We start from the raw sequence: 144179 nt of genomic DNA, 5'->3' as shown, positions 1-144179 counted from the left end.
TCCCCCAAAGACTCATGGGAAATGTAGTTTGTTAAGGCTAAAGGTAAAGGTAAAGGTCCAGTCGTGACCAACTCTGGGGTTGTGGCGCTCATCTCGCTTTATTGGCCAAGGGAGCCAGCGTACAGCTTCTGGGTCATGTGGCCAGCATGCTTAAGCCGCTTCTGGCAAACTAGAGCAGCGCACGGAAACACCGTTTACCTTCCCGCCAGAGTGGTACCTATTTATCTACTTGCACTTTGACGTGCTTTCAAACTGCTAGGTTGGCAGGAGCAGGGACCAAGCAACGGGAGCTCACCCCGTCGCGGGGATTCGAACCGCCAACCTTCTGACTGGCAAGTCCTAGGCTCTGTGGTTTAACCCACAGCGCCACCCACATCCCTTGTTGAGGGTACTGAGAGTCATTAGGAGACCCCAATTCCCCACACAGAGCTACAATTACCAGTGTGCCTGAATGTTGAATGCTTCTTTCCAGGGAACTTACGGACTGTAGCACTGTAAGGGGAATATGGCGTCTTCTAAGAAATCTCAGCGCCCTTAGCAAACTCTCAGGACCCTCATAGCTGCACTACACCTGCTTCCATATGAATTTCACCACTGACCACTCCAACAGGAGGTAAACAGCTAGCACCCACTTGAGGGGGGGGGGAGAAAGGAGGCCAGATACTGAGCAATAATTGCTCAGATCAGATGAACCAAATCAACATCTCTTCAAAAGAGGCCATACCACACACTCTCTCTTTTTTTTACAATGTCTTTAATGGAAATGTTTAAATTTAAGAGGGTACGGGAAGACTTGCAAATTTGTATTTCAGGAGATGGGTGGAATTGTATTTGTAGAACATGGCCTACCTGTTCATCTAAACAAAAGTATCGAGACTTTTTATAAGATTTTTTTTTTCTTGCTCCATAGTACTTCACTCCAGCAAGGTTAATGAAATATTTGCCCATGTAACACACTGAATGCAAATTTTATGCATATATTGTGGAGGTGAAACGTACTCAGGCAGATTTTGGGAAACGATTTTCCTCGTCATCAAAAAGATAATGAGAACTGCATTCTCATTAAATCTAGAAGTTTGTTTGCTGAATAATTTAGGCTCCAATTTTAAAACACATATACTGGGGTGTAAGTCCCATCGAATACACAGTGGGACGTATTTCCAAATAAACATGCATAACGTGGTGCTGTTAAAGGAAATAAACACAGACATTTAGTGGGCAGGTTGTTGACAGTTCCTAGAATTATTGCTGCAGAAACCTAGAAAAATAAAGAGAAACTTTCAAAGGAAAAGTGGGTCAAGGTTTGGCATGAAATGTTGGTGAATAAAATAACACCATCTGAATAAATGTGAAGAAACAATATGATCTCCCAAGTACTAGAACATTAGCAATCATTTCTTCTGTATTAGAATTATGTCAAGTATTATTGATTTCAAGTTTGTACATAGCATTTTGTTAGGGTCCTTTTATGCATGTTTCCTCCAAATGTATTATGTCCTATTATTTGTACTTAAAAAAAAAAAAATCCCAGCTATTGATTTCTGATTAAACCACCTTGGAAGCTTTTATGGCAAATGGTGAAATGTAAAAACTTTAATAATTCTGTTATATGTGAAGCTGCAAACAATAGCATTTTTCCTTGGAAGAAAGTTCCACCAAACATAGGGACAAATGTATAGGGAAAGAAGATTCCACCTAAACATTAGGAAGAACTTCCTGACAGTAAGAGCTGTTCGACAGTGGAATTTGCTGCTGATACGGAGCGGGGGGGGGCATGTCTTCTTCACCTTCTTCTTCGCTACAATATATCCATTTATTTCCATCTGCCAAGCCCTTCCTCCGGGCGATGCCAGGTGACAGACTATGCAAACATGGACCATTGTCTTCTCAGGATGTGCTTATCTGCGCATATCTCCAGCTCTCTGCATATTCCCCCCTCCCTCCTCCATCCAGCTCTCTGCATATTCCCCCCTCCCAAGGAGTGTGGTGGAGTCTCCTTCTTTGGAGGTCTTTAAGCAGAGGCTTGACAACCATATGTTAGGAGTGCTCTGATGGTGTTTCCTGCTTGGCAGGGGGTTGGACTCGATGGCCCTTGTGGTCTCTTCCAACTCTATGATTCTATGATTCTATGATTCTAGGGATGAGCAGAGAAAACGGCCTTGAATGCCAGTGTAATATATATACAGTGGTACCTCGGATTACATATCCTCTGCATACATAATCTTTGGGTTGCAAACGCAGCCTCGTGCGCGCATGCGCAGACGTGATTACGTTGGTCTCAACTAGGGCCAGGGCCTTTTCTGTACTGGCCCCAACTTGGTGGAACGCTCTGTCATAAGAGACTAGGGCTCTGCAGGATTTGACATCTTTCCGCAGGGCCTGCAAGACAGAGCTGTTCTGCCTGGCCTTTGGTTTGGACTCAGTTTGACCTTTATGTTCCCCTCCCCTTATGGTCTTGACTTTTAAAATGAGGCTGCATTTTAAATTGCATTTTAACCTGTATTTTAAATTGTTTTTCCCCTTCTTATGTTTTTACTGAAATTTTATTGGTGTTAGCCGCCCGGAGCCCGGCTCTGGCCAGGTATAAATAAAATTTATTATTATTATTATTGCTGTTATTATTATGTGCCCCACTCATGTGCAGAAGTGCTCAATTGCGCTGCGCACGTGTGCAGGAAGGCGCCTCCAATTACGGACTTTTCGGGATATGGCTGGGCTTCCAGAACAGATCCCATCCGTAACCGGAGGTACCACTGTATATTTTTAAGGGAACAGATGTGAGTCACACTTCCATTATTTTTGCATATCAACAGCTTCCAAGAAGGAAATACTGGGAGCATTTTTTTTTCTGGGGCAGGGGAGACTTTATGCATATGGTAGAATTCAAGTGATGCCAGCAGAGGGATGGAATGATCTTTCAGTTTTGGTTTCTCCATTTCTCATTTTCCCATTCTTCACTTTAGCTCTCCACATTTCTGCAGCTTTTTATAGTTTTTAATCCCCATGAAAAATCTGTCAGCATTTTACTGCAAATTTATCCTAACAAACTGTGAGGGGATGATTAGCTGCTTGTGCTTAAAATTGTGCTCCCTCAGAGTTTGTGCGGCTCCACAAACCTCTGTGTGTGACAGAGCTCCTCAGACATGTCTGCTCTAGTCACTAGTAGAGTCTGACAGCAAAGAAGCTCCTTAACGGAAACGCGTCTCCTGGACTCACGACGTGGCAGCTTCCGGCGAAGCATGGGTCTCCCTATGGTTGCTTCTGACACCTCCCCGCTGTTTTCGCTGGACGTGTCTCTCACCCCTCCCTCTCCCCTGCTAGTTCCTGCCTTGGCTGCTGCGTCTCTCTCAGCATTCCTGAGATCCTCCTCCAGAGACCCCTCGCTCCCCCTGCTGGTCCCTGCTTTAGCTGCTGACTCCCTCCCAGCCTCTGGGAGCCCTACCACCTCCCTTTCCTCTGATGTCAGTTCCCTGACATCCACCTCCCCTCCAGGGCCCCCTTCCCCCCCGCCCCTACTCTCTCCTCTGGGCGGTGAGGAGCTAAAACCCCGAAAAGAATCCTCTTCATCTTCAGACGTCTCGAACATTTCCCTCCATCGGTCTTCGTTCCGGCTCGCTGAATCCTCCTCCGCCTCGGAATCAGAGAACCCCTCCAACTCTTCTTCTTCGTCGGTGGTGGCAAAGTATTCCCTCCGGAACCTCGCCACTGGCTGAGGTTTACGAGGGAATCTCTGATGAAAAGTTTCTATCAAAACCTCGTCATCTACCTCCTCTGCCATGACCCAGGTGTTTTCCGACTCCGGTTCCCCTTCCCACATTACCAAATACTCTACTTGATCTCCCTTCCACCTGGAATCGAGAATCTCCGCTACATGGTAGCTGTGTTCCTTTTCCTCCATAGCTGGTCCCCTATTGACCCTCCCTTCTCTGTCCCCTTTATACGGTGACAGCAACGACCTGTGGAACACTGGGTGCAGCTTCATGTGGTTCGGTAACCGGAGTCTGAAAGCCACTGGGTTGACCTGCTGCGTGACTTCAAATGGGCCCAGCCTTTTGGGTCTTAACTTCTTACAACCCCCTTTGAATGGTAACCCTTGGGTGGACAGCCACACCTGGTCCCCCACCCTAATGCTTTCACCTTCCCTTCTGTTTTTGTCTGCCTGCCTCTTATATTCCTCCTTAGCCCTGTTTAAGTTAAGTTGGAGCTGGCGATGGATCGCTTCCATTTCTTCAACAAACTGTTCTGCAGCTGGAACGCTCCAGTTCTCCCCTTCCCCCCCTGGGAAGGCTCGGGGATGGCACCCGTGATTAGCCAAAAAGGGGCTCATCCCCGTGGACACGTTCTCTGCATTGTTGTAGGCAAATTCTGCCAACGCCAGCTTCTCCACCCAATCATTCTCTCTGTCATTCACATAACACCTCAAATATTGCTGGAGGACACCATTAGCTCTTTCCGCCTGCCCGTTGGTTTCTGGATGACGGGCAGTTGAGAAATTAACCTCTACATGCAGTAAGCTCATGAGCTTCCTCCAGAACCTGGAAGTAAATTGTTTCCCTCGGTCCGAAACCACCCTCAAGGGGGCGCCATGCAGCCTAAACACATTTTCTACAAACAATTTAGCGGTTTCTTCTGCTGTGACCGCATGTGAGCAGGCTATAAAGTGGGCCATCTTGGTTAACAGGTCTACCACAACCATGATGGCTGTTTTCCCTCTGGACCTTGGCAGATCAGTCATGAAATCTATTGCCACTGCTTCCCATGGTCTTTCAGGCGTGGGTAGTGGTTCTAATAAACCTGCCGGTGCCCGCCTCTCCCCCTTGGCTCGTTGGCATTGGTCACACCCTCTCACATACTCCCGCACATCTTCCCTGACCTTGGGCCACCAGAATTCCCTGGTAACCAGCCACATGGTTTTGTGTTGCCCAAAATGCCCTGCTGTGGGGCTATCGTGCAGTTGCTTGAGTACCTTTTCCCTCAATTCCCCTTCAGGTATATATAACGCTCCCTTGTAGTACAACGCCCCGTTTCTCTCCTCAAAACCCCCGGGTTTGTCTCCCTCCCTCCTGAGACCCCTGAGTTTGTCCTGGGCGTATTCATCCTGCACCGTTCCCTCTACCAGTTCCCTTTGCCCCACCAATGCCGCCCCACACACCCAGCGGTCCTCTGGAATGACATGGGTCTCTTCGGGTGCTCCCTCCCCCTCCAAATATTCAGGTTTGCGTGAGAGAGCGTCCGCCCTAACGTTCTCTGGGCCTGGCACGTAACAAATCTCAAAGTTAAATTTGGAGAACTCCTGGGCCCATCTCAACTGCCGTTGGTTGAGCACTCGCGCAGTTCTCCAATACTCTAGATTCTTATGGTCCGTGCACACTTGCACCTTATGTTGTGCACCAATTAGCAGGTGCCTCCATCTCCGGAAAGCCTCATGAATAGCAAGAAGTTCCCGGTCGTACACCGTGTAGTTCCTCTCGGATTTGTTCAGCTTTCGCGAAAAGAAGGCACACGGTCGCCACTCTGACTCCTCCTTCCCCGGCTGCAGAAGAAGCACCGCCCCTATGGCTCTGTCAGATGCGTCTGTTTCGACCCTCAGCTTTTTTTGTAAATCCACATGCAGAAGTTGTTCTTCAGAGGCGAAGGCCCTTTTCAGTTCCTCAAACGCTCGCTCCGCCTCCGCCGTCCAAACAAACTTCTTTTTACTGCTGAGACAGTCCGTGATGGGCGCCGTCAGGTGGGCGAAGTTTCGGATGAACTTACGATAAAAGTTTCCAAACCCTAGGAACCTCTGCACATCCTTCTTGGTTTTGGGTGTTTTCCATTCCAGCACTGCTTGAACCTTGCCGGGGTCCATGGCCAACCCCTTGTCTGACAGGCGGTACCCCAGGAATTCCACCTCCTTGGTATGAAACTGACACTTCTCCAGTTTCACCCACAGCCTGTTGGCTTGCAGCCTGCTCAACACTTCTCTGACGTCTCTCACATGTTGCTCCTCATTCTCCGAATACACCAACACATCATCTAGGAAGGCCACGCAATTCTTGTAGAGCAAAGGCCCCAGTACGTGGTTCATGAACGATTGAAAACACGCGGAGCCTGTTTGTAACCCAAAAGGCATCACGAGATATTCAAATGCCCCCAAAGGGGTGAACATGGTGGTTTTCCATTCATCCCCTTTCCTTATACGTATCAGGTTGTACGCCCCCCTTAGGTCCAGCTTTGTAAAAATCTTTCCCTTCCGCACCCTGGTCAAAATATCATCAATCCTGGGCATAGGAAAAGCCGCCGGCTCTGTCACTGCATTTAACCGCCTGAAATCACATACAAGTCTCGGCTTGTCCGTGTGCTTTTTATCCACAAAAAACACTGGGCTACCCCCCGCTGCCTTGGACTCTCTGATGAAGCCTCTCTTCAGGTTCTTGTCAATGAACTCTCGCAACTCCTGCATTTCCCTGTCTGACATGGCATACAACTTGCCTACAGGAAGCTGTGCTCCAGGGAGTAAATTGATCTGGCAATCAAAGGGCCTATGCGGGGGTAGTTGGTCAGCTTCCTTCTCGCTGAACACGTCGCTGAGATCTGCATACTGTGGTGGCACCTTCACCTTCTCCATTACTTCAGTCCCTGCTAGGGTGGCTTGGGCCCCTGCTGAACCCTTTTCCCCCCTGCAGTGTTCTAAGCAATGTGCTGAACCGAAGGAAACCACTCTTTGATGCCAGCCCACCAGCGGATCATGTAGGGCTAGCCAGCTCATTCCCAAAATAATGGGAGCGCCTCCCAAGGTGGCCACATTAAACGCTATCAGTTCTGTGTGCCTTGCCACCCTCATTATCATTGGGACAGTCTGCAAGCTGACTCCTCCTCCCAACAGTTCCCTGCCATCGATCGTGGTCACCTGCAGGGGGTTGCTTAAAGGGATCGTCTGTATCTGGTGTTCAGCAGCAAACTCCTTGCTCATAAAATTGCAGGAGCTGCCTGAGTCCAACAGCGCCTTTATTTTTAGGGGGTGTCCATTTTGCAGCTCTAGCGACACTTCAATCACGAGAGCAGGTCGAGGAGCTTCTGGCACGGGCACTTTCACTGCTCTTTGGCCTGGCTGCAGTGCCCCGACTGTGGCAACCAGGCGTTGGCTTTTACCTGCTCCGTTTCTCCCTGCTCTCCCCCCTCAACAGCTCCCACCATCCCTTGCCATTCCTTCCTCTGGGGGCAGACTCTGGCAAAGTGGCCTGGCTGTTGGCAGAGATAGCATTTCCGGGCCCCTTTTCCCTCCTTCTTAGCCCCCTCACTGGGCTTTGAAACTGCGCGCGCGCGGGCTGTTCCGACTTCCATCGGCTCTGCCGGCGGGAAAGCTGGCTCAGGAATGTCTGGAATGCGGAACTCCTTCCAACGTTCCCCTCTCCCTTCCCGCCTCTCCAAGGCTCTTGCCTCCTGGCGCGCTCCAATGGTCAGCGCAGATTTGGTCAGCTGATCCATAGACACCGCCTTGGGGCTCCGGGACAGCTCGTCTTTCACAGCCGAAGAAAGACCTTCTTCAAATAGCATCTGAATGGGTGCCGCCGATAAATCCCACCCCAATCTGTGAATCAGCATGGTAAATTCAGTCCAGTACTCACGGACAGATCGGCTTCCCTGCTTGCAAGCCATTAGCTGTCTGCGCACCACCCCTTCCTCAATATCGCTGGAAAACATGATATCCATTGCACGAAAGAACTTCATAGTGTCCTTTAGGATATCATTGTGCGTTGCCATCAGGGGTCGAACCCAGTCTCGCGCCCCCTTCTCAAGATGCCCAATTACGAAAGCAACTCGCGATTCCTCATCAGGGAACTCATCAAACTGCACGTTAAGGGCATATTGCATCTCTGTCCTAAAGGCATGGTAATCCTTGGGGTCCCCCCCAAACTTCTGCACCAATCCTGGTACCTTTCTGGGGAACTGAGTGGTTCTCCCCTTCTTGTCTGCATCCTGAGCCCTTCTCTCCTCGAGCCTCGCCGTCTGCAGCGCAAGTTGGACCTCCAAAGCTTGATACCTTTCTTCCAAGCTTGGACCAGCTCCAACCCCTGCCCCTCCGGTTCCGGCTGGGTTGCTCATGATGCTTTCTCCTGCACAGGCAGCGTACAAAGACTGTCAGACTGCTGTGAGGGGATGATTAGCTGCTTGTGCTTAAAATTGTGCTCCCTCAGAGTTTGTGCGGCTCCACAAACCTCTGTGTGTGACAGAGCTCCTCAGACATGTCTGCTCTAGTCACTAGTAGAGTCTGACAGTGGCTGCCTGCGGAAGCGCTTCCAGCAAAGAAGCTCCTTAACGGAAACGCGTCTCCTGGACTCACGACGTGGCAGCTTCCGGCGAAGCATGGGTCTCCCTATGGTTGCTTCTGACACCTCCCCGCTGTTTTCGCTGGACGTGTCTCTCACCCCTCCCTCTCCCCTGCTAGTTCCTGCCTTGGCTGCTGCGTCTCTCTCAGCATTCCTGAGATCCTCCTCCAGAGACCCCTCGCTCCCCCTGCTGGTCCCTGCTTTAGCTGCTGACTCCCTCCCAGCCTCTGGGAGCCCTACCACCTCCCTTTCCTCTGATGTCAGTTCCCTGACACAAACCCATTTTTGTATGCATTTTGCGTGATGATGCACATATTGTCGGAACACACCTGGGGGCACATGCAGCCCCCCCGGAATGAGACAGACCTCTCCGGGCGTCTTCCTGATGAAGCGCAACCCGGGACATTCACAAATCTTCAGTCCCGGTGCGCACCAGCGACACATATCAAAAGACATGTGCACACTCTATCAGCAGAGTATAGCACAAACGACTGTGGAGCATAAGTGTATGCATTCTAAGTATTTATAAAGTAATATATACAGGACAAATCAATCATGGCATCCTCTCACTTCTGAGAGAGAGACAGACAGAGAGAGAGGGGGGGTACAAAAGAGATAAGACTGACTTCCGTTCTCACTTTCCAAACCTAGAAAGTAAACACTGACATGTAATGTAACAATTGCACATCCAGCAACGGAGGAGTGAAATGCTAACACATATATTGGCTTAAAGACTGTCTCAAGGCAAATTTTAAAAAATGTAATATAAACACCAACAACTGGGAAACACTGGCCTGCGAGCGCTCCAACTGGAGAACAGCTTTTACCAAAGGTGTCATGGGCTTTGAAGACACTCGAACTCAGGACGCATGGGAGAAACGTGCTAAGAGGAAGGTACGCTTGGCAAATGCACACCATGATCAACTCCCGCCCAGAAACCAATGTCCCCACTGTGGAAAGATGTGTGGATCCAGAATTGGCCTCCACAGTCACTTACAGACTTATTGTTAAAATCGTGTTTATGGAAGACAATCTTACTCTGCTATGAGTGATCGCCAAAGAAGAAGAAGAATTTGCAAGCAATTCCCCCCCCCAAAAAAAATATAATGCATTTCTGTATGTTATTTCCACAGAGTTATTTTTATACACACCAATTTCTCCAATATATGCATTTTTTGTAAATACTGCTTGGTTGGAGAACTGCATCGCAAAATTCAGATAAGGGCAAATTCTGAAGAATAGAGTGTTGTTTGATTGAAATCAAACCTTTATTAGGCATTATGCAAATAAAAACCGTAAGAAGGAAAATAACATGTAAAAGCCTTGAAATATATATAAAAAGGCAGCAGTTGGCTACAATCATATATATATATATACATATAAAATCAGTGGTTTTCCTTGTTATCCTGCTCCTTGGAGGACTGCAGCCAAAAACTCGGCTACCCCCGCCGTTACCCTTTGGTCAACGTCGGATAGGCAGAATCCCGCACATTCACCTTGCTGGGGTTCCAGACCACCCAAAAGAGGGGACAGCACGCGTTGACGGAGCGTACTGTACAATGGGCAATGAAAGAGAATATGCTCTACAGTGTCCGGGACATTCATAGAGCATCTGCAGAATCTCTTGTTTCTAGGGATGTTTTGATATCTTCCCCAGACAAATGCTGAGGGAAAGACATTCAACCGGGCCAGCATAAAAGCCCTACGTTGGGCTGGGATTATTAATTTAGTGACGTAATTGACTCTGCTATCTAAGATATTTAAATCATAGAATATGGGGGAGCAAATTTTATTTACAGCTGCCATAATATTTTGTCTCTCCACATCCTTTAGTCTAGCTAGGATATTATGGAAAATGTATTGCTCATTAGAATTATACAGGGGCTCCAGCTCGATGCCTAAAGATTCAATCTTTTTTTCGAGGTACTGATACCATCTTGATTTATAGGGGTCTTTGAGCAGATCAGCGAGCAGGCTTGATGGAGAGCAGCGAAAATGGCAGCGTAACCAGTACTTTATTGAGGTGGACCAGGCCCAGTATTCCATTGTGTGTATGCCTATTTCTGCACACATTGTTTCATATTTGATCGCAGCTGGGAGTCCAAGAATACGTCTCAGAAAGCTGGAGTGAATCTTATTTAAATCACTGTTATATGCTTGAATCCATAGCGGGATTCCATAGAATATCTGGGCTTGCACTTTTGTTTGAAAAATCTGATTGGCCGCAGGAATAAATTGATTACCTTTCTGATAATAAAAACGGGCAACTGCTGATGAGGTGCACTTTGCCTGTTTTATGGCATTTGTGCGATGACTTGCCCACCCTAGATTGCTCTGGAATAAGATTCCCAGATACCTATAGATTTTTACTTGTTGGATTTCTTGCCCTCTTATTTTCCATTTCTCTAGTTTCCAACCATTTGAGAAGACCAAAATTTTTGTCTTCTCGTAATTTATAGAGAGTTTATTACATTCGCAGTAAAGGGTCAGAGAAGATATAAGACGTTTCAGACCCAAGCTCGTTAATGATAGTAGGACTGCATCGTCTGCGTATAATAAGAGAGGAACTGGTTTCTGATTAAGTTTAGGGGCATGTGATTCTATTTTTTGAAGGTGATCTGGCAAGTCTGATAAGAATAAGTTAAATAGAAAGGGGGCAAGAATACATCCTTGTTTTACCCCTTTCGAGATTGGGATGTCTGATGAAAGATGACCTATGGTGTTAAGTTTGACTTGACAGACATTGGAAGAGTATAGATTTTGTATTAGAATCAATAAGCGCTGATCAATTTTTAGTTCTGCGAGTTTCCTCCACAGCTTTGGGCGGTCAATTGAGTCGAATGCACCACGAAAATCTACAAAAGCAGCATATATCTTAGATTGCCTTTGGGATCTATATTTTTCAACCAAATGCATAAGTATAAGGCAGTGGTCTAATGTAGAGCAACCTTTAGAGAAACCTATTTGTTCTTTCCCTGGTAAATTTAAATTTTTCATCCATATAAGGAGTTTAGATAGGAGGTGCTTAGCGTAGATTTTCCCTATCACTGATAGTAAGCTTATCGGTCTGTAATTCTTTGGTTCTTTTGGGTCGCCATTTTTAAAGATTGGGATAATTATTGATCTTAACCATATCTCCGGTATGATCCCATCTTTGTCTATGAGAGTAAACAATTGAGCTAGGGGTTCTGCCCACCAATCTATATAGGTCTTAAATAATTCTATTGGTAAACCGTCTGGCCCAGGCGATTTCCCCGATTTGAAATTTTTAACTATCTCTCTAATTTCCACTTCTTCTACCCTTGGCCACTCCTGGAGTTTATTGATTTTATTTATAGCGGTCTCATTTCCTTTAAGTTCACTGTGTAGATTGTTAAATACAGATGTAAAGTATTGGGTGTTGTTGTTGTTGTTGTTCTCATATTGTTTTAGAAAGGATGAATTTGATATATTCTGCTTTAGCTGTGAACCAAATCAAATCTGCCCCCCCCCCAATTCTTATCCCAATGCACACCATTAATGTTCACATCTTCTCACAGTGGCCTGTGAATATCCCAGGCTGTGGATGAAACACTCTCGCAATCCTTGTGTAGTTAACTTTCATTTCAGGGTAAAAGCTCTATAATATGACAGCCTCTGACTCCTCACGACTGATCGGTAAACAAGCCCTTCAAATTCATCTCACATGTGAGCAAGGGGGAGTTTTAATTCAGTTTTGCATGCTCATTTAATCTTAAATTGTGTGACAATTTGGTTTGTGGGTTTTATATTTAGAAGCACTGAGAGAAAGGAACAAGCTAAGAGACCGGGGCTATTTACAAAAAGAAATGTGCCCAGGGACCCATTTTAACAGCGGTGCTGATTATTAATGTCCCTGGTATTGAAGGAGCAAGTGAGCATTGCAAGAGGCCTCAAAGTATTATGGTTTGGTGGCATTAGCTTAATCTAGTCGGTGATTTAAATGATTTTGCTGGTGGCTGCCTCTGTTATAAGTTATAAAAAGGAAACAGAATGAAAACTTAAAAATATGTAACATATTTACCCTTCACCAGATAATTCTGGAGCTGCTTGCTGGTAATATTAAAATTTAATATTATGTATCCTTCTAAGGCAAAAGGAAGGTCATTCAAAATTGCACTTTTGTTAAAGAAAGATGCTGGCAGCTGTTTTTTTTTAATAAATATTTGAACGCCATTTGTGTAACTGAAAACCAATATCTAATAATCACAATTTAGTCTAGTGCTGGGCAACTCCATGAAAATGTCAAGCTGCTAGCCCATTTTTCATTTTCATATATAATTAACATGTTCCACATCATTTTAAAGATAATTCCTGAAAGTTTCATTATCTGGCAAGAGTTTTTCAAAACGGTATTTTACGCAGAAGTGTGACATGCAAGATGACTCCAAATTTCTCTAATATTCCTAATCTTCAGTTAAATCTCTCTCCAAGAAAGTACACAATAGATTAATGGCACTTTATCGTATTGATAGCTTTGCTTTCTCGTCTGATAAACTGAGAAGACATTTTGTGTTAGGAATAAAATCAAATGAGCCTAGAACAATAAGACTTAATGTTGGCTGAGTGTGTTATATCAGTCGCAAAAAAGCATACTTTCTTTCATCTTAACAAATGAAAATCTGTATGTTTAAACTGTATCCTCTTATTTAAATATGTTAACTTTAAGAAAATGTGATATGTTACCTGAAAAGTTTTTCACATACAACAATTGTTGGTCACATCATTTAAAACAGAAAAAAGGAAAGCATTTACCGTATTTTTCGCCCTATAGGACGCACCGTCCCATAAGGCGCACCTAGTTTTTTGGGGGGGAAATAAAGGGGGGAAATTATTTTTTTTCCCCAGGCGCGGGGCCCGAGCTTCCCCCGACCCCAGCCCCAAACAGGCAGCTCTCTGCAAGCCGTGGGAGCCCAGCGCTGGCTCCCGCTGCTTGCGGAGAGGTCCGTGAAGCCTGGACGCGCTGATCTCAGCGCACGCAGGCTTCGGCATGGAGGCAACTCTCCTCAAGCAGCGGGAGCGTTCCCGCTGCTTGCGGAGAGGTCCGCGAAGCCTGGACGCGCGGATCTCAGCGCGCGCAGGCTTCGGGATGCCGGCAACTCTCCCCAAGCAGCGGGAGCGTTCCCGCTGCTTGAGGAGAGATCCGCGAAGCCTGGACACGCTGAGATCAGCGCGCGCAGGCTTCGGGATGCCGGCAACTCTCCTCAAGCAGCGGGAGCGTTCCCTCTGCTTGAGGAGAGGTAAGCGAAGCCTGGACGCGCTGAGATCAGCGCGCGCAGGCTTCCACATGGAGACAACTCTCCCCAAGCAGCGGGAGCGTTCCCGCTGCTTGCGGAGAGGTCCGCGAAGCCTGGACGCGCTGAGATCAGCGCGCGCAGGCTTCGGCATGCAGGCAACTCTCCCCAAGCAGCGGAAGCATTCCCGCTGCTTGAGGAGAGATCCGCGAAGCCTGGACACGCTGAGATCAGCGCGCGCAGGCTTCGGGATGCCGGCAACTCTCCTCAAGCAGCGGGAGCGTTCCCTCTGCTTGAGGAGAGGTAAGCGAAGCCTGGACGCGCTGAGATCAGCGCGCGCAGGCTTCCACATGGAGACAACTCTCCCCAAGCAGCGGGAGCGTTCCCGCTGCTTGCGGAGAGGTCCGCGAAGCCTGGACGCGCTGAGATCAGCGCGCGCAGGCTTCGGCATGCAGGCAACTCTCCCCAAGCAGCGGAAGCATTCCCGCTGCTTGCGGAGAGGTCCGCGAAGCCTGGAGAGCGAGAGGGGTCGGTGCGCACCGACCCCTCTCGCTCTCCAGGCTTCAGCAAAAGCCTGCATTCGCCCCATAGGACGCACACACATTTCCCCTTCATTTTTGGAGGGGGAAAAGTGCGTCCTATAGGGGGGAAAATACGGTAAACTTTCTGTGACATATGTCTTGCTTATTTTTGTGGGGAAGATCAACCCAGCTAACATATCGTTTAATGTTAACTGGAGTTCAAATAATATTAGCCAACGCACAAAATATTATATGAAGAAGCTTATGAATGTTATGTTGGTCACTGCAGAAATATGCTGCTAGCAGACAAAGTTCAGTTAACTTTTTCTCACCGTGTTTTACACTCCCCTGTTATGCAATTCCTCACATCTATCTGGCCCCTTGCTAAATTTTCATAAAGAATAGGAGGAACGCGAGGTACACATTATGATAGGCAGCATGGCATGTGCCCCAACATGCAGATAAGTGTTTAGTAACTGCAAGTCAAATGCCTATGTACTGTAAATGAGGTACACTGTACAATAACCCGTGAACTAGGGGTGGGAACAGTTGGCCTTTCAAACGTTGCTACACCACAACTCGTATCAGCCCCAACCAGCATGGCCAATGTTCAAGGATGGTGGGGGATGTAGTCCAACATCTTGAGAGCCTCCCCTGTCATCCTGAAAAACAATGCCAGAAGAACATGCTACCGTATTTTTCGCTCCATAAGACGCACTTTTCCCCTGCTAAAAAGTAAGAGGAAATGTGTGCGCGTCTTATGGAGCAAATGCAGGGGGGAGGCAGGCAGGAAAAGCCCCCAAGAGCCACACACAAGCTCCGCGCGGCTCTTGCGGGCTTTTCCCCAGGAGGGAGAAGGGCTTCTTTAGCCACTGCGCATCCCCTCTGGCAGGGAGAGGTTGCGCATGGCTATGGCTTCTTTAGCCCCACACAGCCTCTCCCGGCCCGAGAGGTTGTGCGCTGCTAAAGAGGAAGCCAAGACATCAAGTGGGATCCATCCCGCTCTCTGTCTTGGCTTCTTTGCTCTTTGGGGCTGGTGGGGGGGACCCGGGCTTCCCCCAGCAGCACCAAGAAGCTCTGGGAGAAGCGGACAGCAGTTTTTTTTTCCCTTGATTTTCCCCTCTAAAAACTAGGTGTGCCTTATGGTCCGGTGTGCCTTATGGAGCGAAAAATACGGTAAGCTTTGCTAGAGAGATGTATTCTGAAGCAGACACGGCCAAGTCCAATTGTTGCTCATCCGGTTCTTGGGAAACCAACTGAGTGCCAAATATTGGAAGGAGCTTTGTGTCTCAGGCCTCACGTTTATCCCAGTCAAGTTTTCATTCCGTATGCCTTCCAAGTCAACCTGTTGAACAGTGTGGTGTAGTGGTTAAGAGCGGTAGTCACGTAATCCGGGTAACCGGGTTCGCGTCTCCGCTCCTCCACATGCAGCTGCTGGGTGACCTTGGGCCAGTCACACTTCTGTGAAGTCTCTCAGCCCCACTCACCTCACAGAGTGTTTGTTGTGGGGGAGGAAGGGAAAGGAGAATGTGAGCCGCTTTGAGACTCCTTAAAGGGAGTGAAAGGCGGGATATCAAATCCAAACTCCTCTTCTTCTTCTTCTTCTTCTTCTTCTTCTTCTTCTTCTTCTTCCTGCATTTGCCAATTTGGCACCAGAGAGCATGTGAACAGAGTTTCATGGGAACAGCCACTTTGTCAGCGAGATTGTGAAGAGAAGAGAACGGATTCTGCCAGGTGCCTCCAGGTAAAATTCAGTTGCAGTGGCTGTTCCTGAGTGCGGTGAACAAAATGCCACATGAAATGAGTTGTTTGGGTTCCAGAACTTCCCGTTCCTTTCTGTCCAACTTGCTGTGCTACAGGTATCAGAAACCAGGGGCACATTTTATATCAGGCTTCCTCAGCCCTCCAGATGTTTTGAGACTACAATTCCCATCATCCCTGACCGCTGGGTCCTGCTAGCTAAGGATCATGGGAGTTGTAGGCCAAAAACATCTGAAGGACTGAGGTGGAGGAAGCCTGGTTTATATGTTCCTTCAACACATCTAAAACACATGTGAATGTTTTCAGATTGCTTTAACTGCTTTAGAATACTTTTTTTTAAAAAAGAACCGGGAGGTATTTTATGAAAATTCAGCTAAAATTAGAACAAAAAGAAATCTGTACAATGCAAGGAAAAACAAAACAAATTAAATTTGGAATTGGTAGAAATGACTGGCAGAATCCGAGACCAGAGAGAAGAGTTGGTGAAAGAAGACTGGAAGAAATCTAAAGACTATTTACAGAAATATTGTAAAATTAATGAATGTTAGAAGGATGTTGGATAGAAACTAAGGGGTTTCCAGCTGTAATGCTTTAGGAGATACGAAAAAAAGGTTTACAAATGGGTAAAAGCTTAATGGTAAGGATTTGCTGAACTAACAAATTGAAGTGGAATACAAAGAAGGGAGGTATGAGGAGGTCTGGGGAAATAAGCGTAAGGAAGATATGTTATGGAAAATAATTTGTTTTTTAACTGTTTTTATGTTGTACTTTGTATTTTGTTTGTTTTTATTTTTTACTTTTTTCATTGTTATATTTTAAAAAAACCTTAATAAATATCTTTTTTTAAAAAAAAATTAAATTGATTGACAACAACATTACAAAGGCAACTTTTTATGGGGGGCGGGGAGTTGTGGATGTGTTTGGCACCTTGCATTACTTTGAGAGGAAAGGCAGGATATAAATTCAATAAACAAACATCTGTAGCCACTGTGTGCTCAAGAGATCCTCACCCATTGGCTCCCAGACCATTCATGCCAAAGTTAGCTAAAACTAAGTCGATTAAAAAAAAAAAAGAATAGATAGTTCATCCATATCATGGATTGGGGTGCGGGGATAATAATAATAATAATAATAATAATAATAATAATAATAATAATAATAATAATTTATTATTTATACCCCGCCCATCTGGCTGGGTTTCCCCAGCCACTCTGGGCGGCTTCCAAAAGAATATTAAAATACTGTGATACATCAAACACTAAAAGCTTCCCTAAACAGGGCTGCCTTCAGATGTCTTCTAAAAGTCTGGTAGGTGTTGTTCTCTTTGACATCTGGTGGGAGGGCGTTCCACAGGGCGGGTGCCACTACCGAGAAGGCCCTCTGCCTGGTTCCCTGTAACTTGGCTTCTCGCAGCGAGAGAACCGCCAGAAGGCCCTCGGGCAGAACGATGGAAGTGGAGACGCTCCTTCAGGTATACTGGACCGAGGCCGTTTAGGGCTTTAAAGGTCAGCACCAACACTTTGAATTGTGCTCGGGGAGAAAGTTGGAGCTATATGTTTAATCAGCTAGTTTATCTGCATTAGATCAGAAGCAGAGGTCAAACCCCTTCACTTCCTGTGCTTTTGTTAGGAGAACCAGCAAGGGGGTCAGTAGGTGGCATGACATTGACATGGACTTGATTTAGTCCCGTGTCTTGGTACATACAGCACCACGATGCCCGCCACCCAAAGCAATTACAATTATTGCCATTCCTGCCACTGACTCTCCTCCAAACTCATTCATAACGGAGCCTGGACTCTTGCCAGGAAGCCACACGAAGAGTTTATGACAGGGATTTATATCAATATAAAACTCGGGTGTTTAATTAAAAGGAGCAAGCTATACAGAAGAGCAAGTTAAACATTTTATCTGATATGCAGAGAGAAGGAGGCCAGAGTTCCTAGGGAGAGTCGGCTTTAAGGGGAATCTTTTTAGGGGAGGAAGGAGAAAGTAATTTAAAGAAGCTTCGTTCTCTTACAAAAGCAGTTATCATATCGGCCTCAAAGAAGGTGTCGGGCTTTCTTTCCACAGTAATCCTAAACCAGAGCCAGGCTGTTGCTTTATTTAGGGTGTCATAGAATTGTAGAGTTGGAAGGGAATATGAGGATCACCTTATGTAGCTTCCTGCAGTGCAGGAATATGCAGCAATCCCATATGGATTGCAACCTTGTCATTATCAGCATCATGTTCTAACCAACAGAGCTATCCATTCTATGTTTCTTCGGCAACATGTTCTTGACACGGCACTGGTGTGTTAAGGGTGGGTTTTTTCTGGTTTAGTTTGTTCTGCAACACTTCCCTTCAGTGCTACCACATGATTGCTATCTGGAGGGTCTATAGTGCACAGAAGTGGGACAAAAATAAACCGGAAGGTTTGTGATATAATAATAATATTTTTTTATTTCTACCCCGCCCTTCCCAGTTCAGAAAACCAGTGCGTAAAGCACTTAATTGTAGAAGCAGCATAAAATACAGTATAAAAACATGAACAATAATAAAATTCAAAGTTCAGAAATCAGTTTGGGGAAAATCCATCTAATAAGCATTAGTCACCAGGGCTAGCTGGCTGAATTAGTCCTACTTGGGCCAGCGAGGCGGCCAGGGGAGAATTAGCTGTGGGGTCTCAGAGCGGGTAATCTTCGTAAAAGGGGAGGGGGAGGGAAGAGAAGGGAAATAAAAGATCAGGCTGAATTCAAATTAAAGGCCAGCTTACAGGCCCAACAGAAGGTTCAATCCTGAAGGGCCCTAGTCTCATGGGACAGAGCATTACACCAGGTCGGAGCCATCACTGAAAAGGCCCTGGCCCTGGTGGAGGATAGTCTGACTTCCTTAGGGCCCTCTAAACTATGGTTATTCATGGACCTTAAGGTCCTCTGCGGGGATACTAGGAGAGGCGGTCCCATAAATACGAGGGCCCTAAGCCACAAAGGGCTTTAAAGTTATGGGGATGTCAGCAAGAAATTATGCAGGGATACGCACCAATCGGAAGAAGAAGAAGAGTTTGGATTTGATATCCCGCTTTATCACTACCCAAAAGAGTCTCAAAGTGGCTAACAATCTCCTTTCCCTTCCTTCCCCACAACAAACACTCTGTGAGGTGAGTGGGGCTGAGAGACTTCAGAGAAGTGTGACTGGCCCAAGGTCACCCAGCAGCTGCATGTGGGGGAGCGGGGAAGCAAACCCGGTTCACCAGATTATGAGTCTATCGCTCTTAACCACTACACCACACTGAAGCAGTGTGGCTGCCCCAAAATATTTGCAGGCACAAAAGATGGCCATTTGTCATGGATGCTTCAGCTGAGATTGCAAGGGTTTGTACTAAATGACGCTTGGGATTTCCTTCCAGCTCTATGATTCTGTTCTATTCCAGTCTATGAAACGGTATTTGAAACAGGATCATGTATAACTGTCCCAATGGCATTATGAGTACAGATCACCAGGAATGCACAACAGAAAGCCTGTCTAGAGGGACACTATGTCCAGCTGCGTAGCTAGCCGCTTGGGTGCCGGGTGCTGCCCGCGTATCCTGCAGCCAGGGACGGGGCGAGCCGCCCATGGGGGTGGGGCAAGGTGCATGGAGCTTCTCTGCTGCCTCCCCCTCAGCTGTAGGGTGGCCGAGGGAGAGGCGGAGGGCAGGCGCAAATCCCACGCTGCCGTTTCAGGCAGCGCAGAACCTGCGGGCGCCCAAGCCACCACATCACTTCCAGGAGAGATGCGTAGCTTGGGCACGCTGCAGGCCCTGCGGTAAGTGCCAGGCCCCACGGTGTGGCGCCCAGTGCCAGCCGCATTTCGTTACGTTTGTTGACTGAACTAAAAAGTTTCGTGAGCCCTAAAAAAATTTAAACTCATATTTTTTTAAAATGCATTTTTATTGAAGTTATACACAAAAAACAGACATATATGAAACTACAGAGAAAAAATTACAAAGAAAAAAGAAAAAAAAAGAAAAACCACACATCCGAAAAAAGAAAAACACACAATCTAAACTTCCCTCCGTCCTTTTGATAAGTATCAAATATCTCCTTCCATTACGTATTTGATTTTCAATTTAAGACTAAACTCATATTTTTGACCTTTTGTCACCCCCCTCAGTGAAGACACCCAGAGCAACCCACACACCCCCTTCCTCCGCCACTGACTATGTCCACCTTTCCAGCTTAAATCTGAGTGCTCACTGGAAGGACGGATCCTGAAGCTGAGGCTGCAATACTTTGGCCACCTTATGAGAAGAGAAGACTCCCTGGAAAAGACCCTGATGTTGGGAATGATGGAGGGCACAAGGAGAAGGGGACGACAGAGGACGAGATGGTTAGATAGTGTTCTTGAAGCTACCAACATGAGTCTGACCAAACTGCGGGAGGCAGTGGAAGACAGGAGTGCCTGGCGTGCTCTGGTCCATGGGGTCACGAAGAGTCGGACGCGACTAAACAACAACAAAACCCCCGCCCATCTGGCTGGGTCTCCCCAGCCACTCTGGGTGGCTTCCAACAAAGATTAAAAATACATTAAAATGTCACACATTAAAAACTTCCCTGAACAGGGCTGCCTTCAGATGTCTCCTAAATGTCAGGTAGTTGTTTTTCTCTTTGACATCTGATGGGAGGGCGTTCCACAGGGCGGGTACCACTACCGAGAAGGCCCTCTGCCTGGTTCCCTGTAACTTGGCTTCTCGCAGTGAGGGAACCGCCAGAAGGCCCTCAGAGCTGGACCTCAGCGTCTGGGCAAAACGATGGGGGTGGAGACGCTCCTTCAGGTATACTGGGCCAAGGCCGTTTGGGGCAGCTAGGTCACTCCCCCCACACACACACACACAATCACATGGAAACTTGTTTGGAAAATCAAAACACATTATTTCATCAGAAATGGGTATCAGGATGGATGTGGATTGTGACTAATGTTGTGCGTAGACCTCTTCCTAAACCAGCAGTGGGATCTGAGTAAAGGCAAGTGTGTGTTGTAGATGTGACTGTTGCTTTAAGACAAATTCCCAGATGGCTTCTAGCCAGAGAATATTGGTTGCATGGCTAGAGTCTGGGAGGTTAGTTCACGTGGGCAGGGTGAGGCTTGTTAACACAGGCTAGGCAGTGTGAAAAACTCGCTAGACGAAAGGGTTTTGCGGTTTTTGAGCTGCTTCGCAAGACGAATTTCCCTATGGGCTTGCTTCGCAAGACGAAAACGTCTTGCAAGTTTCTTTCCTTTTTCTTAACATCGTTAATACAGTTGCGACTTGACTTCAAGGAGCAACTCATAGAACACGGTGTGGTAGCCTTTTTTTTGAGGTTTTTGGTGATTTTTGAAGCTTTTCCAAAACTTTTCCGACACCGTGCTTCGCAAGACGAAAAATTCGCTAGACGAAAATACTCGCAGAATGAATTAATTTCATCTTGCAAGGCACCACTGTAATTGTGGCTCACCATATCACCTCCACAACCGATTTCACACCGAAGAACTACTGCAATACGCGTACACAGCCGAAAATTCTGCTGTTGTGCCTGGACCTAGCTGCAGACTTGCCATTGGCAGAGCTTGCTTTTCATAGAATCGTAGAGTTGGAAGTGAACCCAAAGCTCATCTAGAACAACCCCCTGCAATGCAGGAATCACAACAGGCAGTCCCCCATCTTATTTGAAACCAGACCAGACCCTGCTTAGCTTTACAAATGTGCTAGTAGTTTTATTATTATTATTGCTGCATCTTCTATCCATTTTGCCCCACCTTCACTTTTTCCTTGCCTATTCTTGCCACCTCCCAGGTCCATTTACTTCTTTAATAAAGTATTTTTAGGCTGTCTTTCATAACACACACACACACACACACACACACACACACACACGGCATTTTATACTGTCTTCCTTGGTTTGGTAACTTAAACTTGTTCCCAACATTCTTTTAATCCCTCAAGGGAACTCTCATCAAATGCAATTCACTGCAATCAGACTATATATGTAACAAAAGAAACTGAATGTTGAACACGATTCATAATAAAAACGTAATGAAGGCGGCTAAATATAAGCGTGCGCAAAAAACAACCTATAATTCCCTGTGCAAAAGAAAGGGACAGCAAAAATCCTAGTTTTTCATGTAAAACAAGACAAAGAATTGTGAGAACTGGGGCTACATACCGGAGGGCTAATAATCACAGAACTGCAGAGTTGGAAAGGCGAAGTTGAGGTTTGCACACCCATAAGTTAGACTACCCAAAGACAAGAGCACTTTAAATATGATTTAACACGGCAAATATGGGAACAATTCTTAGGAACTGTCAACATATTGCCAAATAATTTTCAACAGTTTAGACCCCTGTTACACTCAGTGAATGTATAAACAAACCAGAGGTTGAAATTAGTTCAAGAGAAATTATACTTGGATAATAGAAAATGCCAACAGACCCTGCCACCAGCAAATGGTAACCCTGGGTGGATGTGCAAAGCAAATTCATTTGCTTTGCTTCCAGAAAGACAAGTCATAATCATCGCATAAGAAAGGCCTACAAAGCCAGATGCTGGAAAGGCTTGGAAATGTAATTAACCTCCCAACCTTAGAGGTACCATATTCCGGGGGGGGGGGCTTATGTGCAAAGTGTGTGTGTGTGTGTGTGTGTGTGTGTGTGTGTGTGTGTGTGTGTGTGTGTCCAGCATTGCCTGAGCTCTGTGAGTGTGGCTTTCTTCCAACTGAAGTGCAGAGTGTTTGAGGACCGGGACATTTATAAATGCTTGTTTATAAAGCTATTGTACTGCCAACCTTACTATATGCTTGTGAAACATGGACCACTTATAAACGCCATCTCCAACTCCTCAAAAGATTCCATCAATGGTGTCTCTGAAAATTGTTACACATCACTTGGGAAGACAGGCGAACTAATATCAGTGTACTGGAAGAAGCAAAGATCACCAGTGTTGAAGCAATGATTCTTCTTCTTTTTTTTTCTTTTTTTTTAATTTATGAAATTTTATTAATAAAAAATACATAATTTACATTATGTTACAAATATATTCATACCAGTAAGTCCGTCAAAAAGTCAAAGAGTAGAGAAAGACAAAACATAAAAGGAAAACACAAAAAAGAAAAACAAGAAAAAAGAAAAAAGACAAAAGACAAAAAACAAAATTACAAATAACAGAGCTTCCGTCCAACTCGGTCTTGGAGTTACCAAATCTTATATTACTTCTGCAGTATTCATAAAACAGTTATACATCGATGATTTTAACTATCGTCTACTGATAAATTATTTATTCCCTGGGTATTTTCAAAATAAATTAAAAACTTATTCCATTCGTCTTTATATTTGCTTGCGTTATTTTGTCTTATTTTTTGTGTTAATCTCGCTAGTTCAATATATTGATATAACTTCAGTTGCCACTCTCCCACCGTAGGTAAATCAGAGGTTTTCCATTTTTGTGCTATTTGGATCCTCGCCGCAGCCAGGGCATATTGGAAAAAAGTTTGGTCTATTTTCTTTATTTCTTTACCAATCAGCCCTAAGAGAAACAACTCTGGAGTTTTAGGGAGGTTATACTTCAGAATTTTTTTCATTTCGTCATGAATTTGCTTCCAGAATTCTTTTATTACATCACAGGTCCACCATATGTGAAAGAAGGTCCCAACCTTGTCTCTACATCTCCAGCAGGTGTTATCAACAGATTTATACATTTTTCCCAGCTTTGCTGGGGTCAAGTACCAGCGGTACACCATTTTCTCTAAATTTTCCCGCAGGGTTACACAAGCTGTAAATTTTACACCTTTCGTCCAGAGTGTTCGCCATTTATTATGATCTATGTTATGACCGAGGTCTTTCTCCCATTTTACCATAACCCCTTTCACCTGGTCTTCCTTGGTGTCCCATTCCAATAGTTGTTTATACATTTTTGAGAGGAGTTTATCATTACTTTCTATAATTTCAACCTGAAACCTCGATTTTTTTTCATTCATACCCAATTTCTTGTGCTCACCCCATAAAGCGTTAATCTGATGAAAGAGGAGCCATTCTTTTATTTTGTCTTTCAGTTCCTCATAAGGCTTCACCCTCCATCCTATTTCTGTCTTTTCCAAAAGATCCTCATACGTGCATCTTTCGTCCGCCATATTTATTTTTTTTATTTTAATGATGTTGGTTGGGGAGAGCCACCAGGGGATGCCTTTCTCAATCAGTTTTTTATACCTCCTCCACACTTCCAATAATGGGCCTCTAATTATATGATTAGAAAATCCTCTGTGGACCTCCCCTTTCTCTTGCCATAGGTAGACATGCCACCCGAATCCAATATTGAAACCCTCCAGATCTAAGAGGTCTGTGTTTCTAAGGGTGACCCACTCCTTTATCCAGCAAATACAAGCTGCTTCATAGTACAGCCTAATATTCGGGACTGCGAATCCGCACCTTTCTCTTGAGTCTGTTAGATATTTCAACTTTACTCTGGCCCTCTTCCCCTGCCAAATAAACTTGGTCAGGGTTTTTTGCCAATTCTTAAGGAGGGAGATGCCTTTAATTATTGGAATATTTTGAAAGAGGAATAACAATCTTGGGAGGATGCACATCTTGATGGCAGACATCCTCCCTGTCCATGAGAGTTTTAATCTGTGCCAGGTATCTAGGTCTTTTTTAATATCCTGCCACACCTTATTATAATTATCCTCAACCAGGTTTATATTTTTAGGTGAGAGCCAGATTCCCAGATATTTTACTTTATTCACAGTTTTAATGCCAATCTTTTCCTCCAGTTGAATTTTCTCCTGTTCAGCCATATTCTTTGTTAGGATTTTTGTTTTCTTCCTGTTTAATCTGAAACCGGACAGCCTGCCAAAATCCTCCAGGAGTTCAACTACTCTACTTGCACTGTCCACTGGGTTCAATGATTCTTCAACATCAACTTCGTTGGACTGGTCATGTTGTGCGGATGCCTGATGATCATCTTCCAAAGCAACTACTCTACTCCGAACTGAAAAATGGAAAGCGTAATGCTGGTGGTCAACAAAAGAGGTTTCAAGACTGTCAAGGCAAATCTAAAAAAATGTAGTATAAACACCAACAATTGGGAAACACTGGCCTGCGAGTGCTCCAATTGGAGAACACCCTTTACCAAAGGTGTCATGGGCTTTGAAGACACTCAAACTCGGGATGCAAGGGAGAAACGTGCTAAGAGGAAGGCATGCTTGGCAAATGCACACTGTGATCAACTCCTGCCTGGAAACCAATGTCCCCACTGTGGAAGGACGTGCGGATTCAGAATTGGCCTCCACACTCACTTACGGACTCATTGTTAGAACCGTGTTTATGGAAGACAATCTTACTCGGCTACAAGTGATCGCCAAAGAAGAAAAAGAAGAGGTGTGTGTGTGTGTGTGTGTGTGTGTGTGTGTGTATACACATTTGTCCTGCCCTGGTCCTTTCTGGGAACAAATAGTGATTAACTCCCAGGTAGGTTCACCCAGTACTGGTACTGCAGAGGAATGCAACATACTTGGCATTTATACCTGCCTCTCGCAGGTAAACTGGCCAGATTTGCTCTCAGCCCAGAAAGCATGCTTAGCACAACAAGAACTTTGCTAGGCAGCTGCAGTGCAAGATAACCTATTTAAAGAACCTTCAAAGAAAAATATATTGCTGTGTCTACTTAATTATACATCAAAGACTACTTAGGAATGAATTCTGTTGTCTGCAATGTTCAATTTTTTAGCTTTCTATCTCCATAATAATTTGAGAATATTGCTACTAGGGCTTAACCATGAATTTATATACTCTGCATTCAGATATTAGAGGTGTCCAAATGCCCTTTGCAGATCCACTCAACTCTTTATAACTGAAGTATTCTCAATTTATATTTCTTGGAAGTATATTCCATTGTGCTGAACTAAATGATTTCATTTCCTAATAACAGCAGCCTGTCAGAGAGATAAATGAGAATTTAAGCAGCTGGCCCACCCATAAGAATCATGCACTTTTATTCCTACTTCCAGTTGTTTCTACTTTTCTCCTAACACCGTTTCCCCTCAGCAAGTAGTCTGATCGAGGCCATATCGTTTTACATAAACAAAAGTCTATTGAATTTTGATTGCCGTCTGGTACATTATCTGCCTGGAAACAACTTTTATTATATTTGTCAACGAATCGTCAAGGGTAAACATGCACTACAACGTCTGTAGATTTAGCTGTGTACATTTAATGGAGGGTAAATCTCAAAACAAAAACCTTTCAACACTCTGCAGAAAATGCAATGTGCCCCAACAGTAGTTAAGCATAATGTAAAATAAAATGCAGTCTCATGAGGCTTGGAACTTGCTTGCGGATTTTCAAGACCAATATATTTAAATAGACCAGAAAGCGCCCTTTTTGGTCAGGCCACTTACAGTCATTACCCTTTGCTAACTCTCTCATGTGCACACAATCCGAACAGGATAGCTGTTCCCAGTCATAAATCACTCTCAATGCAAATGCTGACAAGGAGAGCGAAGATATATTGGGACAAGGGAAATATGGGGCAGGGAGAGAGAGAGAAAGAGAGAGATTGAGATTCCAGTATAACTTTATTCCTCCATAAAGGAATATATGTAAAATGATAGCATCAGCAGAATCCTTGAAAAGCCGCAAGCAAGCCTCTCATCTTCCATCTGCAGATCTCTCCTGCAAAATCATCTATTCTTCTCCATGGGGATTTTGCTGCGGAATGGATTTTCCACATTTGGGACCCCAGTCTTAAACCCTGCCAACTTCACTTTAAGATCTCAGGTAGATTGATGGGAAAGGGGCGTGCCAGAGGTCTTGAATCTCTGGATGTGAAACTTGCTAAGAGCCCTGGAGGACTGCGGATTAGGCTCTTCACGAAGCGGATCCCAAAACGGGTCCCTGTGATTTTGTAAATGCAGTGCATGGGCAAGTCTTCATGGGAAAACTCTGGCCACTGACTGACAAAGCTGGTTACAGCATTGCACCATTGGCATGCCTTGAGAGAGAGGAACAGGATAGAGTCATGCTAAGAAAGCTCGTATCTATGTTGTAATGTTACCTGGAGAGGGGAGTAAGTGATGCGCTTGCAAGTGGAAATAAAAATAATAATGGGCAGTAATGCTATGTGATGATAATAACAACAACAATCAAATATCACCAGGTAAAAGCATCACACGTAAACAAGGCAGTCACTAAAACTAGTATCCTTTTTGCTCTCAAAACCAAACACAATGACAGGATAATGGAGGAAACTTTCCAGACATACAGTCTTCCTTTCCCCAAAGTTTGTATATACAGTGGTACCTCAGCTCCCGAATGCCTTGGGAGTGGAACGTTTCGGCTCCTGAGTGATCGAAAACCGGGAGTGTTCCGGTTTTTGAACATTCTTTTGGAAGCTGAACGTCCGACAGGGCTTCCTGCAGCCCATCAGAAACCATGCTTTGGAAGTCGAACGTTTCAGAAGTCGAACGGACTTCCGGAACAGATTCTGTTTGACTTCCGAGGTATGACTGTAATGCCATTTTCCTCTCTTGAGATTTTATGATGTGCAGGGTATAAATAGTAATAAAAAATATTATGATGATAAAATTTGCACTGGTCTTACCATAAAGCAGTCACTTCCAGGCAGCAGAATCCAGGAGGGGTGATATCAAGTCCCACTTCCAACCTCCTTCTCAATGTGTCATTTTAAAAAGGCAACTAGGGAAGGTGTCATTTTTTTACTTTACACTTCAAAAAATGTCTCAGGCTGGCACTGCTCGAGTCACCTAAAAATTATACCTTCTGAACTCACTTTATTTCCATGAGGGGCAAATGTGTTGGACTCTTCAGACTAGTTGTTTCTACGTAAATTTTAGCACAGGATGAGCTGAAAAGAAAAGGAAATAAGAAAAAAATTGCTTGCCAGTAGCATCACCTCCTGGCAAATAGAAGGGGAAGAAATGGAGGCAGTGAGAGATTTTACTTTCTTGGGCTCCATGATCACTGCAGATGGTGACAGCAGTAACAAAATTAAAAGACGCCTGCTTCTTGGGAGAAAAGCAATGACAAACATAGACAGCATCTTAAAAGCAGAGACATCACCTTGCCAACAAAGGTCCGTATAGTTAGAGCTATGGTTTTCCCAGTAGTGATGTATGGAAGTGAGAGCTGGACCATAAAGAAGGCTGATCGCTGAAGAATTGATGCTTTTGAATTATGGTGCTGGAGGAGACTCTTGAGAGTCCCATGGACTGCAAGAAGATCAAACCTCTCCATTCTTAAGGAAATCAGCCCTGAGTGCTCACTGGAAGGACAGATCGTGAAGCTGAGGCTCCAATACTTTGGCCACCTCATGAGAAGAGAAGACTCCCTGGAAAAACCCTGATGTTGGGGAAAATTGAGGGCACAAGGAGAAGGGGATGACAGAAGACGGGATGGTTGGACAGTGTTCTTGAAGCTACAAACATGAGTCTGACCAAACTATGGGAGGCAGTGGAAGACAGGAGTGCCTGGCGTGCTCTGGTCCATGGGGTCATGAAGAATTGGACACGACTAAACAACAACAAAAACCCCGCCCATCTGGCTGGGTCTCCCCAGCCACTCTGGGTGGCTTCCAACAAAGATTAAAAATACAGAGGTTTGGGACAGAACTATGTGTCACCTTAGCAAATGCAAGACTCCTTTGCCTCAAAGTGCTAATGAAGGGGCAAAGGGGCAAGTTTGCTGACGAGAGGGGTGCCTTCTGTCTCTCCCCACATATTCGCCACCAGGCATGCCAGCTCTATGGGGCCAAGGCCCCTCAATATCTGCTGGCAGGCAACTGGGCCCATTCAGAGCTGAATGTAGCACAGCTCAGTGGCCAGGTCCTCCTGAGCGTGAGGAGGAAGACCAGCAGCCTTTGAAGTCATGCCATCCTGGACTCGACACTCTGCCGCCTCCTGACAATGCAGCCTTGAATCTTAGTTTAGGAAGTGTGGGTTGTGTAGGCTCACATTAACACATGAACATCCTTAAGTACAAGTTTTGGCCGAGAGAGAGAGGGTTAGGGCACATGTTGCTACTTGCGTACTACTTTGGACTATGATCTGAAGTGGATGATTATCCACTTTGGATAATTAAACGTTAAAAGGATTGGCCACTAGATGAAGCCTGTTTCCAAAGTCTGACCTCCGGCAGTCGTTTCTCTGCCTCTGACACTAATTCTGGAACTACACATTTATTTACTGCTCTGATGCCCTTTAGCCATTCTTCCAGTTGGCTGCAAGTGCACACCTGTAAGCTAGGAGAATGTTGAGTGACCGCATCACACGAGCAGGAGTCGATTGCACTGGTTTGTGGGAAACATTTGTTTGTATATATATATTTTTTATTTTCCTTTAAACAACATTTCCAACATTACAATAACACAAAAAACCTTTTTGCTCTGCCGAAATTACAACTTCCTTCCCTTCAACAGGTATCCCATATCAAATCCAATCACGCAATTTAAATCTTTACTATATGTCCTCATTGTAGGATTTATTCCAATCCTGCTAGTGTCTTCAAATTTTTGCAATTGTCATTGGAATATACAATAAATTTACTCCAGTCTCTTTGGAATTTCTGATTATCCTGGTCTCACATCCTGCAAGTCAGTTTGGCCGACTCTGCAAAGTCCATCATCTTCGCCTGCCGCTCCGCAGTAGTAGATACTTCTTCTAATTTCCATTTTTGGGCCAGCAAAGTCCTCGCTGCAACTGTGGCGTACATAAATAGTCTTTGATCCACCTTCGCAATCTCATTTCCCATCAAGCCTAGCAAAAATGCTTCCAGTTTTGGGGGGAAAGTATATCTAAACATCTTCTTTAATTCATTATAGATCAATTCCCAGAATGCTTTTACTTTATCACAGGTCCACCACATATGATAAAAGTCACCGTCTGAATCCATTTGTGGGAAACACTTGTACGAACGCACCTTCCAGCGTGGTGCCAATTCTATGGAAAATTCCCAGGTGATCAGACCTCATGGTGATCAGCTCTTCTGTGTGTGGCCCTATGCCGCGAGTTCGGGTGCGAGGGAGCCAGTGAGGTGCTGAGGCAGCCGGCCAACTCTGCCCTCTGGGATTGGCGTAGGGCCATGGAGATGCCCGCCCAGTGCACGATGCTTACACCATGAGGTGCCCATGGTTTGTTGTACTAGGCTTTTTATGTTTCTTGGTTTCTTTTCCTCAGCAGAGATAAGCGTGGTGTCAGCACCCTAAGAAAAGGTTGACAACTCTGGGGAACCTTTCCTTGAAAAAGGTCAACAACTTTGGAGTCCTCCCCCCCAAAAAAGGGGCAACAACTCTGGGCAACCTGGGGGTGCCGGGCGGATCTTTGCACCCCGGTGCTGCATATGCTTATGACAGCCCTGTGGCAGGAAGAAGGTCTAAGTCACAGCTGGGAAACCTGTGTCCCTTCAGATGTTGCTAGACTACAAGTCCACCATCTCTGACTATTGGCCATGGGGCTGATGAAAGTTGGAGTCCAACAACATCAGGAAGTTCCCCACTCCTAGTTTGAGCACTCTTCGTTTCCAGCTGACTTGCAAGGGATTGACATACAAATAAGCGTTAAAATCATTTGATTTAAGCTTATGAACCCTCACACATTATATAGACACACACACACCCCGCTTCAAAGAATCAGTTCATTTTGACTGTTAAGATGGACTGTTTAAGAAGAGAAGAAGAAGAGTTTGGATTTGATATCCCGCTTTATCACTACCCGAAGGAGTCTCAAAGCGGCTAACAATCTCCTTTCCCTTCCTCCCCCACAACAAACACTCTGGGAGGTGAGTGAGGCTAAGAGACTTCAGAGAAGTGTGCCTGGCCCAAGGTCACCCGGTAGCTGCATGTGGAGGAGCGGGGAAGCGAACCCGGTTCACCAGATTACGAGTCCACTGCTCCTAACCACTACACCACACTCGCTCTCATAAGAGCAATCGTAAATTCTTTAGGTTTCTTCTGAAAAGTACTTTAAAATTCTCATGGGGGGATCCTAACAAATTCAACTTTCTTAGAGCTTCCATTATATATATATTTTTTAATAAAATCAAAGGATATAAATCATTAGACTGCATCGTATCCTTACGGTGCTTAAAAAGTGGATTTGCCAAGCACGTCACTCACGTGATTGCAAAGAAAAGCTTAGAAATACATATGTGAAATGGCACAGAGGCCACAGAAGGAACTATATAGCTGGGCAAAACTTAAGCACACAAAGCAGTTTACTTGACTTCCTCAAATAATTGTGTGTTAAAAAAAAAAAGGCATTAATCCAGCAAATGGCCAACAGTGATTTCAAATCTAGCAGATCCAATATTCTAGCCGAGTAATATTATTAAATAACATAGTATATATGGTGCAAATTAAAAGTGAAGTTCCGCTTCCCTTCAAACCATTATTGAAGACAAACAGCTATAAGGCAGTGTAGAAATCGTAAATTAATAGAACGGAAGATGTAGTGTAAATAAGTATCAATAATAGTAACTGCAACAGACGTTGCAGGAAATAGCAAAACCTACTTCACTCTACCAAAATGAAGTAGAATTCAGCAGTGTTCTGTACCGCAGTGATGGAGAATAAGGAACAAAACCGCCATCACTGCAACATTCCCATGCAATACATTGACCAAGAAGATTTTACTCACAAAGAGGACTGGTGGGCTTTGAAAAAATGGCGGACGAGGTGGACCAGCAACAAACCACAAATACTGTAGAAGATCCCTTGGATCTCATCAGACTCAGTCTTGATCAACCAATTTATGTAAAAATGAGAAATGACTGAGAACTTCGAGGCAGATTACATGCTTATGACCAGCACTTAAATATGATTTTGGGTGATGTTGAGGAGACTGTGACAACAATAGAAATGGATGAAGAAACCTATGAAGAGATTTATAAATCTACCAAAAGGAATATTCCGATGCTGTTTGTCCGAGGAGATAGAGTTGTACTTGTAGCTCCTCCACTGAGGGTTGGCTGAAACCATGAAAAAGATGGTCATCATTTAGAAAATGTTGGACCTCTGGACACTGTCTTCTGATACCCTTAAACATTAAGATTCTGCCCTTAATTCTGAAAGACCATCCAAACCATATTTGCTCCCCCATATTCTATGATTTAAATATCTTAGATAGCAGAGTCAATTACGTCACTAAATTAATAATCCCAGCCCAACGTAGGGCTTTTATGCTGGCCCGGTTGAATGTCTTTCCCTCAGCATTTGTCTGGGGAAGATATCAAAACATCCCTAGAAACAAGAGATTCTGCAGATGCTCTATGAATGTCCCGGACACTGTAGAGTATATTCTCTTTCATTGCCCATTGTACAGTACGCTCCGTCAACGCGTGCTGTCCCCTCTTTTGGGTGGTCTGGAACCCCAGCAAGGTGAATGTGCGGGATTCTGCCTATCCGATGTTGACCAAAGGGTAACGGCGGGGGTAGCCGAGTTTTTGGCTGCAGTCCTCCAAGGAGCAGGTTAACAAGGAAAACCACTGATTTTATATGTATATATATATATATGATTGTAGCCAACTGCTGCCTTTTTATATATATTTCAAGGCTTTTACATGTTATTTTCCTTCTTACGGTTTTTATTTGCATAATGCCTAATAAAGGTTTGATTTCAGAAAGACCATCCAAACCATATTGTTGTGAAGGCGTAAGATCATTTGGCATATAAGTCGATATAAGGGGTTTTTTTCCGAAATAACTTAAGTGCAGGTGTCGTTATGTTTCCAATCAGTGGATATAACAATTTTAGTTGCGCTTGTGGCCGCTGATCTTTTTTAAGAAATAAATCTGTTTGGGTTTTTTAGAAATTAAAAAAACACACACAAAACACAAAAAAACAAAACAAAGAGGAGTGGTATTTCTTCTGCCCAAGGAAGAAAGGTGCATTCTATTCCACCATTACTTACCATGCTGTAAATGGGGCTCATGGGAATGATATACTGATATCACTCTCTGTTTGCAGCAACCAATCTTCATTTCTTTTAAAGATGCTAAAGGGGGGCAGGGAATAAGTATCTGATGTAGATTAAAATCTACTTTGTGCCCATAACATTCTTTGGGAATTGTTAATCGGTGATAATATGACTCTATAAAAGCTAGCAAGATGCAATCATTAGAAAGATTTGCTGTTCTTTCATAATGTGGCATTTAGAAAGGTACAACTTATTTCAGTTCCAGTTCTTCCCCCCCCCCCCATTATTATTTTTACAACATAGCACTGTTTTCAGAAAGAGAGCTGTTATTTTACAATCAAATCCCACAAACACACACACACACACACATATATACATACACAGATCCTATTTTCCAGGGACAGTCCCAGATTTACAGAAGCTGTCCCGGTTTCTGATTTGATCCCAGAATGCCCCACTTTTCCTTAGGATGTCCCAATTTTCATCCGAGAAATGTTGGAGGTACGGAAGATGTCCCTATTTTCATCAGAGAAATGATGTAGGGCATGTATGTACATATACCTGTGTACGATTGAAAATTTGGCAGACAAGAGAACAACCTGAAATTAAACAGTCCTAGAACTCTCTGTCTTCTTATTCTGCAAGCACTTTTTCCCTTTGTTCTGATGAGCAAATAGGAACAAAATCAGCAAGGCACTTACTGTTGAAGTTTAAAGCTACCAGTGTTTCAGCAGGACTATAGATACTGTGCCAAACTTTCTACTTCACAATAAGAGCAGGAGTTGTCAGCCTGAAATTGCACCAATTAACTGCAAGCCCATTCATGGGGAATGAGAACACAACATTGCCCATTGCTCTGAAAGGAGAAGTCTATCCTTCGGGAAAGATTTCTCATACATAATTGGGTACCAAAAGTACTGATGGCTCTGCGTGACCCTCTCTCTCTCAAAAATGTCAGTATTAATCTATCTGGTATCAGGATCAAATATACCCCAAGAAAAACATACAAATATATCTGATTAGCACGTAAAACCAATACATGCCTTCATTAAGAACTTTCCTTCCTCAGTGAAGTGATATAATAATAATAATAATATAAAGCACAAAAACTGACATGAACATTATGTGGCGTCCAAATGACCACACTGCTGTTGTTTGCTAACTTTGAGCCATTTACATACTTATAATTATAACCGTTGTACAGTATAATTGTACAGTACAGTACAGTATAGTACAAAGACCATGAGTTGTGAATCACATATTAATCAAGCAGCCTATTCATAACCACATTTCACATATTTCTCTGCTTGTTTTTTGGGAAATTTGTATGAAAATAGTATACATGAGAGAGATACTCCTGGCGTAAGAAACCTTTCAAATTACAGACTGTGGATCCAGGAGTGATGTGTGAGTGTAAGAAATAAAAGGGACTTGCCACAAAGGCAAAAAGACTTGAATGTCCAGCATTTTCTAAGTAGGCACTACGAACGGAACTAGCAAGGAACACAGAACAGACAAGAACAAGGCAGTGCAGTACAGTTATGTCCCTTCTCCAAAACAGCGTAGCTTTTGTGGGAGAAAACAGTGTAGCAAGCTTGGGATGAAATGCTCCCATTTTTGCAGACATCCTGTCTGCAAAGTGAGTTTAGGTAGGTGTGAAAGGATACAGAAATATAGGATGGGGTTGCCACTGTTTCAATCGCCTGTGAGCAAATTTAAACCAGGGCGAAAGTGTCATGGCTTCAGCAAGGAGGGAAACAAAGACAGGAATGTCCTCCCCAGTGGAAAGGTCAGACTTGCTCCTGTGATATTTCGATGGGATTGCACAAAACATTTTTGCCACACCCAGCTGTTGCCAGGGTTAGAAACTCTCCCGTTTTTAGCAAATTCTCCTGCCTTCTTTTTACATGTATTTTGATTGCTTTTGTAGTTTGCAGGTCTGTTCCGTGCTATTTGATCTAATTGTAAGCAACTCTGAGAGGCATATAACTGATAAAAGGGGATGGAAATCTAAATAGGCATGGCAAATAAATAAAGCAGAGACATTGACAAAATCCTGGCCGCAGAAGCGAAATAGGGGGGTGAGAGGCAAGTAGCAGGACAGGAATATTTCAGAGCACACAAGCTCTGTTACCCATAATTAAATATATAATATTTTAAGATAAGCGTAATATTTTATCTCTCATACTACAGGGGAATAAAATTGCTATCAAGGCAACCCTGAACCATGCAGTGTGGTTCTTAAAATAAAATATAGATCTCTCACCTAATGTGTGTTGAGAAGCCAGGGGCTCTGGGACCATCAATTTTATCATATGTTCTCTACTTCCATTTTTCCTCACCAGAACATTCTAGTGAACACATTGAATAACCCCTTATCATAACAATAAGTTTCTTTCATCAACCTTGACAAGCGATTTGCAGCTTTTGTTATCTGCTCTCCCATAAGCCAGCAGTAATTCCCCTCCCTGTTTGCACACATGATTCCAGATGATTAAAAAGAATCCGAAAGAATGTTCCCCTTTTTTTAGCAGGGATAGGTGGGAGGGATAGCATTAACCTTTGGAGCAGAATTGAATGGATAGTTCTTTCAAAAAATAAAAACCATCCTGTAATGCAGGAACATGAATAATATACATTACCAGATGCATCTATTCACAGGCAGTGAATGGGAGCTGAGGAGGTACAAATATTGGGAAGAAGATAGGGAGGTGCTTGAGCCTTGCCCTGGGGAGTTACGAAATTGACTACCAGAAGACAAAGCTCTCCTCTGGGATGCCTGCAAGGGGAAGGGAAGGGAAATGGAAGAGGCAAGACTAGAATCCTTTCCGTAGGTGATCTCTCTAGCTACATAAGCACACAAAATTAAAGCAACTTCCCTAACACAAAAAGAATTCTGAGAATGGTAGTTAGATACCTCCAAGTATCCCTATATTCCATGGATGTCAATGATTTAGAGAAACCATCCCAGTTTCTGATTCGATCCCGGAATGTCCTGCTTTTCCTTAGGATGTCGTATTTTTATTGGAGAAATGTTGGAGGGTATAGTAGGATGTCCCTATTTTCATTGGAGAAACATTGGAGAGTATGGAGTTATCTGATACCCAAGCTGTCTGAAGGCAATCCTGTATAGGGAAGTTTTGTCATGTTTAATGTTTTATTAGGTTTTTATATATGTTGGAAGACGCCCAGAATGGCCGGGGGGAACCCAGTAAGACGTGTGGGGTATGAATAGTAAAATTATAAGTATGGAATGGGACATCCCAATTTTCATCAGAGAAATGTTGGAGGAGTTTGCCAAGGGAACTTGGAATTGTAGCTCTGAGTTGTAATCTACAGTTCCAGACTTTCCAAGTGCCCCTATTTTCCAGGGAGAATCCCAGATTTACAGAAGCCATCCTAGTTTCTGATTTGATCCCAGAATGTCCCGCTTTTCCTTAGGATGTCCCTATTTTCATCGGAGAAATGTTGGAGGGTATGCCACCTGGAACACACTCTTGACTGCATGAGTGTTAAAGGTAAAGGGACCCCTGACCATTAGGTCCAGCTGTGACCGACTCTGGGGTTGCGACACTCATCTCGCTTTATTGGCCGAGGGAGCCGGCGTACAGCTTCCGGGTCATGTGGCCAGCATGACTAAGCCGCTTCTGGCGAACCAGAGCAGCGCACAGAAATGCCGTTTACCTTCCCGCCGGAGTGGTACCTATTTATCTACTTGCAACTTGACGTGCTTTCGAACGGCTAGGTTGACAGGAGCAGGGACCCAGCAATGGGAGCACACCCCGTTGCGGGGATTCGAACCGCCGACCTTCTGATCGACAAGTCCTAGGCTCTGTGGTTTAACCCACATAACTGTACAGGAGCCATCACAGATAAAGAGGTGGCTTCTTGATATATGAAGTTCTGCATAGCAGTGAAGGGGATTAGGCATTAGTTTACATACCGAGATACTTCAAATATCTTAATGAACAGAGTTGGAAATTTTGAATATCCAATCAGTTTGCTGCACATCATGTTTTAAATACAAGATGATAAACAGTCTGGGTGAACACTGAGGGCTACCTGGGAAACATCATGAACTTGACGACTGGATCTAATTTGCATTTTTAGTTAGCATAATTAACAATTTGCATTAAGGACACCTTCAGGCTTCCTCCGTAGTTTCTACACATGAGCCACGTCAGTTTGAATTGCAGCCTTTTGCAGCATATCTTCCTTGAGAAACCCTTCTTGGCAGCTTCACTTGTACACGCCATTATAGGGCATGCTGAATTTTGCAACTTTCGACTTCCAAATAATGAGTGGTGCTTACAAGTTCTAACACGACTTGGAAATTCAAATAATATTTTGGTTAAATTGATATACTGTAATTTAGTTTTGCCTGGTAAGAAAAGTGTATAAAATTGCTTAGAAACCATAAAACAATTGCCAAGACTTGCATATCTATATTGCAATATTGACATTTTCAGGAGGTAAAATTAAAATTCTTTTGTTTTCCTAAACCAGTTTACGTGCTTCTTCAACCAATGTAGACTTACCAAGCTAAATGTTTCCCAATCACAAAAAATAGCGGCTTTGAATCCCCCCACACACACACACATACAAAAAAAGCATGTTCTTAAGACCTCCTCACTAAATAGATTAGCAAAAATTAGCTTTCACCCCCTAAAATGGCATGCCCTATTGCCATAGCCACTTGTTTTTCAACAGCTGAGCTTCTGTCTCACTGAGGACCAAAGCAGATGTCACAATTTGAACTGTTGCACAGAACTTCAGCTTAAGCTGCGCCCCCCCCCCCGCCAAAAAAATGATATATTGGTTTACAATCCTAGCCAACTATACAAGATATATATATGCCATTGTATAATTGTGTAGGACCACAAACCAATATATGACTGGAGCGGGGAATTAGCTTTGCCTGCAATCTTATCTCTTGCTTGGACTGCTGCAATGCACTCTATGTGGGGCTACCTTTGAAGGTGACCCAGAAACTGCAACTAATCCAGAATGCGGCAACTAGACTAGTGACTGGGAGCAGCCACCATATAACACCAGTCCTGAGAGATCTGCATTGGCTCCCAGTACGTTTCTAATCACAATTCAAAGTGTTGGTACTGATCTTCAAAGCCCTAAACGGCCTCAGTCCTGTATACCTGAAGGAGCATCTCCACCCCCATCGTCCAGCCCGGAAACTGAGGTCCAGCTCTGAGGGCCTTCTGGAGGTTCCCTCCCTGTGAGAAGTGAGGTTACAGGGAACCAGGCAGAGGGCCTTCTCGGTAGTGGCACCCACCCTGTGGAACGCCCTCCCATCAGATGTCAAGGAAATAAGCAGCTATCCTATCTTTAAAAGACATCTGAAGGCAGCCCTGTTTAGGGAAGTTTTTAATATTTAATGCTGTATTCTTTTTAACACTCGATTGGGAGCCGCCCAGAGTGGCTGGGGAAACTCAGCCAGATGGGTAGGGTATAAATAATAAATTTATTATTATTATTATTATTATTATTATTATTATTATTATTATACATTTCCCCTCCATTATAATTATTAAATTGCAACATTTTAAACATATACAATCAAAACACTATTTTGTTTTTTCCCTCTTAATTTTTGCGACTTCCCACCCAGTTTTCCTTGGAGTTGTTGTTTCTCCCTTTTTGGTGCACACTATCTACCTATTAGGGATGTGGGTGGCACTGTGGGTTAAACCACAGAGCCTAGGACTTTCCGATCAGAAGGTCGGTGGTTCGAATCCCCGTGACAGGGTGAGCTCCAGTTGCTTGGTCCCTGCTCCTGCCAACCCAGCAGTTCAAAAGCACATCAAAGTGCAAGTAGATAAATAGGTACCACACCGGCGGGAAGGTAAACAACGTTTCCGTGCGCTGCTCTGGTTCGCCAGAAGCGGCTTAGTCATGCTGGCCACATGACCTGGAAGCTGTACGCCGGCTCCCTCGGCCAATAAAGCGAGATGAGCACCACAACCCCAGAGTCATCCGCGACTGGACCTAATGGCTGGGGGTCCCTTTACCTTCACCTATCTACCTATCAATTCATAATCGCAGTACTATAATCTAAATCTTGTACACCGCTGACCTGAAAGCAATTCGCACTGAACTACGGCCAACCTGGCCATTAGCTTCAAGTGGCAGGCAAGGAGGAACTGATAGGGGCAACAAAACTGGAAACGAAAGATAGGGGGCGTCCTTGTGCACCTTTGCTGCTTCTCCTACAGCTGCAGGTGCAGTACCATAAGGATCTTGCTAGGATGGCAGGAGCAGGGACCGAGCAACGGGAGCTCACCCCGTCACGGGGATTCAAACCGCTGACCTTCTGATCGGCAAGTCGTAGGCTCTGTGGTTTAACCCACAGCGCCACCCGCGTCTTTCAAAGTAGGCACGTACAATATTGCTCTGTTAGAATATTTCAGCTGACTGACAGGAGAAATAGCCCTGCGCTCATTGCAGGGAACCGCTTTTAAAACCTTGTTGGAGAAAGCAGACACTGGCAGAGAGACATCTGGGAAGTGACAGCCAGTGAGGATTAAAATATATCTATTTCTCAGTCCCCAAGTGTTCAGCTGTCTCGACAAACCCTAGCCGGTTCTGTTACTCTGATTCTAGATTCTTAATGCTAAACGTTTTAGATACTGCTGCATCACCCTACACAAAAGATCCCTTTTCTATCTACGCCCATAATTTTCAATCTTTCTTTGTCTTCCTTGTGGCTCAATGTGTTAACTCCAAATATCTGAGATAGATTTCAGTAGCATCTTGCATTTAGATATTTTGACCTTTTTATCTGTAAATCTCTCCTCTCCCAAAGAATAAGTTGCCAACTTCTCATATCCGTTAATCAAAGATGTGATTTGCAGTTCCATGTCTCTTTCAGTTCTATGGATTTTGGGGGTGGGGAGGGGGGTGTTTAGCTGGAAAGCAACTTCAAAGGCTACAGAAGTGGGAGTCTGCTCCACATTTTAACTTCCTGTCAGTCATCTGCTTACATGTGTCTGCCTTGAGAGTTTTGCACCACAGGGTGGCTTACAAATTCATTCAATTAGTCATAAATAAATAACATTGCCCCCTCATAAATAAATAAAATTGCACCTTTCCTACCTACAGGAGAATAATACCTGTATAAGATATCCCCTGTATCTTTTCTCCCACAGGGAAAGAAAAGGAGAATGTAGAGGGCAGTTCCTGGCAGATGAATGACAGGAAGGGAAAAGGTTGAGGATTGCTTCCCTAGCCAACTTTTTCCACTCAAGATTGGCAGCCTGCCCAAGCTACCTTTGCTTTGTACAGCGGGGGGGGGGGACGGGGGACGGCAAAGAAAAGTAACATAGAAATCTGAAATATACTCGGAGTCGAGAGTGGATTTCATGCTCTTTATTCAGCTCATAGTGGTGAGGAGGAATGGAAGTTCCCCCAGAATGTCTGCTTTATATACATTATTTACACAATGGGCCCCACGTGATTGCCTAATTCTGGGATTCACCTGCAAGCCAATCAGGTTGCGGATTCACTTCCACCTGGAGCTGGATTGGGTGGCTCCTGTGGACCAATCAGACTGCTGCATTCTGGGTCCTATTGTTCTAGGACCAATCAGGCTGCTGCATTCTGAATCCTATTCAACTCAGTACATAACAAAATCCATGCGATGTCTCCTTGGGAAATGAGCTAGATATTTGTACTGGTGAACCTAATTGGTCCTATTGTTCTAGGACCAATCAGGCTGCTGCATTCTGAATCCTATTCAACTCAGTACATAACAAAATCCATGCGATGTCTCCTTGGGAAATGAGCTAGATATTTGTACTGGTGAACCTAATTGGTCCTATTGTTCTAGGACCAATCAGGCTGCTGCATTCTGAATCCTATTCAACTCAGTACATAACAAAATCCATGCGATGTCTCCTCGGAAAATGAGCTAGATATTTGTACTGATGAACCTAAATCCATTCATAAATCAGATTCGGTTTCGGATATTACCAGAAGTGCCAATAAGTATCTGCACACATGCCTTGCGATTGTACCTTTTGTGCTTCCACAGTAGTGGAGACCTCAGAAGGGAGATGGACAAAATGCAACTTGGACCTCTCCCCAACCAGACCTGGGAAGAGGCTAGGATACAGAGAATGCCTCCATGAACCATTCTTAAGGAATTGGGCAGGTCGCAGCAGGTGGGGTGTTTTTTATCCAGCTGATACTTGCTGGAACTGTGTTCTAGCCCCCCCCCCTCAGGCGGGCGCCATTGCCATTCTAAGAGGACAAGGGAAGCATTTGTGGTGAGCTCTTTTTCTAGAAAAATAGCACTGCCTAAGGGGAAGGGGCGAAGTCATGAGGAGCCTGGTATGGTGTGAGCACTGCCCTCCTTGTTGCCTCATTTCTCCCCCAGGTGGTAAGTGCATCAATGCTGGTGATGGGAGGCCAAGACGTACGATGGTGGCCCTCCCTACCAGCCAGGCCTGAGGCAGAGGACTGAAAGTCTAACCCTTGGTCAGAACCCAGGGTGGCTTCCATGTCTCAGAGGTCATTTCCCTTGATTTTTGTTCAGTTCTGGCTCAAGTCCTCGCCTAGGAAAACCAGATACTCCAATCTGGAGGCCTGATTGACCTTTGCCCATCACACACATACAACTGAGATGCAGCCAAGCAAGAATTTACTCAAGTTAGCAAGCAGCAATGGGGGCAACAACACAGACAAAACCACAATGAGCTCTCAAAATTTAAAGTTGCCTCACTTCTCCCCAACGTCCAGACGTGTCAATGAAAGTCTACGTCCTTTGGCCTTACTAATGATTAATCTAGGCATAGGCAAACTTGGCCCTCCAGATGTTTTGGGACTACAACTCCCATCATCCCTATCTAACAGGACCAGTGGTCAGGGATGATGGGAGTTGTAGTCCAGAAACATCTGGATGACCGAGTTTGCCTATGCCTGGATTAAGCCAAAGGTACATTCTGGTAGTGACCCTTGTTTGCTCTGCCAAGACGCACAACATCTCAGAGTGTTGCGATGCAGCAATCGGGCAGATGACAGCAAGCAAGCTCCAGGAATTCCTCCAAAGGAGGAGAGCTTTGCAAAGAACAGGCCCACCAGGTGGCAGCAAACAGTTCGTCCTGTCATTCCCTGTAATATTTGTAGCTTCAGCCAATCAGAATGGCAGCTACCACAAACCATCCATGCTGTGATTCCAGCTAGCAGGAATTACAAAGCTGCTATGAGTGGTTCAAGGCTTCTTACACTTTCAGCACCTGTTTCTGATTTGAGCCCATGGGAATTGCAGCACAGGATCTACTAAACTGCAAAGGTTAACAATTCAAGTGTTTTGAGTGTTCATTCAGTGCAACCATCGTTGTTCAGCTGCTATTAGAATCAGTATTGGTCAAAAGACTGCAGCGTGGTTCACAATACAGTGGTACCTCAGGTTACATACGCTTCAGGTTACAGACTCCGCTAACCCAGAAATAGTACCTTGGGTTAAGAACTTTGCTTCAGGATGAGAACAGAAATCGTGCTCTGGCGGCGTGGCAGCAGCAGGAGGCCCCATTAGCTAAAGTGGTGCTTCAGGTTAAAAACAGTTTCAGGTTAAGAACGGACCTCTAGAACGAATTAAGTACTCAACCCAAGGTACCACTGTATAGAAGACAAATGTCAATACAGTGGTACCTCGAGTTACAAACGCCTCTGGTTACAAATGCTTCAGGTTACAAACTCCACTAACCTGGAAGAGTTACCACAAGTTGAGAACTTTGCCCCAGGATGAGAACGGAAATCTTGAGCCAGTGGCGCAGTGGCAGCAAGAGGCCCCATTAGAGAAAGCACGTCTCTAGTTAAGAACAGTTTCAGGTTAAGAACAGACATTAAGTTTGTAACTAGAGGTACCACTGTACATCACGTAATAGCTCTACAACATGAAAATCAAAGCCCTTGGAGCTGGACCTCAGTGTCTGGACTGAACGATGGGGGTGGAGACACATCTTCAGGTATACTGAGCCGAGGCCATTTAGGGTTCTAAAGGTCAGTGCCAACACTTTGAATTGTGCTCAGAAACGTATCTATTTGTACAAGACCACAAAGAATCTGCTCACTTTAATAACAAACAAACAGATCCCCAGGGTCCATTCCGGCTCTATAATTCTAGGATTCTAGGCTTGTGCAATACCAAATCTTCCTGCCTTCAGTTACATTGCTAACACTGTAATCTTTTTTCAAAAATGTGCAAAGAGTACAGCTGTAGTTCAGATTCCCTCCCTCCCCATCGAAAAGGCACAATATGCTTCTTTTTTTGCTTCGCTCCCAGTTGAAGGGGCCACATCTGCTCTCCTCTCAAGGCAGATGGATGTTTCCTTACAATATCAGAGCTGATATTTCAAGAGGAAATTTCAACAATTTGGGTGTCATAGTTTAATCCAATAGAGCTGATTAGACTTTTAAAAAAGTTTCCTTCACTAATTGACTGATGGAACACTAGCTTCCTGAACAGACTCTTATTCATTTCACTGCATATGCTGCGATGTGAGTTACTGAAAGTCACATGGAAAAAAAAATTAAGTCCAGGACAGCTAACCCAGTTCTTTCAATTTTCCAGCATTTCTCTTGAACTTTATTAATGAGAGGCTGCTAGGAAGCCATTTCCCAGGCTTTTCTGTTGACGTTTGACTTACCGTAATAATTTGCTACTATTCTGTTTTGTGGCACCTTAAAGACTGGGCTGTGTACGCATTGCCATTTACTCTGCAGCCAACGTGCTCATGCTGCTGGCTTTTGCGTACACACGTTAGCCACAATCTACATCTCTCGTAGTTTCATAGTTCTGTAGCACTGCCCATTCTCTGGACCCACCCAGTCAATCACCTGGGGCCAGCTTCAAGAAGCCAAGATAATCAAGGGGGGTGGGGGGTGGTCAGACACGCTTATTCAAGCTTGCTTCAAAACTGATCCAGTACAGATGGAACAGACATTGCGCTTGATGCCACCACTGGCCTGGATAATAATAATAATAATAATAATAATAATAATAATAATAATAACAACAACAACAACAACAACAACAGTAACAGTAATAATATTTTATTATTTATACCCCGCCCATCTGGCTGGGTTTCCCCAGCCACTCTGGGCGGCTTAAACAGAACACTAAAATACAATAACCTATTAAACATTAAAAGCTTCCCTAAACAGGGCTGCCTTCAGATGTCTTCTAAAAGTTTGGTAGTTGTTTTTCTCTTTGACATCTGGTGGGAGGGCGTTCCACAGGGCGGGTGCCACTACCGATAAGGCCCTCTGCCTGGTTCCCTGTAACTTGGCTTCTTGCAGCGAGGGAACCGCCAGAAAGCCCTCAGCACTGGACCTCAGTGTCCGGGCAGAATGATGGAAGTGGATACGCTCCTTCAGGTATACTGGACCGAGGCTGTTTAGGGCTTTAAAGGTCAGGTGACTTTATGTATTATACCTAAATTATTGGAAAATTGAGACAGGTGCCTGGTCTATTTCCCGACCCTGCTGCTAAATGGCTTCATCGTCCAACCTCAATGCAATGCTTTCAAAATAGCGCTAGGTAGTTTCAAAGAAAATTTGAGTGGGAAGTGGGTGGCGCTGTGGTCTAAACCACTGAGCCTCTTGGGTTTGCTGATCAGAAGGTGGGTGGTTCGGATCCCGGTGACGGAGTGAGCTCCAGTTGCTCTGTCCCAGCTCCTGCCAACCTACCAGTTCGAAAGCACACCAGTGCAAGCAGAAAAATAGGTACACTGCAGCGGAAAGGTAAATGGCATTTTACCCCATAGTCAACTTTGACTGGACTTAACCATCCAGGGGTCCATTACCTTTAACTAGAAAAGCACTATTTCTGACAACTTGTCCCACAATGGCTAGAATTGCACCACAGATCTATCCTACAGCTCAGAGTGTTATGAAAGAGCTGTGCTCCTAACCTAACTTGGGTAAAGATTAGCAGTAATAAGGGAGTCTTCCATTCCCTTTGACGTTGGCTAGCATCTAGACAACTTTGCGACTTGTGCACACACCCACGCGGCTTTTGTTTTCTCAAAGAGGAGCTTCTACAAGCCATTTGAAACTACCAATTCAAAAGCCATTTGTCAGTGGCATGGTTGTCAGTAGCTGAAGTTGTGAGTGGAGGTGATGGGAAAAAATTCACTGGATGTACCAAGCCAAAATAGCTATTTGCGTCCTGGCCAATATGCCTCAGTTCAGGGCAGGTAAGGTTAATGGCGTTTGAATTTTGCCAGTCCTTTTCTAGCTTGGCCATAATAAAAATATTTTATTGATAAAGGCACTTAGATAAAAAGTTAGAAACTTTGTAAAGCTTATTAAGAGAGACTTCAAAATATTGAGATAATTCATTCCAATCCTGAAATGCTAATTAGGGGTTTGGGCACAATGACTATACTGCCGAAACACTTTCTACCAAGGAATCAGTATTTTTTATGCTTTATTTTTTTTTCAAGCATTTAGCAATCTGACTTTAGTCGTGTTTTAAGGGGGGGGAATCACTTGTGCATTCCAAGAAAGTAGATAAATGTCAGCTGGAGAAACCCAGTGGCAAGCTACCAAATAAGCTGTCTAAATAGCGAAAGAGAAATCTAGGAGATTTAGGTTTTGAAGTGCCAGTTAAAAACACTGAATAAAAATGCTTTAAGCCTCTGAGACAGAGCATGCCTTTCATTCTGTCTAAATAACGATCATCTACGTGATATGCTTTTCGCATATCACAGACCGGCAAGATAACCAATTTTCAAAGTGTGAAGTTGAAATTCTAATCTAAAGCCTTTTTCCAAAACCCTCACGTCTTGCACAGAGGGAGATGTGGGGGAAGCTTCCGCAAAAACCAACAGCATGTCGCACAGAAGGAAGGAAGGAATGAACTCTTTAGGGCGGGGTGGGGAATCCCATGGGACTTCAGATGTTGTTGCTGGACTTCAGCTCCCATCAGTCCAATCCACCTTGGCCAATGTGCGGGGAATTAGTTAAACACAATTTTTCATTTGACTGTGAAGGTCTATAATTAGAAAGTGCCTGCCCATTATGCAAGGAGCCATTTACCAATCCAGCTAGGGCTGGCCCACCTGTAAGGCGAGGTGAGGCAGTGGCCTCAGGCTCTGGGCAGCTGGGAGAGCCGGCGAATCTGAGCCAGCCCTGAATCCAACATACAGCTTCGCAGCCATTGTATAGTAAGGACCTCCCTGCCATCTTGGCTAAGAACCATGCTCTGTAGCTACAGACTGATAGTGGAGGCAAGGTATTTGTATCCAAGTTTCTTGCTTTTGTGCATGCTGGTGAAACCTATTAGGATGTTTGTCCAGCTTCTTTGTGGTGGCTCCAGTGTTATGCAACTCTCTTAGCCCTTACTTGGCTCCTTCAGTTCTGGAGGAATACAAGCAAGCCTCAACAGCTTACCTTTTTATGATTTGTTTTCCTTAGGAGAGTTTAGATGATTAATTCAGATGCCTTCATGTTGCCTATTTCAAACCCTCCAATTGTCCCTATTTTCCAGGGTCAGTCCCAGATTTACAGAAGCCATCCCAGTTTCTGATTTGATCCAGGAATGTCCCACGTTTCCTTAAGATGTCCCTATTTTCGTTGGATAAATGTTGGAGGGTATGGAGTTATCCAACCCCCCCCCCCAGCCTTCTGAAGGCGGTTCTCTATAGAGAAGTTTTTTAATATTTATTGTTTTTATATATGTTGGAAGCTTCCCGGAGTGGCTGGGGCAACTTGTTGTGGAATGGGACATCCCTATTTTCATCAGAGAAATGTTGGAGGGCATGTATTAGGCTGGATCAACACCGTCCGTCCTATACCGCCTGACATTCTGTTTTGATTTTTCTCTATGTGTCACTTTGTATGGGCTTGACACAAATATAAATGCCATTTTGGCTGTGGACTGAAAGACAGCAAACCAGTTGCATAAGGGGAGTCATATTTTTCCAATATCGAGCTCAGGCTGAAACTCTAGCTGAGTCTAGAGCACATTGCAATCATCCAGTCTCATCCAAAGGCTTATGTCACCATCGCCACATCTGCTTCCGCTAGGAACAGACAGCTGATGCACCAGCAAAAGCACTCCTTGTCACGGCTGCCACCTGGACGTCCAGTAGCAAAGCCAGGGCCATCAGAAATTCAATATCTAATACACATGTAATAAATAGCAAGGTGGCCTTGCTGCAGGCTGATGTTGTCTTGCAATGTGTAGGAGAAATAATTGCTGCTGGAAACAGAGGTGGATTAAAGAGGAGACAGAAGCGTTTGCAAGGAGGAGCGCCCATCCTTGAAGAACTGTTTGCTTATTTAACTATAAAAGCACCTTAATAATGAAGAGACCTCTGCTTCCTAATAGAAGCAGCATGTGCAATATTTATATTTATAGCACCATGAGCTTTATATCTTGCATTGTACATATCCTTACTTTTATGTAACTGTGTTGTCATTCTTTTTTTTTTTTTAATCAGAGAGCAATAGCTGGAGGTTAGGCAATTTTTTATTATAGCATAGGTAAAGGTAAAGGGACCCCTGACCATTAGGTCCAGTCATGACCGACTCTGGGGTTGTGGCGCTCATCTCGCTTTACTGGCCGAGGGAGCCAACATACAGATTCCGGGTCATGTGGCCAGCATGACTAAGCCACTTCTGGCGAACCAGAGCAGTGCACGGAAACGCCGTTTACCTTCCCGCCGGAGCGATACCTATTTATCTACTTGCACTTTGTGCTTTCAAACTGCTAGGTTGGCAGGAGCAGGGACCGAGCAACGGGAGCTCACCCCGTCGCAGGGATTCGAACTACCGACCTTCTGATCGGCAAGTCCTAGGCTCTGTGGTTTAACCCACAGCACCACCCACGTCCCCTTACTATAGCATATGATTTCAGAAGTTCAGAAGAGGCATGCTGGCCTCAGGTTGGTTCAAAGCCCAGCCTCACCACTGTAATCTCAATATTTTCTTGGATGCTCATGGTTGCCCAGTGGGAAGAGAAAGCCATTCTGAACATCCTGAGAGTCAAAGAGAGGGAAAATGCTCTGTTTCCGGGGATGCTTATGGGAAACACACTTCTTCAATAATGGAATTGCTGAGACAGTCTGGGCACCTGCCTTAGTGTCTCTGAACATGTGCAGAGTGTCTCCCTTGCACTGTATTAGAAAGCAGTGCCTCCTTGCCATGCACACAAGCTCAAGCCTTGGCAATCGTCATTTTCTTACTAGGAAAGCAGTGCCTCTTCTGTAACCTGCATTTTTCTTCATTTGCACACACAGAGAGGCACACTGTGCTCCATGGAGACAAGAAGCTGCAGAGGAGCATGAAGGAAATGTTTGTAAGCCTTTCAGTTTAAATCCTCCAGTCATTCTAAATTAAGCCTCATCATCTGCATGCTTTGTAGTGCTCCAGACATGAAGCACCTGCAAAAAGACAACAGTGGAATGGTATTGCCACAACATCGCAGCATTCCCGTGGCGGGTAATAGGCGTACTGCAGCGTGGAGAAGAATAATGGAATGTGCTGTTGCTTAAAAGGAGAGATTGTATTAATCTACAAGCAGAACAGGTAGATGGATGCAAGGGAGACCATCACAGCACTTAAAAACTTGACACCTGTTAAGGATGATAGCTTTCTATTAGCAATCTTGGTTCCTTTTACTGCCAGAATACAGCAAGGAGATTGAGAAGTGCAAGATTCGTATTTTGCTTAAGCATGGTGCTTTGTATCCAGTTAACTGAGAACTAATGTATTCAAGCTGAGCAACACTCCAACGAGGGCTAGACAAATTCATGGAGAGCAGGTCCGTTTAATGGACCCGCCAGGTTCTGAGCAGCTATGCCTCTGAATTCTGGGTGTTTGGAAGGAAGCAGATAGATGTTTTCTTCATGCCCCACTTGTGGAGTTCCTGGAAGAATCAGAACAGGCTGAATAGCCTATTGGACTGGGACTGCTGTGATCCAGCAGGGTTCTTGTTGGTCAGACCTGGGACATGATATCTCTTGTTACTCTGAGGTTTAACAGCGATCAAGACTGTGTGTGTGTGTGTGTGTGTGTGTGTGTGTGTGTGTACTGATGATACACAATGTCCAGATAATTTATATTCAAAACAGCTTGACTTTCATAAACATAACTGAGGAGAACCTATCTACAATCTCATGCTTATTCCCATTGCTCCTTAGAGCACAGGTTTATCCCTATTAACATTTAGGGATCTTCCTCCATCTGCTTCAACCCAGACAGACCACACTGACACCTTTTCCTCAGCAGCATTCACAGAAACCTCTCCCAGTAGCCATTCTCCCTCACACACAACAGAGAACAGAAAACAGTTAAAAAACGACAGTTACTGGAATAACAGTCACAACAGAATGGAATGCCGCTCTCATGTGACTCACAGTCAGCCAATCCCATGAGAGAGTTACTACCCATGATAAAAACACACAGCAATTCAATATAAACAAATATCCCTATTTCAAGAAACTTAACCATTATCCTTAACAAACTCATAATAGGAAGCTGAAGAGTCTCCAACAAAGGAGCTGGGCAAGGGACTGTCACAGTCCTGTGCTGCCAGCCATGGCACAGCTAAGTGGAAGGAGAAACCAGCCAAGTCTCGGAGGGTACTTGCCTGGAGGCAGAATACACATACAAGGCCCAGTCCAGTCCTAAGGTCTAGAGTATCTCGGTTCATGTAGTCAGACAATCTGTAGGTCAAGAAAGCTGAGGGTCCAAGGTCACAAGAAAGCAAGAAGCAGCAAGGTCTGGTCAGGAATGACAAGTGTTGTTTCCAGCAACTGACTTGCAGGAAACCCTGCTTAAGAAAGCTGGAGGCATCTGGTTCTCATCCGGAGCAAGAAGGCTGATCAGCAGCAGGTAAAGCCTACTCCTGGCCCATGACAGGAACCAGGTTAGGTTCAGGACTTTTAGCCTGCCACTGGAAATCAGGCGTTCAGCTGAGCCCAAAAGCCAGCAGACAGGATTCCTCAGAAGAAGGAAGAAATAAATACAGCAAAAACAACGAAACTGACCAATCACTGTGCTAGATTCCAACTCCTGCTTCACACATTAAACGCCCGCTTCTGTCTGAGACTCAGGAAACACGGTGACAGGAAATGAGGCCGCCATCAGGGGTAGCAAAGGAACTAAATTCACAGTGCTAGAGAAGAAACTATTTAAAAAATAAAATTTAAAAAAAAATAGTTTCTTCTCCTGTTAGATTCACAAAATGTTTAGGGGTATGCATACCTCCTGCATACCCCCCCCCCAGAAAAAAGCACTGCCTTTAAGAATCTGAACTTATCCACAAGGGGGTGGAGCTTTGGAGAAGTGGGAGGGGCAGGGGCTTTAAATGTTGCTGTCCTGGAGTTATGATGGCTCTGTGGGATTTGACATTGAGCCAGAACATGGTAAAGTAGCACCTAACCGCTGCATAGAGGTATGTCTTCTCCCTCTATTACCCATCCGGCTACCCTCCCAATCTGCTAGGCTTTTAAAAAAATCTAAGAATGGCACTGAACTTTTAAATTGGAAGGGTGGTGGTTCAGAGCATTACAAAGGAATTCTCTCCCCCATTTCTGCGTGGAAAACCAACCACCAATACAAGGTGAGCCAGGCCCTGCTCTTAATAATAATAATAATAATAATAATAATAATAATAATAATAATTTATTATTTGTACCCCGCCCATCTGGCTGGGTTTCCCCAGCCACTCTGGGCGGCTTCCATAGAAACCAAAAATACACAAGCTTAGGTTCAGCTTGGCTGGTCATGAACTCACCTTGACACCATTTATCCTCAGTCTTCACTGCTGCCAAACTTCATTCTACAAGTGAGGAGAAGCTAAACCAGTTTCAGAAAAGACTGGGGAAAACAGAGGTTTCCTCTGTTCACGACACCACTACAGAGGCTTCCATGCATGGCAGAAGCTCAGAGTGCATTGACCTTTTACTGCAGAACCTGCTGCCTAGACCTTCTCATGCTTGGCTACCAAAAGCTGACAACCAGGGAAACAGCAGGTCCTAGAGAATATCTGTGACTGTGAGCAAAGAGGGAGCAAATCTCAGAATGTCTGTTTCTCTTTCTAAAAAATAAAATAAAAATTGGGACTGCTGGGCTCTCATTCTGATTTATGGAGAGGTTATGTTCAGTGATTTCCTCCAGGGTCTATTTGTCCCAGATAGTTCCTTCTGAACTTTGTCTGCTGAAATAACTCACAAGTGACCTGTAACTTTCCGTTAGTTAATGTTGAATTTTATTGTACATTTATGCACAAAATCAATGGAGTAATAATGTGACCACAAAGGAAACACCAGGGACAAAGAACTCAAAGGAGGTAAAATATGAAAATGAAAGCTGCACACCAGCAGCAATCAAGGGCCAATGAACTTTTTGTTCTGGTTAGATGGAACACCCACCTATTTGTTAGGATAGCCATTGTTGCAAAGGATGCTCTAAGCAGACATGTCCAAGGTCTGTTTCAGGGGCCTAAACTGGCTCCTGTGGCAGTTTATTTCCTGGGGTAAAATCCTGAAAAAAAAGTCAACAACTTTGGTCAGCCCTCACGGCCCTTCATTTCATCAAATCTGGCCCTCTTTGAAAAAAGTTTGGACATCACAGTCTAAGGAGAGCAACTTGTACTCCAAAAAATACCACAGGTTTTTACTCTTGAACAAACCTCTCTCTGAATTGCCTTCCTGAAAATGACTCCTGTCAGGGGCTCAGGGACAGAGGCACAGGGGAGAGAGGAGATGGAGAGCGAAGGGGAGGGATCTGAGGGCAGCATAGGGGAGTATGACAGTGACCCGAGAGATTCCATGAGCTTCTCCAGTGAATCAGAAGATTCCCAGAAGGAGGCGCCGATGGTCAGGGCGAGGGGGGTCCCAGGGGGGACACACCAGAAACAGGGGGCCAGCGGGGACTCCCAAAGCAGCAGCTAGAGATCAGGACCAGCTTCCCCACCAGAGCAGAGTGGGGGGGAAGAGGCCCAGGTGTCAGGTCCAGCTAGCCCCCCCAAAGGGGGAAGCAGTGACAGGAGCAGTGAAACGGTCAGGAGGAAGGTTACCGGCTGGGCGCGCGCGCCAAGTTCAAATGTACAGGCGCGCGGGAAAGCAGAAAGCCCGGATCGGGAACCAGGTCCTAAAGCCCGCCGGAGGCAGGGGGAAGACTCAGGGGATTCAGCGTCAGAAGAGTCTAGGAAGGGAGAAACCCCAGCTGACAGGCGGACCCAGCGGAGGAAAGAGCAAAGGAAGAGGTGGAGCAAGGCTAGGGTCTTAAACTGGTGTATGGGGGGCGGAGACTCAGACGGAGCTTCAGCGGTCTAGAGTCTCAGACGTAGAGCTGCACGCTGCTGATGTGATAGAGAAACTGAACTTCAATAAAGACTTCTGTATATAATAACGGACTGGCGTTGGTCCTTTGTGAGCTGGGACCTCGGGCAGCTCTGACAACTCCCATCTGTCAAGTAATTATTAATGTCCCCTAGTCTAAAGCAATGAAATATTATTCACTGATTTAAGTCTTAACGGTAGATTATTTTATAAAGAAATAACAGAATGAGGAAAAATATGAATGCCTTGAAAATAGAAAGGTGCTATTATCTTATCTCATCCTGTATCCTTGTGACTCAGGGTAACAAAGCATCAACACTATTTCTTGAACAGAATTATAACAATAGGACTTCACCACAGAAGAATCTTTCTCTGCCGCCCGCCTGCTAAGTTTGACATGCTTCTGTATTTAATAATTCCACGAGCACCTACATCATTCTGCTTTAGAGCTTATTTTCTTTTTTAATTATTGACATTGATCCAAATATAACTCTCATGGGCCTTAACCAGGTCGTAGCTGGATTTATAATCTTTCCTAGGGATTGATTGTTCTTTCCTAGAGCAAAACAGATGTAAATTACGAGCCCATGGCATTATGACGCAACCTTGGTCTGAGTTGGCAATAGCAACCGTTCCTATATGGGAGAGAGAGAGTCCTTCATTATATAGACTTACAGAAGGGCTGGATCCAGCGCTGAAGAAAATTACTTCAGAATAGTTTCAGCTTCACTGCCCACAGCAATCATTAAGTTCACTGTGTTGAGCATTGCTGCAGTTCTAAATTTAGTGAAATGCTGCTTTCAATCAGGCTAATGAACATAGCATTCACCCTCTTCTGAATTGCCAGCGTTTTCGCTCTTTGGTTTTCCAAGCAGTCCACAACAGATAGGCTGGGATCACTTAGAAGACTTAGGTTTGGCCCACTAGCATATATTTACACGAGGGATGCTCTATAGTGCAGGAAGTGTAGGTTCATCACAGTTAAGGTAGCTAAGATCAAAGGATACCTAAGGATAGGGAGGGAGGAGAAATAAAGCGCAGGTCACATTTAAAGTCAAGCTTGCTGAATTTGCACATTCCGATATACTGTATTTTTCACTCTATGAGACGCACCAGACCACAAGATGCACCTAGTTTTTGGAGTTGGAAAACAAGAAGAAAAAATATTATGAATCCCAGAAGCCAGAACAGAAAGAGGGATCGCTGCACAGTGAAAGCAGCAATTCCTCTTGCTGTTCTGGCTTCTGGGATAGCTGCGCAGCCTGCATTCGCTCCATAAGACGCACACACATTTCCCCTTACTTTTTAGGAGGGGAAAAAGTGAGTCTTATAGAGCAAAAAATACAGTAATATACAAACCGAAACACAGCTGTCCTTCAAAAACTGCACTTTTACGAATTCTGCAATGCAGTTTTCTGGCCAAGTAATGTGTACAAATATGCATGTCTTTGGGAGATGTGTGCATGAAAATGCAGATATTGGTGGAGATGACGTTCAAAAATAAATTATATAGGGGGAAATTGCTTTGCAAAAATTGCAAACCAATGAGCATATTGTCGCGCAGCGGTAAATTAATCACCCAGAGTCTTCTTCATAAACAGAATAAAACTTTACTGAAGAAAATAAACTTGTTCAGAAATAGCATAGTTAAAGAGCATACACAGAGTGCTCATAGCAGCTATCTGACTCTTCACAGAGGCACAGTCTTAGTGATTTACTAGAGTCCTGGAGCCACGCTGTCTGCCTTAGCTTTACATAGCAAAAACAACAGCACTACAGTGGTACCTCGGGTTAAGTACTTAATTCGTTCCAGAGGTCCGGAACTTAACCTGAAACTGTTCTTAACCTGAAGCACCACTTTAGCTAATGGGGCCTCCTGCTGCCGCCGCGCCGCCGGAGCACGATTTCTGTTCTCATCCTGAAGCAAAGTTCTTAACCTGAAGCACTATTTCTGGGTTAGCGGAGCCTGTAACCTGAAACGTATGTAACCCGAGGTACCACTGTATTCCACAGACTACTCCATACACAATCCATACAGCTCTCTGACTAAGGCCCATAGAGAGGCTGGCTACTTTTATAGGGAGAATGAGTCATCACCCAAGTTGAGTCACAAGTCACAGTGACTTAGAAGTTTGCTGTTAACAGCAGTTAGCAAGCTTAGGCTTGAATGACTGTATCGGCCTTGTAAGCCTTACTGCTGATCTGCTCTCAAGAACCTTTGTCTCATGACACATATTTAGAGACATTTGCACTAAAATGCTGATGACATTTTTCGAGGAATTACAAAATGTTGTGGGAATCTGGAGAAGTGTAATTAAGAGTAGAAAGATGGGAAACTGAGAGAAACGGAAAGTGACCTATTGACCCATCCTCACCTTAGGCTTGGCTGCGAGAACTTTGGAGGAGGATTAGGTGAGATACCATCACAATTTCCTCGTCTCCCAACACTGCACTGCACACACTATTGTGGGCAACACAGCAGTAGAAAGCCCCAAGAGCGCTAGGTAAACCAGCCAGGGTGGCGGGCTGGTGGAAAACATCTAGTTCCACAAGCAGTCAAACAGCAGGTCAGGTGGGTGGGGAAATACCTTGACCTGCTTTTGAACAGGTTGCTCAGGCTTAAGAGCCGGTCCATAGCCAGTAGCATAATAGGGCATACTGAAACTCTTGGCTCCTTGTGTTACCCTGTGGACCATCCTAGATCTCTCAGTGGTCTTCTATACCCTCAACCATTGTATCCTTCAGAATTGCCTGTCTGGGATGGGAACTTGAGGCAGACACCATGGTTGGAAAATTCCACCTGATGGATGGAGTCCAGAAGTGCAGGGGATTGTAGTTTAGTGTCATAGAACTTGTGCTATAGGGACGCGGGTGGCGCTCTGGTCTAAACCACTGAGCCTAGGGCAGTGGCGTAGCGTGGGTTGTCAGCACCCGGGGCAAGGCAAGTAATTTGCGCCCCCTAACCCGTGGATTTGCACCCCCTAACCCTAACCCAGATGTTGTGCCCGGTGCGGCCGGCCCCCCCTGCACCCCCACGCTACGCCACTGGCCTAGGGCTTGCCGATCAAAAGGTCGACAGTTTGAATCCCCACGGCGGGGTGAGTTCCCATTGCTCGGTCCGTGCTCCTGCCAACCTAGCAGTTCGAAAGCATGTCAAAGTGCAAGTAGATAAATAGGTACCGCTCTGGTGGGAAGGTAAGCGTTGTTTCCATGTGCTGCTCTGGTTTTGCCAGAAGCATTTTATTCATGCTGGCCACATGACCCGGAAAAACTGAGGACAAACGTCAGCTCCCTCAGCCAGTAAAGCGAGATGAGTGCCGCAACCCCCGAGTCGTTCGCGACTGGACTTAACTGTCAGGGGTCCTTTACCTCTACCTTTTTTACTTGTGCTATGGTGTTCCACGTGGTTCTCGCTTGTCCATCGCACTGTTGAACATCTAAATAAGGCTACTGGCTGAAGTGAGGACCATCTGCATGTTTGATGGTACCTAGCTCTATTTGACCTTTTTGTTTGTAACAAGGGGAGCACTGTTTAGTGTTGAACAGATGCCTTGAGTCAGCAATATTGGATAAGGCTAATAAACTGAGGAGACTGAGAGAAGACTGAGAGGAGCGATGATGGTCATCTTCAAATATCTCAAGGGCTGTTACATGGAAGACTGAGTAAGCTTGTTTTCTCCTGCTCTGGAGGGTGGGACTCGAAACAATAGCTTCAAGTTACAAGAGATTCTTACTAAACATCAGGAAAAACTTGACGGTAAGATCTGTTTGACAGTGGAACGGTCTCCCTCGGGCAGTTGTGGACTCTCTCCTTCCTTGGAAGTTCTGAAGTAGAGGTTGGATGGCGACCTACCATGGAGGCTTTAGTTGATATTCCTGCATTGCAGGGGGTAAGACTATATTTGACCCTTGAGGTCCCTTCCAACTCTACAATTCTTTGATTCTATCTGCAGGCTGATCCAGAAAAGACTGAGATGCTGTTAGCTAATGGTGTGTTGTTCATCTTCTCTGGGTGAAATCTCACTCTCCCATAAAAGCAGGCCCATAATTTGAGGATGCTGTTAAGATCTAGTCCTTTCATGAGACTACCCACTACTGTCTGTGGCATGAAACCCTTTCACCAGTGGGCATGCCAGCTGTGGCTTCTCCTAGACCAAGTGAGCCTTGCTATAATTATCCGTGATCTCCTAATGCCTAGATTAGGATATTAGATTACTGTAATGCGTCATAATGAGGCTGCCTCTGAAAATTGTTCAGAAACTTCAGCTGGTTCAGGAAACAGCTAGGTTATTAATTGGAGCGGTCTGTTTTGCTTGTATTCCACTTGTGTTGATCCTCGCTGTCTTCCAGCGAATTTCAAGGCACAAAGTGCTGCTGGTCTCGACCTTTAAAGCTTTAAATATCTTTGAACCGGAGTACTTGACAGTCTACCTTCTCCTGTATGAATCTGCTTAGTTTCAAAGTTCAGCTTTCGGATGCCCACCTCTGATTAATGAGAGGCAGGTGGAAACTGGGCAGGAGGTCTTTAAAACATTGCAGCAACATTTTATCTCTTAGATAAAAGCCTTGGAAATCAAAGCCTGCTAAAGGAAGGATCTGTGGTTCCGCTGCTTTTATCGAATAGATTTCTACTGGGTTTTCTCTTTTTTTAAGCTGATTTTGACAGCTGTGTCTTTGTTGGTTTTGTATGCATAATCTTATTATTTAATTGATTTTTTTTATTTTAATAAAACCATAAACCTCTTATTTTTGGGGGGAGGGGGTTAGTAGAAAAGCCACATATAGATATATTAAGTATAAATAATAAAATAAGGCAGTGATCTATCAGTAGCTCTGGGAAATGTAGCTTCCCAAGAGCACCTGGCATTCTATAGATGTTGCATGCCAATAGCTCTGGGAAATAATACTTATTGGATCATTGCAGCAGTGTTCTGGACGACAGAAGAGTGTGGCCTCCTTTTCTTCCTTCTGCTGCCAATGCAAGAGCAGCTGCCATATAACCAGGTGGGTGGAAGGAAAGCTGTGGGTAAGTGGGGTCTGGTAATTGGAGAATAATTCTTCAGAATCTATAATAAACTGATGTTTGTGTGGGGCAGAGGGAGGATAGCTCAGTTTGCCAAGCCCAGTTATATAACCAAACTAAGGATCTGTGAGAGAGAGAGAGACCCATCAGTGCTTTCACCCGGCTTCCCACTTATCAAACTCATGCCAATGTCTTCAGGGACCCTCGTTTGAAGAAAATAATTTAGCAGTGGCACAATACGGAGAATTTATTTACAACCTGTGTGAGCAAAATGCTCCCTTCTATGCAGAGTTCCATTGCCACCTTTGTGGTGTGGACAGAGCGGTCACTGGGGAGATGAAATCACTAGTCTTTTGCTTGCGTGGCGAGGCCCCGGGCCCCACAGTTCCCTTAAATAATAAACACACAGACACAAGTGTTTAGGTTAATAGGATAAAATAGGCCACAACTTTATTGGTGACAGATGTGAGCGGTTTGGCTTAGACATTGGGTGAAACCGGACTATATTCTGACTCCTGCCAGTCTGCAGGGAAACTCATAAGGGTAAACTTGTTGAGATTTCCATTCCACCTTAAAGAGCAGATGTGTGGAATTGCTGCGTGTCACATGTCTGTTTACATTCCAGTACAGCTTGCTGGGAACTTCCATTGAGTATTGCTTTTGTTTTTTCTGGTCTCTGAGAAGACAAGAGAGAGGCGACATGTTTCTTTGTCCTGATTTATGGTTAATAAATCTGTAGTTGTATTATGCTTTCACAAGCCTCACACCTATTCTGTGTGCGCAGTTCGATTTGCTGGTTCTATGCCCTGGCTTTGAAGCCCAGGTCACTGATTTACATCGGGGCAGAGGCCAATGGGTCTTTGCAGCAGGACGGCTGGAAGGAGACGGCCACAGCTGGGGCTAGCTAGTTGGCCTCCCAGCACTCTGCATGTCGACAAAACCACCAGTGGGGGGGGCTATGATATACAGTGGACCCTCCGGATACGAACTTAATTCATCCCAGGGGTTCGTTCGCACCCCGAAAATTACGTAAATAGAGGGTGCGATCGAGGGCTTCAGTGCATGCGCACGGAGTGATTGAACGCGTCTGCGCTTACACTCGGCGTAGCGTAGGTTGTCAGCACCCGGGGCAAGGCAAGTAATTTGCGCCCCCTAACCCATGGATTTGCGCCCCCTAACCCCAGATGTTGCGCCCGGTGCGGCCGGCCCCCCCTGCACCCCCACGCTATGCCACTGCATACACTTCCAGGTTTGCCATGGCCATAACACAAAGATTCCGTATCCAGAGGGATATGTAAGTACAGGTACGACTGTACATCAAATCGGGCACCCCCAGGGTCCCTGATGGGGTTGTGGCATCGCCCTATCACACGCCCAGACTTCGGACAGGAACCACTCACCCCTGATCCTTTTAATGGGATACCCTTATTGAGGAGGGGCAGGCAGAGGCAACAACCTCCCCTCCCATAAACAAGGCTTACCCAGTGCCTAACTGCCACTTGAGCCCCAAAGGCTCGCCGCCAACTCCCTCACACTGGCAACCAATCTCTAATGCCCTTAACCATATTGATCAGCCAAATATCGCCATCATTGCAAAACAAGGACTCCTGGTCAAAAGTAATGGCGGGGTGCCGTATCACCCGACTAAAACAACAACAACAAACCTATGGTTACGTGGAACATACTCAATAAACACACAAAACGTAACCGGCTGTACTTTTGAATAAATAAGGTAAACTATTCATTGTATCAATTTGTAGATTTCAACAGAAGTTCTCATGAAGTTCAACAAAAAAAGGAGAAGACCCAGTGGATCAGTTCATTCTCTAGTCAGTTCATGCATAAGGTCCATACATGTATAAGTATCTAGTCCACCTGTCTGTTCAAAAAGTCCAATAATCCACATGAAGGGTTGTTACAGTTCCACAGAATCCTTTCACACAGTCTCAGACAAGGATTTCCGGAATATTAGCCTTGTTTTGCCATCCTAGGCTTCATCAGTAGAACAGGGTCTAGGCAATGCAAATAAATACAATATTGTAATATCACACATTTTTACAGCAAAATTAATGTAAAAAAACATAAACAACTGTACATACCATATGTAATATTACAGGATAGTGGATCTTATAGCATAGTGGTGATTGCAGTAAGCAGCGACTGACCATTCAACAGTTGCACCTTCCGTGCCACCACACAATTAGCAATTTTCTTGGCACTGTTGATTGCTGCTGGGGGTGGGGCAATTATGCCAACAATGCCTCTCCAAAAGCTGGGACCCGATTAAAGTCGAGTCCGGGTTTATTTACAACCTGTGTGAGCAAAATGCTCCTTTCTATGCAGAGTTACACTGCCACTTTTGTTGGGGGGGATGAAATCGCTAGTCTTTTGCTTGTAGGAAGACAAGTGCGCATTATCAATTGCTGTGCTTGCATTGCAACTTACCTTTAAGATGAACTATGTATAGGCAAATAGCTAAAGGGTATCAAGACACAAAGCTCATTTTCTGTACTTCTCCCGTAGGGTTTAAGGATTATCACCATATTGGCTTAGAGATAGGTCCAGACAGACAAGTCCACAGTTACTCTATTCTTCTCCATGTTCCTTTTTTAACCTTCTTCTAATTACACCAGCATAAATACTGCTACCCCAGCATTTATTAATTTCTGGGATTTGGGGGGGATCTCCTCCTTAAATCTATAACACTATAAACGAAGGACCTAGCCACGTGATGCTGACACAACTAACTCTAGGCAACAGAATGTAAGAATACAATGAAATATTTAATAAAAACTATTTATTTTATTTTTTAAAAAGCTGGAGGGCCATAAGCTCCCCTGCCCTAATTTGCAGCACCTGTTTTCATGAAGCAAATAAATAAATAAATATCCAGGTCATTCTTGTATTCAGCCTGCCGAGTCTAATATTACAATCAGGTATCAGATGTCAAGGTGACAAGAATCCTAACAATCTCCAGCGTGCGTATTAGAATAATCATTCTGCTTTCCAGGAGCATTTCTCGGCAAATAAATTAGCTTTCGTTACAAACTTTACTTGGCTTCTCTGCAGCCCCCAACTTCCTGACTCTAAAGGTAAAGGTAAAGGGACCCCTGATCATTAGGTCTAGTCATGGCCAACTCTGGGATTGCGGCGCTCATCTCGCTTTATTGGCCGAGGGAGCCAGCGTACAGCTTCCGGGTCATGTGGCCAGGATGACTAAGCCGCTTCTGGCAAACCAGAGCAGTGCACGGAAACGCCGTTTACCTTCCCGCCGGAGCGGTACCTATTTATCTACTTGCACTTTGACGTGCTTTCGAACTGCTAGATTGGCAGGAGCAGGGACTGAGCAACGGGAGCTCACCCCGTCGCGGGGATTCGAACTGCTGACCTTCCGATTGGCAAGCCCTAGGCTATGTGGTTTAACCCACAGCGCCACCCGCGTCCCTATACTCTAAGGATTAGAGTCCCTGACTCCAAGGATTGTGCAGAGAAAGGAGGCTGTTGGAACTTGACAGCCCATCGACCATATGCTGCATCACAGCTAAACTGTTACCAGCATTGCTTTATTTTTCTTTTATTTTTTTATTAAGTTGTTGCTAATGACTTTACGTAAAGCGGTGGAAATCTCGCTTGCAAGCTTGCAAAAGACTCCGCTTTAATGTAGCCCAAACCAGAGGAAGATGAAGACAAATAACTTTGCTTCATCCTTCCTCCCCCCACCCCCTGCCTAATGAAGTCAAAGGAAGAGAAGCTTTGCATCAGAGAATAATAATGAGGTCTCATTAGCAGCAGTAATCAAGGTTTCTCTAACAACACTTACACTAGTATAATTGTTAAGGGAGTAAAAGAACAGGAAAACCACAATGAAGTTCTGCAAGGGATTAGCTTGGTCCCTTATCTTTTTCCCCCCATTAGGGAATTGAACTCCAGCATTTTGATTAATTATCCCCGAAGTTTTGCCCATTAGATTATTAATATTCTCACAGGAAAGAAACTCTACCTTGTCTCCTTGAGAGCACGGATCAAACTGACTCCCCGAAAAATAACAAGAAGCTCTATTTTTAAACAAGCGAGGTTATGCAGCCCATTACTGAAAATGTTTGAAGGCACCAGGGCATTAAAACAGAGAGATGGAGATAGCGAAACTGTGGCAGTTCTGGCACCAAGAGGGATTTGGTTTAACCTTGGCTTTTAAAATATTTGTAAAATAGTACAATCTACATGAGCTTTACATGAAGGGAACTTTCTCCCACCCACCCCCACCCCCAAATTGCTGTGAGATGCTAGAAATTTCACCACTTCAAAGAGCAACACTTCAGATTTTGAAATGCTGTTGGGAGCCAGAATACACTTGCTTATTTATCAGCGAGAAAATTTATCTTAACTTTTTCTGTTCTGAATTATCATAGTTCAGGGCATTTTATCTCGCTCCCTTACTTTCTAGAGTCTCTTGTGCTAGACAAAAACTGACGAGCGCTTCGTTTATACTGCAATTGTTAAGGAAATTGTTTTCTTATATCAAGGTATGTCCCAAGACTGACAGTTTTTCAAATTATTCATATCCAGAAATATCACAAAGGACTCCTACAGCTCACAGTTCAAACTCTTCCAATTAGCATTTGGCTTCAGATTTTTTTAAATGTGAAACTTAGTTGTTCCTGATGAGGACTTACTGATCGCTAATTCCAGTTCTTCAAAACTGATTTAACCATTTGGCACTAGCAAACATTGATGCTTTTTAATTAAGGTTTTTTAAAAAATCTACTAAGACTTCTGTTTTGTTTGCTAAGTATGCAATATGGGTTTAGATGCACCCCCCTGGTCTTATTAGACATAAGCAGTGCCATTTTTCTAGAAAAAGAGGTGCCAGAACTCACCACGAATGCCTTCCTTGTTCTCTTACAATGCAACATCCTTACAAATGGCGCCCACCTGAGAGGTGCCAAACGGTTAAATCAGTTTTGATGAACTGGAATTAGTCCTCATCAGGAACAACAAAGTTTCACGTTTTAAAAAATCTGAAACGGGATGCTGATTGGAAGAGTAGTTCATTTGCTTTTTCTATATCTCATGAATGGTCTGAAACTCAACATCAAAAAAACGAAGATCATGGCCACTGGTCCCATCTTGGGCTCTGTGATCACTGCAGATGGTGACAGCAGCCACAAAATTAAAAGACACCTGCTTCTTGGGAGAAAAGCAGGCAAACCTAGACAGCATCCTAAAAAGCAGAGACATCTCCTTGCCAGCAAAGGTCTGTGTAGTTAAAGCTATGGTTTTCCCAGTAGTGATGTATGGAAGTGAGAGCTGGACCATAAAGAAGGTTGATCGCTGAAGAAATGATGCTTTTGAATTATGGTGCTGGAGGAGACTCTTGAGAGTCCCATGGACTACAAGAAGATCAAACCTCTCCATTCTTAAGGAAATCAGCCCTGAGTGCTCACTAGAAGGACAGATTGTGAAGCTGAGGCTCTAATACTTTGGCCACCTCATGAGAAAAGAAGACTTCCTGGAAAAGACCCTGGTGTTGGGAAAGATTGAGGGCACAAGAAGAAGCGGACGACATTGGACAAGATAGACAGTGTTCTCGAAGCTACCAGCATGAGTTTGACCAAACTGCTGGAGGCAGTGGAAGACAGAAGTGCCTGGAGTGCTCTGGTCCATAGGGTCATGAAGAGTCGGGCACAACTAAACGACTAAACAACAACAAAGATTATTTGCTTTTTCTATATCTCATGAATAAGCAACTGGCATAAAAGCAGATACTAATTTTGCAACGATATCCCCTGCTAATCACAAAGAACCTAAAGCTATTCCATAGTTCTGGCATGTCATTGGGAATTTAGGAAGGAAATCATGTAACAGGTGTCACACTTACAGCGCCTGTCTACACATTGTCCCATTGTGTTCAGTGGGGCTTGCTCCTAGATATAGGAGTACAGTTACATGCACTGAAATTATGCTATCTACTTTTTCCATTGTCTTACACTTCCATGTGTCCTTGTTAAGAGATGTGTTCTGAGCTGTTCCTAAACAGCAACAGCAACTGTTAACGTTCTTTATGGAATCGTCCCATTTCTAACAAAGTATCACACCTGCTAGATTTTAAGCAGATTTTTTTAGTTTACAGTGTTACAAATGGGTTGATACTGAAGTGAAAATGAAGAATGAGGCCTGGACCTTCACAGTTACAGCCTTTCCGTGTGTCTCATACTATTGTAGGCTATATATTTTTCTATAACTGCATCTTCACACCAAGTTGGATTCCGCCCCGCCCCCCCCCTCTTTTGGACTATGCTACATTTCAGTACAGAAAAATATGTCCTTTTCTAAATTTAAACACGATCAGTACTCCTACAGCTAAATTAGCACTGGGAGGGAACAAGCGCGAAGAAGAAAACTCAAATGCATGAAATAAATTATTATTATGGTGTTCCCCCCCCTTCAACTTTTGATTTTTAAGAATGTGGCTAAACTTATCAACTTCTCCAGTAATAATTTTAAAACAATCAGCTTACATAGAAATATTAAGGTATTTAAGGTAACCTTTCGCCAAATTGTTCAGGGCTAATGGTAATGCCAGCTAAGCCCATGTTTCAGGGGGTGGGATGGTTGGTGATATTTCCAGGGATGCTGGAATGTCTTTGTATTTTCTGGGTGTGTTTTCCACTCCCCTCCCAGGCCTTAACACCCATTGAATACAGGAGCTGCAAGTATAGTGGTAATGCATGTCATGACCTGGTATGTTGTGAGCATGGCATTGCTCTGCACATCTCATTGAACTCTGTGGGACTTAATCCCTAAGTAAACATGGGTAAGATTCACCTGTAAAGCTGGTACAGCTTGTGTGGGATGTGAAATACAAGAGCAGTCAAGTACAACATCCCTAGAGTGGACATAAAAGCGGATGTCTGGACCAGCCAGTCGGAACTTCCTGTTTCTCCTACGCTGGGACAGACTTCCTCTGCATGTGACCAGAGGTGGACATGACCTCACCTGCCCAGGTAACAAAAGAGCAGGACTGGTCAGCCGTCTCTCTCTCTCTGACCACATTTGTCGAAGAAGCAACATCTGCTTAGCCTAAGACGCTCTCTTGGCCTCCAGCTTCCAGCCAAGAGAGGACAAAGGGACTGTCTCTTTATGGGATAGATTCCAGGTATATTGCTTTTCTAACTTAATTCTGCCTTCTGGGATCCATTTGTGAACAGAATATGAGTGAGTAAACTCTTTTTATACTTTTATAGAAGACTGTGTCGTGTCTATCTTTTTATGAGGGACTAAATGGGGAATTACCAAAGAAATGTATTTTAGAGGCTTTAGTGAGCCTGAACAAACGCATCCGCTGTGCAGGTTTAAAAAGGGGAATGTTACTCTGCTAAATTGTAGAACTTGTTAACAAAAGTTGGAAAGGATATAATCAAACAATATATCCTCGCCTGCATCCCTGAACATTCCCACAGCTTGCAAAACTATCTACTCCTCAGATTGGGGAAAACAGCTTGACAGCTGTGCAACACCTTTCCCCATCTCTCTAGGTCACTTCTCACTTTATCTGTGTAGCGTTGTTACTACTCCAAAGGAAATGTAACCTATGGCTCAGGGAAGGAAAGGCAATAATGATATCTTTATTTTCTATCTTTCTGTCTCTTGAAATCAAGCTTCATTTTTGCTAGTTCACCAGCAATGGTTTCTTGATGCTTGTAAAGTCCTTCGGGAGATTCTAAGTATGTTAAAAGCTGATATTCTTGAAAACAAATCTCTCTCTCTCTCCAATGTTCGGCTGGTGGGTATCCTGTGAAAAATTGGAGCAGGTATGTCTTGATTGCTTTCATGCTAAATGGAGTGAACATTGGGCTGATTTCCCAACAGCCAGACAGTTTCCCATTAAGCTCGATTTGTTGAAATTCTTTGCTATGGCAATCCTCGTTTATGGATCTCCTGTGAAAAGAAATCAACCATCGCCAATCCTCAAAAGTGGTGAAGTTATATTTCCGTTACAGTCAATGGCTTTTCCAAGCCTCAGACCTCATCTAGATAGTTAGTCATGACTAAGTTCCACTGAAGTCAATGAAATCAGTTATTTGCATATGACCTCTAGTCCTTTCCCAGAGCTGCAATTCCCAGAAAGGTTTAACAATGTGGCTTAGATGCCGGTTCAGTCTGCTGCCTAGGAGCCGCCTGCTGGTGGGAAACATCAAGGCCTGGCGGTTCATTATATTTGAATTCCTTATATTTGAATTCAAAGCAAATCAAATACCTTTATTGGCATCACAGGATAAAACATTTCAGGTCACTGGGATAATTAAACAGGGCAAGGGTGAAGCTCTCGAGGATCGTAAAGTCACATTGTGATAGAGTGCACTTAGGTATTCTGCTTATATTTGAATTTGTAGGGACACGGGTGGCGCTGTGGTCTAAACCACTGAGCCTCTTGGGCTTGCTGCTCAGAAGGTTGGCAGTTCAAATCCCTCAACAGAGTGTGCTCCCGTTGCTCTGTCCCAGCTCTTGCCAACCTGGGACAGTCCACGGGACTCTCAAGAGTCTCCTCCAACACCATAATTCAAAAGCATCAATTCTTCGGCCATCAGCCTTCTTTATGGTCCAGCTCTCACTTCCATACATCACTACTGGGAAAACCATAGCTTTAACTATACGAACCTTTGTTGGCAAGGTGATGTCCTCACTTCTACCCTCTTTTTAAAATAATAATAGTAAAGTAAAACAGCCAATCAGCAGTACAGTTACTGTCCTACAGGAAGGCAATCCTTCACCCACATGGGAATACAGTGGTGCCCCGCAAGACGAATGCCTCGCAAGACGGAAAACTCGCTAGACGAAAGAGTTTTCCGTTTTGGAGGTGCTTCGCAAAACGAATTTCCTATGGGCTTGCCTCGCAAGACGAAAATGTCTTGCGAGTTCCTGCGGGGTTTTTTTCCTCCCCCCCTTTTCTAAGCCGCTAAGCCGCTTATCAGCTGATCCGATAAGCCGATAAACCGCTAAAAGTCGCTAATAGCACTAATCCGTCAATGGGCTTGCTTCGCAAGACGAAAAAACCGCTAGACGAAGAGAATCACAGAACGGATTCTTTTCATCTTGCAAGGCACCACTGTATAGTGGCCTTATGCAGAATCATACCTTCGGTCTGTGTATCCAGCATTGTCTGCAATGACAGCTGTTCTCCAAGGTTTCAAGAAGGGGGCGTCCCCAGCCCTATCTGCAGATGTTCTGCCACTGAGCTATGCTCCTTCCCACCATTCATTCGGGGGGGGGGGAGCTAAAACGGGGCACATATTATTGATAACCCAGCTGTGCCTTTATTTAGTTTACTATCCCAACCCTTTTCCACACATACTGCTTAATCTTTAAATATTTAGGGATCTTTCTTCCCCTGGTGCTACAATCAATGCAGCGCCCCCAGCATGCCTTTTGAATCTTTTCTCCCCACAAATCTTGGCTCATAGCCTCACAGTGGTGTACTAATCCCAGTCACATACACTTCCTGACAGTTTCTGAGCCTGGTTTTTCCAGTTAATTCAACACAGTCTCTGTGTAGCATTTGAGACATTTCCTTCAGGGTTTTTTTCAAGTCTTGACAGAGAGCTTTCTTGGAGGAGAGTCAGCCAGAGCTGAGAATTGTCTTGCAATCCACTCAGCGTTTACATCTTAATTACTAAAGGCTTTACACACCCACAAAAAAGACAACATAGATTGTTTTTCTGCTTTTCATGAGGAACATGTGTAGGCAAAAACTGATCAAAGTTTCTTGCAGCAGGAATTCAGACCAATTTTGTTTGCCATACAGTGGTACCTCAGGTTACATACGCTTCAGGTTACAGACTCCTCTAACCCAGAAATATTACCTCAGGATGAGAACAGAAATTGTGCTACGGCGGCAGCAGGAGGCCCCATTAGCTAAAGTGGTGCTTCAGGTTAAGAACAGTTTCAGGTTAAGAACGGACCTCCGGAACGAATTAAGTACTTAACCCGAGGTACCACTGTACTTTTAAGTCCAAATAAAAAGAGCATGCTGGTAAAAACTCTGACCACCCATACCCATAAGTATCTAATCTAGGTAAAAGGGAAAGGACCCCTGGACAGTTAAGTCTACTCAAGGGCGACTATGGGGTTGGGGCACTCATCTCGCTTTCAGGCCAAGGGAGCCAGCGTTTGTCCACAGACAGCTTTCTGGGTCATGTGGCCAGCATGACTAAACTGCTTCTGGCACAATGGAACACCGCGACAGAAACCAGAGTGCACGGAAACACCATTTACCTTTCCGCCACGGCGGTACCTATTTATCTACTTGCACTGGCAGAAGCTGGGACAGAGCAACGGGAGCTCACCCTGTCACAGGGATTTGAACCACCGACCTTCCGATTGGCAAGCCCAAGAGACTCAGTGGTTTAGACCACAGCGCCACCCTCGTCCCCTAGTATCTAATCTAGGCTTTCCTCAACATGGTGTTTGTAGTCCAGCAATTCGTGTGATCCCTGAGCATTGGCTATGCTGGCTGGGAGTGATGGGAGTTGTAGTCCAAAACATTTGGAAGGAATTATTTGAGGAAATCAGATCTACATATGCTTGAGAGCACTTGCAAACATCTGCTTCTCCAGCAAAAGCAACTAAAAACCCAGAAGCCTCAAAGAATAGTAGTGGGGTAGAGAGCTGGGGGGGGTCACATCTGGCAACCAATGTGTCATCATGGATAGATAATAATAATAAATAATAGTAATTTTTTATTTATACCCCGCCCTCCCCGGCCAGAGCCAGGTTCAGGGCGGCTAACACCAGTAAAATTACAATAAAAACATAATGGGGGAGGGGGAGAAAAGGAAAAAAAAACAATTTAAAATACGGGTTAAAATACAATTTAAAATGCAGCCTCATTTTAATAGTAGCCCATAGATCAAAACCATAAGGAGAGGGAAACATAAGGGTCAGACAGAGTCCAAACCAAAGGCCAGGCGGAACAGCTGTCTTGCAGGCCCTTCGGAAAGATGTCAAATCCCGCAGGGCCCTAGACTCTTGTGACAGAGCGTTCCACCAAGTCGGGGCCAGTACTGAAAAGGCCCTGGCCCTAGCTGAGACCAATCTAACCACTTGCGACTTGGGACCTCCAAAGTGTTGTCATTTGTGGACCTTAAGGTCCTCTGCTGGGCATACCAGGAGAGGCGGTCCCGTAGGTACATGGGTCCTAGGCCACATAGGGCTTTAAAGGTCAAAACCAGCACCTTAAACCTGACCCTGTACTCCACCAGGAGCCAGTGCAGTTGGCAAAGCACTGGATGAATGTGATCCAGTGGCAAGGACCCCATAAGGAGCCTCACCGTGGCATTCTGCACCCGCTGGAGTTTCTGGGTCAGCTTCAAGGGCAGCCCCGCGTAGAATGAGTTACAATAATCAAGCCTGGAGGTGACCATCGCATGGATCACTGTGGCCAGTTCAGGGCAAGAAAGATAAGGGACCAACTACTTAATACGGCAGAGATGCCAACTTTGCTGTGGCTGCAACCTGCACCTCCGTGATGAGTCTAAAAAGCCCGGGACACAAATTTTCACAGCCCTCTAGAGGCTATGGTGGTTCATTTACCAAAAGTAATGTGTTGGTGTTCTCTAGAAGTGTATACTTGATTCTGACATAATTTCCTAAGTCTGTAGCTTAATGTATGGTGTGTGTGTGTGTGTGTGTGTGTGTGTGAGAGAGAGAGAGAGAGAGAGAGAGAGAGAGAGAGAGAGAGAGAGAGAATCAAGTGTGGTTGCCATTGTGGATACATAGACCAGACAGATGTCTGTCTATGCAGCAGCTGAAGCAACACTGAAATTGCAAGAAAAGCAAATATCAGAATGATCTATCCAACAGAGCATTGGCATTGTACTTGGGAAACCCTGGGTTTCTTCCCAACTTGCTCACCTATGAATCTATTGAACGGCCTTCAGCAAGTCCATTTACCTCAATGTCAATTCCCTGTTTGTAAAAATCTGTCTAAGGAGGACAGTTAGCAATGTTGCATGTTGAAAGTGGAATAGAATCTAGATACTACCAGTAAAAGAGAATAATACAGTGGTACCTCAGGTTAAGAACTTAATTTGTTCTGGAGATCCGTTCTTAACGTGAAACTGTTCTTAACCTGAGGTACCACTTTAGCTAAGGGGACTCCCCCTGCCGCTGCGCGATTTCTGTTCTCATCCTGAAGCAAAGTTCTTAACCCAAGGTACTATTTCTGGGTTAGCAGAGTTTATAACCTCAAGCGTCTGTAACCCGAGGTACCACTGTATATTTAATGTGAACTTTTTGGCCTGCAAGAGTGCCTTCCTTGTGGGCTTTCAATGGACATCTACCTAGCTACAGTGAGAGCAGAACACCAGACTAGATGGTTCTTTGGCCTCATCGTGTAGAGCTCTCATGTTCTTAAAGCATTCTGTTGTAATTCTGTTTCTGCCTAAGTTAGAGGATAGCCTAATGAAAACGAATTCTCCAAATACAGGTCATATCCCATTACTATCATTGAGACTCTCTGAATGTATTAGACCAGTTTTCAATATTAAAAAAATAGCAAAATGTTGCAAATTTGCAAAAAGAAGGACTTAGAAAAGTATAGCACGTGAAATATTTTAACAAGTTTTGTGTTTGAATTGATCAGCTCCTTATAAGAATAATAAAAAAATTATGTAAAACAGCACTGGGGGAAAAAATTAAAATGTAATTGCTGTGACACTATTCAATAATTTCCCAAGGGATAGAGTAGAAGCACAATTATATAAGATACCTTTAAATTAGATTGGATAAAAGTGCTGGAAAATATACTGTTGGGAACTATTCTGCAGTAGAAGCAAGATAAAGGACCTAATACAATTCTTCCATTTCTAATTTCTATTATTCATATGGCACACAATGGAGGCAAATTATTTTTAATAATAAAACAAACACTCATTACAGTGGTATCTCCTTAAAGCTCTTTACTTTCCTGCAATAAGTAGTGATAAGGCTCTGTAAGACTGAATAATTTGACCTGCTAGCTGCTGCTTCTAAATTTAAAACAAATTAATGCTCCAGATTTAAAGCACGATTTCATAAATGTCCACTTACATTATTTGAACTAGTTTTGCCTAGCAACTGAATCTTTCTCAAGTGAAAGAGTTCCTCTGCTCCACCCAGGAATTGTCCTGAGACTCCAGAACGAAGGTGTGCTTGTGCAATAGAGGATGTAATAGAGAATGCTTCTCTTGTCCTCTTGGAATGGCAATGGTGCCAGCCTGAGAGGTGCTGGAACTGAGTTCCGGAGAGTTCTGGCTGGGGGAAAAGCCCTGATTTCTGTGCAAGTTAAGTTATCGGGTGGCTGATCTCACTAGTACTGTGTTTTTTATTTATTTTTTCAAAATAAAACGGCCTCGGTCCAGTATACCTGAAGGAGCGTCTCCTCCCCCATCATTCTGCCCGGACGCTGAGGTCCAGCGCCGAGGGCCTTCTGCCGGTTCCCTCATTGCGAGAAGCAAAGCTACAGGGAACCAGGCAGAGGGCCTTCTCGGTAGTGGCACCCGCCCTGTGGAACGCCCTTCCAGCAGATGTCAAAGCGATAAACAACTACCTGACATTCAGAAGACATCTTAAGGCAGCCCTGTTCAGGGAAGTTTTTAACGTGTGATATTTTATTGTATTTTTGGGTTTTATGGAAGCCGCTCAGAGTGGCTGGGGAGGCCCAGCCAGATGGGCGGGGTATAAATAATAAATTATTATTATTATTATTATTATTATTATTATTATTATTATTACCGTATTTTTCGCTCTATAAGATGCACCAAACCACAAGATTTTGGAGGAGGAAAGCAAGGGGAAAAAATTCTGAATCTCAGAAGCCAGAACAGCAAAAGGGATCGCTGTGCAGTGAAAGCAGCAATCCCTCTTGCTGTTCTGGCTTCTGGGATAGCTGCGCAGCCTGCATTTGCTCCATAAGACGCACACACATTTCCCCTTACTTTTTAGGAGGGGAAAAGTGAGTCTTATAGAGCAAAAAATACGGTAAGTACTTAACCTGAGGTACCACTGTATGTTCAAAGATAGGCCTACAGGCTTACATCACGCAAACATGAAGCACATTCACACACGCATGCAAATGCAATGTTTCTCTGGAGCAGATTTTGCAGGATGCGCAGAGCGGGTGCGGCAGGAAAGGAGCGCGAAATCGTATGTCTTCAAACTTGGAACATCAGTGAAGACTCTGAGCTGCATTTTTAAATATTCAAAGAGACAGCGTGCCTGTTTGCCTGGCAGCAACTTTGTACTATGGATCGTACACAATCAACATGGTGCCATGTTGATGCAATGTCAATTACAACGCAAGGCACTTTTCCTTCCGTCCTGGAGGAAGGGGCCGTACCTGAGCACACACATTACTCAACCTGAAGCAAACAAGCTATTTCAAACCTGACATTTTTAATAGACTCATAAGCGCCCATGAGATGCATTTCAGACCCATTTAAATATTCATTGTTTGTAATATTGCAAAAGCCTCCCCTCGCATTCCATTTCCCAATTAAGCAATGCGTAAACGTGATTTGCATAACAGTGCCTTGGTGAAATGGAGCATAAGTATTGCTAATTTACTAAAATGCAGGAAGGTGGGATCGAGGGAGAGGGGTGGAAGTCCCAGTGGTATTGGCAATTGTTAGAGGCTCAAATAGGCACCAGGTGTATTTTCTAAGGGCAAGACAAACTTGATAGATAGAGCTGTTTCAGCATCAGGGAGAATTTGGCTTTTGACCTTGGGACCTTGAGGTAAAAAGCCATCTCCTCCCCTGTCAAGGAGAGATTAGATGTCACCGTACTTACTGCACCATATGAAAGGGTAATTAGAGGATAAGATAGATGAGGAACTAAAATATTGAAATCATTCTTTTTAATCTTAATGAGAAATATAGTCCCTAAGACTCCCCTTATCGGTAACAGATTACGAGAGTTGGGTGGTGGGAGGGGAGGAACCCGGCAATAATAAATTCATAGGATTCTGCATTTCATACCTGGAAGCTCTCTGGGTTTGACCTTGTCTTTTGCGGGAAATATTTTAGGAGTCCCTCTAGCACTCCGTAACGTAATTGTATTATGCTGGCAACAAGTGCTTATAATACTCTCGAGAACCCGGCTGATCTTCTGTAACGTACTTCTTTCTCAACTGAAATAAAAAGGCATGATATGAAAGGCCCTCACAGCGGCACTTTCCTTCTCAACACTTGGTATTCAGCTTTCATGGTACGCTGGCTGCAATGACCAGTAGCAATCGCTGGAAGTGCTTGCTGCTCATCTGTGACTGGGGTAATAACCATTTTTCCTTGTTGCTTTGGAAGAAAATAAATTAAGCAAACCTCTGTGTGAGAATTTAGGGCCGCAGTTGTTCAGCCTTATGTTACAGGCCCTGCATATGCAAAGGAAATGACATTTCCCCCTCGGTTTTGTTATGTGAAAATTTGGGGTTGGCTTTTGCAGCCCAGCTCCCCATAAAGGCATTCATTGTGTCCCCCTAGGTCTATTATCGGTCAGTGAAGCATGAGCGGAGGCAGGAACCAGCAGAAGGAAAGCAAGGAAGATCTTTGCTTTTCTGCTGCAACGGAGTTTCCCTCCACCTGCAAGGAGGTGAAGAACCGGAGTAAAGTATGTAACAGCTTTTAAAGACTTTAGAAATTGCACAACCCATTAGCAAAAGACCACCCAAAATCATGATACGAGTGTCACAGAAAAAGGCAGTCTACAATAGATATCTCCTTCATGGATCACTTCCTTGCAGTAGCGAAGGGGCTTGAATAACTCAGAGAAGCTATGAACTATGCCGTGCAGGGCCACCCAAGACAGACAGGTCATAGTGGAGAGTTTTGACTAAATGTGATCCACCTGGAGCCAGTGGCGTAGCGTGGGTTGTCAGCACCCGGGGCAAGGCAAGTAATTTGCGCCCCCTAACCCATGGATTTGCGCCCCCTAACCCTAACCCTCAGGTGTTGTGCCCGGTGCGGCCGGGCCCCCCTGCACCCCCTACGCTATGCCACTGCCTGGAGCAAGAACCGGCAAGCCACTCCAGTATCCCTGCCAAGAAAACTCCATGGACAAAGACAACAGGCATATAAAAGTTATGACTCTGGAAGATGAGCCCCTCAGGTCGGAAGGCGTCCAACATGCTACTAGGGAAGAGCGGAGGACAAGTACAAGTAGATCCAGAGCTGATGAAGCGGCTGGGCCAAAGCCGAAAGGACGCTCAGCTGTGCATATGCCTGGAAGCGAAAGGAAAGTCCAATGCTGTAAAGAAAAATATTGCATAGGAACCTGGAATGTAAGAACCATTAACTTTGGTAAGCTGGATGTGGTCAAAAATGAGATGGCAAGAATAAATATTGACATCCTGGGCATCAGTGAACTAAAATGGATGGGAATGGGCGAATTCAGTTCCAATGACCATCATATCTATTACTGCGGGCAAGAATCCTGTAGAAGAAATGGATAAAAAAAAAAGATCATGGCCACTGGTCCCATCACCTTCTGGCAAACAGAAGGGGAAGAAATGGAGGCAGTGAGAGATTTTACTTTCTTGAGCTCCATGATCACTGCAGATGATGACGGCAGTCACGAAATTAAAAGATGCCTGCTTCTTGAGAGAAAAGCAATGACAAACCTAGACAGCATCTTAAAAAGCAGAGACATCACCTTGCCAACAAAGGTCCGTATAGTAAAAGCTATGGCTTTCCCAGTAGTGATGTATGGAAGTGAGAGCTGGACCATAAAGAAGGCTGATCGCCAAAGAATTGATGCTTTTGAATTACGGTACTGGAGGAGACTCTTGAGAGTCCCATGGACTGTAAGAAGATCAAACCTCTCCATTCTTAAAGAAATCAGCCCTGAGTGCTCACTGGAAGGAGAGATCCTGAGGCTGAGGCTCCAATATTTTGTCCACCTCATGAGATGAGAAGACTCCCTGGAAAAGACCCTGATGTTGGGAAAGATGGAGGGCACAAGGAGAAGGGGACGACAGAGGACGAGATGGTTGGATAGTGTTCTCGAAGCTACCAACATGAGTTTGACCAAACTGTGGGGAGGCAGTGGAAAACAGGAGTACCTGGCGTGCTCTGGTCCATGGGGTCACGAACAGTTGGACATGACTAAACGACTAAACAACAACAACAAATAGCTCAGTCGGTGGAGCAAGAGACTCATAATCTCAGGGTCAAGCACCCAAGCCCCATGTTGGGCAAAAGATTCCTGCATTGCAGGGGATTTGACTAGATGACCATTGTAGTCGCTTCCAACTCTACAATTTTGTGATTCGATAGAAATTTGACAGGATGGCTGGTCTCCTGTCTGTCAAGATACCCGATGATGCTTGCTGATGGCATTATCCTTGCCAGTCTGGGCCATTGTTTGAAATGATAAATACCCTAGTTTTGGAACCATTGTTACAGACTTCCCTATCCATACACTAAATATGCTCTTTTGACTGGACTTGAAGGATCTGTATATGGAAAGAGCTATTGCGAAAAGTTTTTCCATGATACTTCCTTATGCAGAGGAAATATTTGGGGTCATTAAGAGAGTCAAGGTGGCTTTGTCATTGCTCTCCTGTACTATTTCGGACATGTGGCTTATGTACTGATGTATGTGTGCTTATCTTGTGCACTTATGGACTTTCATTTTATTTATGACGTCTTAGAATTTTTATAACCGTTTAAGAGTGCCAGCTTTGATTTTTGTTCTCAAGTGTAGTGTTTCAATATTTTTGTCCCCGGGAGAAAAACAATTAACCCTATTGACTTCTTGCTGGTTAGGAGAGACCATGTGTGGGTCCAATGCAATACATTCTGGTACAGTGGTACCTCAGATTAAGTACTTAATTCGTTCCGGAGGTCCGTTCTTAACCTGAAACTGTTCTTAACCTGAAGCACCACTTTAGCTAATGGCGCCTCCTGCTGCTGCCACGCCGCCGGAGCACGATTTCTGTTCTCATCCTGAAGCAAAGTTCTTAACCCGAGGTAATATTTCTGGGTTAGCAGAGTCTGTAACCTGAAGCGTCTGTAACCTGAAGCGTATGTAACCCGAGGTACCACTGTATAGTGTCCCATGAAAGGACTGTCCCACATATATTTGTGCATTTTCAAGGCAGCTGAGCCCTTTCTAAAATTCAGGAGATATCCTTTAGTCATATGCCAGAGAAGAAAGATGAAGTGAACAGCATCTGAACTGAACTCACAAACCAGAAATAAGAAGCTCATAGCCCAGTCGAGGTCACGTAGTCAGAGCAGAAACATGATATAAGCTTGGTGATTTTTCTCAGTGGTAATAGCACCACATTTTTTAGGTTTATGGGTGCAATTTAGGGTTGTTATTCAAGAAGAGATTAGTACAAAAACACAGGTTGGTATCAATCTCTGCAAATAAGGCATTTTACACACCAGCTTACCAAGTTAAGAAATCCTTTGAAGGATTGCTAGAAAGAAAAGCTGATAAGAGGGAATAGTTCTCACAGTTAATAATCACAGAGATAAAAGGGACTCATCTAAAAGTCTATGGCCTAGGGATTTAGGTGAGGCTAGCCTGAATAAGATTGGGATGGGGGATTCAATGTGTTCTCACTTTGTTCTTCTTTGAGGGAGGCTCAGTATATGATATGGGGGATAAATTGAATTTATTTTGCATTTAAAGGCAAACCTACCTAATTCATACTTTCCCCAAACAAGCTGTGAACTGAAACTTGGCCATCCTTCAGAATTCACACTCTGCTGAATTTTTCAATTAGTTCTCCAGCTGAGTAGAGTGGACACAAATGAAGAAGAAGAAGAGTTTGGATTTGATATCCCGCTTTATCACTACCCAAAGGAGTCTCAAAGCGGTTAACATTCTCCTTTCCCTTCCTCCCCCACAACAAACACTCTGTGAGGTGAGTGGGGCTGAGAGACTTCAGAGAAGTGTGACTAGCCCAAGGTCACCCAGCAGCTGCATGTGGAGGAGCGGAAACGTGAACCCGGTTCACCAGATTACAAGTCCACCGCTCTTAACCACTACACCACATTGGCTCTCAGATAACTGGGGTTAAGTGGGCATAAAATGCATGTATTAGTGAAAACAACATGCAGAAATTCATTTGATTTTGGGGAGACTGCTTTTTTTTTAAGTGTTGCTAAATCTTAAGCATTTGCAAAAGTTGCTAAGACACAACATTGGAAATGTTGACCTTGGCAATGGCACCGACTTCCGATGGAATGCCTAATCAAGGTTTTAGAAACAGCACAAATGAACTAGCTAACATACACAGCACATCAAAGGAATAGAAAAGCCGTCCTCATAAAACTATTTCAGAAGTCAACTTATTATACAGTACGACTGAATAGCAATATATTTGTGTAATATAATTATAGATTTTGTTATAGGGGAAGAAAAGTGCCAGTACTCACCATGAAGTTGTTACAGCAAGTGCTGAACTTTTAATAGATCCATTAAAAAGGTGCCACTGTATACTGTTGAGTACCCCTGGAAAATAGGCAACGGATACTGCTGCACGCCACCCACAATCACTGCTGAGATTCCAAGGGGTTTCAAGTACAGTTGTACCTTGGTTGTTGAACGCCTTGGTACTCGGATGTTTTGGCTCACGAACGCTGCAAACCCAGAAGTGAGTGTTCCAGTTTGCGAATGTTCTTTGGAACCCAAACGTCTGATGGGGCTTCCGATTGGCTGCAGGAGCTTCCTGCAGCCAATCAGAAGCTGTGCTTTGGTTTTCGAACATTTTGGAAGTCGAACAGACTTCTGGAACGGATTCCATTCGACTTCCAAAGTACGACTGTACTCGCGCAGGGTTGTGTTTCCATTGGAAAATCAAGGCACAGCAGAGTCTGCAGTGTCTTAGAAATATGGTTTACTTACACCCAAAGCCTTCAGTGGAAGGGGTGCAGGACAGTACACTGCAAGAGTGTCCCAGCCAGTGTGCGTGGAGTTCTCCCTTGGCTCCCCTTTCCAAACCACTTAACACCACCATTTTCCCTTCAGCCTATGTCACCTCCCACAGCCCCCCTGGAACTCCCCCTCCCAGCCTACATAATCAAACACTGAAATCTTCAAGCTGGCCTTTGTCTCTGCTCCACCGTCCCTCCGTAGAAGGAAGGGCTCACAGCCCAGGGTAACTATTTGTGCCCATCACCCATTATCTTCCTTGATACTACGTGAAGGTTCTTCTCCCCAAGTTCAATACCTTGCTACCCAAATACAGTAGTCACAATACACAAAGTGCAACAGGCTGAATGATAATAATTCCTACTGAGAATCGTTCAAGTGCAATTACTTATGTACCTGTAATACACATTGATGATCTAATATCAGCTGAGGAAGACCTTTGGTGTGAAACAGGGGAGATAGCTGGAAACCTTGTTTTGCCTGGGATAGCAGCCTGCACCAGCCAGCTTGTGCCAGCAATCTACATCACCTGTGTTGTTCTCAATACCTAGGGGACTTTTCTATTCTTATTTAAGAATTGTGTTATACAGGAACTTACAAGAAAAAGCTATAAGAAAAGAAGAAATGTATTAACATTGGAATTAGCCCCAATGGTTATACACCGTACATATGAACTGTGTATTTTGCACATACAGGACTAGACCTTTACGATAGGAAACAACAGTAAAATTTTCACAGTTATTATTCAGCCTGTTGCCCTTTGTGTATTGTGGTTCTTCTCCCCAGGCAAATTCTGGCTGAGAAACTGACTCGGTGTATATTTTTTCACTGCTAAGCTTTCTCATACCTCGGTCAAGACTTCAAGCATTTGTAGTAATCTCCTACATTTACTAACTCTAGAAATTATTGAGGATGGAGGTCGAATCTGGTTCCCAGGACTTTGGGGGGAATCTTCCCCCTGCCAACCCATAACACTGTATTTTTTAAAAGAAATGTACTACTTATGTTAGCTGACCATGGAACAACCAAAAGGATCAAGAGTCTGGAAAGCAAGCCTTATGAGCAGGGGTCTGCAAACTTTTTCAGCAGGGGGCCAGTCCACTGTCCCTCAGACCTTGTGGGGGGCCGGACTATATTTTGAAAGGAAAAAATGAATGAATTCCTATGCCCCTCAAATAACCCAGAGATGCATTTTAAATATAAGCGCACATTTTACTCATGTAAAAACACACTGATTCCCAGACTGTCCGTGGGCCGGATTTAGAAGGCGATTGGGCCGGATCTGGCCCCCAGGCCTTAGTTTGCCTACCCATGATTATGAGGAATGGTTGAAAGAGGAGACTGAGAGGAGATATGATAACCATCTTCAAATATCTGAGGGGCTGTCGCATGGAAAATGGAACAAGCTTGCTTTCTCTTGCTCTGGAGCACTGGATTCAAACCAATGAATTCAAGTTACAGTGGTACCTCAGGTTACATATGCCAGCCTGGATGGATGGAGCCATTCCACACCTTAGAAGTCGTTGCTGACTAGAGCAGGGTTTCCCCTGGGGTCAATAGCAATGTGTAGGCAGGAAGTAGGAAAAGATCTAGGGGGTCAAAAGGGGTCTGGAGTAGAAAAGAAAAATTTTGCATTTCCAGCTTTGTACCTGGTCACAGCTGGATCCAGCCATGTAAGTGATCTTCTGAGCAAACAGAGAAACCTGCTGAATATCAAAGAGCACAGCAACTTAAGACTCAAAACTCACAAACCCAGTGATCATCATCTCCATCAGGCTCATCCATCTCATTAGAGAAGATAAATGTATTGCTCTACTTCCTTCTTTCTTCCCCCCCCCCCTTTACATTGTATGGTTCCAATATAGTGATTGATGATTAATAAATGTTGATAATATATCGATTTTCCTTGACTTAATGTCATTCATTCATTATTTATTTTATTTTTATTTTTAAAAATTATACTTCCTTTCCTCCAAAGATCACAGGGCAGTTTGCAGCATAAAAACACAAAATACATAAGACTATTAATAACACCCATTTTATATATAATAGGTAAGGTTTTTGTTTTGTTTTTTAAAAAAGCTCCTTCCCAGGTTTTATTATACCATTGGTGTATATCCAGTTAAGTGAAAGTATGTCCATTTGGCAGCAATGATGAGCCTAGCAGCAGTCAACGAAGCAGTGGTCATTTCCAATATTTTGTACCGCTAATGATGTCTCCTTACTACCCCAGAAGCAGCTGATTAGGAATCTTTGGGATTTATATGTAGGGCTGTCTCTGAAGACGGTCTGGAAACGTCAGGTGGTGCAGAATTCGCCGGCCAGGTTGCTCAGGAGAGGTAATTTCTCTCCAAAGAAGGAGTGGCAGCAACAGGGAATGGGGAAAAGGTGAGCATTCAATCACCAGCATTCGCAAGCATGCAAAAAGCGCAGGATCTTATTTGAACGGAAGCAGCAGGCACTACTAGCCGCAGCAATTTTTGCATCAATCTCACCCCCCCTCCAAAAAATGTTCATTGTGCTTCTGAAAGGAATGGAACTGGTACTTGGACTCGGCGCCATTGATCGGTAGGGAGATATATACTTCAAAAGAAGCAGGTGGGTGATCTAAGCATTGAGTGACAAAATCATTGATTCAGTGGAACTCAAGTGTGCTTCTCATACTGCAAAATTCAATGGTGAGAAGTCTTTTTTTTCACCTTCAGTATGTTTGCTGAAACTGTATGAGTTTCTGGAAGGGGGTGGGGACTGCATCCCCAATGCCTGAATAGGAGCACACTGTGACGAGGAAGATGTTTTTAGCATATCTTTTACTCCTTCCACAACACACGCACCTTTTCTCCCTTTTCTGAAGAGAGAGGCATGCCTGGAGATGGATTTTAAGGCAGGAGGGACGCTACGTGCTAGGAAAATGTGCTATCAGGTTGGCAAAGCTGACAGCTTTTGCTTTCATGCTCAACTTCAAATAGCTCTTCATACTGGGCATGGGGATCAGAGTTGCGGCTGGCTCTGGGATGCTTTTCCCTTCCTCCTGGCATGGGACACGGTTGGCTTGATCGATCTCGGCATGTTCTACTGAACATCTTCCTTCTGCCAGGACAGCTTCATGCTCAGTGCACCTCAGCAAGTCTTCCACAAAGCCACTTCTGCAAAACATCCCAGGGAGAGGATGCTTTTAATCCCAGAGAGCAAAGAAAGGGGGTCTATAGTTAATTAGAGGCTTCCTAGTTTGATTTGCCAGTACACAAAGGAAGGAACTATATAAGGGGCTGTGGGCACATGAAAATGGTTGGCAAATCGTTTGATATGAGCAACTGAAAGTGGTCAATTTGTTGGTTCCCTGTAGCTCGGTTACTCCCGCTGCCCTGCTTGTAGCTAAGAAGAAGAATACAAAAATAGCAGCAGGGTCTAAACAAACCACAACAATGTACAGTGGAACCTTGGTTGTTGAACACTTTGGAAGCTGAACAATTCGGAACCCGGATGCTGACGACCTGGAAGTGAATACAGTGGTACATTGGCTTACATACGCTTCAGGTTACATACGCTTCAGGTTACAGACTCCGCTAACCCAGAAATACAGTGGTACCTCTGGTTACGTACTTAATTCATTCCGGAGGTCCGTTCTTAACTTGAAACTGTTCTTAACCTGAAGCACCACTTTAGCTAATGGGGCCTCCTGCTGCTGCCGCGCCGTCGGAGCCCGATTTCTGTTCTTATCCTGAAGCAAATTTCTTAACCTGAAGCACTATTTCTGGCTTAGTGGAGTGTGTAACCTGAAGCGTATGTAACCTGAAGCATATGTAACCCGAGGTACCACTGTAGTACCTCAGGTTAAGAACTTTGCTTCAGGATGAGAACAGAAATAGTGCTCCGGCGGCGCAGCAGCAGGAGGAGGCCCCCTTAGCTAAAGTGGTGCTTCAGGTTAAGAACAGTTTCAGGTTAAGAACAGACCTCCAGAACGAATTAAGTACTGTACTTTTGTTTTCGAATGCACCTCGGAAGTCAAATGGCTTCCGTGGCACATTTCTCCATTTTTTAAAAGGAATTTGCCGGCCGGTCAAACATTTCGGAATTCGAACAGTCTTCTGGAACGGATTACGTTCGACAACTGAGGTTTCACTGTAATAGTATTGTTGTTGCTTGTTGTTGGCATCTGTCTTGAGAGACAATGGAGTGCACCTCCAAGGGTGAAGTCAAACCGCTGTGTTAGCAGTATTGAAGTGACCTCCCTGGGGCGCAAGCCTGGGCAGTGTGTGTGGAGGTCTTGGGCTGCCCAGATAACAAGACCCCCTTCTCAGCCTCACTGAGGTGGTCCAAGGGAAGCAGAGCAATATCTTTTGCATCAGCCTGGCTGCAGGAGTTGCCAGGAGACCTACAAGGCACCTTCAAACCATCTTAGGGACTCCACTCTGGATTTGTGTAGGGTTTACTCCTTAGCTTTTTCTTCTCCCAAAGATACCCCGTAATGCAGTGGAGGTTATTGTATAAATAAATTAAAAAATAATGAACCAGTCATCAAATATTTCTACGCTGCACAAAAATTAAAAACTCAAGGCAGGCTCTGCCCGTTAGCAGCCAATATGAGACAATCTGCTAGGGATATTTGAAAATACTCCCCCTTGCATTAAAATGGTGTTAGGAAAAGCCCAAGGGCATGCAAGTTCACTGCTAAACTCAAACGGAGTGGTCTTTCTCACCAAGTTAAGCACAGAACAAATATAAATCACAATGCAAGCATGGCACCTTAACAAATAACTTGTGAATCTGGCTATACAATGAGGTGGTGGTGTTTTGAAAAGAAAAGCACCGAGTTGTGTAGTCCACTGTGCTATTATCCTAGATGTACAGAGGCAGAATTCTGTTCCAAATAAAATTGAGTGAAAGGAAAGGTCAGGCCATAGTGAATTCATTTCGCTTGCTTTGACACTCTCTAAGTACATTTCCGAGTCTTACTCCTGACATAGCTCGAGGGCTTGAGTGCAAGCCTTTTCTCAACCAAGTTATGAAAACTCCTTACCATAGGCAGACAAATGTCATGGGCAAAAATAACAAGGGAAGCAACAATGAAACCTCAAAATATCTGCACTTAGGATTCCATTCAGAGAACGCTTAGCTCAAGAGCTCACTAAGATACCGTATTTTTTGCACCATAACACTCACTTTTTTCCTCCTAGAAAGTAAGGGGAAATGTCTGTGCGTGTTATGGAGTGAATGCCTATGGGTGGCGGGGGGGATCTGCTGCAGTCGTGAGCAGAGGATCCATGGTTCCCCTTCCTTCCCTCCTCCGTGGCTCACTCACTTTGAAACAGCAAAGCGGGAGAAGAGCCGCTGAGTGGGGAGGAGAGAGGGACAGAGAGCCTGCTTGCTTTAAAGGAGCAAAGCGGGAGCGGAGAGGAGCCTTCTCCCCTTATACCCCTCTTCTTCATTATTAGCAGCATCCTTCTCCACACACCCCATGCGTGCTCCTTGTCCCTTGAGTGCTTTTCCTTCCCTCCCCACTTAAAACGTGGTTACAAAGCATGGATCCACATGGATCCTCAGGATTTTTGCATTGGGCTACTCCAAACTCACTGTCAGATCACATGTCTGTGGCCACAGCATGAACCACAAAAATCATACACCCACTGTTTCGTTTAGAATATTTTTTTCCTTGTTTTCCTCCTCTAAAAACTATGTGGGTGTTATGGTCGGGTGCGTGTTATAGAGCGAAAAATACGGTACCTCCATCTCTAATGGGAGTGGGGAATCTTTCCTAGCCTAGCAGTCACATTCCCCTGGGGACAACCAAGCCAGTGGTGGAGAGAACCAGGGGCCAAAGCAGGCAAGGGCAGAGGCAAAAGTGGCCAGAGAAATAATGTGAATTTTACCACCTAGAGAGCTCCTTGGGGGGGAAGTTGGGATATAATTGCAATAAATAAACAAAGCTCTAAATCAGGGCAGCCCAACTGTTCATACCAAGTAGGCCGCAAGAGTACGTCTACACAGAACCCGAAGACGCATGCTCCCTTGTTGCACATGGGGGGAGCAAGGCCAAAATTTGACACACACACCCAGCCCTTGTGTTGTCTTCCCAAAGCTGGATTAGCAAGATGCCGGGCTTTGGGAAGGGGGTATGAGGCTCTGGCAGGGCTTTCCCACCTCTTTTCCAAAGCTGGGAAAGTGCTAACAATGCAGGACCCTGTCAAAGCCCTAGCTCTCTAGCAGCAGCTAGACTGGTGACTGGAAGTGGCTGCCAAGAACATATAACACCAGTCCTGAAAGACCTACATTGGCTCCTGGGACGTTTCCAAGCACAATTCAAAGTGTTGGTGCTGACCTTTAAAGCCCTAAACGGCCTTGGCCCAGTATACCTGAAGGAGCCTCTCCACCCCCATCATTCAGCTCTGAAGTCCTGCTCCGAGGGCCTTCTGGCAGTTCCCTCGCTGCGAGAAGTGAGGTTACAGGGAACCAGGCACAGGGCCTTCTCAGTAGTGGCGCCCGCCCTGTGGAACGCCCTCCCATCAGATGTCAAGGAAATAAACAACTATCTGACTTTTAGAAGACATCTGAGGCAGCCCTGCTTAGGGAAGTTTTTAATGTTTGATGTTTTATCGTGTTTTTAATATTCTGTTGGGAGCGGCTCAGAATGGCTGGAGAAACCCAGCCAGATGGGCGGGACATAAATAAATTATTATTATTATTTTCCCAAAGCCCAGGGCCTTTAGGAAGGCAGTGCAAGGACTGGGGGATCAAACGTTGCTGAGGGCTGCCAAAAATGGCCTTGATGGCTGCATGCAGCTCTTGTGCTGTGCACTGGACAATCCTGTTCTATATAATGAACTTGTCCTTCACCTCAGGCAGCAAAATGAGTTGGGCTGGCCCTGCCTCCCAAAGGCTGCAAAGCTGTGATATGCTTCTTTACCTCCGTCCAATGGTTCTTGGACTGAGAGGGGCAGAGCGGGGCTGGAGTCCGCAACCTGACAAAATGGAAGGTCATGGAAATTCTTCCTTCACCCCCTCTGCTTTCAGTGTGAAAGCCGGTATTTACTAGTAAATTGTTATTTCTTTGCCGCCTTGTGCAAGGTAGATGCAGATTTGGTTTGGGAATGACATTTCCTGCTCTAAACGGAATGAGAAATGACAGATAAGCATTATGAAATATTTTTACACGGCTGCACAAGAGAGTCAATCCCCCCTGAAGTATGAACTCACCGGCTGGAAGTTATTAATTTTTGCGACGCGATTCAGTTCTTGTGCACAGGGACTAATGCAATTTTAGCGAATGCGTGTGTGCGGTGTTAGATTAGAAAATGCAAATAAAACATTAAACTTCAAATATTAGTCAACTGCTGAACTTTATTCTCCGGCATATTTTGGTCACCCCTCTGATACATTTATTGCAAATTAAAATTATACTTCTTTTCTAAGCACATAAGCTTCAGGTTTGCGTTCTGTTGAACCACTGTACGCCAGGGATCCTTCTCGCAATCTTGACACATTCATTAGCATTGCAGAGTTGGTTAGCAGAGTGTCAAAGGGCAGACAGAAAATCCCAAGATGGGCGATATGATTCCAAATTATTAGTAACTATAATACACTGAAAATAATATTGGATACAATATAACCTCTTGTCCCTCAAGGCTAGAAACATTTAGGCTACAAACCTCATAATGGAAAGAGATGAAGAAAGCTTGACAAGGTAATTTTTCAGGCATGAAGGATTCTTTGCTGACATTAACGACACATGATCTGAATTTTTCTGCCTGAATTACTTAATGCACTAAAGATACTCTATTAGTGGGATAGTAAACTTTGTTGAGCCAATATGCCAAAGATTTATCAACCCGAAGCAAATCAAAATGGCTTGATTCTATCAAATTTATGGGCATCTTTCTTTCTCTTTCTTTCTTTCTTTCTTTCTTTCTTCAGCAACGCATGAAGTGGTCACTCACAGGCTCACTTTCTTTCTTTTTTTAAATTGCTTTTTATTAAATTTTTCACAAACAAAAATAAAACAAAATAAAATAATCTTTTACATTCATCATTTTATGTCATCTTATTTACACTGCGTATATTCATGCCCAGACTTACTTCCTTCCCGCTTCGGTTTTCTTAATATATGTCTTCTCTTGTAGATTCTTATTCACCTTCCATACACATCACAGGATTTATATCAACCCTGCTGAAGTCTTTAAATTTCTACAGTTAGATCTTATATATGCCACAAATTTACCCCACTCTTCTTCAAACTTTGTCCCTTTTTGGTCTCGAATTCTGTAGGTCATTTTAGCTAATTCTGTATACTCAAAAAATTTAGCCTGACATTCCATTATCGTTGGGGTCTCCTGTAATTTCCATTTTTGAGCTACCAGTATTCTAGCTGCTGCAGTAGCATATTGGAATAGTTTATGGTCCTCCTTCTTAACTTCCTCCCCTATGATCCCTAATAGAAAGGCTTCCGGTTTTTTCGGGAATGTGTAATTAAGAAGTTTCTTCAGTTCATTATATATTAAACTCACAGGCTCACTTTCGAAGTTTCGGTGGAGCAGAATCGTGATTCGCACTGGCGGCTTTCCTTTTCTTGCTGCGAAAAAGAATCTCCCCACTGCCACTTTGGCAAGCCTTCTAGGGAAAGGTGATCAAGCACAGGGCCGGCCTGCCCGTGAGGCGAGTTGAGGTGGTTGGCACAGGCAGCAGATCCAGCTTCCACCATGCCCACCCAGTGCCACCTGTGCCCACCTGGCTTGCCAAATGCAAGGTGGTTCTTTCAAAATGAGATTCAGTGGCAATACAAAGCACGGGTTTTGCAAGATATACCGTATTTTTCGTCCTATAAGGCGCACCGGCCCATAAGACGCACCTCATTTGGGGGGGGGGGAATGAATTTTAAAAAATTATTTCCCCCCCCAGCCCTGGCTGCCGCCCCAAGCCTTGCGCTCACCTGCCCGAAGCAGGGGAAGCCCTCCGGAGGGCTCCCCATGCTTCGGGGTGACAGGCTGCCGCCCCAAGCCTCACGCACCCGGCGGGACCTCCTGCCGGGCGCGCGAGGCTTGCAGTCACTCGCCCAAAGCAAGGGGAGCTCTCCGAAGGGCTCCCCGTGCTTCGGGCGACAGGCTGCCGCCCCAAGCCTCGCGCACCCGGTGGGACCTCCTGCCGGGTGCGCGAGGCTTGCAGACACTTGCCCAAAGCAAGGGGAGCCCTCCGGAGGGCTCCCCGTGCTTCGGGCGACAGGCTGCCGCCCCAAGCCTCGCGTTCCCGCTGCTTGAGGAGAGGTCCGCGAAGCCTGGACGCGCTGAGATCAGCGCGCGCAGGCTTCGGGATGCAGGCAACTCTCCCTAAGCAGCGGAAGCGTTCCCGCTGCTTGCCGAAAGGTCCGCGAAGCCTGGAGAGCGAGAGGGGTCGGTGCGCACCTACCGCTCTCGCTCTCCAGGCTTCAGCGAAAGCCTGCATTCGCCCCATAAGACGCACCCACATTTCCCCTTCATTTTTGGAGGGGGGAAAGTGCGTCTTATAGGGCGAAAAATACGGTACATACCAAGCATGCACCTCAATCTGCCACTTAGAAGCCCTCAAGAAGTGGTGAAGTGACTCCCCAGGTAGCCTTAGTTTACACAGCCCTGCAGCCATCAGTCCGTGCATGAGCTTCTAAAAAACTATGCCCAACACCATCTGATTTATAGATAGCTAGCGTGTTGGCCTGTGTGGTTTGCCTGACTAGCTACGTGCAGGTCATTCATTAGCTACCTCTCCCAGTGCCTCACGTTCTCCAAACAATGTCTAACACCAAAGAAAGTACAGTGGTACCTCGGGTTACAGACACTTCAGGTTACAGACTCTGCTAACCCAGAAATAGTACCTTGGGTTAAGAACTTGCTTCAGGATGAGAACAGAAATCAGGCGGCAGTGGGAGGCCCCATTAGTTAAAGTGGTACCTCAGGTTAAGAACAGTTTCAGGTTAAGAACGGACCTCCAGAACAAATTAAGTTCTTAACCCGAGGTACCACTGTACCCAGCAATATCACTTCCTTCCAACAGATTAGGACTAGGACATTAGGCTGTTCTCAGCCATCCAAAGAGCTTCACAAAAGAAAAGGAAGGAACGGGGGGGAGGGGAGGAAGAGGGCAGCCAAGTCAGATAACTAACTCCTCAAAATACAAATATCTTCCGGATAGATTGCCCGTACACCACCTGATTGTTTCCTTTACCTGATTGTTTGTCGCCACTTCCTCTGTGCCTGGCTATAGTGGTGGGCAGTTGTGGAGGAGGCGGGCACATTAGCGGGCATGCAGCAGAGGAAGTGGCTGGGTGTGGAAGCGGCAGCCATGGCAGTGGGTGAGCGTGGAGGGCGCCATTTTCTGTTTTGCCTGAAGTGGAACATTGGAACGGTCTCCCTTGGGAGCTTGTGGGTTCTCCTTCATTGGAAGTTTTTAAGCAGAGGTTGGATGGCCATCTGTCATGGATGCTTTCATTAAGATTCTGGCATTGTAGGGGTTGGACATGATGACCCTAGGGGTCCCTTCCAATTCTACAGTTCTATGCCGTGTGACGCGGCAGCTAAAAAAGCCAATGCAATTCTGGGCTGCATCAATAGGAGTATAGCATCTAGATCAAGGGAAGTAATAGTGCCACTGTATTCTGCTCTGGTCAGACCACACCTGGAGTACTGTGTCCAGTTCTGGGCACCACAATTCAAGAAGGACACTGACAAACTGGAACGTGTCCAGAGGAGGGCAACCAAAATGGTCAAAGGCCTGGAAACGATGCCTTATGAGGAACGGCTAAGGGAGCTGGGCATGTTTAGCCTGGAGAAGAGGAGGTTAAGGGGTGATATGATAGCCATGTTCAAATATATAAAAGGATGTCATATAGAGGAGGGAGAAAGGTTGTTTTCTGCTGCTCCAGAGAAGCGGACACGGAGCAATGGATCCAAACAAGAAAGAAGATTCCCCCTAAACATTAGGAAGAACTTCCTGACAGTAAGAGCTGTTCGACAGTGGAATTTGCTGCCAAGGAGTGTGGTGGAGTCTCCTACTTTGGAGGTCTTTAAGCAGAGGCTTGACATCCATATGTCAGGAGTGCTCTGATGGTGTTTCCTGCTTGGCAGGGGGTTGGACTCGATGGCCCTTGTGGTCTCTTCTAACTCTATGATTCTAACTCTATGATTCTATGATTCTAGGAAAATAAGGCCTCAATCCAGCCCAAGTTAAGTGCTTTTAACTCCCACTGCTTCTTTGTTGGAAGAGTTAACCTCAAGTCTCATTTAAATCAGTGCTTGACTTTGGCTGAATTGTGCTATTGGTTTATTGGTAAATTAATTCCCAGACAATTACGTGAGCTTTCTGGAATCCATAACTTCACAGAGGTGTATTACAAAAATTATAAGAGTAATTGAAAAAAAAAATCTCACGCAAATAAAAAACCTCATTATCCACGAATCTATAATGGGTTGTACATAGAGCAAAAGGGGTCCCGCCAGGCATATCTAAAACATCAAGAAATGGGTCAAAAGAAATGTTCCAAAATTCCACAGGCCCCAGTGCTTCCTATCAAACCTTGCTCTCAAATGAATAGCTGATCCATTCATCATGTTATATCTGCTAGAGAAAGATGTATATTTCACTAGCCGAAGGATGCAGTCAATGACCCCATCAGTATTTTTCAATTTTAACTACTTGGGTCTGAAAAATACGCCAGGCTTCAGATATGGAACTTGATCAATCACATTCTGAAGTCTAATATGTTTAATGTCCCAACACTATTCGAATGGAATACAGACCACTGCAAGCCCTGCCTAAAGGAACAGTTCTGCAGTCAATGTTTCAGAAACCTATCCTCCACCAGTTCAATCCAGCAATTGCTGGTTAATTGGCTAGTGGATCAGATTTGTGAGGTTTTAATAGGGATGTCATTTTAGCCCCAACTACTATTTTGGTCCCGTTCCTGACAGATTTGAAAGCCTGACCGCTAAACAATTAGCAACGTTCTTTGTTATTCTAGTCTGCAGCAAGCAGGTAACTCCTACTTTCTGACAGGCTTCAGATGTTTCAAAAGAATTATTATGTGCTCCGCGATCCTAATTAATTCCCCACCCCCAATGTCTAAAAAATCTCTTCCCGAACTTTCGCTGAGCTGGTAACCTGAAGTGTAATACTGAAGTGTAAAAAAGGAACAAAACCTCATCCGAACACCTTCATTTCCACTTCGAAAAAAGTCACGGATGAATCACTTATTAGAAGCACCACCTCCAAGAAAGGGGAATCAGGTTTTGGGGTTTTTTGTGCAACAGGGATGTTCAAATATCCTGCTATACCTGTAGAACAAGAAATACAATGGCTCAGGTATAGTGAACAAACAGCTGCATCGCAAGAACAAATGACAGGCTGAATGTTCGCATGTTCTTTCTTTTTCTTACACCAAGCTTTTTCCAGCAGTATAATTTGTTCAGTTAATCGAGAAATCTAAATATTGCAGGACAATAAGAAAATAAAATTATATTTGGAATACCGTGTCCAGTTCCAGATGCCATGTTTTAAGACGAACATTTACTAATTGTGCCCAGTTTGGTGAGTTAGGGTTGTCATATTTTAGTCAAAACTGCACACGGTAAGAGAAATTTGCACTAAAATGCTGATAAATTTTCATGAGATTTTTTTTAAAGAAAAATTGCAAAGTGCTGCAGAAATATTGCAGAAATATTGAGAACAGAGCAACATCATGGGACAGGTGTTTCCAGTTTCCCCACCTGTTGCCTTTGGAAGCTTTATAAGAAGTTTCTGCAGGAGACGGACAAGGAACAGTGACATGGGACGGGTGTTTCTAGGTCCAAGGTGAAACTGTCACGCTCCCTTTTTATTTCTGCTTCTGAATGTTGTTGATGTTATATTTATAGTACTGAAATGTCATTGTTGTTTGCAGATTTTTGCACTTGCTACTGTGTTGTTGTTTTATTCTGTTATTATGAAATCAGTTTTGCACTGTTTGATTTTGAAATGTATACCTGTTTTTCTTGGTTGTAAGCTGGGAGAACTGAAATGGACTGATCCTTCTATTCCTAGGTAAGAGTTGTTCATTTGTGGGAAATTGTAGGCTCCCTTTCCCTGAGGGTAATTTGCTCAATGCGGGAAAGGCAAAGGCCAAACAGAAATCTATCAGGGATGTGGCTGTAGAGCCTGCGTGAAGCAAAAGGTGGATTCGATTTCCTCTGAGATCCCTTCCACCTCTTTAATTCTGCAACTTTCTTTCTCTGGCTCAGGTTTGCAGCCTACACTAACAAACCCTGCAAATTTCATTTAGGATATGAAAACAGGAATGCTCCAAAGTCGAGGTGGTTGTTTACTCTCTTCTGTTTAACTTCTGGCACAAAATAAATCATTTGCTAGAAACAAGGTTGCCCAGGATGAACATTCACAATTTATTTTGGCTAGCTGAAGAATCCGGTTTCCCAGCACTGACTATAGGATCCAGTCATATGGAATGATATATCGCATTAGTCTGAGTAGACCCACTTCAACCGACTGACTCAAGTTACAAGACCGTGAATTTAACAGGTCTGCTCTAGTTTAGTTCGATATCCCCCATTGTTTCTCCCAGATCTGCTTTAATGAAAACTAGCGTCCACAGGGATGCAGGTGGCGCTGTGGGTAAAACCTCAGCACCTAGGACTTGCCGATCGCATGGTCGGCGGTCCGAATCCCCACGGCGGGGTAAGCTCCCGTCGTTCGGTCCCAGCTCCTGCCCACCTAGCAGTTCGAAAGCACCCTTAAGTGCAAGTAGATAAATAGGTACCGCTTTATAGCGGGAAGGTAAACGGCGTTCCATGTGCTGCTCTGGTGCCGGTTCGCCAGAGCAGCTTCGTCACGCTGGCCACGTGACCCGGAGGTGTCTGCGGACAGCGCTGGCTCCCGGCCTTTAGAGTGAGATGAGTGCACAACCCTAGAGTCTGTCAAGACTGGCCCGTACGGGCAGGGGTACCTTTACCTTTACTAGCAGTTAGCAGCTCAATTTCATCTCAGAAACACGTACATATATTCTTTATCAGCTGCAAAATCAGTGCCATGGTATGCAGATATAAAGTTTCAGCCTGAACTGAAAAACTGCATATTAAGGTTTCGTTTAAAGAGGGTGTTAGGCTTCACTGAGATTCCAGCATTGATTCCAGATGGACAATATCACAAATGTGCCTCTTAATCTGCATTATTGCATCTGTGGGAAGACAGTGAAAAACATTCAACACTAAACAGTCTCCATTAAATATTCTACACGGTTATTTATACAAGTATTTAGCATGAATTGTTACCGCACCTTCTACATGATGGAAACTATTCCAACAACATAAATCAAAGATTTCCTTGGCCAATAGGAGCAACGCTACTCTATGCCCTTGTCTACATCATGTGTTGGTTTTCACATGTACAATGAGCAGCGCATGCTTTTGGAGTACAGGTTCCACATATAGCAGATTCCACATATAGCAGGGGAAATCAGCAGCCAGCTGATAGACCACATTTCAGGATAAAAGAGAATGGAATTCATTGCAAAATATCAAGATTGATTCTTTACACAGACGGCATTAGATTTGAACCAGCAACACTGCGGTTAAATCTGACAAGGTGGTAGAGGAAGGAGGGGTCTAATGCCAAATATGGAGACGATGGTAGGCGTCAGATAAGCATGCAAGGAGCCAAACTGGGTTAAAGAGGAAGGTTGGAGTGGAAATACATGTTGCTACAAAGCGGGCACTGGCACCTGTGCAACAGTCAGCGAGGGAGAGCATGACTGAAATGAGAACGGCATATTCCAAGTCAGGAGGGTGGAGAGAAGCTCTCATTGACAGGGTTGCAGCCGATCAGGAGATTGTCCTCAGCATGTGCTCACTGGTGTTACCACAACTTCTTGTGGGTCAGACACCCCTGGCTCTTTTGGACCACGCAGGCGGCGCTGTGGGTTAAACCACAGAGCCTAGGACTTTCTGATCACAAGGTCGGCGGTTCGAATCCCCATGACGGGGTGAGCTCCCGTTGCTCGGCCCCTGCTCCTGCCAACCTAGCAGTTCAAAAGCACGTCAAAGTGCAAGTAGATAAATAGGTACCGCTCTGGTGGGAAGGTAAATGGTGTTTCCATGCGCTGCTCTGGTTCGCCAAAAGTGGCTTAGTCATGCTGCCCACATGACCCGGAAGCTGTCTGCGGACAAACGCCAGCTCCCTCAGCCAATAATAATAATCATTTATTATTTATACCCCGCCCATCTGGCTGAGTTTCCCCAACCACTCTGGGCGGCTCCCAATCAAGTGTTAAAAACAGTACAGCATTAAATATTAAAAACTTCCCTGAACAGGAAACCCCAGAGTCGGCCAAGACTGCACCTAATGGTCAGGGGTCCCTTTACCTTTACTATACTGATTATCTAGGAGGAGTTGGAGAAAGGGCGATGATAGGAGGCAGAGAGTGGGTTGAGCCCTGAGTTGCACAGAACCACCATTCAAATGGAGATGCACGCACTACGCACTTCTCTGCGAGTCCCAACTAATCCAGGTAAAATGAACAGAGGTAGGGAGAGGAGCCAAACTAACAAGGATTGGAGCAATGCAGCCTAGGACTGAACCCATAAAGTCTGATCCACAAGGGCTTAAGAAGAAAGAACTCCTGCAGGTTTGATCACCTGAGAAAGTAGTTGTCTAGAGAGAGAGAGAAACTAGAACTAGAGTACCACTACTTTGTAAACAACAGGGGATCTTGATCTGCATATCGTTGGGATCTAAGATCTCCACCATGGTGATACATACGAATATATATATATATATATATATATATATATATATATATATATATACACACACACACACACACACACATACATATATATACTGTGTGCAAAAAAAGGGTTATATGTCTGGTGGAGGGTTCTAATCAATAAGTAATGATGTGCGCTACCATAATTAGGAATAATGGCAGTGCATCCGGCATGGAGCTTCTTCCATCAAGGCTCTAAGTAGGTCAAATCAAGATGAGCCCAATATGGCTTGATTGGATTAGGGGTCAACAGAAAGACCCCTCGTTTCCAGAGGTGTTGTTCTATAAGTGTATAGCTGGTGAGAGTCTCTCTTACTGATTGATATTAGCAAGTTCGCAGTGCATCTTTCCTTGTCAGCCTAAACTTTTGGTTTGCAAGCTTTCCTGGCCAGCTTGGACAATTCATGGTGCTAGGGACATGCTTAAAATGACAATAAGGCTGAGCTTGTCAGTAACAAGGAGACTCTTTCTGCACTGATTACCGTATTTTCCCGTGTATAACACGCCCCGTGTATACGAAATTAGGGGAATGGGGGAAGATTGTCCACAGCTGTTGAGCTTTTTTGGGAGGGAGGATTGCTGGAAGTTGCTCACCATCCTGACCTACACTGCCACTCACGCACGTCCCAAAAGCCGCCAATTGCCCACCCAATTGCCGCAGCGGCAGCAAATCAACACCAGCCCTTGCCAAAGCCACCAATAACACGCCGAATAGCCACTGTCAATCTCCGGGTTGCGGCAGCAACCAATCCCATGTCCCCCAGATGCACTATCCATGTATAAGACAACCCCCCCTTTCCCCCCATAATTTTCTCAGGAAAAATCCTTGTCTTATACATGGAAAAGTACAATACTTTTGCCTTTTAAGCGTATTTGTGGCCCAGTGCTAGTTGATGTTGAGCTGCTGGTGCTCTGTGGGGCTGTATTGGGAGGATTATTTTTATTTTATTTTTTCTGGTATTCTGCTGTATGTTTTGTTATGGCCCAAACAAATAAATTCTACTGATGTATGATATGTAAAAATATATATATTCTTTAGAGCTTAAAGATTGATTTAATAGAAGCTCTATATCTCTCTCTTTAATGCATTATGGTTATAATAATGCTGACATATGCAGGATATTAATTTTTCTTTTTATCATACATTAGATTAACTGAAACAGTTAGCAGCTTTAAAGATCTTAGAAGTAGTAACATGGAGCTTTTGCAAAACCAAAACAGATGTGAAAAACTTGCATCTTTCCTGAACATGTATACACCATTATTCCTATCCAGGACAAAAATTGCTGGCATTTGTGTGCCACCCCATAATTTTTTCTGGGAGGCGTATAATAAAAAAGCAATTTTTAAAAATATATAAATATATGTACAAAATGAAACACGAAAGCATGAATCAAAAACTACATAAATACAAACAAAAAAACCTCACCATACCCCCAGAATTAAAACATGGATTTATAAAATAGTAATCTTATTAAATAAAATATATATTATAATATATCTTAAGGAAAGGTGCACATTCTTTAGGTTTGTTTGCTACTGTTGTTGTTGTTGTTGTTAGCAAAAGCATAGAAATAAGATTTATACACCTTCTATTCTGGATGCTTCACCTCTGACCGACTGACATATCAGTTTCTTTTAAGACTATGGATGACAATGCTTAAATAACACATATAAGGGTAGTGGCGTGAACATCTATTTTGGTTCTGCAGATTCTTCCATATGGCTTCTGCATGTGCCAGTGATACTTCAGATACCCAGAACTGCACCACTGTTGCCGCTTCCATCTACCAATAATCATGTCACAACAAAAAGGACAGGGGCAAGGCTTTCTCTGCTGCAAGGGGAAAGTCTTTGCTTAAGGTCACCACTGGGAGTTTCCGTTGAAGGCAAACAGCAGACATTTGGAGAGGCAATTTTGGCCGGGAGAGAAGGTGTTAAGCTTCTCGCCACCACAACCACCCTCATGGTGCTGACATTATCTCACACTTTCCTGCAGCTACCTATTTACATAACACAAAATGTGCATGTTAATTTCATTCACACATTTTGTTTATTTAAAAATCGTAAGCCCACCATTCATCTCCCAAAGGGAGCCCAGGAAGCCTCTTGAGAATAAAATTGAATACAAACAATTTTAAATAGCACCATAATTAGAGTGGCTCTTACTGGGATCGTTGAACTGAAAGAACCTGCTAGACTTTTACCTGTTCTTCCGCATACAACCCTCTTCTTCTGTGGTCCTGGGTCCCAGTTATTTAAAAGCTGACCCTTTGTCAGGCTTCAGGCACCGAGGCTCTGGAACCAGAAGGGGCTATCAACCCAGTTGGACTTGCAGCAGCTGCCTGGTCCAAAATCATCAGGGGTTACAAGCCAAGGCAACAAAGGAGGATCAAGAGAGCAAGGAGCAAGTGTGTAATCAAAACCGAGCTGGGATCAAGACTGAAAGCAGCATTTAGAGAAAGGGAAATGGCACTTAAACAAGAGACAAGTTAGACTAGTAAGGTAAAAGGTAAGGTAAAGGACACCTGGACAGTTAAGTCTAGTCAAAGGCGACTATGGGGTGCGGAGCTCACATAGGCGCCGACTCCATGGGGCCTGAGGGGGCCCGAGCCCCCTCAAAAATTCATTTGGGGGGGCTCCGCCCCCCCAATAATCTCCAGCGCCCCTCCAGCAGAGCGCCATCGCCGCCCCTCCCCCAGCCCAAAACGCACAGGGTCGGGCTGCATGCCTCCTGCCCTCCCTCCCGAGCAAAAGCTCCACCCAATTTCCTTCGGAGCTGATTAATAGGCGCAGCACGCTCTCCCCTATTCGCTCACGAGGAGGCGGCGCCACTTTATTTGCATATTCATGAGCTTATTTATTATTCATGAGCTTTCATTTATTATTCATTATTGATTATTCATGGGCTCCCCCAATATTTTTTATAAGTCGGCGCCCCTGGGAGCTCATCTCGCTTTCAGGCCAAGGAGGCGGGCGTTTGTCCTCAGACAGCTTTCCGGGTCATGTGGCCAGCATGACTAAACCGCTTCTGGCACAACAGAACACTGTGATGGAAGCCAGAGGGCACGGAAAAGCCGTTTACCTTCCCTATTTATCTACTTGCACTGGCGTGCTTTCAAACTGCTAGGCTGGCAGGAATTGGGACAGAGCAACGGGAGCTCGCCCCATCACGGGGATTCGAACCACCGACCTTCTGATCAGCAAGCCCAACAGGCTCGGTGGTTTAGACCACAGCACCACCCGTGTCTAGTACCACAACCTAGTCACAAGTAGTAACTAATATGGTACCCTGTACAGGTTGTGGATTGCAATTCCTATCAGATTCAACTAGTACAGAAAGTGATGACAGTAACTGCAATCCAGCAACAGCTGGAAGGCAACATATTGGCTACCCCTGGCCTGGATAATGTCCTCAAAGGCACAGTCCTCAAGTCAGCCAGGCTTGGTGGAAAAACAGTGAATGGGTGATGCAGGATATAAATGACTACTAGAGAGTCAGGGTTGAGGAACCTCTTTCTACTCCAACGCTTTGTATTTTTCTCCTCAACCTCCGATCATGAAGATGCAAACATACTGCAACACAGAGGGTCTGAGAATTAGAGAAGACATTCAGTACGTTTCTGCATGAAGATGAAGCTTTCACCTGCCAGTGACATACTGTAATTCTGGCAAACACAACGTAGTAAAAATATAGGCCGATCTGTAACATTCTGATTGGTTAGCAAAACTGCCTACATTCAAGTGTGAGTCATTGAATGATGACATCCCAAGTGATGAAACGTATAGATGCAAATTAGCTGTCAGATACGGCCTACAGAAGTCTTAAGTCTTTTTTCATTGGGGGGGGGGGGAGAGGCAGGTGAAAACAGACCCAGACATTGCTGCATCTAAGGTTTCCACATCTCTTGCAAGGAAGGGAGAGAAGAGACCCTGGTAACTGCTTTAAAAAAACGCCTGGTTTAAAAGAAAATGTGTGAAAATTCAGGATGGACCTTGATAAGTGCCGCATATGCTTCCAAGAGATAGCAAGGGTGGCAATAGGTCTGCGAGAAAGCTATTGTAGCACAGGTTTTCTCTAAACCTGTAACAAGAGAAGAACAATATATTTATTTGAAGAGGTAAGCTGAAAGGCAGCACTTATATACAAGTGCTGTCATAGCCAGTTTCTCAGCACTTAAGAGTGCATAACATCACCATCCCTCGTTGAACTTTGGTTCTTTCTTTATAAAATTGCAATATGCCGCTTCTTCTGTGTCCCCCTCAGAAGCAACACTCTGGTCCATGCCTTGAACATAAGATGTTTGAGGATCAGGCCAATGGAGCATCTACTCTAGACTCCTCTTCTCACAAGGGTCAGCCGGGGGCCTAGGGGAGCTTGCAAACAGACCTTGAGCACAACAGCGCTCTCTGCGCCTGCGGTTCCCGGCAACGGACATTGAGAGGCCGACAGTGGAGGTGGAACATAGCCATTGTGGCTAGCAGTCTCCTCCTCCATGAATTTGTCCAATCCAAAACTATCCAAGTTGGTGGCCATCCTGTTGGAGCAAATTCCATGGATGAACTCTGCACTGCGTGAAGAAGTACTTTATTTTGATTGTTCTGAAGCCTCCAACATTTCAGCTTCATTGGATGTCTACAAGTTCTACTGTTACGAGAAAGGCGGGAAAGCCTTTCTCTATCCACATTCTCCATGCCATATATATATTTCTACACTTCTATCGTGTTGCCTCTTCCTCTTCCTTTATCCAAACCCCAAAGTCACAAACACAGGAACTTTTCCTCCTAGGAGAGTTGTTCCCTGGTCAGCTTTTTGCCTCATCTTCTCTCTGGCCTTCCATCATTGCACTTCTGTCCAGCATGTTCAGGGAAGTTGTTAATGTGTGACATTCTAATGTATTTTTAATCTTTGTTGGAAGCCACTCAGAGTGGCTGGGGAAACCCAGCCAGATGGGCGGGGCACAAATAATAAATTATTATTATTTTGACATTATTCACCTTTTCCATCACCCTGATCACATGACAGCTCTCCATAAATCCATACACTAGCTTCCTGTCTGTTCCTGGGTCCTTCACAACCTTCTCACCTTTACCTCCACATCTCTCCGTTCTTATACCACAAAACATAGGTGCCTGAGCTTCATCCAGTGTGGTGTAGTGGTTCAGAGTGGTGGACTTGTAATCTGGTGAACCTGGTTCTGTTCCCTGCTCCTCCACATGCAGCTGCTGGATGACCTTGGGCTAGTCACACTTCTCTGAAGTCTCTCAGCCTCACTCACCTCACAGAGTGTTTGTTGTGGGGGAGGAAGGGAAAGGAGATTGTTAGCCGCTTTGAGACTCCGTAGGGTAGTGATAAAGCGGGATATCAAATCCAAACTCTTCATCCAACTCCACCACCCTCAGCCTTCTGCTGCACTTTTATTTCCTCAAATAAGACTGCCATTTCTCCCCTGTTGCCCCTTATACCTGGAACTGCCTTCCAGAATGCCCCTACGAGGTCATCTCGCTTATGTCTTCCAGAGCTTTCCTCAAAACATTTTCCATGAAGTTATAGGCACATCCCTTTAGTCCCAATACACTACTACAGTAACTTAACTAACGCATGTGTAACTGAACTGTTTGTTGTTTACACCTGCCTCTGTTTCTCTCCCTTATCTCCGTTAGACACAAAGGAGATATTTCAGAAATGTCTGGTTCAAGGGTGAGGAACCTTTCACAGTTTGAAGGCTACATTCCCTAGTGTGCAACCTTCCCCAGGGCCACATACCAGCAGCGGTTAGCGTCAGAGGCAAAAGCAGGTGATGCAATGGATGTGACTTCTACCTTTCTACAGTGGGCGGCCACACACAAATCACAACATACGCATATCTGTATACTCAATGCGAGGAAGCAAGAGGCATCACCACTCTTCCAGGACACATTTCAGCCCAGGCAAACCAAGGAGCAGGGCTGCTAATGGGTGATGCTTGGGAAGGGGACAACGCCTAAGAGACTCCCAAGGGTGGGATAGAGAGGTCTGGAATACTGCTTTTGGGCCCTGATATAGAGCTCCCCACCTGTTCTAGATTACAAGAAACACTATGGATTAAGCCATATAAATAAAAAAACAGCAATGTGTTTCAGGGCTATAGCAATTCCCAGACTAGCAAGCATTTCAATTGTACTGACCAGAGAAAGAGCCACTTGTGATGCCTTGTTCTGCTTATGGAAATATTTCCCAGAGATGGTTGCCTGGTGCTGACAATGCTACCTTTTGGAAACCTTTGATTTGCCTAGGCTTTGTTGAGGTGTAAGTGGGAGGAGGGTATTCCTCCCCCCCCCCCCAACACAGACATTTTCCTAATGCTGTTGGCTTTTTCAATTTCTTTTTTTTTTTAATTTCTTCACAACCATTTCAAAACTGTAAGCTAAGACCCTCCAGGCGTCCCTATTTTCCAGGGAAAGTCCCTGATTCACAGAAGCTGTCCCGGTTTCCGATTGTCCCACTTTTCCTCAGGATGTCCCTATTTCCATTGGACAGTATGGAATTATGCGACCCCCAAGCCAAGGAGATAAGTAACTATAGGACCTTTAGAAGACATCTGAATATGTATATTTTTAATGTTAATGATTTTTAAAATATATTTTGGAAGCAACCTGGTCAGATAGGCTGGGTATAAATATTATGATTATTATTGAACAGGATGTCCCTATTTTCATTGCAGAAATGTTGGGAGGGTATGGGAGCTGCTCTGAAGGACTAATAAAGCAGCACAGGAGCTTCAGCAGAGTAAATAAAATAAAAGTCTGAGCAATACCCACATACATCAGGGTGGCAAAGGGATCACTAAAGCATATAGAAAGGGACACTCATTGCCACTTTTGCCCCTCGAGAGCTAAGCAGTGGCTGCAAAGCCGATCCTCTGAAGAGTGTGGCCACATGATCAGCAGCAAATGCAGGAACTAATCCGCATGGCCTGCTCCATCTGGAAAGAGGCTCTGTTTAACTTGCCTTTGTCCAGCTCATCACTACTTACAGGAAAGCATCCAGAGTGTTTCCACAGGGATAGTCAGCTTTACGCAAGAAGAGCCTGACAAGCCACAGCAGCTGCAAACTACAATCCCCAGGATGCAACGCTCCCAGCGAAGCTTCGTAAGCCAGACGTCGCCCCCCACTGCAGACCCTGCTGCGAAAGCGGCGCTCGCCTGAGAGGCCGACGTTCCCGTGCGCCTCACGTGACGCGCAACCAAACCCGACCTCCTCTTAGCCTGCGAATGGTCGGGACCCTTGGCCAATCGCACCCTTCCACTTAGCACAGGCATTTCGCCATTGGTGGAGGCGGTTAGGGCCTCCGCCTCTCTCCATTCCGCGCCCTGCGGCTCTGGGCTCCGATTGGCCGCCGGCCTGCCCTTTTGAAGTACCTGTCGCTCTCTGACAGGTTAGTAGGGAGTTCCCTCACGGAAGGACGGACGGAGGAGAAGGAGGGGTGAGCGGCAGGGGCGACAAGTGGGGCGGGGCCTCGCTGTTGGCTCCGCCCATCCTGGTGCGAATGTCATCGGATGCTTCGGCCTCAATTAACCACCTCTTTCCGCAGCCCCTTTCCGCGCGCGCGCCTCGTGGCACGTCACTCTCCCGTCAACGGCTTACAACATCGTCCCGAGCCAGCGTTGCCTCATACGGAAGCTTTTCTCTCTCCTCACCAGCGGCTTTTGCTCCGCCCACCTCGCGCTCTCGGCCCCGCCTCCTCCTCATCCCCTCCCCGCCCCCCGCCCTTCCCTTCCCTTCACGTCGCGCGCGAGCTACTCCGGTCTCGCTCCCGCTCTCCGCCCGCCTCGCGCCGCACTGGGATGTTGGCGGCGGCATCGGGCGGCAGTTCCCGGGTCGCTGAGGAGATTCAGAAGGAGGAGGCGGTCGGCAGGAGGAGCCGCCGCTGCCGCCGCCGCCGCCGCCGCCAGTGAAACGGGCGCGGTAAAGGCGCCGCTGCCTCGCCTCCCCTCCCTCCCTCCGTCGGAGAGCGCGCTGAGGGAAACGGGGCGGACTCTGCCCTTCTTCCTCCTCCTCCTTCGCCGCGCGTGAGGCGGAGAGGCAAGCGAGGAGCCCCGGGGAGCAACATGGCGGAGCACTCGGCCCCCGACCACAAGCACAAGACCGGTGCCGCCGCCTCGTCGTCGTCGTCCAACTCCGCCGCTTCCCAAGCGCTGGCCAACAGTAGGGGCTCCTCCTCCTCCTCGACGACGACCGGCGCCGGGCCCCCGGCGGGCGGGGGCGGCGGCGGCGGCCTGTCGGGGGGCCTGTCGCAGCCGGCGGGCTGGCAGTCGCTGCTCTCCTTCACCATCCTCTTCCTGGCCTGGCTGGCCGGCTTCAGCTCCAGGCTCTTCGCCGTCATCCGCTTCGAGAGCATCATCCACGAGTTCGACCCCTGGTAAGTGAGTTGGGGAGCAGAGGGCGAGCAGGAGCCGGGGATGCCCCTCGCCGCCCGCCTGCAGGCTGAGAGGCAGGCCGGCGGGGGGACGTTAAACGGAGCAGGAGCGGGGTCGACGCCGGCCCTCTGCACAAGCGGGTACCGGGAAGAGTATCCCGGGGCCGAGCGCGGAAGGGACTCGGAGCACGCGGAGTGCTAGGCGTGGTTTTACGGGACCCTTTGTGGGTGAAAGGTCCCTTCCTGCGCCGGCAGATGCTCCGGAGCGGACAGGTAAGACCTTGAACGGCGGCTTCTTTCCATCCTGGGCAGAGAGGCCGCCTCCCCCCCCCCCAGCCCTGCTCGTGCACTTCATTCGGCAAAACTTGTGCGGCGCCCGCTTCTCCTCGCCGCTGCGGCACAGGCGGCGTGTGCGTTGGAGGAGCAGGAGGAAGACGGGGGGAATGGCCGAGGGAGCGGCTGCAGGGGAAGCGCGGAGAGAGAGAGAGAGAAGGCTGCTGCTTGACGGGACGCTGGTCCGGGAGAGGGGCAGGCGGAGGCTGCTGCTGCGTACAGGTGGGTCGCCGTTAGGTGTAATAGCTGCGTGCTGTGGCAGAGGGGTCTGCGGAGCCGCCTCTGCAATCGTGTGCGAAGAGTAGGGAAATGAGTGCAATCCCACCAGGGGCTAAGCATTTCGCGCTCTTCCTCTGGATTTCTGCTTCCCCAAGGGGGGCATATTGTGAACCGGGCTATGCGGAATCTCGGGACGGGATTTGGGACGGGAGAGCAAATCGGGAAGTTGGAAGGGGGTAACCTTGCTGGTCGGTAACCCCATCTGAAATACTGAAAATTAGTGTGGCGTTGGTGAAATGTGAGAGGTGATTTTTGATATTCAAGCTTTTTGATATATTGGTATTGTTAGGCATGCAGTGTCACTTTGCTTTAGTATGGTTTCTCATGAGACTTTGCTTTGTTTCCATGTAAAACAAGTATAGAGGTTTAATCCACATCCCATGGAACATACCACATGGCTGTGGTCTCTGCTAGAGAAAATGTATGAGTTGATTGCACGTCAAATTTTATCCAAATAGCGCTGAGGCAAGTGCAGTCCCGAGGTCTATTTCTGCAGGCTCAGGAATACTTTCTGTGCTTAGTTGCCCCCATACTGCACTGATTGGCTTTAAATTGACACTTTATGTTGTGGAACAGTTCATTTCTGAATGTAATGGCAGGTTTTAATGCATCATGATAGGGTTATTTCTGACTGAGAGCTTCCTGTGTCGCCACACGGTTGCATGGAGATGTACATTTCTGCCCTTATATTGGATTGCATCACTTATTTTAATCTCATGATTTGCAGCCTGCCATGTGGACTACCATATTTCTCATAAGAGTGGGATGCATTTGAGAAACTGCCACATGTTAAACTGTGGGGAATCCTGAGAGCCACTTCACACATCACATCAGTAATGTGATTAAATTACAGTAGTAATTAGTGTTGTCAGTGTGGTGCAGTGGAATAGAAGTTTGACTTGGACAGGATCTAGATTCATGGCCCTCGTCAGCTATGAAGCTCACTGGATGATAGTGGGTTAGCCTTATTATGTTCTTGTAGTTACTATCTTTCTGTCTAACCTGCTTCACAGGGTTGTTGAGAGGATAAAATGGATCACAGCCTTATCTTCTTCTCTGAACCCTTTGGGGTGAGACACCAGAGTAATAATAATTACATGTCAGTGGACAGTTGTGTGTTGTGCAGAAAGAATTAAATGGTTTTTAGTGTACCAAACCACAGGTCTGTGTACAGTCTTGTCCATGTCAAACCAGATGACGTGCTTAATGTTTCTCTCTTGAGGAAAACATACAGCTCAATAGTAGAGTACAGTACATGCTTTAGCTGTAGAGGATCTTGCATTCACTATCTGGAGAAAGAATTTCAAATTAGAAGGAACTCAGGGCCAAGCTACATGCATTGTCAGGAGGGCCTTTATCAGATCTCTCCTCTCTTTCAAAGGTAATAATAGCCACAGGAGGGAAATATACTTGGAGCCATGGTACTGGGTGAATCCCTTGCCCCAAGTAGTGGGATTGGAGTGTCTATTTGCCCCCCTTCTAGAGCAAATAATAGCTTGGGGTGGGATTAAGATTGGGAAAATGGCACATGGTTTGTCACTTCCCTAGTGATATGCGTACTATCGGTTTTCTGCAGCAGGACAAACAGGAGCTCTGGAGAAGGTCAATTCAAATAAGGCATAGCATATGTGTGTTCCTCTTTCCCTCACTCATTTAGCAAAGCAAAATACAGTACAAGATCCGTTCAGTGATCTCTGGCATGTATATCATATCAGCCTACCTTGAGCCTTAGAGAGCTGCTGTCAGTCAGAGTAAAGAATACGGACTAGTACTCTGAGTCTGTATATGGCAGATTCATATATTTTCTTCAATGCTTGGACCAGCTATGTGTGTGTGTGTTGAAGCAGCTGTACCTCTAATTGTTAATGTTTTAGTGGATGCATGCTGTGTGTCTGTAACATGCACCTATCAGAATAAAGCTGCTGATGTGGCCGTGAGCACTTAATGTTGCACTTAGCAAAGGCAAGAGAAAACAGGTTTAAAATAATCAAATAGAAGTAGTTTGAAAGCAAAGGATAAAAATGGTGGTGGGTACATTGTCATATACTAGATTCTTTTTTTAAAAAAAACTTGATATGACACATACATTGGAGGTTTAAGCATATTGGCTATTAATATTGGATAAACACTTTTGCATTTTATTGTCACTAAAAATGAATTCTATGAAAGTGTTTGCTAAAATCAGTTTCAAAGGTTCCATTACACCCCTGCTCTGACTAAACCTGCAGTCCCATGAACAGCTGAAAGTGATCAAAGTGAAACTTAATTATGAGTAAACATACTTAGGATTGCACTGTTTGAAACAGGACTTAGGATGGAGCTGTGCAAAAAGGATTCTCAGTGGCTTTGATTAAGACACATTGGAGAAAGTAAAGCAGTCTGGGACACTGCTGAGAGGCACTGAACCTGCTCCTTGTTCCAAGGAGTGGTTACTATGATTATGTTAAACCTGTGAATAGATTTTGTGTGTGTGTCCCACAGTGCTTTGGTAAGAAAGTGAAATAAAGACATATTTGGAGTACCACTTGCATGTGTCCTTCTGTATACTACCACCTCTATTGATACCACCTGCTGTTGATAGACAATAGATATATAAAGGAAAAATAACCAGAGCTGAGTCGAAACAGTGGTAGCATCATAGACATTTTTACTCTGTGCAGTCAGCACCCCCCCCCCGAAAAATTGTTTGCACCCCTTTCAAGAGAGGGTGTGTAAGTTTCCCCAAGAGAGCAAGAAGAGGGAATGTTCTCTAAATCAATTCATCTGTGTATATTTAGCTGCAGCAGAACAGGGATGTACATTTGGAGCGACATCACTATTCTTCTGTTGCAGCTACTCATGCATAACTATGCATGACTAAAGCTGGATCAGAGCAAAAGTCTTGCTGTGCAGTGCTGACAGCAACACAGGGAGAGTTGGCCCAGTTGGCTCAATAACAAAGATGCAGTTTCTCTTGCCACTTTCACTTAGACCTCGGTGACAATATCACATAGCCATATCTGCTTACACAGTGACATAGTGCCACCCAATTCCCCAGTGTGATTGGCTTGGATCATGTTTTGAGAGATGTCCTAAAATAGGCTGAAACAGCAGCATATTGGGACTGAAATAGGTGTAAAAAACAGTGTGGACTTTTGAGGAGCTTTTCACATACCTCAACAGGTCACTTTTATTCTTTATGAGGGTTCAAATATAAACATTTGTTGCAGTGCTAGAAAAATTAGACGTGTACATGAATGAACAAAGAAGGATTCCTGTGTGGGAAAAATCCATTGTGCTAATAAACTTCTAAAACTGACCATGTTAACAGTTGCATTATCCCTTTGTGATTTGCACTAGCTGCCAAATAGTTTCTGGGCTCAATTCAAGGCGCTGATATAAAACCTTTAAAGCATTTAGCTTGGGACCTGGATGACTCAAGAACTGCCCTTTTTCTGCATGCTCCAAGCATCAGCACATGTAAAAGTGTTCCCAAGAGAGCTCCAGATCACACAATCTCAAGAGGTTTCAGCTAGATAAAAGGTGTGGTGTATTGAGTCCCATCATTCTGTTCCTTCTTGTGTCTGGTAAAGTTATGGCTTTTTAATAAGGCTGTTGACTGATTAAATAACTTCCACACTAGCTTAGGCAGTGTTTCTTTTAATGACTTACGGATTTGTTAATTTGGTTGTTGTATTGGGCTTAGTTTATTTTATCTGTTGGCTGCCTTTACATAAATAAAGCAGGTTTTTTAAAATGAATATTTAAAAAATTCAGTGACCTAGTTCATATGTAATCCAAACAGGCTAACATGCAGATTCTGGGAGATCAGACTGCTTTTCTCCTCCTCCTGCCCTGCTGCCACCTTACTGCTATGAGCTAAGCCATAGTTTGGCATAGCACTGAATCTGAACCAGTGCTCATGGTTTACACCACTCCAGACAAACCATGAACTGTAAACAAGGTTTGTTCTAAGATTTACAGTTTGTGGTTTGTCATCGGGGCATAAACCGTGTGGTTTCAGTTGTAACACTTAGCCAAACTTTAACTTAGTTCATAGCAGAGCAGTGGCAGCAGGACTGCAGAAGGAATAAATCAGCTGTAATCTTTTTTTCCAGTGGCCAGCACATTTACTCATTCATGCTAAGCCATAGTTTGACTTAACATTAAGAGTGAACCAGGCCATTATATTGTCCAGTTCCATTTGTATATGCAGCCTTAGTGACAGGAAGCTGAATACAAAACTAATTTTGTTGAATACATAATCATTTTATGAATGCAATTTCATTGCTTGAATTTAAAACTAGGTGCTGGGATCGTGCAATTAGAGCCATTCAGTTAGTTCATGAGCCAATACTGCAGAAGTTGAGGCTTCTTTGAGAAGCATATTTCTGACATGGCATGGGGGATGCTTGAAGAAGAAATAGTATAAAATCCCACTGGGTACACCCAAGGAAGCTCTTAGGTATTCCATAGCAGTTCGTAAATGACTTGTTTCAAATGTTGCAGTGGCTCATTGTGCCAAAGTTCCTTACCACTAGCCTCTTGAAGGTAGAAAGCTATACAAGCTGAGGTCCTTCACCAATTACAATACAGTCACTGTGTTTATGTGATTATGCAACCTTACCATCCGTTTTGCATAAGTAAAATGAGTAGATTATTGAAGGCCAGGATTATTACCAAAATCAGAAATGCAACAGAGATTTCTTTTATTATTATTATTATTAATAATTACTTTCCCAAATATAACCATGTTTATCTATGTATGCTTTTGATACACTTGCTAGATTATCCTTAAAATTGTGTGACTCCATGTGGGTTGAATGAACGAGTAGAAATAAGTTATACATCATCATCATGATCTGGCTTCTATGCCTTGGACAGAATACAGTTGTACATCCATCATCTTTTCACAATTTATAAACTGTACAAATATTAGAAAAAACGTATTTCATATGCCATATTTTTCTGTGTATAAGACGCCCCCATGTATAAGACACCCCCTACTTTTGGGAACCCCAAATTTAGAAAATGGGCATATGCATTATCCATGTATAAGACGCCCCCATATTTTAAACATTATTTTAAAGTACAAAAAAACCCTAGTCTTACACACAGAAAGGACAGTACAGTGGTACCTCTGGATGCAAATGGGATCTGTTCCGGAGCCCCATTCGCATCATGAGCAGAACACAACCCACATCTGCGCGGGTCGCAATTCGCCGCTTCTGCACATGCGCGTGACATCATTTTGAGCGTCTGCACATGCACGAGCGGCAAAACCCAGAAGTAACCCTTTCTGGTACTTCTGGGTCGCCGCAGGATGTCACCTGAAAAGATTTAACCCGAAGCGTCTTTAACCCGAGGTATGACTGTACTTCGCTTTTCAGACTTTGGTCTGTTTTTGGTTCAGTGAAAGAGGGCTCTCTTAATTCCATAATTTTTGCAAGCCACAAAACTGTTACAAATGACTTCTACGGCCTCTTCATCATTTGTAGTATTGGTTTACTGAAATTGGTTTTAGATTATGTAGCCTCTAACAAGGGCTTTCCAGTATGTGCTTCTAAAGATACTTTGGCTGCCTTATCTTTTATTATTTACATGGTTAGTACATTCATCTGTAGTGGTCATCTGTCTAACCTGCTCAGTCACTGGGCCAATTCGCTTACTGAAAAAAGGGGCTCCTTGAGTTGTATGGATTTTTCCCCTTACATCAGTAGGTAAGTTAATTAGAATTATAAGCCACAAAAATGAAGTGATCTTCCAGAAAACTCATTTCAGTATGGTATACTACTTTGTGCTTCCTCTTTGTTGTAGCAAGTGCAATTATTTGAGCATATGAACTCCAGCTAATAGCTTATTTAAACTTTTTTTGGTAAGTCCTTCAAAAAAGTTTTTGTCAAACATTATATAATAATCACTAAATTGTCATATTATTTTTCATTACCAGTACAGCTTTTTGCTCATGGTGATTCTTACGGTAGCTGCAATTGTGTCTGTTTATACATGCAGCTACTTCACTTCCTCCCTCCATCTCCAAACACAGAAGTACTCAAAGCAGATGACATAATAAAGAAATGGCCAATAAAACAACGTCAGTTTATGAATGAATGAGCAGAAAAACTGAGAGCCAGGACTAAGCAAAAAGAAAAACGAGGCAGCACCTAAATTAAGTACCCAGTGGAAAATAATAGTGTTCAAGAGGTGATAGAATACTAGGAGATGCAAGACAGAAAGTCCTGCATTTCAGGGCTTTTTGTACCTCTCAACCAGCCGTATCTCACTCAGAAGGCATGATGTTCAGAATGGCCTCATCAGGTGTGAAGAAAAGCAGTCCATTAGATATTGTGGTCCTAAGCTATTATGCCGTTATCACCCTTAAATCCCATATTTCACAAATAAATAAAAATAATGTGTTAGGAATGGCCTCCATTATCTTCAAACAAAAATTCATGGTAAAACAAATGTTCAAAAAAATCAGTTCAGAATTTTAGACACTTTCTTTGAAAATAAGATGTTTTATGCTTTTATGTTTCAAACAAGTTCAGGATGCAAATGTAATGTGTGAGCAGTTACAAGTAGGTAGCATGTAGGAGAACAAGGTAGTATTTATGAAGTTAAGGTAAATTTCAGTTTTAAAGTAAAAAGAGGTTATACTTGATTAGCCGTAAAGTGGTATAGGGTCTGAGAGGCATGAAATATAACTATCTGGTTTTAGGCTGCATTATATGAATCATTATTTGTTACCTGATTTTAGTAAGGACAACAACAAAACTATCTAAACTTTTAGGAAACTAACATTCTGTATAAATGTTAAATGAAATATACTGTGGCTATCCAATTATATGGTTTCACATTAGATTACCAGAGAATCAAATCTGATCATCTTTAAAACAGTATCCAGGGCCACAATAAATATTTCTGTACATTGTTATTTTTATTGATAAGAGGTGACCCAGCCTTCATTACATAGACTTCATTTGCAAATCAGGTTTTATAGATCAGCTTGTTTCGAAGCCAGTGATCTTCTCTCAATAATATACTTCATTTTTGTTAACGTGTTCCACCATGTCAACAGAACGTTAGTGGCTTATATTTAACTTTCAAAGAGATGATGGTAAAAGCTAACATTTTTTCTATTTATGGTTATTATTTTCTTTAAAGCGTACAGGAAAATTGCAAAATTTATTTGAAACAGTGCTTTCTAACTCCATTGAACCTACTTCTGTGAGCATATCATTCCTTCCCCTCCATTGGATCTTTGTTAGTTCCTACCAGTTCAGAATATCAACTTTAAATTCTCTTTACATTTTTTGATATCTGTCCAGAATGCAATGTACATATGGAACAACTTAATTAGGACAACTAAGTTGTGGTTTACTAAAGTGGCTTGTTTCAACAAACCATAGATAAATTACCAACGGTATGCATTCTGAAAATAATGTTGTTAAACTGTGGTCAAAATGGAGGTGAAAGCTTCATAAATCCTCCTCACGGATGCATTGGAAAGGGAGGGAAATCGTACAAGCCTGTGGGGAGACTAGGCTCTGCTCCACTTGTTCCCGTTAAGTTAGTGGTAATGGAGAACATTTAGTCATCCAGATGTTGTTAGACTCTAACACACATCCACTGTAGCCAGCAAGTAGTAGTCAAGAATTATGAGAGTTATATTCTGGCAGGTAGCAGGTTCCCCATCCCTATAGTATGGTAAACCATGGTTTATTATGATGCCAGAATGAGCAAATGTGGTATGATTTCAAAATCTCCAAATTTTGTCCATTTCAGTGGGGTAATTATGCAGGAAGTACTGTTGAAGGCGAAGAAGAGGCACTGGCCTTTCCCTTTGATTTTTTTTTTTTTAATGTGACAGTATCATAGCAGTGAGGGCAGATATTAAATGATCCATATGTTACTATGTATGCCAACTTGATCTGATCACCTGTTAATTAGGGGAACATCTCTTCCTTCTTCAAAAGCCTTCCAATTTTTGCATGCGAATGAAGACTGACTGTGATCTTTTTATGCTGGGTTCTCCAATAGCTAGTTTCGCACACACACATATTCAGTCTACAAAAATGAGACTTAAACTAGGTTGGTTTGTGGCTTGCTGTGGCCATATAGACTGCCCTGATAAGGTAAAACTTTCTACAAGCTTATCCCCCCTAGATTTTAGTTCCTGAGCTATAAGTTTTTTACAGGATTTACTCCATGAGAAATACAATAACCTTCTGTAGTGCTGGAAACTTCCAGGGAATATTTTCATGGGGGACTACATTTGCCATTTCTCGGAGCAGAAATGGCAGTTTTATTACGTTTCTTCTCTAGCCTTGTTTTACAACCAACTAGAAAACATACCATTACTCCCAGTTAGAAGTTAGAATGATACCACTTGTTTCCAATGTATCTAACAGCGGTATCTGTCCATGTAGTAACACTTTGCTGTGGAACCTTTTCAAATGCATTAATCCCAAGACTAAACAAGATGTGATATTTATAATGTGTTTTGACTTTGTGTGCAAGCCAGACCACTTGACTGACGTCTAGTTTGGACCTTTGGCTCTTAACTGCATATTTAAACAAAAACATTGAATTATTTTAGCTGAACTTTAGTTGTCAATATACTGAATTAGTGAGATCAAACTTAGATGAAGTAGAAATCTAATTTTAGTTAAATCAAGGCAATATCCTGCAGTTCTATAGCCTATAAACGGAGTCTTGCCATGCCCCAGTTCCCTAACTCACTATGATATGCCATTTTCTATTAGTGTAGTTTTTCACAGAAGGAAGGATCATCTCTTTGAAAAGGGAAGAAAAATATCCTACACATGCTTATTTAAACTTTTACCTGCCATTAGTTAGTTTGACTTATCTGAACCTGCCTCAGAATCTCGATGAAAGAGGGTTGCCTTGTGTAGTTCTGCCTCATTATCTCCTCAGAAACATTTTTACAGCCACTTTAGAGTAGCATACAATATCTGAGTCAAATGTAGGCCAGAATTTCAAGATGTGGATAATTTTTGATGTCACTTTTTAATTATATTGATATGAAGACTGGTATCATTTCTTAAGGCCTATCTTTCTCCCTTAAAACATTTCTGATTCTTCCAGCTGGCAGTTTTAAAATTATATGAGCTACAGTCCATGGTACATAATGAGCTTATAAGGCTGCTTAACTCTTTAGTTTTCACTACTTCTTTAAAAGTCAACCACCTACATTGTACGTATGTGAGTTTTGTTGTCCCTTGTTCAAGTGTATGCAGATTCTTCTTGCCTGCCTGCCTGCATCAGATGGAAACCAGCCTTTGATTGCTTGAAAGTAAATCCAGGAGCTCTTGGAGGAAACTGATTTTCTAGATCCATTTCCATCAGAATTTAGGCCTGGTTTTGGCACAAAAAGTGTTTTGGTCGCCCTGTACAATGACTTCTGTTGGGAGAGAGACAGGAAAAAAATTGTCCTTGTTAATTTGCCTTGACCTCTCAGCAGCTTTTGATACCATCCATTATGATATCGTAGAGGAGCTGTCCAAGTTAGGGGTGGGTGGCACTACTTTGTGGTGGTTCCAGTTCTACTTGGATGGTCATTTCCAGAGGGTGATGCTTGAGCAGTGTTCTTCCACCCTGGGAAGACTTCAGTGTGATGTTCCTCGTGCTTCAAGTTTAATATGTATATGAAATCACTGAGTGGGGTCATCTGGAGTATGTTGTCAACAATATGGGGATGACACACAGCCCTACTTCTCCTTTACAACTGCAGGTGTGGCAGTGGTTGTGCAGGGCTGTTGTATTGGCTCTGTAGTGGACAAGATGAGAACTAAGAAACTGAAGCTCAATCCAGACTGAGTTAATGTTTGTGGGTGGTTCCCTAGATGGATAGAAGGTAGCCAGTGTTAGAAACTGGGATAGAAAAACTAGGAGCCAAGTGGCTGCTGGGAACTGGGTTGTGGGTGCCAAAACAGAATGTCTAGTCACCATTGTGGGGGGTCGGCAACACTTTTTATTTATTATTTTGGTAAGCAGGAACTAATACACAATTCAAATAAGTGTCACATTGTTAATATCATATTTTTAGCAGAAATTGTTAATACATGTTTATTTTGGTGTTTACAATAAAAATATTGGTTCCATACTTCAGTTTTCAAAACACTCTACTTTTTGTTGTTAAACTCCTTAACATGTGGTCTACCGTTAACATATATTTTGAGGCTTCAAAGCACATACATATCAGTAATCCTTGAGTGTTGGCCAGGCTCAAAAAATGGCACCCAGACTTTTTGAGGTGCTCGCAAATGGAGAATCTTTAGGTGCAAAATGCGCCTGGCGCCTTGCTAATTTCGAACCCTGGAGGTAGCCTGCTCTTCATGGGATTATACTCCCTCTGAAAGAGCTGGTATGCACCTTGGGGTTCCTTCTCAATCCATTGCTGTTGCTTAAGGCTCAGTTGGCCTCAGTTGTGTGGAGTGCCTTCCATCACCTTCAACTGGTGGCCTACCCGCGGCCCCTTTCTGGACAGGGATAACCTAACTTCTGTTGTCTATGCTCTGGTAACGTCTAGGTTAGATTACTGCAATATGTTATATGTGGGGCTGCCTCTGAAGATGGTTCAGAAGCGTCAGCTGGTGCAGAATTCAGCCAGGTTGCTCACCAAATCATTTGAGCATGTAACAGTACTGTTGTCCCGACTGCACTGGCTGCCGGTTGGTTTCTAGGTCCAATTCAAAGTGCTGATTTTGACCTACAAATCCTTAAGCAGCTCAGCACCAAAATACCTGAAGGACATCCTTTCCTTATGTGAACCGGCCCAGACCCTGCAATTATCATCTGAGACCCTTCTTCATGTTCCCGTCTGCAAGAGGTATGAAGGGTGAAAACACAAGTGTGAACCTTTGTTGTAGTGGCTCCACACTTGCGGAGTGCTCTCCTCAGGGAGGCATTCCTGACATTTTCATTAGATATCTTTAGGGGCCAGGCAAAAACATTCTTCTTCTTCCAGGCCTTTGGCTAATTAAACAATCTATTTTCTTCTAAACTGTGGAGGTGAGAGTTATTGGAGGGTTTTGGTATGTAGTTTACGTGTTTTGTAAACTGCCCTGTGATTTTTGGATAAAGGGCGATAATAGAAATTTAATTGATAATAATGATAATCTGCTTTCTGTTTCTAAAAAAAACAAACCCATGTCTATATGGATATGTGAAGAATATCATAAATTGTAAGTGGCAGCAAGTTACAAAACATTCAAATAACATAATTTTAAATAAAAGGGACCTGTCTGTGAAGTACTCTACAAGTGGCAATTATAATATAAGAACAGAAATAACATCGTGCTGCAAAGTAAGCTTAAACAGAAATCTATATAAAATCAAAGCATATCTGAAATAAGGAAGGAACTAAACAGGCAATGTCCTGGCAACTGCTAGTACGTAAGGGTCTAAAACTGATAACTTTTTTTAAGGAGTATGCATGGCTTCCTTTACCTAAATGTTTTGAGATTGTCAACCACCTGGACTGGATAAGAATAAAAGAACTGAAATTAAATCTGGATGAGAGGTGCTTTTGGTTAGAAGGCATATCGGCCTGTACTGGAAAGGATTGTATTCTACTTACAAGACCAGGTTCATAGTTTAGGAGTACTCCTGGATCTAGTCTTGTTATTAGCTGCTCAGATGTCAGGAGAGTTTCTGTCCAGCTTTGGCTGGTGTGCCAATCCATTCCTAGTCCTGGTCATACATGCATACATTTTGACTGGGGCTAGTGGTCTGTCAGCTGCACTGGCTTCTATTCTGTTTTGACTGCAGTTCAAGATGCTGGTTATTTTGTAGAAAACCCTAAGTAGCTTGAAACCAAGCTGCTCAAAGCAATGTCTCCTCTTATGTGAATCTGCCCTGTTCTTTAAGATCAGCTGTTGAGACCCTCTTTTGTGTACCATTGCCTTTTAAGGCAAGAGCTTTCTCGGGGGGGGGGTGGCACCCAATAAGCAGAACCCTGTCCCAAGAGGTTGGGCAATCTTCTCTATTTGGGTTCTGCTGGCACACACTTTTTATTCTGCAGCTGCTGCTTATGGCACTGATTGTATTCTTTGTTTTATGCTACTATTTTTAGTTAATAATTAGTGTTATAAAGGTAGGGATTATGGTTACTTTTATGCTTGCATTGTATCTGTAAACTGCACTGAGCAACTCCTTTATTCAGGGGGAAGGGGTGTGACTTTTAAAAAATAGATGTGTTTATTAACAAACCCTTCCCTTTATTTGGGAGGTCATAGCTTAAGGAATTGGTGAAGAATCTGGTTGAAGTTGGTTGAAGATTGGTAGCTTGGTGACGAAGTTGAAGTTGAAATTATAAATGCAGATTTCAGTTAGGTCATAAGAATGAATACTGTTATGAATTGCAGAGGGGGGTCAGTGTGAGTGATACCCTGGGTCCCTTGCAGTTGTTGGGATCATGTATCTGTGAGAGTGGAATGTTTAAGAGGAAGCTTGCCAAAGCAGTTCCTTTGTCAAACTAATAGCTTTGGCTGGCTTGTTAAGCACATCCAAAGAATTGTCCTGTGCCATAGAAACAAATGGATGGGCCTTTCTCCATCCACATTATCTGGCTGATAGGTAGAAGAACAATAGCCAGAGTTGTTATTTGTGTAAGCTAAAAAGCTTGGAGACTAAGTTGGAGAACAGATATGCCTTCCTCTATGCTGGATTTTGTGGTTCCACTTGAAACCTAATGGAGAAGCAAGATCTGTTAGACTAGTCTTAATGCTTGAGCCCCTCCATCCTATATGCAGGTTGCATGTATGTGTAAATAAAACCATATACCCTAAAGACACCAGAGTCTTTGCTGACCTTCATTGGAACCTTGAGTAAAGTGCAGGCACTCCTGGAGTCTTACTTCTTGTAGTTTGAGGTGGTGCCTAACAGTATTTTCAATTTTCACATTCCAATTAGCTTGGATCAAGAGCAGTAAGCTGTTAGCAATGTCAGACTTCTACTCGCCAAGTGGAACTATGGGTTTGATCCAGGCAAACATGGTTACATTTGGATCACATTGATATCTACAAGGCTTAAATCATGATTAATCCTGTTGAGATCAATGTGACAAATTAAAGTTCAACTAAATTTGTTCAGATCCAGTCCCATGTATTTGAAAAGCTGTCTGACAAATACATTTACATAAAATAAGTAGATTTAATTGCTTAAAGAAACCTATTTAATTTTACCATTTTTTCCTAGGTTTAACTACAGATCAACACATCATCTTGCGTCACATGGATTTTATGAATTCCTAAACTGGTTTGACGAAAGAGCATGGTATCCACTAGGAAGAATAGTAGGTGGGACTGTAAGTACCAGAAAATGTAATCAAGTTTTAAGAAAATGTCCATTTATAAATGAATACTGTTACTTCCATTCCATGTTTTACTTTGAGTTTTTAACTCCATTTATATCAGATTTTAAAATTTCAATTACAGCAAGTATGTAAAAAATAAGCTGTTTTTCAATTAAATTTAAAGTGTTCATATTTATATTTATCTCAGCATTGAATCATGATCTAGCAGGACCAGGATCTGGGAGATCCAGATTCGAATCCCTACTCAGTCATGAAGCTCACTGGGTGGCGTTAGGCCAGTCACAACCCCTTGCCCTCCCTCACAGGGTCGTCGTAGGGATTAACTGAGGTGGGGAGAGAACCATGTGCTCCTTGGAGGAAAAGGTGGGATATAAATGTAATAAACTCTTCTGCTTACCTGCTTAAGAAAGCTGGAGGGGCCAGCCGGATCACCAACCTGGCATCCAGAAATCTCCACATATTTGCAGTTGAACCTGCGCCAGTCACATAATGTACTTGGTGAATTTCTAACTCTGGACAGAATAGTCCCTAGGACAGTTCAATTTTAGAACTGTAATATAGATAGCTTTTATAAGAGAAAGTTATTAGTGAGCTGTGTACGCAGAACTAATACAAAAGCTTGTAGTTCAAAAACATTCATATGAGAAAATGTTCTTGCAAACAAAAGATTCAACTTCTATGTTTTTCATGATAGGGTTGTGGTAGAATATAATTGCTGTTGTACTGCAGAAATGTTTCGCATGAGCCATCTCTGATGGATGTAGATGTGTCCTTGAACACCAGTTAGCTCCTTTTTCAATCTAAGAAGTGCTGTTTGAGTAGATTTACAAGATGCTAGTCAATAAAACGAATCCTTGCGCATTTGATCAATAAAACATTTAATGAAATCAATTTGTTCCTCTTTTTAAAAATCCTGATTTTTCTGTTCTAATTTGAATTATTATATCATAAAGCATAGCTCTGCCAATTTTAGCAGCAAACCGTGTCAATATTGCTTGATGTGGTTGTGTAATAGTTTTGGGTTACTCAGTTTAGCTTTATATTAGGGTGCTTTCCCTTAGTACGTATAACTTACACCATAAACTTTCAAAATCAGAAGTACTATTTCTGAAATAAACTATTTGATGCTTTCTGCTGTGGTTTCAGCAAATGAAATTCAGTAAATAAGTGATAGCTATATTACTTTTGGCAACCCTGAGGAAGGGCTGCAGCTCAGCAGAACACCCACCTTGCATGCAGAAAGTCCCAGATTCAACCCCCAGCATCTCTAGGTAGGGCTAGGAACATCCCCTATCTGAACCTCTGGAGAGCTGCTGCCAGTTGTGTAGACAGTACTAAGTTAGATGAACCAATGACCTGACTTGGTGTAAGAAGTTGTTGTTGTTGTTGTTGTTAATATTAATAAATTATTATTTATTATTTGTACCCCACACATCTGGCTGAGTTTCCCCAGCCACTCTGGGCTACTTCCAACAAAATATTAAAATACAATAGTCTGTTAAACATTAAAAGCTTCCCTAAACAGGGCTGCCTTCAGATGTCTTCTAAAAGTCTGGTAGTTGTTTTTCTCTTTGACATCTGGTGGGAGGGCGTTCCACAGGGCGGGTGCCACTACCGAGAAGGCCCTCTGCCTGGTTCCCTGTAACTTGGCTTCTTGCAGCGAGGGAACTGCTAGAAGGCTCTCAGAGCTGGACCTCAGTGTCCAGGCTGAACGATGGGGGTGGAGACACTCCTTCAGGTATCCTGGGCCGAGGCCGTTTAGGGTTCTAAAGGTCAGCTGCTGCATTCTCAATTAGTTGTAGTTTCCAAGTCACCTTCAAAGGTAGCCCCACATAGAGTGCATTGTACTAGTCCAAGCGAGAGATAACTAGAACATGCACCACTCTGGCAAGACAGTCCACAGGCAGATAGGGTCTCAGCCTGCACACCAGATGGAGCTGGTAAACAGCTGCCGTGGAAACAGAATTGACCTGCACCTCCATGGACAGCTGTGAGTCCAAGATGACTCCCAGGCTGCACACCTGGTCCTCAGGACTCCTACACACCTGCCTGCCTTCTGTCCCCCCAAAACAGTACTTCTGTCATGTCAGGATTCAACCTCAATCTGTTAGCCTCCAACCACCTCCAGACATTTACACAGGACCTTCACCAGTTCTGATTTGAAAGAGAGGTAGAGCTGGGTATCATCCACATACTGATGAACACTCAGCCCAAACCCCCTGATGATCTCTCCCAGCTTCCTATGTTCCTATTTGCCAGCTATCATATCTCATGGCCTTCTTTTAGGCAATTCAAGATGTACAAACATTTAACGAGGTATGTTCTTTTTTTAAAAAAAGTGTCTGAAAGAATACAGGCCATCTGTGGTAGGATCCTTAGAAACACCCCCTTTAAAATATTTACATGAATAGTCTCTCTGCTCCCCACCCCCAATCTTTTTGTTTCCCCCTGTAGAGGCTACTTTTGAGATTGCGTCTCTTGTTTATCTTGTACCCTTTTCCCTAGCTGCTGCTGGATTCATTTAGCTGGATAGGGTTTAATGCTCCAGATTTTCTAGTTAATGGCCTGTGTGCTTTTTGAACATTAGCTTTATGCTCATTTGGATTTTAAATACAATTAGATCCATACAGACGGTGTTGAGAAAAATCCTGGGCCCGCCCTCATAAAATACGAGTTTTTTGCTTGCTATCTAGATTAAGCAGGTGTCTTTAGTTGTGTTCCTTAGCCATCCTTGAAACCCTTAATTGTATACCATATTATATGTTGTTTTATAATATTAAAGCTAATTCAATGCAGATACTGAAAAATATATCTGTATGTTCAATTGTTACTGAAGAAAATGTTAATGAAAATGTATGTGTGTGTATTAAAAAGACGTTTGGCTCTGGCAATAGCTTGGTTTTATATGGGTTGTGGAAATAACAATCTCTTCTGCATGTGGGTTACATTAATATATTTTAAGTCTTTCTATAACATTGATTCAAATAGAAGAAAAATGAATTTTTCGTCTGCAATTTGGTAAATCACTTTTCCACTCTCTCTCCTAGGTCTACCCAGGGCTGATGGTGACAGCTGGCCTTATACATTGGATTTTAAATATGCTTAACATAACTGTCCATATAAGAGATGTATGCGTGTTCCTAGCACCAGTTTTTAGCGGCCTTACATCAATTTCTACTTTCCTGCTCACCAGAGAACTGTGGAACCAGGGAGCAGGGCTTCTAGCTGCTTGCTTTATTGCGATAGTACCAGGTTACATATCACGATCAGTTGCAGGATCTTTTGACAATGAAGGGATAGCTATTTTTGCACTGCAGTTCACATACTACTTGTGGGTAAGTAACTCCTGCTTCATAATTTTTATCTCACTGTCTTTTAGTATTTTGAATCTGTGTTGTTTCTGCCTTTTAAATTGGCTTTGATTTTAGATTTCTTCAATCGGGTACTCACAAGAAAGCAACGATTTAAAAATTTGAGGGCCTTTTTCGCTTATGCTAATTACTCTCTTTCCAAAAGAAAAAGTTGCATTGTTATATGGTAAGCTGGTTTTGAACTGGTGAAATATTTTGTGGTCTTTAGCTAGATACGGCTTGAACACTTCCTGCATTATGTCAAACTTTTCACGTTGGTGACACACTTTTTAGACATGCATCATTTCGCAACACAGTAATTCAGTTTTACTAGCAAAAAGTAGGAGGCGCATGGGGAGTATTCCCGTAATGCACCTACACACTGCAGCCGACACAATAACGTGTCGCAACACACAGTTTGGAAAGCTTTGAACTAGAGGGATCGCAAGTACAAATTATAAGAATTCAACAGCCATAAGCATTACTTTATTATTTATTTAAAATACACCCCCCCACCCTCCTATCAGGGTAGCTCAAAGCAGTCATAAACAGTAGCCATGCAAGTTTCATTTAACAGGTCATCAGCTTGAGCTGATTCATAAACCCATGTTTCTGAAATAATGTTGATGGAAGTGGCCTGAACTAAGCCAATCCAAGACCTTTATTTCCTAACCTTTGAACAGTATCCTTTGTTAAATGTAATGTTCTTGTTAAAAGTGGTCTGATAGGGTCATGTTGACACTAATAGAGATCATAATTGGCTACATTAGAGATAGTAATGGTACATTAGTCTATTGCTTTCCCACCTGCTTGTTCTCTGCTCCTAATCTATTTTCTCCCAAGTCCCATTTCCTCCCACAGGATTCCAAACATGTGTTAACCCTCAGAGGTGTCTTGGGAGAGGTGAGGTGTAGCAGCAAAGTAAAATGAGGGCATGATTAAGAACGGTCTCCTCTCCACCTCTCCCCCGTTGCTGCGTCATTCTAAATCAACTCCTGAACTGGCTTTTCCCTACAAAGCAGATTTGATCATCAGGATATCATTACTTGGAAGTTTGTGTAGTTTAGACCCTAAAATTGTATTACACTGTCTAACACATGCATGTTTAAAAGTGCAGTAGTAGTCATAATAATCAAACATTAAAAAGTTTAATAGTTAAAGTTGGTGACATTTTGCTATTGTTACAAAAATTGAGCTATACAATATAATTTAATACATAATGCAACTTTAGTATTAGTATATATAATACAAACATAACAGATAAGCTCATATAGGACTGTACCCTTGTGTGTGTGTGTGTGTGTGTGTGAGAGAGAGAGAGAGAGAGAGAGAGAGAGAGAGAGAAAGAAAGAAAGAAGAAAGAAAGAACATTAGCCATGCCCAGCTGTGGCATGAAGCCCACAGTGCATTGTGTATTGGGAAATCTTCAGTGCACGTGTGCCTGGGGAACATGTAACACCAAACAGTTGTTTAATACTGTGTCGGAAGCATATCAGTGTGGTAATGGAATGAATAATCTCTCAGTAAAGTACCTTAGTTAATTCTGATGCAAACCTTAAAAGTATATTTAGTTCAACCTCTGCTCTTAATTGTTGTTTTTTTAATTTGAATGATACATTTTTTCTTGTTTCTGCTGAGTTATAACACAAATCACCATTTGTAGGTGAAGTCTGTGAAAACTGGATCAGTCTTCTGGACCATATGCTGCTGCCTATCCTACTTTTACATGGTAAGTGGTATCCTAAACTAATGTACATAATGTGATTTATTGGAAATCATTTTTTGGCAGAACCCAAATGTGCAAGTCACATTCTTTATTTGTACACTGTAAATGCTTTTATTAATAGTATATTGGAGCAACATTTAAAGATAGAAAAAAGTCTATCAGCATTTGTCTGAAAACACTGACTTTATATATATGGTGGTAGGTTTGAAAAGTTTGTTTAACAGAAAATGCCTCTTCACTTTAGAGAATTGGTTTGCATTTTGTATCTTGACTGAAGTTAGTTGAAGATTTATTTTAAGCATGCCACTCGCCTGGTTTGCACCTCACATCAAAGAGTGAATGAGCAGCATAGTTGCGCACCCTATTAAAATGTTCCTGCGGCATTTAGCGTATGCTGCTGCACTGAGAATGAAAGAAGCCAGAGTCATCCAAACCAAGACTTCTGGTTAGTTTCTTCCAAATAAACCATGATCTGCAAGTGATCTGCAAATCTTGGTCACCACAGGCATTTGTTTGAACAACACAACAGGCGAGATTCTGTTTATTCCGCAGTATGGCGTCAGCAAGAGAGGTGTTCTGTGGCTACCTTAGAGCAGCGTGCATCAGCACATAGCTTGTTTTAAACTTATGCCCTACTGTGGTATGTGAACTAGGTCTCTCTAATCCTAAAGACCAGATGAACTGATTTGTGCTTCAAGACTATTCACTGCAAGACTTTAAAATCCAGCAGAAAGCATTTGTTCCAAAGTGGGAAATCTAAAATGTGTGGAAGCTAGAAATATCTTCACCTGGCACTGCAATGATCTTAATGAGGGTGCCAGGTGAGTCTCATTGCGGAAGGAAGCTCTGTTTTCAGAGCGCCTCCATCAAAAATGCCCTCTGCTTAGTAACCACCCACTTCAGCTCTTAAGGGAGACGGGGGAAGGGCCTCAAGTGACTTTCTCAAGATCCGAGCACATATATTTATGGAAGGAGGTAATAGTTTCAGTACTATAGCTAACACTAGTTTTTTTATTTAAAGTACTTCACCCTGGATTTTGATAGATATGCTAGATTATTAAAGAAGTTTTTTTCCCCTTAAAAGTTGCTACATTTGGAAGATAACAGATACAGTGGAACCTCAGGTTGCGGACGTGATCCGTCCGGGAGGCATGTTCGCAACCCGCAGTGCCGCGTCTGCGCACGTGTGGGTCGCAATTTGGCGCTTCTTCGCATGCGCAAAGCACGATTTAGCATTTCTGCGCATGCACGAGCGCTGAAACCTGGGAGTAACCCCTTCCGGTACTTCCGGGTTCGGCACGGTGCGCAATCCAAAATCACGTAATCTGAAGTGTCTGTAACCCGAGGTAGCACTGTACTTGGTTGCCATATGTGTGACCAAGCTATCAATGGTGCATAAGGTGTGGATGCTACAGATCTGTTCATACTTGGTTTGTTCACTAGTGTTAATCACTATATCCTTTCATTGTAGAGGAAAACATTGCAGTTCTTATTTTGACATTGTTGGTAAAGTGAATAATGACTCTAAAATTAAACTAACTGGCAAATTGCTTAATTTTGCAGTCTTCTTAATTGGCATTAATGAGTTCCTGCTTGATATTTTATTTACTCCTTTATTAAGTTTACAAATACATTATAATGTATTATATATAAATCACAAAAGTAGTTCTTTATGTTAATACATAATAATTCATATTAATAGTAAAGTGATGGTATTTATAATTTTCTGGAAAACATTTCACTGAGAGCCATGACGTAAAATCTTAACTCAGGCATACCCAGAGTAGATCCAATGAAATCAATGGACTTAATTAAGTTAGTTAAGTCCATTGAATGGGTCTACTCTGAGTACAGCTAATGTTGAAGGTCACATACAATGTGTATAATCTGCGTAAAGGACTAGTTGAGGAGGAATAAGTAAAAAATGCTTCCTGGATCTGCTTTCTACTGAAATCTTTCTGTCCTGTGGATTTTTCCTTGTGGCCTGGATTATCTTGTCTTGAAGACAAAATTTAATTCATGTTGGTTAGTTTAATGGTTTAACAATAATGTGTATAAATTAGCATTATGTTCTGATATGTTTATTTTTCAGGTTTCTGCATGGGGTGGTTATGTTTTCATCATCAACCTTATTCCACTGCATGTATTTGTGCTCCTGTTGATGCAAAGATACAGTAGGAGGGTCTACATAGGTGAGTGTTTTGATTTGCTGAGATTGAATGAAAAGTGGGGGTTTTCCCCATTCTTAATCACATTACTTCCTTTTTCAATTTAAATGACTATGAATTTAACTTAATTTAAGTGGTTACTTTTGTCTAGTTACAGGCAAAATCGTAAAATAGAATTATTAGAATTCTAATAAGGTTATTAGAATTAGTAGATTTGTTTTACTTTTTAAATCATCTTGCATTGCATTGCTTATTGCTTCTGCCATAAGGAAGCAAATTTATTTATTTATTTATTACAAATAAATACACTTAAGGTAGCTAATAACCAGAATAATAATACTTCAAAATGAACAATGTAGTCTAAACAAAATAAAATGTACTGTAGTTTAAAAAGATAATTTAACACTGTAATCATTCATCTCAAGACAATTTTTCAGAAACGCATGCAACTTTCTTACTATTACCAGTGTGTGACAAATCTGTTTATAATGGGACTGATGAAGCTGGTAATGAATGACAGTTGATCATCCCAGTGCAATGATATCAGTCATTGTCCCTGCACGTGGCTTTGATTCTACCCTGGGAAGGAGGCAACTAACCTCTGTCCCCAGTAGGAAGGACAAGTGTGAGAGGAGCTTTATACTAATCTTGTCTGCTTCCCTGTACAATTTGGTGTGCTGAAGCTGATGGATGCCATGTATTAGACCAGGGGTCAGCAAACCTTTTCAGCAGGGGGCCGGTCCACTGTCCCTCAGACCTTGTGGGAGGCTGGACTATATTTTGAAGAAAAAAATGAACAAATTCCTATGCCCCACAAATAACCCAGAGATGCATTTTAAATAAAAGGACACATTCTACTCATGTAAAAACACGCTGATTCCCGGACCGTCCGCAGGCCATATTTAGAAGGCGATTGGGCCAGATCCAGCCCCTGGGCCTTAGTTTGCCTACCCATGTATTAGACATTGCTAGGGCTTTTCCTTCAGTTCATATGCTCTGTTCTATCCCAGTTAATTCTGCACTTATCACACAAATGAAGCCCTTTTAAAAAAAGGCCAACTGCACAGTGGAAAAACTGCAATTCTGCTGTGCTAAAAGGTGACATGCTACAGTGCATTGCGTTCTGTAAATATGTGTTCTTCAGTTGGAGATAAGTCACTGGTGTTGTCTTTTACTATTAAAAAGCAATCAGAGGCCTGTATCCAGCCTTTATGCTGGGCAGTATAGCACTAATATTGGTGATAAAACACTTCCTGCTCTTACAGCTTGCATTTTGAATACCTGACTTTATGTGATGTCAGGTGATTGACTGATGGTCACCTGACAAAAAATGGACTGAGGAGGGTATGTGATTCAGTATCTCGCCCCTGACATAAACGTTCAGGTCGGGCATTCCACATATAAGCGAGCAGCAAGAAAGAATGAAATTATGTGGGAAAGAAACCTGGTATGATTTTCTTTTTTGCAGACACACATACAATAACAAAAAGACTAATGGGGCATGGTCTAATTTGCATCGCAATCTTGTTCAGGATCATTTGATGTTCACAGAACTTTTCCGGAATGTAAATTCTTTGCCAGAATTGGGCATATTTTATGGCTTTTGTAAATGGATGTAAACTGAGATTCTATTTGACCTACTTGGCATCATAACTACAATGCTGACTAAACTCCTGCTGACTGCTCATGCATATTTGATGCAGAGTTATTGATGTTGACATCAGTGTGACTACTTTTGAATCAGTTTACGAATATTGCAGAAGATTTTCTGCAAGTGCTTAGCTGCAAAAGGTTACAGTGCTGAATAAAAGGGAAAAAACCTTTATAAACAGAATAAGCTCCCTGTGATCTATTTTAGAGCAGTCTAGCGGTAAAGGTAAACATTTGCAACAGTAGTAGACAAATATTTGTCACAATTTAGAGCTTTTAAATCTAGTTTCAAATAACTTTGAGAGGATGTAAAGTACTACTATATGCATTCAGAAAACTAGTTTGAATCAGAAGCAACATTGTAGGCTTAATTCTACGCAAGGACATATTGGCATTAAGAGTAGAATTTGGTCACGTTGAACAAAGTTGATTGTCTTTCAGTCTTTTTCTCTTTTTTTGTTTAGGACAACAGGTTTTTTGGCTTGTTACTTTTAAGCAATTTTAATGTAAACATAATTTTAAGTGATCCTTCACTATAGCTGACTTCCACACTAAAGCAGCTGGCAGAATTTCAATGTTCAAGTTTATTAGCTAGTAATTAATAACACATTTCAAGGAAAATGAACAATATAATGGAAATATCCAGACTGAATTGTAGGACTATTTATCATTCTATACTCAATGAGGATTGATCATGCCCAGTAGCTGCAGAATACTGATTATCTGTTGGAGGAGGGGAAAAGCAGAGGAAGGAGAAATAAAGCGGCTATCCTGGAACAGGGTGTGTAGGAGTCACTCTTATGCTGCAACATCTTTTTTAGGTCCCACTTTTAATGCATATTTCATAGAAAAATGCTCAGTAGCCAATGTTATGGATATCCAGTGGACACGAGAGAATTTGTGCTTCCTTTTCTTGCTACAGTGTCTCCCACCTGTCTCCTCTGTACGGTCCTACAACCCTCCAAAGCAGTTGGGGGGTGGGGAGGTACGTGGGGAAGTATAGGGGTGGCTAGTTCCATAGTGCAAGGGGAAGGCTTTTGCAAAAGCCCATTACACAAGCAGGATGACACCATGGGATGTTGCTCGCTAAGATAACCGGTAAAATAGTAGGCACATTGTATTACTATTCTCATATCACTGTTTTTAACTTCATATGCACATGTAATGTCCTTTGTTTGTTAAGGATAATAAAATTTATTCTTATACTGCTTAGAAAGACATATATGTGATGTGCTATAAATAGCAGGATTTCTACTTTCTTTTACTCTTGTATAGTCTACATTGAATGCTGCCCCTTCCTTTCAACACTTGGCTAACATATAGCATAAATCTGATTTTCTGCTTATATGCATAAGAAAGCAACTTTTGAATTGTTCAACAGGATAACGCTTGCCACCTTTGCATTGAAAATAAGTGGAACAAAGTAGACCCATAACGTCTTTTTTCACATGGTTTTTCACATACCCATTTGTCAGAATACTTAATTAGCTGGACAGTTTTGTTAGTTATTAGCAAACGGGGTTTGCCATTGTATTATTGAGCAGCACTGAAACTGCCTTGTAGCTTAGTCCTTTCGAGTGTAGGATTGAATGTTTCATGAGGAGATAATGAATAACTAAGACATCTGGTATTATGTTTAGAAAGGTTACAGCAATCAGGTTCATCTTGATAGATGGACATTGTTGTTACGGTGTATTTCCAAAAGATTCTTCTAGTGAGAACAGCCCATCCTTCAGTTTCTAACTTCTCTGAGACTGTATTCTGCCAAAGGTGTCCTCAAAAAGAAACTTGAGTGGTGGAAGATTTTCAGAAGTACTTAGTGTATTTAGGGAAGGCTAGCAACGCTGTGTTTGCTGCCAAAGGATTGGTAACGGATGGTGCAGAAATCTTGTATCATTGTGTTCTGATAGCCTTTAACTGAAATATGTAAAGCAGTCAGTAAATGAATTTCTGTGCTGCTGAAATACACCTAAGGCCCTTAGCCTGCCGGTGAGTGTGAGCTAACTGTATCAGGAAGTCTGAGAAAGGGAGGTCCAATGTCCATTTGCAATTCAAGCTAACTGTGCTCACCATCTAATTATACAGTCTAGACCCGACTGTTCTGCTTTCATCATGCTGTGATGTATCTAAAGAAGCAAGCTCATCAAAACTGAATTATTTCAAGGTGAAGTTTTTATAATTAAAAACTCTTTGGCAAGAGATATGTAGAGGTTAAGAGGAGGGTGCTAATCCTTTCCCCATCTGATATCTTCCCCCCCAAAAAAGAAATCTGATTTAGAGTCTGCTTTCTGGCCAAATAGGAAAAAGTAGTTGGGGAAAGAGTTATAGACAAGCAGCAACAATTAAACACCTCCCAACACTACCAGTTTGGGAATCCTGCTGGCTGATGAGTATCCTTTTTATCCCCTGCTAGCATCAATATTGGGAAGCAGGTGGCGCTGTGGGTTAAACCACAGAGCCTAGAGCTTGCCAATCAGAAGGTCAGCAGTTTGAATCCCCGCGACAGGGTGAGCTCCCGTTGCTCGGTCCCTGCTCCTGCCAACCTAGCAGTTCGAAAGCACGTCAAAGTGCAAGTAGATAAATAGGTACTGCTCCAGCAGGAAGGTAAACGGCGTTTCCGTGCGCTGCTCTGGTTTGCCAGAAGCGGCTTAGTCAGGCTGGCCACATGACCCGGAAGCTGTACGCCGGCTCCCTCAGCCAATAAAGCGAGATGAGCACCGCAACCCCAGAGTTGGCCACGACCGGACCTAATGGTCAGGGGTCCCTTTACCTATATTATAGAGCAGTGGTGGCCAACTCCCAAGAGACTGTGATCTACTCACAGAGTTAAAAACTGGCAGTGATCTACCCCCTTTTTTTGAGTTCAGGTCCCATGGGGGGGGGGGCTCAGGTCAAAGTTACTGAGTTTTTTCAGGGAGGAGGAAAAATGTTGAGCTTCTTTTAGAGGAGCCACAGTTGTTCAGCTTTTTTGGGGGGAGCCAATGATCTACCAGTGATCTACCTGTTGGACATGCCTGTTATAGAGGATGGAGGGAAATTCTTTATGAAGGTATCATTGTGAAAAATGTGTCAGAATTGCAAAGGATATTGGGATGGCATGGAATGGGTCTATATTCCCTTCGCACAGACTTAGGAATCTTATTAGCATTTTCATATGAGCAAACAGTAAGAAATTTGTTTTTGCAGCCATCTAAAGTGTTACCGGGTGGGGGAGTTGATGTGCAGAATTAATAAACTCTTGTGATTAGCATAATGGAAGAACACAAAACTGTAAATGCGACAATGGATCCTAATTGCTGTTAAATGCCACAGGATGGCAGTGTTGCAATAATTTTGTGACATGAATTTCAAAATAGTGGCAGGCTTGGCATTTTTAGAGTTATGTGTGTAAATATCTTGGTTAGATGAAGATACAAACCCTGAACTGAAAGAAAAAGGGGAGAAATTATGCAAAAATGTATGCCATTGATCACTGTGTGCTTCTGTGGTTTCCAACACATTGTCTATTGACTGAAATATTTTGATAAATGAGTCTTAGTGAAATGAGTTGTGTTGTGCGAAGATCATGACATTTGAAATAAAGCTGCTTGATTGAGGATGCAAAAGTATAATGAACATAGTCCACAATTATAAGGAAAGCTGGTAGAGGTATGTTGTGTTCATAAACTGGGAAAATATCAAATATATTAGCAGCTTTATTCTGAATATCCAGTTTTACCAGGGCATTGTCATGTCAGCTTGCCTAGATGGATCTGCAAAGAAAAAATAGTTGGCAATCTACATACAATAATAATTATACAAGCTGGTTAAACTCACTTTTGCTGTATTTTGGACATCCACAAAAATGCATGTTATGAAACTAAACTGCTTGGTGCCAAAATATCTGTAAGTGTGCCTGCTCCAGTGCCAGGCAATTCAGTCTTTAAAATTGGTGGCAAGGGGGGAGGAGCCTCTGTTTGGGTCCAGGTCAGGGTTCACAAGTGAGGAGGATGTAGAAAGACCTTCTCTGTGGTGCGACCTCAACTTTCAAATAATCATCTTCACTGTGTCTCCCTCATTGTTGGTTTTCAGATGTCAGTTGAAAACATTTTTATTTATACAGGATTTTGCAGTTTCATAATTGGATGTTTAATCCTTAGCAGCAATATGTGACTTTGTGTGTTATTTTAGCTTATACAGTTTTTATTCATATACTTTTGCTTTTTAAAAAATTCAGAGAACATTTATTCAAAAGCTACAATATAGTTACAATACATTTTCAATCAATATTTTTGCTTTTGTGCTTGCTGTATATTTTCCTGCAATCAACACAAGATAATATCACCAAGGCAACTATCTGTAAACAAACAATAAGCATCCATAAAAAAGGCAAAATATAGTTTCTGTCCCAAGTAGATTTTACCTTGAACAATTGCAAACGTAGGAATAAAGAGTCCACTTGTGATATACCAGTCGTTCAGTGCTTGGAAGTCATTCCCTTAATCAGACGACAAACTGAAGGACATGGTCCTCTTTCTATGCTCCTCCCGATGGAAACATGCAGATGGGGACAGATACACCCCTGCTTTAAGTCCTAAAATTATGAGTATTGCTTTTAACTCTGTAATATGTCTTCTCCCTCATAATTTTAAGCACAGACAAAATTAAAACTTTCTCTGTGTGCATAATAATTTTCCTTTTTTGCTGTTTTTCATTCACAGCATATAGTACTTTCTATATTGTGGGCTTAATATTATCCATGCAGATACCTTTTGTTGGATTTCAGCCAATAAGAACAAGTGAACATATGGCAGCTGCAGGTAAGAAAATTATTATTATTTTATATATTAAATTTACCGTATTTTTCCGTCTATAAGACACCCCCGTGTATAAGTTACCCCCTATTTTGGGGGACTCTGATTTAAGAAAATTGGGGGAGGATCTTACCATCTATAAGACGCCTCCAAATTTTGGACATTATTTTTTAGGGGAAAAACCTAGTCTTATACACAGAAAAATATGGTATGTTGTCTTACACCAGAGCCTCAAGGCAATCTACAATAAAATTATTTAGGATCCAGTGCACTTCAGAAAATCCCTAAATAAAATAACAGTTTAATGCATTGAAAATACTCACTATGAAGGTGTTACTCTGTATTGTAATCAGTCACACAGACACTATTTTGGCTGGTAACCAAATGACAGCCAAATGTGGCATATTTGAGCTAAAGGGATCCACAAGAGAATTGGAGTTTTTGTTTACTTATGGGAACAGAGTATTGAATGGCGTACCTCACTGAAGGGCAAAATATAAGCAGTTAAAGGATGGTAAATATATTTGTCTCCTGTTTACAATCCACACCCCCTTGACTTCCTATGCCATGAAAGGATAATTAAAATTAATGAGCTTAGAGTAAGGATTGAAATGTTGTTTGAGAACTTAGACCAAGGTTGTCTTTCTTTAACCAGGTGTATTCGCACTGCTGCAGGCCTATGCCTTCTTGCAATATATGAGAGACCGGCTTACAAAGCAAGAATTTCAGACCTTGTTCTTCCTGGGTATATCTCTAGCTGCTGGAGTTGTATTCTTGAGTGTCATCTATTTAACATATACAGGTAAATCATACAAAAGAAATGCTTTTCATTGACAAATAGAGTTTCAGATAGGCCCTGAGTAATCCACAAGATTCATCGAGCCCTTCAGGCCTCCCAGCAATGTTTGCATGATTCAAAAGAAACTTCAGCAACCTTATCTATAGAAACAGCATTTGGTGTAATAGCTGACTTTTTGCACCCATTAAAGCATTTTCAAAGAAACTTGCTTTTCTTTCTTTTTTTAGGACTGATTTAGTATTTCCTTCATTTTCTATTAGTTTAAAACAAAAAACGGTTGTCCTTCTTGAGGGTCTTTCTCCTTTTGAAACATGTGAAAAGTAGATATTGATCCAAGCCTTTCTAGAAATCCATAATAATGCTCATCTACTAACTTAAATTGTTTTGTTGAAATTTTTAGGTTACATTGCACCATGGAGTGGCAGATTTTATTCACTATGGGATACTGGGTAAGTAGAATAGAAACAGCACCATACATTTAGGCTATGCTGAGTGGGTGACAAGTTTTATCCATTTCAGACAAACCTCCTGAACTATGGTCTATTGTTATTAGGAAACTGTAAGCTTCCATTTGCTGTTTGAAACAATCTGCAGTTTCCCATTAAAACCAAATACGAGCAACTCTGACTTACGCAAACTACAGTGAGTTCATTCAGTCGTTTCATCCCTTGGTTTCATTTGAACAAACCATTGCTCTCAGTATTTGTACATTGAGAAACTTCTGAATTGTTCCAGATGACAAAAAGAAGCATTAAATTTCCTCCCCTCACAGGTGAAGAAAGAGGGAAAGTGTTTCAGAGTTTATTTTTATATATTTGCTATATATGTCGTGCACATCAATAGTAGAATTATGCTTAGCTGTGAGTCCTGGAAGACCTGTTCCCCGCTTGCACCCCAGTGTTCAATTGCAGCTGCCTCCCAGCTGTTTCCTCACCCTAAGCTCTGGAGTATATGAAAGACCCAAGCAGGCGAGGGTACTCACGGGCAAATTGTGTCAATGTCCCGAGCCATTTGGATGTTCAAGATGTTGGTCAGGGCTTCAATCAGCTAGAAAATCCCCCAGAAACCCATTGGATTCATCAGTCTCTTGAGGGCTGACCACGTTGATAGATCCCCTACCTCTACAGAGGGGGAAAGGTGCTGAAAATCTAAATCTCAACAGGAAATGATCTGACCATGACAAGGAACTGATGTCAGTATCCCCCACCTTTTCACCCTCTTCCTGCCCAGTTGAGGGAAAAGGTCCCGAATGTAGCCTGCCATTTGCATTGGGCTGGCAGTCTGAGGGTCCTCTGCAGCACCTCTGAGACCAGCTTAAGCAGGCAAACTGCTGGGCAGAAAGCTGGGCAGATTCCCCCCACAACTGGACACAGAGTGTGTGGAGAGAGAGAGAGATGTAATCTCTGTAGACTACAGCAACTCCCCAACCCAACCCTCAAGTCTGTCCTGATGCAGCACTGAGTACCCAAGTGGGCACAGCTAGGTGAGACCAACCCCACCTTACTCGCCCACCCAGGTTCCAGTGATTCAGGACCAGATCAGCCTCCTCATCCATAACCAAATCATGGATGAGGGAGGTCTTACTGAGAGCCAACGTGGCATTCAGCAACAGCAGCCACAGACCTGAGGGCTGACTGATAGCACAGCCTCAGTTTCCCAGGTTAGAGAAGGGCTGGCACATGGCTCCGTTACTAACTGCTTGTGCTGTGTGCCCCTTACCCCTAAACAGGGATGTGTCTGATCATTTGATCCACACACTTTGTTCACGCTTCGGCAAGGCGACATAGGGAAGCTTTGTAATGAGAATAGGTTTTTGGCAGTTTCTGGGGTTAAATGAAATGCATTTTAGCTAAAAAATAAGTAAGTAAATGTTAACCTGCATATTTAAAGGTGTATTCAGAATGTTACAAAAATAATTGAAGAATGTTCGGTTGTCCTTGGTTGTACTATCTTTAGTAGTTTCGTCACTTCAAAATAATTTGAACTGAATTTTTTTTAAACAAGGTATGCGAAAATTCACATCCCGATCATTGCCTCTGTGTCTGAACACCAGCCTACAACATGGGTTTCCTTCTTTTTTGATCTACATATTCTCGTGTGTACTTTCCCAGCAGGGCTGTGGTTCTGTATCAAAAACATCAATGATGAGAGAGTCTTTGGTAAGAAGAAGTAACCATCTTTTCAGAACTAAACGATGAGCTTTAGCTGAAATGCTGATGTCCTAGTTGTTAGCTTAGATTCATTAGCTTAGTTTACTGCTGTTACTTCAGTGTTGAGTTAAATGCATTTCCTCAGGAAGTAGATATGTTTCTTAACGTGATTCCTTTTGATTGAACTTCCTTTTAGAATGGCTTATACTGAATGCTTCCACTGTGAATATACAAGTAGAATCTTCTCACTGAATAGCTAATGCAATTTTATGTATTATTTCATAAATTTATATACCATTTGGTTGTAAGGGGGAAAGCCTCAAAGCGGTTTGCAAAAAAAATTAAAGAATAAAATGATAAATATGATTTATGGTAATTTAACAGATAGACTATTCATCAGCAAATACACTCTTCAGTTATTTTAGATAATTTTGTTTGCAATTTGATGACTCATATTATGGTGAAATTCCAGTGATTCCAGAGGTGAGACTTGATTGGTTTGAAATGGGGGGGGGGGGGGCTTTCCATCACTGTAGTTACAGGTAATTTAAAAATGGGCATTGCTATAGTTAGCTGCTTCTGAAGTTATACTGTCTTTAGTTTGCACAAGCTTTCCACCAGTGTAGGGTTTGTATTAGTCTACATTTTAATCCAGTGCAAGAAAATGATTTTCTTCAAATTAATTTGTAAAAATGCTATTAAAATGCTGCTTGTGAGAACTTTTAAAAACTTCTTTCCCTTCTAGCTTTAGTGCAGTCAAGTTTCAGGAGTTCACAGAAACCTTGTGGAGTAATTTATATGCTTTGGTAAAGCTACTCTTTTGTCCTTCAGATCCTAGTAAAGTGAGATGTCTTTTAGCAAGATAACATACATATTGATTTGGTTCTGATTAATTTTCCTTTTTTTTATAAACAACTGAAATCCCTTTTTAAAGTTCAGAAATATATAATACATTTCAAAGGTGGGTTCAATTCTGTGCACACAGCAGATTTTAGGAATCAAATCTGTAAGCTTCAGGTGTACCGTAATTGTGCTTATTTCTGAAGTGGATAGTAATCAAGATTTTAAAATGTCCTATAGTAAATCTCAGTGTCTTTATTTCTCTACAGTGGCTCTGTATGCAATCAGTGCTGTTTACTTCGCTGGAGTGATGGTTCGTCTTATGTTAACTTTGACTCCAGTAGTCTGTATGCTGTCAGCAATTGCTTTCTCCAACGTTTTTGAGCATTATTTGGGTGATGATATGAAGAGAGAGAATCCACCAATAGAAGACAGCAGTGATGAGGACGATAAAAGAAACCCAGGAAATCTTTATGATAAGGTGGGACTTGAAGATCTAGGTGGCTTCCGATTTTAGATATTTTTTAAAAATAAATGAATCCACATTAAAAGCAAAAACAGAGAGAGCAAAATGGTTGCATGTGTAGTGCTTCTGTTCTGGCCAAGGGGTTCTAAGTACTCCATCCCCCCCCCCAATTTTCCATCTCCTTCCATCAGTCATTCTCACTGAGCATGTGCAGTCTTCATTGGCTTTTTCTGGGGAAGCAGTGGACACGCTACTGCTCTGTCGCTGCTACATTAAAATGTTAGATAGCTTTCAGTTCCATCCCTGGGGATGTTTTAAAATAGGCTCTCAGTATCAAACAGTTCTTTCTGCCCTTTATAGATGCATCTCTCTCCCTTTCCAGCCATTCTGTTCCATTCCCTTTCACACTCGGTTGTCAATTGTTTCCTTTCAGTCTCACAGTGGGATTGTTTTGGAGGTTCATTCCTTTGTTTGTTTTGACTAAAGGTGGGTTGCTTCTTTTAGCAGCGTAGCTTTTAGCTGCTGCTTTCTATCTGCGCTAGTGATGCAGGTTTTTGTACATAAGCACGACTACAAAAAGACTTGAACCCTTTATAGAAGGGGTGATGTTGCTTTCCAACTTTTGCAGATGAACTGAAAAATGTAAGGAAACACAATCTCATTCATGCAGATGTTAAATGTTAAACGCCACCCCACTACCGCACACTTTGGGAGGGGGACGACTGTTTTTGTTTGAGATACATCAAAAATTACTAGTGTTCTTTAAAAAAAAAAACAACCAGTAGAAGACAGCTTCTGACATCCTTAATAAATAGGCATTTGTCTAGCACATAACTTGGAAAACAACTCTTGAGGGAGGGCTCTAGAAATGTGGCTTTATTGTTGAATATGGGGCTTATAAACCCTAAAGCCTGGCATAAACTGAAAGGCCCCGAAATTCTAATATGTTTTTGTTCAGGCAGGTAAAGTGAGGAAACACATATCTGAACAGGAGAAAACAGAAGAGGGTCTTGGGCCGAATATCAAGAGCATTGTGACAATGTTGATGCTCATGCTGCTGATGATGTTTGCCGTCCACTGCACATGGGTAACTAGCAATGCCTACTCCAGTCCCAGTGTCGTCCTGGCCTCTTACAATCATGATGGGTAAGGCATTTTGTATGCATTTTAGTGTGAGTTTAATGACTGTGTGAGACCGGTTAGGAATGCAAAACACATCACGTGACACATTGGCCTGACCCCTGTTCTCCATGGACTCGTAACTTCTGGCTTGAACTACTGCAAATTTATAATGCCACTGAGGTTGTTGGCTAGTTGCAGCTAGTGCATAATGCAGCAACTCGACCGCTCACTGGGGTATCTTATCACTATCATGTTATGCCACTGCTGGAAGAATTGCACTGGCTGCCAGTTAGCTACCAGAAGTGATGCTGGAAGTGATGTGCAAAACCCCATACAGCTTGGGTCCAAGATGCATTTAAAAATCACCTTATTACTTCAGTACACAACCAGTCACTTCTCTCTGCGAGATGCCCTCCCACCAGGAGGTTCATTCTGAAGGATACAGGAATTGGGTGTTTAGCATGACAGCAGCAGTCCCTTATGTTACGTATCAGACATCATCTCTATTGCACTTTTGGCACATATGGAAGACTTCCTTTTTCAACAAGCCTTTTAATTGGAGATTTTTATCCTAGTTTGTACTTTTGGGATAGGAACTTGTTTTTATATATGAAATTGCTTTGCATATGTTTTTATTTTTCCCTTTTAAATTATATTTGCTTTTAAAGTTGTATCTTTTCCTCACAAAAGTGACCCAAAACAATTTACATAACCAATAAACAACTTTGTATAACAACCAATGAAACCTATAAGCCCAACCATATAGATAAAGACAGGTCTTACAGATCCCGCTCCACTTAAAGAGGCTACAAATATCTGAAGCCCTTTATTCATTCACTTTAAGATGCTTTATAGGAAGCAATTCATAAATGGAGTAGAATAAATAAGATCTAATCAAAGTGAGTCTGCTTTCCGATAAAAACTTTCTGGGGGTTTTTCTGTTGCAGCACCCGAAACATTTTGGATGACTTCAGAGAAGCCTACTATTGGCTAAGACAAAACACAGATGAACATGCCAGAGTAATGTCTTGGTGGGATTATGGCTATCAGATAGCAGGAATGGCAAATCGGACTACTCTAGTTGACAATAATACTTGGAATAACAGCCACATAGCCCTGGTACGTAGTGGTACTTCTGCTTATTGAGAACTGGGTGACAGAACACGTGGCTCTAGATTTATAAACAATTACATTTTAATGTATGCTGAAGATTGCTTTTCATTATGTTGCTTTATTTTATGCCTTAACTCCAAGATCGTGTTTGAGAAATGTTCATTTTCTAGGTTGATGGTGATATCTGATAACATAGAATTTGAAACAGAAAACAGTGTTTCAACTTTTATTCTCAATAAACATTGAGATATCTACCTGACCTTATCCTGTTTATATCCACAGCCTGTCAACTGTGTTAAAGGACAATGACCATTATCACTACTCCCTCTGGACTCCTTGCTGAGAGGAGCAGCAGGGGAAGAGTATATTCTAATAGGGCTATAGCTGTCTTCATAAAAAGTGGTCCGATTATTATAACAACAAACCATTGTTTATGACATCTTAACTGGGCCAGTGACTACAAAAATATGTACTGTAGTGTTGCCACATACTGAACATGACTGAAGTTTTAGGCTTGAAAGATACATAATTATAGTGTTTTATGTTTTATTTTATATTTAAGTTGTGTTTATACATATTTTAAGCCAACCCCTGACTCTCATGTAGCTTTTAGTTAAACTCGATGCTACGATTATTTCAGTTCTATATTTCACATTGGATGAAATGACCTCTAATAACATGGGCTAATGATATATCTTGACTGGTTGGTTAATAACTGCTTTTTAGACAAGAACACTTGCAAGTTTTAGAAATAACTCTCTTTCTTGCAGGTAGGAAAAGCTATGTCTTCAAATGAGACAGCAGCTTATGAGATCATGAAGAGTCTGGATGTGGATTACGTGTTAATAATTTTTGGAGGTGTAATTGGCTACTCTGGTGATGATATCAACAAATTCTTGTGGATGGTGAGGATAGCTGAAGGAGAACATCCTAAAGATATCAGGGTGAGTTGAAATATAAATTGCCCCCAAAAAAACCCTTTAGTAATTATGTTAAGGCTGTTGGTACAACCTATCAAGATCTTGCTTCTAATTCCGCCACACTTCTATTGAGAAATTTTCCTGATATATTCTCTGGATTCTAGGTACTTCTCAGTAGAGCTATAATTAGATGACATCCTAATAGTCGTAGTATTTTATGTAATAAATAATAGTATTTTATGTTGAGGGATTGCTTCAAATCAGGCCTTATCAGACATTGGTGCCATATCATAATATACCTGATAAGATCCGTAGTAAGTTGAAATGAGAACAAATTGTGGTCTTCCTTTATGGACGGTGCTTTTTTCTTTAAAAAATGTTTAGGGGTACTCACATTTTGACTCAAGAAAATCACCATTTTATAGTTCAAATCGGGGAAAATAAAATACAGTAAATGGACAAAACTACAAAGATTCACAAAATGTTTAGGGGTATGCAATACCCCTGTATGCGCCCCAGAAAAAAAGCACTGCTTATGGATGTTCAGAAATGTGTCTTTCTTGGTGACACAGCTGAATATTCTTCCAGCTGAATAATCCAATTTCTGAATGCTTAAGTAATAATTTTGCTACTGTACCCCCCTCAAAAATCATGGTTACAGCCAGTATAGAAAAAAACAAGATTGAGCTCAGTGTGTGAGAGTTAAGTCAGTTTATTTGAAGTAGAAACCAGTTACAGCACCACTTTATTTCCCATATTGTGGCAACATGCATGACACTAATTGTATTTCCTTTTTCTCCCTAAAGGAAAGCGACTATTTTACTCCACAGGGAGAGTTTCGAGTTGATAAAGCAGGCTCTCCAACCTTGCTAAACTGTCTCATGTATAAAATGTCATATTACAGATTTGGAGAAATGCAGGTTAGTGAAATTTTGCTATCTTAAATGTTTCTTTGGGGGTGGGGATGTAGGCCACTTAATCCAAAAAATCTCTAAGCGATATGTGTAATATAATTATCAATAAAAGTTAAACTTGGCAAAACTTTTAAAACAAAATATAATGCTAGTTTTTAGAATATAGTTTAACAACTAACCTCTGTATCCCTCAAAGAATCCATAGGGTTGTGTAGTCTTCCTTTGGCAGAATAAGGATTGGGGTGGTCTTCAGTGACTCTCCCAAACCTCTAGAGCAGATTGACAGGTGGCTATAGGTGGGAAGGGGAATAATATCAACCTGAAGAGTGCTTCAATTCCTGTTTAGTTGATGGGAGACTTACTGGATCAAATAGCCTTCTATCAAGTTCCAGTGAGGGATACCGATTAGTATAGTATTATAGTACTTTAGTGCTAATATGATAAAATAGCCAAAGGGCTAAGAGGGAAAGGAAGTGGCAGTAGAGGTCAAATATGCTCTGAGCTCTTGTAACCCCCAGGGTTAAAGGATCAGGTGGGTATTAACATCTGCATGGAGCTTTCATTATAAGTAACTAGGAAGAGCTGGTTAATATGAGCTTATATTACAAAGTTAAATAAAGGGCAAAGGAATGTAATTCATTATCTGTTATATTTCTTATGTGAAAGTTGCCGTTTCTAATATTTATAATGAAAATTGTAGATTTCACAGTACATGTTTCTTCTGTGGGCTACAAGTTTGTATAATATGTATTTTAAGCTAATCTTTGAATTAATATTTTTTAAAATGCACATGCTATAGACCACTTTGGGGTTTTCTTAGAAAAAGAAATAAGGCATCTAAGTTTTAAATTTAATACATTTAAGGGAAATGTCTGGATGGGGGTAATCTGGAAGTTTAGCTTGGGTGTCAGTGGTATGACTCACGGCTCTGCCTTTCAATTGCCATCATCTGATCCCAGGGAGGTGGTGTAAAATCGAAACTGGTGCTTGGGGGCGGTTTGGTATTGGATGTGGCTGAACAAACCATTAGGGGAATCACATGACAGGTGTTGATGTCTGCAACCTCTTTTGGATGAGATCAGAATCTTGTAGCAGCAGCTGCACAACTTGAGAGTTGTCTTGTGAATGTAGCTCTCATCACCAAGCACCTTTTACCAAAACCTTCCCAGAAGAAATCTGGCATCCCATTACTTACAGGCTTGATGACAGTAATGCAGAGGTTCTCAACCTTTTGGGGTCCACAGCTCCATTTTTTTCTGCGGCACCCCTGTGGGGCTCAGGAGCCCAGTTATGTCACCCCTTGCCTGCAAAGCCGGCAGCCTCTCACCCTTTTTCGAACACCGTCCCTTGTGGAGTGTTCCCTCGGCCTCCTCTCTTCTCCTCTCTCCTTGAGAGTCCTCCGGGCAGCCACTGCTGCCACCCCTGGTCTCTGAGCTGCCCCCCTCACCCCAAAGAGAGGCGCCTCCTCACATTGCCCCACAGGAGCCTAGGAAGCACCCCCTGGCCAGCCCCCGAGGCACCATTTGTCTAGGGAGCTTGTAGCCAGGTCTGCTGCAACAAACAGCCACGCAAGCCTTTGGGAGGCAGAGACGCAAGAGGGCATCAGAGGAAGGTGGTAAGGAAAGAGGGACTGAGGCCAGTGTTGCCCGCAGCACCCCAGGGTGCCACGGCACACTTGTTGAAAACCACTGCTGTAATGTGTTACTTTAACAGGGACTGCCGGAGTTCTGAAGGTAATAGGAGATAAAAGCACACAACAGTGATCCTTTACCAACTCGCACTAGTATCCGTTTATTGGTTTTGACCAGGCATAGGCAAACTCGGCCCTCCAGATGTTTTGGGACTACAACTCCCATGATCCCTAGCTAACAGGACCAGTGGTCAGGGATGATGGGAATTGTAGTCCCAAAACATTTGGAGGGCTGAGTTTGCCTATGCCTGGTTTTGACCCAGCTTCTTGTAGGCAGATTTTATTCAGGGAGCCTTCGCCTATTTTGACTCTAGTGTTTTAACTGTTGCTTTTTGGTTGTTGTGGTGGCTTATATTTTTGATTTTATGATCAGCAGTTTTTTTATTGTGAGGCTGGATGGAATCCTTTAAATCAGTCTCCCATTTCCAGCTCTTAGATTTGGTTCTGGGAAGGGATTACACATCTGTAAATAAATGGGATAGTAGTGTTTTGGATAGTCCTTTTATACTTTTTCTATTTTGCACTGTATACAAATAAAAATAAGAAACTTGTTGCAAGCAATTGCCATGGAACAGGGGGCTCCAGATTTTTCATGTAAATTGTACCCACATTTGAGGCCCAAACATTTAAATGTTATAGTTTTATACCGCAATGTAGCGATTTGAAGTTAAGGCTCCCATAACAATATCCTATTGCAAAATGTATGGCAACTCATATATATTTTAAGTAGAACTTGGAACACTGGGAGATATTTTTCAAAGTAGTACTTGGATTGAGTTCTATTCACAGGATTGCATTTTATATCTTCAACCTAATGTGTGACATTAACTTTTTGTAGCTGGATTTTCGGACACCTCCAGGATTTGATCGCACACGCAATGCTGAGATTGGCAACAAGGACATTAAGTTTAAACATTTGGAAGAAGCCTTCACATCAGAGCATTGGCTTGTTAGAATATATAAAGTGAAACAGCTAGACAACAGAGAGACACTGGATCATAAGCCTAGGCTAACCAACATTTTACCAAAACAAAAGTATTTGTCAAAAAAGGTGGGTTCCCAGTGAAGTATCCCTAAGGAGGTTCATAGTGTTACACAAATTTACCAACTATATGATTAGTTCTTTCTACTAGCCAGACGCAGAGAGAGTTTGTATCAAATATCAGACGTGCCTGATGGTAACCATGGTTAACTAACACTGACTAAGCATGTGAGGGCAACTAAATTCATTGTTGTGCTAATTGGCAGGCTGTCTCAGAATCTCTTGAAAATCCCAGCAAAGTGTAACAGAGTACTATCCAAAATACGTAAGTAGTGTTTTAGTAACTATGGCAGCTCACTGAGTAAAATGTGAAAGTGTCTTTCTGAAAAGTGATACCTAGAAATTTCAGAATGACTTCTCTTTTTTTTGTAAAATAATTAAACCTGGAGCTTTTGTTGACAGCTTGAGTGTCTGGCTTACTCCTTTTGAAATTGTCTTACACAGGTTTTCATTTTTAAAGACTCATTTTTGTGTGCGCGCGCTACTCTATTGAATATAAAAGTGTTCAGGCATGGAAATAAAATCCTTTTAAACAAACACCCCCTTTTTTACATGATTCCTTGCAAAATAAATAGAACCTTATGGACAGACAATGTTTAATCTTTTAGGAAGGTCACTTCAAGGGCAGAGTTGTATAGAGTTACAAGCTGACTATATAAACTATTGATATTGCTGGAATTCGGAAAAGCATTCAAAGAGTAAATTGATTAATAACTTGATACTTGAGTGGCAAGGACATATTCACACATACCCGTTTAAACCACTAAAGGTGTTTTCTGGCTTCCACTTTCATGCACAAATGTTTTCTGCTATAAAGTATTTACTTCCCAATTGTCTTTGAGATCTCCCAGTTTGGTGCTCCTGGCTTCCTGCATGTACCTATTATGCAGGTGTACAGAAGCATCTGCCCAGAAGAGGTAAGCTGTGCACATTATTACACCAGGGGTTGGCAACGTTTTTTGAGGCCAGTCCAATCCACTCTCCTGCAGACCTCTCAGTGCATGCCCGCTCAAGCTATTTCCAGCGCACTTCCGGGATGAATGAGCGCCCGTGCACATGCGCACACACTATTTCCAGCACTCTTCCGACCCAGAAGTCGGTCCCCACAGCGAGAAAAAAAATGGCACCACAGGAGGAAAAAGCATGGAATCTCCATACCAATCCACAAAACGGCCATGGGCCAGAACTGGCCCATGGGCCTTAGGATGCCAACCTCTGTCTTACACCCTTAAAAATCATCATGCATACATAACACAAATCATATGGTAGTGACATGTTCATGTTGTGTTTAAAAGCATAGTATGAGCAACATAAGAACACAATTTGCAATAGTTGCAAGGTTGGAATATCAGTGCATTATCATACCATGTGGGTTGTGTTTTTTTCTGGCATTGGAGTCATACATATTTTGGAATGAGGTACTGAGAATTTTCAGATTCAGTGTTGCAGATATTAGTTGCACTTGCTGTACCTTAGCAGCAAAAAATCTTGTCCTCATTTTTGGAAGTCTTAAGATGAGCAAATCACATTTCTAGTTTTGGAGATACGAGTGTGGATGAGTCAAGGATGTAGGGCTTAAAATAAGCGATAGCGGTATGCAATGCAAGTCTTTATATTAGTTTTTGCTTCCAGGAAAAAGGTCAGTTCAAAATTTCCCCTTCCCTTTGAGAGTGTAAGGTAAAGTTGCCTTTAGAATTAAGGATCTAAATTGTACTGTACCCTGCATATAATGGCCTTATAGTCTAACTTTTCGATGTAGTGCCAGAATAGTTGTGTCCCAGTGATAAAGGAAATGACAGCCATATTTTTGTCAGTATATCAGACCCCAGGAAAAGTCTGTTACCTGTCTTGCCTGCCATGTGGCAAGCAAACCTTGCTTTAACATATAATTATCACATCACTGTGATGGCTCCCACTAGCTCAACTATTTTGTAGAATCCAACCCAAGGTTAAAATTGCTTAAAATATTTCTGGGAGGCACAATTATAGAAGGAAAAATGGATGCTGTGTTTGTCTACCTTTTATTTTAAAAATACGCTTAACACGAAGTACTAAACAGAAACCTACGTTAAGGGGTGTTGACTAAATGTACATAGAAAATAAATTTATGAAGCCAGATTGTTATTTGTTATTTATTAAATTTAGATACTGCCCTATCTTAGGGCAAGTTCACAAGATAACAGCCCAGTTTCTTTAAAAGATTAAAGTTCAGTTTTGAAAAGGTTTTGAGTGTTAAAGGTTATTGTGACACCAGTAAAATGTCAAAAATATGGAGAAGAGCGTTCTGTAGCCCTTATGAAAATTTACTGCAAATCATTTACAACTAAGGTTTACCTGATTTAGGCAATAATCTTAAACACACTTACTAGGGGGTAGGTTTCACTGAGTACAGTGGGACTTGTCTCTGAGAAAACATGCATAGGGTGGGGCTATCAAAAATTTCAGATTAGGCCTGCCAGTTTCCTAGCCCTGACCCCAAATGTAATATTTAAATATTCTAGAGCAATGCAGAACTTGATGTAGTCACTAGAGCATTGTAAGAAACTAATACACTATTCTGTTTTTCTTTTTAGACTGCCAAAAGGAAGCGTGGCTACATTAAGAATAAACTAATTTTAAAGAAAGGCAAGAGACCCAACAGGAAGACAGTTTAAATACACTGTACTGATTGCTAATATTGAAGCAGTTGTCCTTGAGATAACCAGTCTTTGCCTTTAGCTCAAGTCATGTTTCACAGCAACATGAGGGTACAGAACCATCATTGGTCCAGATTATTGTACAAAACTTTCAGGCAATGTCTGACTTTAAAATTTTTGGCTTATTGAGAACAGCTGTTTTAGATTTGTATTGTGGAGCAAGACTGAGCTGCTGTCCAGGTCTAGCAGCAGATTTTTTTGATTTTACTGGTACATATTATCCTTCCAATCGATTGAATTTGGACTGATTGCACCAAAGAGCCCTTTAATTCGGTCCTTGGCACATGCATACTTGTCGAGATTTTTTTTTAAGTAGTTGAGCTGAACAGCAATATCTTACTGGAATGGTGAAATGTATGAATTGACTAGCCTTGGTCTGACACTTTCAGGAGTGTGGATATTTTTATATTCAGCTACTAGGACTCCTTTAAAGGTATTTATTTTACAAGACTTCATGAAATGTACTCTCCTCTTGCTGTATGTTGTGTGCTGGACTGTAAACCAAGCTGCAGTTTCACTAATCACCGGACAGATTATATAATTGGATTATGCAACTTGTTTTGAGAAGAGTTGGTCTTGCTGCCCATATGCAGGTGTATTCTTGGACTATATAGGGCAAATCTTGTAGGTAGATACAAGGGCTAAATTTGTATCTTAAATCAGACACGACAGTAATGAATGCTACTGAGCACCCGAGCACCTGGTGTTCTCAGATTTTGCTTGTTTAGCTTCATATTTTCATTAAACCATAATTTGGCCTGTTAGGAGATGTTTTTTGACAAGTATCCAAAGTCTTTCTGTGGCTACTGAAAGGCAGATGGTTTATAAAGCTGCCTCCATTTTCACGGGGTTGTGGAAATGACTGGCTTTTCTCCATATTTTTATTTAGTGCTTCAGTTGATGGGAAACTTTTTGCTTGACTATGTGCTTTGTCTTTTCTATTTTACTAAAAAGACAATTATCAAGTGCACTAAATTATGGAGACTGAACACGTTCACTTTCCAACTATAGGAAACCTTACAGACTTGAACATCCTTTAGTTATTTTAATAAAGTTAAATGTGTTTGGGGGTATGGCTCACCTGACAGCCACAGGACATAATTTCAATATAGTAAACAGCTTATGCCAGATGTATTGGTGTAAAGCAGAATAGTATGTACCTTCCAAACAAAACAAAAAAAATTATCTATTGCTCAGTGAGAATGTTACTGCTGACTTTTCTTCTCAGATGTATAATTTTTATTTGTAAATTCATTTTTGAGTAAAGAGGTTATTAAATCAATAATGCAGTGGCAACATTTTCACAAAATAACAATCTGGATTTCTGACCCTTTGTCATTGAGATTATATTACTTTGTTGCTTTCAAGATCAATGCAGACCCGTTGTTGACTATAGGGAAAAATAAAGTTAAATCAAGTTTTGTGTTAAGTGGTTGGCTGCTGTTCCTTTTTTTATTATCTTACATTAAGCTTTGCCAATTCTGCTTATGGACTTGCTTACAAATTCTCTTGCAATCATCTACCCTTTGCCCAGTCAGTGAGGGAATAGCATCCAGTTGCTGCCTTTCTGCTGACAGAAGGATCAGCAAAGCTTTCTAGTGTGCAGCGTGGATCAAGGCAATCTTCAGCTA

The 144179-nt window shown here is 43.3% G+C and overlaps 1 protein-coding gene, 2 long non-coding RNA genes and 1 pseudogene across 4 annotated transcripts; 2 read left to right on the top strand and 2 right to left on the bottom strand.

The window, feature by feature from the left end:
• The first annotated feature begins 31493 nt into the window (after positions 1 to 31493).
• On the top strand, positions 31494 to 31921 carry LOC309515411 (U6 snRNA-associated Sm-like protein LSm3 pseudogene; annotated as a pseudogene). Its single transcript has one exon. The product of its transcript is annotated as a U6 snRNA-associated Sm-like protein LSm3 pseudogene (transcript).
• A 47880-nt stretch (positions 31922 to 79801) lies between these two features.
• On the bottom strand, positions 79802 to 87037 carry LOC309515618. The gene is made up of 2 exons (XR_014212578.1): positions 86526 to 87037; positions 79802 to 80154 (listed from the first exon to the last, which is right to left on the bottom strand). It is a non-coding gene; the product is annotated as an uncharacterized lncRNA (long non-coding RNA).
• A 3341-nt stretch (positions 87038 to 90378) lies between these two features.
• LOC309515611 lies at positions 90379 to 100370 on the bottom strand. Its single transcript, XR_014212569.1, has 2 exons — positions 99797 to 100370; positions 90379 to 91193 (listed from the first exon to the last, which is right to left on the bottom strand). It is a non-coding gene; the product is annotated as an uncharacterized lncRNA (long non-coding RNA).
• Positions 100371 to 100711: 341 nt separating this feature from the next.
• On the top strand, positions 100712 to 143977 carry STT3B (STT3 oligosaccharyltransferase complex catalytic subunit B). The gene is made up of 16 exons (XM_082193363.1): positions 100712 to 101182; positions 114992 to 115100; positions 118157 to 118444; positions 120123 to 120188; positions 122278 to 122377; positions 128704 to 128802; positions 129452 to 129598; positions 129996 to 130044; positions 131600 to 131754; positions 132855 to 133066; positions 134010 to 134197; positions 135121 to 135292; positions 136057 to 136230; positions 137013 to 137126; positions 139649 to 139861; positions 142426 to 143977. Exons 1-16 carry the CDS (start codon positions 100872 to 100874, stop codon positions 142504 to 142506), a joined length of 2478 nt encoding a protein of 825 aa, XP_082049489.1. The 5' UTR covers positions 100712 to 100871; the 3' UTR covers positions 142507 to 143977.
• The last annotated feature ends 202 nt before the right edge of the window (positions 143978 to 144179 follow it).

Source organism: Podarcis vaucheri (assembly GCF_965113315.1).
Source record: "Podarcis vaucheri genome assembly, chromosome: 12".
NCBI classification, from domain to species: domain Eukaryota; kingdom Metazoa; phylum Chordata; class Lepidosauria; order Squamata; family Lacertidae; genus Podarcis; species Podarcis vaucheri.
The sequence above is the reverse complement of the archived record's forward strand: the minus strand, read 5'-3'. Positions and strand labels throughout refer to the sequence as shown.

What these genes read in the sequence shown, in the direction of transcription:
- STT3B (XM_082193363.1), top strand. Translation starts at nt 100,872, where the DNA reads ATGGCGGAGCACTCGGCCCCCGACCACAAGCACAAGACCGGTGCCGCC. An exon ending in GAAGAATAGTAGGTGGGACT is followed by an intron (nt 115,101 to 118,156) that starts GTAAGTACCAGA and finishes TCTCTCTCCTAG; the next exon opens with GTCTACCCAGGGCTGATGGT. An exon ending in GCCTCTTACAATCATGATGG is followed by an intron (nt 134,198 to 135,120) that starts GTAAGGCATTTT and finishes TTTCTGTTGCAG; the next exon opens with CACCCGAAACATTTTGGATG.